Here is a 144,179-nt window from a genome sequence, read left to right on the forward strand (position 1 = left end):
ACGACGTCTTACTCTTGCCTTTTCTGTTGTTTAGATGTAAGTCACAGGTCCCTCTTTTTCTGAGAGGGACATCACAAAAGGAGTGGATACCTTGAAGCTAGCCAGACATTCTTCTCACTGCCTTCCTTTGTGTGTGTCTTAAGCTTTCTACAACTTGTCTCTAAATTTACCTCTCTCCTTCTGTTTGTTTTTGAAATAGTGTCTCATATTTAGCTTAGACTCAGTATGTAGCCAAGGCTTGTCTTGAACTCCTCATTTCCCTCATCCACCTCCAGAGTCCTAGAATCAGATGTGTGCCACCATACCCAACTGTTTTCCCTTAGTAATAGTAACCATCTATTTCTCATTTCTACCTTATAATTTTTCTCTGGTCTTCGGTTAAAAAAAAAAATACAAGCTGGACAAGTGTGAGGACCAGAATTTGGATTCCCTAGAACCCATGTAAATGCCTGGTAGGGTGGTGGCCCACAACCAGCCATTCCAGCTCCAGAGGGTAGAGACAGGATTCCCAGAGCAAGCTGACTAGCAAGACTGGTGACGTCAGTGAGCTCTAGGTTTGAGTGAAAGCCCTGTCTTGATGAATAAAGTGAAAAAGCCATTAAAGACAATTCCTGACATCAACACGGCCTCCGCATCTCTCTCTTACACACAAACACACACACACACACACACACACACCATGAAAAGTTGAAAAAGGAACATTTCTTCTGTTTGTAGGTTTTATGTGAAACAGCTTTAATTAATACATTGACTTAATTAGCAAAGACATCATGCTAAAAAAAAAAACTACAATAATTTTTCAATGAAATAAAAGGTTCCTGATGTTTGGGTTTCTTGATCCTGTCAAGAATCTACTAAAACCTATAGAGACCCAGTTCCTAGAAATGAAGGACACGGCCCCATATGTACTATGCCAGTGATTAGTGCTGCCCAGCACCCCACCCTTCACTCTGTGCTAAGAACACCCACCTTAACATGCCCATGGTTTGAGAATTTAATTAGTGCACAATGGAGACAGATTGTCTTTGCTTCATGATGTCCAGGCACTGGGTGGAAAGACTTACACATCTGTAGAGATTTACATTGCTGGAGACAGAATGATCTAGAGGCTTCTATCACCTGTATATGCTGTCTGGGCTGAGGTGCCAGAAGACTTGATTTAGTCTGAGCACGGGCTGCTTGGAGTGCCTCCTGGGTTCCAGGACAGAGGAATGCTTCCCAGGGACCCAGCTGTAGCTGTGTGGCCTTTTATGACAAAGCTTCCAAAGCTGCATGGTATTACTTTGCCTCACTCCAGTTGGCAGAGCAAACTCTCAAATTCAAGAGGGAGGAAACAGACTCCCACTCAGCACCATAAAAGAAAAAGTGCAGCCATTAAAATGACTGCCGTGTGCAAAACACAAATGTGATTGTTGGAACCCTGATTTCTGAAGACCGAGAGACCACAAAGGACTCTACTCCCATCTCTCCCTCCAGTCAACATTCTTTGCATTTTTCCTTCCTTCAGCCGAGACCTCTGCAGGTGTTTTCTAACTGAGCTACTGCTACCCACGCTTGCCAGTTTATTCCTCGAGCCACAGACAGAATGATTCTTCCCAAACATGAGTTTACTTCTGAACATTCCTTCCTCACCAACCTTCTCCATCCAGCTGAAACCCGTGAAGCTCTAGTGGTCCAGCCAACACACCCTTCTGAGGTTTTACCTCATGCTGTCCATCATCACTCTTCATGATCAGGCTATTGGCTACCTTCTTGTGTTCTTTTTTATTTTATATGTATAGGTGTTTTGCCTGGGTGTTTGTGCGTTACATATGCATAGTACCAGAGGAGGCTGTCAGGTCCCCCAGGACTGGGATTAGAGATGGCTCTGAGCCACCATGCGCATGCTGGGAATTGAAACTTGGTCTTCAGGCAGAACAGCCAGTGCTCTTAACCACTGAGCCATCTGTCCAGCCCCTATTCCTTTTATTTTTAATTATGTTTCTTGCCACGGGGTCTTCCCATATTCTTGTTCTCTACATTGACTATTTTACTTTCCCTAGTTCTTTGGGAACTCATTTTCTCAGTGGCATTCTTTCCCGTTTCCTTGATCAAACCATATACTCATTGCTTTCTCTTAAAGATTGTGCATCTACAGTCTATAGCTTCATAAACATTTGTGAGAATGGCAGTTTTACATCTTTGCCTCCTAAAGATCAGTAAATTCTGTGAAGCCAGAGATCATATATTTTTTCCTACCAGGCATTGTTTACTACAGAGTATAGCATATAGCAGAAATTTGCAGGGCGACATAAAGGAGAAGAAAGGAAGGAAGGGAGAAGTGGAGGACAGGGAGTAGTGATGAATTGATCTGAAAGATGCACCTTCATGTACCGTAGTAGTGATGAGCTTATTGACTTAAACCAGTGCATTATGCTTTCCATGGTTTTATTAATTACATAAATTTCTCTTTTATCGTAGTATCTAGCTCCTGGTTCTATTGTTAAATAACACATCTTTAAAAGTTTTCTCATGGCTGGTCAGATGGCTTATGGGTAAAGGCACTTACTGCGGAGGCTGATGACCTGAGTTTGATCCCCAGAATCCTCATGGCAGAAAGAAAGAACTGATTCTTACAAGTTGTCTTCTGACCCCTGTGTCTGTCTGTCTGTCTCTCTTTCTCTGTGTGTGTGTGTGTCTGTCAGTCTGTCTCTGTCTCTCTCTCTCTGTGTCTATCTGTCAGTCTCTCTCTCTCTCTGTCTCACACACACACACACACACTCTCTCTCTCTCTCTCTCTCTCTCTCTCTCTCTCACACACACACACACACACACACACACACACACACACACACAAGTGAATGTTTAAGAGAAGCGTTCTCCCCCTTGAAGGCTCCAGTCATGGTGAGTTTGGTATTTTACTCAGGATTGTATCTTCATTCTCAGAGACAAGTACAGTCTGCAGCTTTTTAAGCAACACTAATTCTTCCGGGTGCTATGCTTTGACACTCATAAAGCTTTCAGTGTTGTCTAGGATCTCAGTGTAGGCAGACGAGAAACCCTGTTTACAAAGTAAGATCTCAACCAGGAGATTGTGCTATAGAACACTCATGTGCTATAGAATGTATCTTCTATTTAAATGTGAATTTAGGGGACTGAAGAGGTAGCTCAGCTGTTAAAACACTTGCTGCTCTTGCAGAGGAACTGAGTTGGGTTCTGAGCACCCACATGGCAGCTCACAGAAACCTGTAATTCCAATTCCAGAGCTTCTATTGCCCTCTTCTGGCTTCTGAGGGCACTGCTTGCACATGGTACACATAGTTACATCCAGGCAAAACACCCATATACATGTAAGATAACATAATAAATCTTTTAAATTTAACTAATATATGAAAACATCAAGGTTGTGCATGTTAATTGGATGTCACATTATGTTTTGATGCATAGATACATTGCATAATTTTAAAAATAGGTTGAAGGCATCTCCTAAATATTTATCATTTCTTTATGGTGAAACACAAAGTTCATTCTTCTAGCTTTGTGAAATGTACAACATGCTAACATTATCTCTAGTCAGTGTGGTTCTTGGAACCACCATTCTAGCCCCGACTTCTATAGTCTGTATCTGTTACCTTTTGTTTAGTGTGTGTGTGTGTGTGTGTGTGTGTGTGTGTGCATGCGCACATGCACGCACATGTGTGTGTGTGGCAAGGGATTCATACATGGCATGGCATGTGTGTGGCAGGCAGAGTGTGGGGAGTTGGTGCTCTACTTCTACCACATGGGTTCCAGGAATCAAGTTATCAAGCTTAGTAGCAAGTGCCTTAACTCACTGAGCCATTGTGGTGGTTGGAATGAGAGTGGCCCCCAGAGGCACATACATTTGAGTACTTGGGCCCTAGTTGGTGTAACTCTTTGGGAAGGATTAAGAGATATGGCCTTCTTGGTGGAGGTATGCCACTGGGGGGCAGACTTGGAGGCTTACAGACCCACCTTTACCAATTAGCTTTTTCCATCCTGTGCTTGTGGAGTAAGACATAAGTTCTCAGCTCCAGCGACATGCCTGTCTGCCTGCTGCCACGGTCTCTGCCATGATGCTCACACACCCTGATTAGCCCTTCAAAACTGTTAAGCCCCAAACAATTTCTTCTTCTGTAAGTCACCTTGGTCATGGTGTCTCATCTCACAGCAATAGAATTGTACCCAAAACTGTGCCATCTCACTGCCCTCCCCATGTCAGTTTCCTAATGTGACACTCAGAGGTCATCTTGAGCAGTAGAGAGGACAGTGGATTTGATCCTAACTCGGTTTTAGAATTTTAATTTAGTATTATATTTTTAAATCACTATATGAAATAATAGGTTCCCCTTGGGCCCTTAAATGCATATGTGTGTCCTTTCTACCCCCATGTCACCTCCCTAGTTTTAAGCCCCTCCCCCACCACGGCCCCCTTCTAGTTCCATGACCTCTGTCTGCCCACCCCAGTCCCATATACATATAGACCTAAACAAATTAGAAGCTAGGATCTACGTATAGGAGAGGGCATGTGGTATTTGCGTTGCCTGGTTACCTGTTGCCTGGGTTACCTCTCTTACCATAAGATTTTCCAGTTCCATGTGTTTTCTGTACATTTCGTTTTTCTTTGCAGTTGAATAATCATTATCCAGTTGTCTGTTGGTGGACATCTGAGCTGATTTGATTTCCTTGCTGTGTGAATAGAGCAGCATTAGACATGGATGGGCACATATGGCAGCGGTGGGATATAGAGGTCCTTTGGTTGTATGCCCAGGAGTGGGGGACGTGGGGCCTATGGTAGTTCTATTTTCTGTTTTTTTTATAAATGTCAATACTGATTTATATGGTGGCCTCAGCAGTCTGTATTCCCAAGAGTGAATAAATATTTTTGTATCACACACATACAAGCGCACATGCACTCACACACACATATCTATGCGGGTGTCCACAGATGTAAATGGAGTTCTTAATTGGTCTAAATAATAAAAAGCTGGAGTCAGATATAGAGGGAAATGCTGAGAGGTCAGAGAGAAGGAGCAAGCCACAGCACACCTTACCTCCTTTGCATCTCAGCAGAAAAGAGAACGATTTCCTGTTTCTTCCTGCTTATATCGTGTTGCTGCCTGACAGCTGTCTGTACAGATCTCCAGACCACTCTGGTTAGCTACTGGCAAGCTCCATTCTCTGACACCGCCCCCCATGACAGGCTTTATTTGTACAAGCATGATATCACCACACACAGAAGGTCAGAAGAGAACATAGAATCTTTTGGAACTGGGGTTATTGGTTGCTGTGGGCCACCCAGTGCAGATGCTGGAAACTGAACTCAGATTCTCTGCAAGAGCACCAAGCACTCTTAATCAAGGAGCCATCACTCCAGCCTCCTCACTCATGATGCCGGTCATCACCAAGGAGGAGTATGGGTAGCAGCAAGAGAATGGTGAGAGGGCTCCAGAAGTGTGGGCTCTGTCCTTCTGCTGTGTAGCAGGCAATTGAATGTCTGTTTCATTACTTGTGACCTATAGTTTACAATGAGGCATGGATTTCAATGTATGATATATTTCCTGATTTAAGAACGGCAGGCTAAGATTTGTCTTAATAGCTTGAATTTCTTCAAGCTCATGGTGAATTTAGTTTCTCCTGCAGAGAAAGTAAGTATTTTTAGAGAGCTTCTGACTCTATTTCTGCATAAGGGAATTTTGAACACAGACGAGTCTGTATATTTCCTCCTAGTCTGTGTCTTTGCTTACCAGTAGTTTCAGTTAGTTGACATGTCTTTAAAACACTATTGTCTGCCGTTCTTTATACCAGTTATCTTCTGAATGTGTATCACTTGCTAATCAGTGAATATGACTTCTTCCTCAGCTTTATGTATGTCATTGGTAGTTGTTTAAGTTGCTGTATTCTCAAGTCAACTGTGCTTGAGAAATATCCCACATATATTCCAAGGGTTGAATATTAAAAAATAAAGTTGAACTAAAACACATAGCAAGGTGGCTCAGGGGATAGAAGGGATTGCCAACAACCCTGATGACTCAGGTTTGATCCCCAGGGCCCGTATAGTAGGACAGAAATGGCTCGCCAAAGTTGTCATTTGACCTCTAGATGCCTGTCATGTGAGAGCACACACTCAAACCGGTATGCATGCACATACATTGTTGGACTCAAGTTGTCGGGCTTGGTGTCACATGCCTGCATCTGCTGAGACATCTTACAGCCCAGAAAGTGATCTCTGGAATGTCTTCCTTAGCATTTAAATGTCTTACCCAGAAGCCACACTTGTCATTTTCATTTATAACTCATTAGCAGGAGCCAGTCACATGGTGCCAGCCAATCAGTGTGGTATTTTAAGAAGTTCATTCATGAAGCTTCTACTATGTCAGAAGATAGAGACATGGCATTAAGAGTGTATCACACCAGAGCACAGCAGATGGCACATTTCAAAACTGTTCATAGATAGTTCCTTCCCCATGCATTGGGAATTGTGTGGGAGAGTAAAGGGTCCCTTGGGAAACCCTGGGTTCTAGTAAGAAGAAATAAATCCACCATAGGCCATCATTCTCACTCTAGCCTGGGGTTTCCCATCAGCCTCCTTTGGTTGTGGCTGGTGACCCTTGCCGGCCTCCTAGCAACCCATTTCTGCCCCACCTCCATGTGCAACATGTTTGTGATAGAACATCTTTCTAGAATCAGAAGCTGCTTGGCTTAAGCATCCTTCTTAGTTCCAAGGCTGTGTCTTTGAAGCAAGATGAGTTTGTTTTGACTCTGGAACCAGACCAGTGGTTGAATCTGTTCCAATAAAAGTACACAGGGATCTTACATAGATTTCCCCTGACATCCTAATACTTATATTTAAAAAGAGGATTCTAAACTAAACTGCAAACTAGCAAACTGCAAAACCATCTAGACAGACATTGTATCCACTCACATGTGTCGCCAGACACAGTTGGATGCAAATATACCACTGACTGGGTAGGAGATAGCATGAATGAAGAGTGGGAAGCCATGCAAGCTGTAGTGTGTGCCTTCCTTGTGAGACTTCAGCTAGCTGGGAGAACACCTCCTCAGGTCACACGCGGTAACCCTGAAGCACAGTTCTCACTGTAAACCATGAAGGAGGCCCCAAGAAGCACAGGGACTTGAATACAGTGCTGTGTGGATGTTAGTGTCCGGAGCCATGTCCCTCCTGCCGCTGTTGTCTGTTGAAGGTGGGTTTACCTGGTTGAGCTTCAGGGAGCTTTGGGTCCTGCAGGTAGGACCCACAGAATCATGACATGGTTATGGCTTAGGATGGCTTCATCAGAAGACACTGGTCTCCTTACAGAATATAGCAGCGTCCCATTGAGGATGGTGGCAATATGGGCTTCTACCCTGACAAATCCTAATAGTGACCTGAGGCCAATTTCTTACATCTGAATCCCAACAATGGGAAATTTTTAAAAATAAGAATACAGGGCTGAGAAAATGGCTCAGAGGTTAAGAGCACTCTTTCAGTGGACCCAGGTTCAATTCCTAGTACCCACATGGTGGTTCACAACCATCTGTAACTCCTGTTCCAGGGGATTTGACACCTTCTTCTGTGGGTTCCAGATAGGCATATGGTATGCATGGATACAAGCAGGTAAAATACCCATATATATAAATAAAATAAAATAATTAAAGATTTTTATTTAAAAAGAAACCACAATAACACAGAGGATCAAAAGGAAAATGTCCATATGTTCTTAGAGTAGAAAAATTCCATCTACCCTTACTTTTCCAAGTCTCACAGAGGAAACTTTCAGAAGACAATTAATTACAACTTAGCTTTTGTCATGGAGAGGATGTTGCTTATTTGCAAAGCTTTCATGTTGTAGGACTTTCTCCAGTTGATCCCTTCTTTGGTTGGCAGAACGCAGTGCAGGAGAAAGGCAACCTGGAGATGAAGCCTAGCCCTGGGAGGGAGGAGTCTGTATACCCCTACCTGCTTCTGTGCTCCTCCAGCTGAGGATGTTCTCTCTGTGGGTCACGGCTCCTCTTGCATTAAATGGACAGGCCCAGGCTGTAAGCAGAGCTTATTTGTTTAGGGATTTTCTGCACAGAGAGCCTGCCCCTCCGCCTCCATGAGTTCATTTGCTCCTCATAGTAGCTGTGTGGGATAGTTCCACTGTGCCTCTTGTCCTTATATATGCAATGGAGGCTGAGGGTATCTATCAACCAGACTCTGAATTCCTAATAAGTGGTTTCTATCAAACGGTGCCAATGTTTTGGCTAAGAGTGCAAAAAGCTCTACAAGTACCATTCCTTTCGTTTAAAACTCTTAAAGCCTTAGGGCTTTAAGATGGCTCAGTTGGTAAAGTTCTTGCCCCTGAAGCATGAGGAACTGAGTTTGATCTCCAGAGGACAGTAAAAAGCTACGCCAGCTGGTGCATGATCATAATCCCAACAAGGAAGAGTGGAGGCAGGAGGATGGGTCTCTGGGGCTCTCTGGCTAGCCTAGTTGGCAAGTTCCAGGCCCCGGTGATAGATCTCATCTCAAAGGACTGTGGACAGCTCTTGAGAAACAAATGGCATGGAAGGGTGATGTCTGACCTCCACATTCACAGATACCCTCACACACATCAGTGTAGACACAAACAATGCAAACGTACTTGCAAATGCACACGTGCACTGCACACTCATGCACACACACTCACACTCACAAATGCACACACAAGGGGGTAGTGAGAAGAGAAAGGAGAGAAATATTAGCTACCTTTTGTATCATCAACCCAGAGGAGCCAGGAAGGGGGCATCATAGAGCAGGATATGTGCCACCCCACATTTCCATCTTCCCACCTTCCTTTCCTGCTGCGTGCCAATGTCTCCTCACCTTTCTACTGGGGTGTCACACACTGTGCTGACAGTTCTGGTCTCAGCAAGGGCTGCCAGTGGCACCAAGGCCTTTTGGGAAGTGTCTCCTGTCCTAAGTAGGATACAAATAATTTTTCCTTTTGAAATAATCTAATATGAAAGAAATTGCTTCTGGTCCTTGACACATCATGAACAAAGAACCAGGAATCCTTTTAAATCGAAGAGAAATACGTCTCATTGAAGCCATTTTTCCTGGAGATATTGCCTTGAATGTATTTTTTCTTGAGGTGCATTGGGGACTGAAGAACATGTTCAGGGAGACTGTGCAGTTTGAGTCCTTGGCTCAGATCTATCTCGGTGTCATTTGCTAGCTGCAGGTAGCCACACCTGTCTTATTTTTGTGTGCTTTAAGCCTGGTAAGGAATAGGGAAAAATGAAATACATGAGTGTCTTCTATAATGTTGTTCAAAAGCCCCTTCATCAGCCAGGCGTGGTTGGTACATGCCTTTAATCACAGCACCGGGAGACAGAAACAGACAAATCTCTTTGAGTTATATAGTGAGACCCTGTCTCAAAAAACAATGTCTTCATCCGAGACTAATTTTCAGAGCACTGCCCTGTGGGCTCTCTGCATCACACACTTGTATTTATTAATTTCCTTGTTTGAATTGTTTCACAAAGGTGCTATGATGAGTAGAAGGGCTCTGTGGCCAGACAGGGTCTGTTTTGGCTGCTCCTTGTCTCCAGCATCTGCCCTCTGTAGCAGTCTCTCGATCCCATGCCACATCCCTATCCCATGTCTCACGAGGATACGTTCTTTCACAGGAACAGATAATCTACAGACACACATCACTCCGACCCCAGAGTCCTTTCCTCTCGGGAAATTGTTACCAATTTCACCAACATGGCCTTTCTTGGAAGTCAAGTCTTCCTCAGCAGTAGACGGAACCAAGCATGTTCTGGGACAGCCTCCTGACAACACAAGCTCCTCGCAGCTATCCCAGACACCTCTGCGCAAGGCCCACCGCAGAACCAGGGCTCGTGTGGACTTCTCTTCGTCCCTTTACCAAGGAAGTGGAAACAGCGCCTCCCTAGATCTTGCCAAGGACTCTACTGAGACTGTGGTCCACACAAGGCCTGGAGGGGGAAGAGAAGCAGCGGCCATGTCAGGTTTGCCTCGTACCAGCATGTTTCCCTCATTGCCTACAGCTCCATCAGCCACCTTGAGTACCGCTTCCCCATCACAGCCTGTGGTGGGGATTCCCTCCCTTTCAAAGCATCTCTTGATGTCAGACAGCCCTCCACTTCCCCCTCCACCACCATCATCTTCATTGGCCCCTGATTCACCTCATTCCATCACCCCTCCTGCGCCTATAGAGCATCCTACCAAAGTGCCTTTGTTTCCCCAGATCACACCAGCTGACTCCTCTTCAGGCCAGAGCCCAGTTAATTTCCTAAACCCATTTTCTCTCAAAACAAACCACTCTCCATCCAGAAATGCCCGGACTTCCATAGGTACCCCTCCTTTAGACTTTCTTAGATCCTCAACAAGGCAGTACTCTGAGCCGTCCCTATTAGAGAGTCCCCGCTCAGCAGGTCCTCCCACTCCTGGGGCTCTGAGCTCCATGGCAGAACTGGACCACCTGCCTCCCCCTTCCCTAACCCCTGGAGGCCTTCCAGGTGGAACCTCCTCATGGTCCATGTTGGAAGAGACTTCGAGACCTGCATCCACCCAGCTGGTCCACACAGTGGGGGCTGTCAGAGGGAGCAGTGGGGTACCATTGCCAATTAGTCTGAGCACAGTGGCAGCAAGCTATGAGGCTTGGCCTCTACATTTCCAGACTGCAGAGTCAGTGATAAGCAGCAGAAAGCTAGCCCCTGTTTCTCCAGCAAATAGCCCCACCAACTGGTCACATTTGTCAGAAGCTCCGAAGCATTTCAGGAAGCCCACCCTCTCCCCAAAACACAGCCCTTCCTCTTTGCTGCCTTCTTTGCCTCCAACTACACCTAGTCAGGAGCAAATGGTCCCTTCTGAGGCAGCTCCTGGGTCACCACTGAAGGGGACAGGAGCCCCTCCCTCTCTGCTTATCACCCTCCAGCCCACTAGAGATCATGCCTCCCCAGCCTCTGTGCCAGAGGCATTCGCTCCCCGTGAAGATGGCCACGATGAATACCTTCCTGATGCAGCCATGCAGCTCCTCTCAAGCAACCGTCCTAATCTTCCTCCTACAATTTGGACATTTCCTCAGCAAAAAGAGGACAGGGTGACAGCCATTTTCAGGAAAAATGAAAAGGCAAAAGGGACAGTTCCTCTGTGGGCCCTTCCGACTAAAGAGGCTTCAAGTCTTCAGGCAGTGAGTGGATTCACCTCTGATTTTAACACAGGTCATATTTCACCTCTAAACAAGACAGCTCTAAGAACAGTCCTCTCTCCATCAGAGCCACCTCCATTATCCATGCTCGCCACACAAGCCCCTCAGGCAGGTCCTCCTGCCTCTTCCAGAGCCAGGCTGGAGACTCTCACAGCTGTCACAAGCCTGTCTGTGATGCCAGCTTCAGCTTCCAAACAGGTGACAGCGCTTCCCTCCTCCGCCACTGTCTATGATTTCCCCACAATGGGAGGCATGAGAAAGCCAGCAGCCACAGATGCTTTCTGGAGCTCTCTTTCAGCAGAAAATGCATCCTTCTCCACACAATCGACAATATCTGGCTTGCCATGGCAAACAGATCATGATTTAAACACGCATACAATTAACTCTATAAGTTGGGAACCTCATCCAGCTTCAGCGACTCCTCCCAGCGGTACAACTGCAGCTGTCAATGCGATGCAGTCTCAGAATTTCAAAGAGACTGCCGGGCAGTCGGTGACTATAGACAGCTTTAACTTTCAGGATCTAGTCTTCAGCCAAAGTGGCAGTCAGCCCCTCCAACCATCTGAAGGGGCCATAGCTGAAAGCCACACCGACCTGTGGCACACAAACAAGCATCCAAGAGACTTTGAGACCGCAATTGTTGATTATTACCCACCTACAAGTCAACATCCTGTGTCACAGCTGCCTCTCCGGCCAGCCCATCCTCTTTGGCCAACATGGCCAAGTTTAGCCTCTGCAGCTAGCTTGCAGCAAATGCTTTCAGATGGAACAGACACAGATTCACAGATTTCCAGTGACATCTATCTATCACCGGGGAAAAATGGCTTCCCACAATTCCAGAGTGTCCTGCAATATCATTCAACTACAGATTCAACCTCTATATCAACTGGTGCCTTTCTCAGGACCCCCTCAAAAGTGCTGCGAACTTCTCGGCGCCCCAAGAAATGGACAGGTGCAGCTACTAATGCAGGTAGTTTGTTTCCTGGTACCCAGAAAACAGGTATGACTGCTTTTTCGGCCAAAACATCTTCAAGCGCAACACAGATGGCCAGCTTTGCTTTGAAGCAGCCTGCCTCCCCTCGGTCAGTAGTGAGGTACAGCTGCAGACGGGCATGCCGCTGATCCTCCCTGCCTACTTGAATTTTTTTTTAAAGTATTCAAAATGTATGTCCCTGCTATCAACCACGGCTTTGCTGTAAGTGGCGTCCTCATTATGGCTGGTTGACTTAATGAACCTAAGGTTGTCTCCCCTGAGTTCTCTCCACTGCAAGCCTGGAGTGTAGAGACTTCTTACACTAGCTAGCTCACAAGTGGCATTCCTTCACCATCAGGACAGGGATGTGTGCAGACCAGGCTAATGACAAACTTTTCCTTTTCTCTCTTTGCAGTGGAAAGCTCAGTGTCACCCAAGGGAGAACTGACAGCAACAGCTGCAGCTGCTGACACCACCACGTTGTTTCTGAGGAAGTCAACCCCAGCAGCGTTGTCGGCAGCCCTCACTGCAAAGGGCGCTGGCGGCGGCGGCAGTTTCGCCAAGAGCAGTCTGACCACGGCGCTAGCTAAAAATGTCACCAACAAGGCAGCATCAAGCCCAAAGGTGACAGCAGGGACAGTCCACACTGCATTCCCATTCACACCAACCTACATGCTCGCCCGGACGGCATACGGCATGAGCACACATACAGCCACACAAGGGGCCACGGGCTCTGCTTCAGGCCTGCTGTCCACAACACACCTCCCCAAGAAACCACAAGCCATGCACACTGGCCTCCCCAATTCTGCCAGGCCAGACACAGCCAGAGCCTCCACGACCCGCCCTCTCACAATCACAGCTGCGTTGACATCCATTACAGCATCAGTGAAGGCCACGAGACTGCCATCTTTGCAGACAGATGCTGCTTTTCCGGCTGTATCTACCGCAGTGGTCACAACTGGCAGGATGGCATCCAACTTGGACTGTCAGATGTCCCACAGGCTCCTAGTAAAGACAGGTGAGAGGACATCGTCTCACTGGTCTGAGGGCAGAGGGCAATCTTGACCTCGGTGATTGGATCGAATGAATTCTCTTAGGTCAGTGCGTGTCAGTAAGGAATGCTCGCATTTGGCCATGTCTGGAGACATTCTGGTTGTTATACATTGGGAAGGGAGTGTTACTTAGAATATGTAGGCACCTGGTATTATGTTTAACATTTCATGATGCTTAGTCTGCACAATAAGGACTAACAGTTTGCTGGAGACAACACTCGGTTGGTACAGTGCTTCACATGAGGACCTGACCTCCTAGAACCCATGTTTTAAGAAAGCTGGGTGTGGTAGCTTATAACCCCAGAGCTGCAGAAAAGCAGAAACAGACAGATCCCTGGAGCTCACTCACCAGTCAGTCTAGCCTACTCGATGAGCTGCAGTGAGAAACCTGTCTCAAAAAACAAGATGGGTAGTAACTGAGGAATATCCTGGGGTTGTCTTCTGACCTCCACATACAAGGACACACATAGACACACACCCAAGTGCACACACAGAGAGGGGGGATAGAAGTGGGGAGAAAGAGACAAACTGATCAGTTTGCCAAGGTTAAGAACCCTTGACCCTCATCATGTGTCAGAAAAGAGGAACAGTAGATGGCACAGATTCTAGTCTTAGGATTGGTTCCAACATCAGAAGCACCCAGGGAAACCACACTTACTCCAGGTCAGGCAATTCCTGAACACAGCACGTTTTGTCTGTGAAGTACTCCAGTGATGCCTCACATGAAGAGACAATGTGATTCATTTAACACAAACTCTTGGGATTCACTGCACCACTGAGAAGTTTTCCTACTCAGCAGGCACCAACCGGACAGTTGAATCACACAGTGGGGGAATGGGGTTTCTTTTGATGTCAGTGGGGCTGATCTCTTCTCTGCCCTACTCCGTGGCTGCAGAAAGTGAGTCTAGAATGCTTAGAGTGTTTTGAATAGTAGAATAGTGTTCTCTATAAAAAGCATTAGACAAATTATTTGAAAGAGCATGCCAGTGTTGAATGCTCATTCCCGCCTTCCTCCTCAGCCCACAAAGAATGAAAGGAAATTATATCTTATTCTAAACTGGGAAATTGTGAAATTAGGCATAGCGGAAAATACAGTATCTCTTTCAGTTTCTCTATTATGCCATCTGGGTTTTAACCCCCTCCCCTCTCCAGATCCATGCCTTCTCCCAGCATTCCCACCTCCATGCAGACACCCTCTCAGCTGCTGTCTTCTTCACTCTCTGCCACTAGCCACAGCTGACCAGCCACCAGTGCTTTCTGTCGTCACTCCTGAATACCCCTTCTCTCCATCCTGCCCCCTACTGCCACTTCCCTCGCGCCTGCAACCCTCTCTCTACACATCTCTCTCCCTCTTCAGACCTCTGTCTTCTTCAATCTATTTACCAGCATGTAGTCAAAGGAATCTTCTATAATTCATTACTTCATTTTAAACCCCTATTTCCTCTCTTCCTTAGAACCAAGCTAAACATGTGTACCGACAAGATTCACCTTCCTCTCCCGATGCCTTTTCCCTTGGTGCCCCTGGCTCTGGGAGTCAGGGGGTGGGGTGGGGGTGGGGTGGGGGGTGTGACAACTCCTTCCTCCTGCCAGCTGATCACTGTTACCCTTCAGTACTCATCAGAAGCATCAATTCCCATGGAAACCTCCCCCTGATCCAGCCTCCTTCAGAAGCTTTGGCAGAACTCTTGAGTTCCTTCTAATGGTGACCGTTAAATCCAGCCACTGATGCCATTTGCATCCCCAGCTATGAGGTGGACTGGTCCCTTCTGGATTTAGGGTTGATTAGAGCTATAGAACCCAGCTCAGGGCCAGTCTCTAAGTATGTCAGTGGATGCTGTTACAGAAATATGGCTGCATGTTGACCCACTGGGGGCCAGGTGGTCCTCATAGTCAGAGACAGCAAGAGTTGGAAATAAAGTAGCATCAGCATACCAGCTCTTTGGCATTAAGACCCCATAAATGGCTTGGGCCTTCATCAGATTAACAGTCACCCCCCAGCCTGTCCCTAATTGGTGGGCCTTTGCTTATTCAACTGTTCTAGGTTTGATGGCCATAGAGGCTGGGGGTGGTACTTGTTCATCATGAGGTTCATTCTTGACGCTTGCTTTTGTTTCACCCCACAGTTCTCTTCCTGACCCAGAGGAGAGTGCAAAACAGCGAGTCCTTGAAGCTTGGTGTAACCAAAGGGCTTACACAGGCATTGCGGAAGGCCTTCCGCCACAATGATGTCTCCGCTCACGTAAGCGCCTAACTTTCTAAGATGGCCAATTCAGCCCACACCCTCTTGGGTCCAGAGTAGGAGTAGATGTTTTTCTTCTTCCTAGGTGCCACACCCACACTTTCTAGAAATGGAAGTTTTTGACATTTTGGCAGATAACTAGCATCTTGTGGCTGGAGAAAAGGATCATTTCATATTTTTAAAAATTGTCCCATCATTGGAAGAGTATTTGGTATCCTCTAGAAGCCATCCATTGTTTTGTCTTCTCTCTCTCTCTCTCTCTCTCTCTCTCTCTCTCTCTCTCTTTATCTTCTGGGCAATTATAAATAGTGATTTATTTAACCAGGTATAATAAAGCCAGGTAGATATTCCATGCTTATACTCCCAGAACATGAAAGGCTGGCTTGCCCAAGTTTGAGGCTACCCTGGGCTACAGAGTAAGTCTATCTCAAAAACCCAAACTGAAACCACTACTTCCACTAACAACAACAAAAGCCCCAATTACTCAGCTCTGTAGGAGGAGTTCCTCTCTGCTGGGTGTGCCAGCAGCAGACAGGGAAGTAAACATTTTCCCCTCCAAACACTTTAATGCCAAGCACTGCTTAATAACTGCTGGCTGCTTTCAATGGCACAGCCAAGTAGTGGAGGCATTGTTTTACAGTCTTTTGGGTTGATCCCAAGTGTTAGAGCAGTAAATGCAATTGGCAGTCAGTGGGCTCCCTTTTGTACTGCTTAAACATATCATTCTTCTTTTGATGGTCTGGGTAACAGCTGCATCCATCCTAGTACCCCTCACCCCCACCCCACGCTTCCATCATACAGAGGACCAGGGATGAGATTTGGGCACATCCTCCATTGGTCATTGTCAATCTCTCTTTTACAATTCTAAAAAAAGAAGGAAGAAGGAAAGGAGAGAAGAAGGGAAAAGCAATCTACACTAGGTGGTCCCTGCACTGGAAACCTTAATATTTTAAAACCAAAAGTTGAACATGTAACTTCTCTCCTTCCCTTGCTTGGTGTGGTTTTCACTGAACTGCAGTCATTTTCCAATGACCTCTGTAGCTTTTGCTTTTTCTGCACATCATTGCAGACCACCACAACAGATGCAATTCTTTCAAAATAATTGGTGCAGTTTGTAAACTTAACACATTTCTTCTGAAATTGTTGTATTAGCACAATGAATGTAAATCAGGATCATTTTCCATGAATAAAATGTAGTGGCAAAAATGAGAATAGTGGGCAGGAGTAGCCCATTCAGTCCAGGTAGCCAGTGTTGCCTGCGCAAGGCTGGGGCGGGGCAGAGCCTGGCATCCCTTTGCTCAGGTATTGGTTCATTTGTTTATTTGTTTTTAAAGACATACAGAAATTATAAATGTATGAAAAACAATTAGTCCCTGAATCAAGGCTTGCTCTTTAAAGTAATTAGAAGGGCTAGAAAGTTCACAGCTTGCACACTGGGTGAGTTGTTCTTTGGGGCTATGTTCATGGGCCATCTTCAAGCTCCTTGGTTAGTTACTTTTATAAAGAACCAATTGAAAACATACATTGGAAGAACAAAATTGCATCCATTGTGTTGAAAAAAATCAGTTTTCTTGAGTGTTTTTTTGGAAAATATTTGTGACCTAGGGCCTTGTGCTAATGGATTGTCCCTGCCCTATCTCCCCAGCCACATAGGACACTAATGCAGATGCAGGAATGGGGAAGGTATGCAGAGGTTAAAATAGCCTGACATAGAAGCCCATGAAGTGCATGGGAGATGGGTAGTGATGCCAGTTGTAGCCATTATCTGTGTATTAAAAGTATCAGTGAACAGTACATATAAAGCAGATTGTATTGGTAGATTGCATAAGATCTGAATTTTACCACAATGAAAAGAAGGAGGCTAGGGATCTATCTGATCAGTAGTAGAGCTTCTGTCTACTGTGCATGAAATCCTAGGTTCCATCTCCAGCAAGACACGCTAACACACACACAATACATACAAACACCCTCCCACACAAATATATACACATGTGTGCACATGTAGACAAACACACACATATGTATAGACACAAACATATACCCTCTCGGGCATATAGAGAAGTAAAGAGATTATGCATCAGTATCTACCATGTATACATATATGTATATGAATATATATATATTTCTTTACATGCACATATATACACATATACACAAAAATATGTATTCCTAGGTAAGTATGATTGAAAGGAGATATACCTAGTGGGTAGTAATTGTAATACCTGAAACAATAATTATTTTTCTCTTAATTTTCCAATTTTATGGAAAAACTCCAATTTTATGATAAACATCACATTTAATATATAAAAAACACAAACCCACATTTAAAAACATAAACATATATCAACAAAGCAAAATGAAGTAAGAATAAGTTCTGAAGCCACAAAATCATTCTCCTGGGACAGAGAGAACTCAGGTCATCAGTGTCCCTTAAGACTCTCCTGGAAGAGAAGACCTCTGACTCATCCCTACTTGGCCTTAAACCAGTGTCTAGGCCAAGAATGGAGCCAAGGCTGAAGGCTCCTTTTATGCATCAAAGCAGAAAATTCCACTTTAGATACCTTGTCACCCATCCCCAGAAGGTGCCCTACTTCATTCATCGTCTTTGCCTTTTGCCTCCCAGGAATGGTGGGATGTAACTTTTCTTCTAAGCAGCATTCTGTTCCTTAGACCTTTTTGGCCTGCTATCTCCACTCTGACTTCCTGATGATATAATTAATGCTCATTGGATCATGCTCAAAATACTTAAGGAATATGAAACCAGATTCAGCTTTTACTCACATAGTTTTTGTGTAGGTTTTATTTTGCTGTATTGGGATACTTTGTAATTCACACGTGTACTTTTCAGGGTTGTTAGGATATTTGTTCAACAAGAGCATCCTATTCTGCAGCCTTACTAAATAACAGCTGTGATTCTAAGAACACAAAGAGGAACTTAAAGTACTGTGGAAATAAACAATGCATTCTGGGGGTACTTTTATTTTGTAGGTGGACATCCTGGAATATTCTCATAATGTCACAGTCGGCTATTATGCTACCAAAGGGAGGCTGGTGTATTTGCCTGCTGTGGTGATGGACATGCTGGATGTGTATGGAGTCAGCAACGTCACTGCCGACCTGAAGCAACACACTCCCGCCTTACAGTCAGTGGCGGTGCTTGCCTCCCCATGGAAGCCCCAGCCTGCAGGTGCCTTCCAGCTGAAGACAGGCAAGTTACCAGAAGGAAAAGGTCCCATCATTCCAGGACCAGACAAGCCCCACTACTGGCTGCTTGCCGGCTTCCATAGTCCTTATACCTTCAAACTTCCCTACTCACCAGATGTCCAAGTCTTCTTCCTAAACGTCTCTAATTCTGACTTTTTAGACATGTTCCACCATAAAGGCTTTTCTTCCCAATCCATATGCTTATTGCATTGCAGCATAGGTTTTTCCCCTTTCTTACCAGTGGCTACTACTCTGAGTTGAGCATCCATAAAGCCTATAGTCTGGAACTAACAGGTTCAGGCTGTTATTTAAGTAGTCTCCCAGCAAATTCTTTGACAGCTTTCTCTCGATTTCCCTTGTGATTTCTTATTTGCAAAGTCTGTGAACCACCAGAGTGAAGGTACCATTGTGGTGGGAACCATCAGCTTAGTGTGGAGGACAATTGAGCATCCCCATCCTCAGAGATAGAGGGCACTGTTTGTCATCTTTGAGCAGATGTCTGCAGTCTCATGGGATAAAGTCAGGACTTTGTGTTGGAGAAAACCTTGGGCTCAATCGTGCTTTTAATTATTCTCTGCTATAAATTATTTTGAGATCCACTTTCAAAACTATAATTAAAGCTTGTCTGGTCTTATTGTTTATTTGCCTAAGTTCTGTAACCTATAAATCATGATGTTTTGTATCATAGCTGCTATTAAATCTGAGGAACTAATACTGAGCATTGGTGAGTGGTGACTTGTGGCTCTCCTTCTAGTGTTGCAGTTTGTAAGCCAGTCAGACAACATTCAGTCCTGCAAGTTTGCCCAGACGATGGAGCAGAGGCTGCAGAAGGCATTCCAGGATGCAGAGAGGAAGGTCCTTAACAGCAGGAGCAACCTGACACTTCAGGTAAGGAGGAAGGGCTTCAGGCTACATAGTAGACAGACAGCCACAATGCATATATTGGTCCCTCCCCCACCCCCGTTTAAAAGCTGTCATATGCAAATGTAAGTTTGTACTTTTGACAGGTGATATAGACAGTCATGGTATTGATGAGTGTGGCTGAGGTCTGGCTATGGCAGGTAGGATTCTATGTCAGTATAAACCATCACAATCCAGGAATTAATATTTGGTTTTTGTATGTAATGCTTCCTCTGGTCTTCTTTTGTTTTCTTCCCTTCCTTACTCCTTCCTCCTCCCTCCCTCCCTCTCTTCCTCTTCCTTCCCTCCCTCCCCCCCTTTTCCTTTTTTCCTTGCCTTCCTTCCTTTCTTTAAAGATCTGTTTATTTATTTATTTATTTATTTGTTTGTTTGTTTGTTATACACAATGTTTTGCCTCCATGTATGCCTGCATGACAGATGGGGGCACCAGATCTCTTATAGATGGTTGTGAGCCACCATGTGGTTGCTGGGAATTGAACTCAGGACCTCTGGAAGAACAGCCAGTTCGCTTAACCTCTGAGTCATCTCTCCAGCCTCCTCTGGCCTTTTAGTGAATTTATCATTAAAGAATTGAACCTGAATACACTTTGTATATCAATTTAACTTTTTGCATTAGTTGCGTGTGTATGCGTGTGTGTGTATACACACATGAGTGTGTGTGCATGTGTGTGTTTTTAGGGCACATACTACAGAGCAATGTGGAGTTCAGAGGGTAGCTTGTGAGAATGAGTTCTTTCCTTCCAACATGTGGGGTCCCAGGGATCAAACACAGGTCACAGTGCTTGGTGGCAGGCCCCTTTATCTCCTGAGCCACCTAGGGGCCAGTGAATTGATTTTTAAATCGCTAACTCTGTTGTGATTTTCTGTGGTTAATTGTTGTGTTGGGCTGTTTCTAAGCTTCAACACAAATGATCGTCACATGCAAACAAAAACACCCATAGAAACATACCCCCATCTTTTACAGTGTGGGCTTACTTTCTGCCAGCAACTGCGCTTAGTGTTTTACAAATATTTTTTTCTGTTGTAATGATCAAGATATCATCTGAAATATCATCTCCATTTTGTTCAAGTGAGAACTGAGAGGATTATGAGACTCCCAGAAGGTCACATGACTGGAAAAGAATGGAGTAAAGATGTGAGCTCAAGCTCTGTCTTCTTACCCACCAAGCTACACCAGCATCAATACAGTGTAGAAAGGGTATCCCCAAGCCCTTGGCAAGTATATCTTTCCCAGGGAAATCCAGTTCCTGGTCACCATGTATTTGGCTTCCTGGCTAACAGTGTAGACACCACCAAAAGCCTTTTTCAGACCCGTGTGTGTGTGCGTGTGTGTGTGTGTGTGTGTGTGTGTGTGTGTGTGTGTGTGTGTGTGTATGTGCGTGCACGCATGCGCGCACATGCATGCACGCATGCACACAATTATGTAGATAACATCTCAAAAAAGATAGATGCTTCTTAATGATATTCATCCTAGCCCCAAAGTCTCTAATTAATGCCTCTGTTCTGTGTCTGTTTTGACTACTGAACTAAAGCCTTTGCAATTAGACCAGGGACATTCAAAATTGACATTTAGCATAAGCATAAGCGAGTTATGAGCAAAGCCAGTATGATGTAGAAAGCACTGGATCTAATTTGAAGGAGCAGCTTTCCTTTTGTAGACTCAGGCAAAGTGGATCAGGGAGGATCTCATTACAACTTGGCTCTTATTACTCTAAGATCTAAAATGTGTCACAGATTTAAGATTTATTTAAACAGTGTGACTCAGCTCCGTTGGGAAATCTTTTTCTTCTGGATTGTCTCCATGGTCTTAACAGGTGTATGAACCTAAGAGGTTCTGGCAGCAAAATAGGCGGTAAGAGATTTCTTGAGTGTCTGCTGCTTATTAGATGCTTCAAGGTGAGACACCAAGATAAACAGTTGCCCTTGTTCTTCAGCCTGTCCTTGATCATGCATCATCAAGTGAAACATAAGCAACAAAGCTTAAAAGACTACAGCATTGCATTTAACTAGACCATTGCATCTAACTAGATTTGAGATGTTCTCTGACATGTTGGAAGCCTTTGATATTAACTGAATGAATCATTTTATTAACCCCATTTCCAATGGCCAATATGAAGCATCAGAATCAGGTTTGTCACTAGATTTAACACGACTTTCCTGGTCCTTTTATCATCCATAGATAAATTCGTCTGGGATCATAATAATACAGACTTCCAAACTGATGTTTTATAACATTTTTCTATACCATTCCATTAAATATAATTTTGTATGGTACTTTGAATTCTTTGTGGAATAAAAAAGATGTAAATATCAGTTATTGGGAAAGTGACTTAAAAAAAAGTACATAGCGTTAGGAGCTAGGTTACAGTTGACTCAATGGGAGTTGTAACAAAATCCAAGCTTATGAGTCATAAGCAGAAAGAGGCAAGACAGACTCAATCCACTGAGATGTTCACAGCTTATTGGCTGGAGGTACAGCTGGATCCAGGTGCATCAACATTTTCTTCAGGAGGTTCTCTGCTCATCCCTTGGCTTGCTTTTCTTCTAGACTCCTCCTCCTCTTCCCCCTTGTTCTTTTTAGATTTGTTTTTATTTTACTATATATGCTTTGCCTACTGTATGTATGTCTGTGTATCACATGAATAGAGTACTCATGGAGGCCAGACTAGGATGTCTGGTCTTCTAGAACTTGAGTTACAGATGACTATGAGATGCCTTTTGGGTGCTTGGGAAATAAATGCAGGCCATCTTGAAGAACGGTGAGTGCTCTTAACTGCTGTGCTGTCGCTTTAGCCCCAGGACACTTCTTACTTTTACTGGGTGGTCTTTGGTGCTTCCAGATTTGCCTCATTTGTGATTAGGTTCATCAAAGACGATACAAAGGCATAGAGCTTGGGAGAACTTAAGCTATAAAGATCTCAGTATCCATCACTGGGGATTGTAGATTGAATGTGATCCTCACAGGAATCCCATTCTGGAGAAGCAAGCAGGAAAATTGCTATAGATGCAAGGCAGTCTAGCTTGCATAGCAAGTTCAAGACCAATCGGGGAAGACATACTACTGTCTCAAAAAACGGGGGGGGGCAAGTGGGGAAGGGGAGGGAAGGGAGCATGGGCTAAAGAGATGACTCAGCAGTTGAGAATGTTTTTCTGCTCTTGCAGAAGACTGAGTTCAGTTCCTAGTATCCACATCAGGCAGCTCACAGTCACCTGTAACTCCAGCTCCAGGGAGTCTAATACACTCTTCTGGCACCTTCATGGGCACACACACACACACACACACACACACACACACACACACACCAATCCCAGTGGTGTTTTTAAAACCAGAAATCTATCCTGAAGTTCAAGTAGAGCCTCAAAATACCTTGAAGAGCAAAAACAATCTCGACAAAGGACAAATTTTGTAAGTTTCACACATTTTGTTTCAAAAGTTAATTTTAAAAAAACTATGATAACCAAACCAGTGTGGTCTTAACTTTATGATCATTCAGTGGTCTAGATAGAGAGGCCAGAAACAATCTACTATTTTTTATCAAGGTTGGTCTGTGAGGGAAAAGGTGATCTTTTAAATAATGGGTTTCCACATTGCAAAAGAAGGAAACTAGAGCTATACCTAACATTATCAACCAAAATCTCTTGAAGTGCTCCAAAGACCTACATGTACGAACTAAAGCCAAAGGGCACAGGGCATAGAGGAAAGATTTCGTGGACCTGGTTGTCTTAGATACTGTTGGAAAACCACAGAGCCAAGAGTAATAAGCCAAGTGGACATCCTTGAAGAAAAGAACTTTGCTCATCAAAGCCACTAATGACAGAGTGAAAGATAACCCACAGAATAATGAATCATCTATCTGATAAGTGATTAATATCCAGAACTTAAAGAATTAGAAAGAATCCCTGCTATGCATCAATTAGAAGAAAATTAATGGCAAAAGCTTGCTGGGAAGTGTGTTGTTGTACTCATCTAGCATGCATTATGTCCTGGGTTTGAACTACGTCACCACAAGGAGAAAGGCAGACAGAGATAGATAGAGACGGTGTATGTGTGTGTGTGTGTGTGTGTGTGTGTGTGTGTGTGTGTGTGTGTGTGTGTCTTTGACCTAACAATAATGAGACGCCATTTCACATCTATCAGGAAAACCATTCTCAAAAAACAAAACAGAACCCTAGAAAATAGTAAGTGTTGGTGAGGATATGGAGAAGTTAGAGTCCTTGGATACTTCTAGAGAGATGTACAATGGACAGCCGCTGTGGAAAACAGTACCACAAGAACTTAAACAAGCAGTCAGTGTGATCTAATAACTCCATGTCCCTCTACATAGCAAAAAGAATTAAAATCAGGAACTAGAAATAGGTATTTGAAAGCTGAAAGTGAGCCAAGTGTCTTTTCAAATGGACACATGAAAAACAAATGTAGTCTATACATACTGGAGTGTTACTGAGCCCTTAAATAAGAAGGCTACTCTGGTGCCTACTGCAGCATGGGTGGCACTGAGGTCATTGTGCTAAGTACACCAGTCATGAAACGAAAACTATAGCATGATTTCTCTTCTACCAGGTACCTAGAGGTGTGGAATCATCAGCAATTTCACTTTAAGTTGTTCAATGGGTATAGAGCTATATTTGGGGGGCAGTGAGGAAGTTCTAAAGATGGTTGGCAAAAAATGAGAATTTGTGCTTAAAGATGGTTAAAATGTTAAATTCTGTGATTTACATATTTACCACAACAAAAAGGTATAACTTACCTGGTTGACTATAGAATCTATGTATGTATGTACATACATAATTTTTTACTTTAAAAATTTATATTGCCCTATTATATTCTTGAAGTTACCCCAAATGCTATTCGTAATTAGGCTTTCTTGTCTATACTATGTTCTTCATCTTTTCAATTTTTTTTTTTACATTCTAATCCCAATTCTCCCTCCCTCCTCTCCTCCCACTCCCCCCTCTCCCCACCTCCTCCTATCTGCTCCTCAGAGAGAGGATAAGGCCTCCCTTACGAAGTCTACTAAGTCTGTCCCATCATCTCATTGAGGCAGGACCAAGGCATCTCTCCACCCCCACAGCCCTGTATCTAGGCTGGGCAAGGTATCTTCTCCATATAGAATGGGCTCCACTAAGTCAGTTTGTGCATTAGTGTTAGGTCTTGAACCCACTGCCAGGGGCCTCATATATTGTCCCAGTCACACCATTGTCACCTATATTAAGGGAGAATAGTTCTGTCTTATACAGATTCTCCATTTGTCAGACCTGAGTCAGTGATCTCTCACTAGCTTTGGTCAGCTGATTCTGTGGGTTTCCCCATCAGAACATACATAATTTTATCAGTGTTCATACATGCCTACACACACACACACACACACACACACACACACACACACACACACACACACACCTTTATGGGCTTCTTGGAGGTTTAGGGAAACCTACTGCTATTTATTGAAAGGTATTTAGTAAATATTCACAATAGAGATAAAGATAAAATAGTTCTATTATTAATAATATTTTTATTAATTATTTGTGTGACATGGTGTGTATGTGTGCGTGTGTGTGTGTTTGTGGATGTGTGTGTGTGTGTGTGTGTGTGTGTGTGTACTTGTATACTGATTCCCTGGAGCTGGAGGTGCAGGTGGTTGTGAGCCACCTGATCTAGGTTCTGAGAATGAAACTCAGGTCCTCTGCAAGAGACCTCGTAGCCACTGAGCCATCTCTCCAGTTCCCAGGAACTCTTTTAAATCATCGGAAAGTGCTTTTTTTCTGCACACCTGGGACAGAGGTCTGAATACATCTGGGAAGAAAACAAGAGCCGAGCAAAAATGTTGGCTGGGTCATTCTTAACAAGGGGTTGTGGCTCTCTGTTGGAGAACTGAAAGGCAGCTGCCACATGTCGGGGAAACAGTCAGCAAAGTGGAGAAGCTGTGCTGGGCATCTTTCTTCAGGGTCAGACAGAGAGCAAGGCTGCAGAGATGATGCCTGAGCGCAAAGGTCCCAGCAAGCCAGGTGGCCCCCAGGCGGGTAAGACAGTCCTCAAAGGGAACTTGAGAGTTCCGTGAAAGGACCTCAACTGAATGTGTGGGCAGGGACAGCCCCGTACCCAGGCTATACCTATACCTGGGCCCTGATGCCCACAGGGAGGGTGATGGCATCAGTGCCCTGCCCTTCCTTCCTCTCTCCCATGCTCACTCATCCCCCTTTAGCTCACGCCAGTCGGCAAAGAAACCATTGTATAGTCCTTGAGGGTAGCCTGCAGGATGCCCTCTGTGATGCGCGAGGAGATCTGGAGAGAAAGAGCAAACACATCACATCAGCCACAAAAGCATCCCAGCCAGCCAGTGATTTTTCTTCTGCTCATGTTTTTCAAATGTTTGAGATATTTTTATCCGTACATTGACCCAGAAAATCTCATTTTTCCCCAGCAACTAAAAATGAAATAAGACTGAGCATGAGAAGAAACTGGTGTTATCCTAGAGAAGTTTTTTTTCTCATAACCCATACCAAATTAATGGTTCACAAAAGGAAGTAATTGCTCCATAAAGGGTCTATTTTGTATTTATGCTCATGTTTAGTCACCCTGCTCATAACAATGGGTGCACATTCCTCTCAACCTGAAAGTTCCCTGAACGGTTGACAGTCGGGCTGTGCTTCATATTTATATTTCCAGAATTATAAAGGCCACTTGAGTCAATTTAGCCCCCAGAAAAGACACACGAGTGGTTAAGAGCCATAAATCAAGACTGCTTGGGTTCAAATCCTGACTCGTCACAAATGAGCTGTATGACTTTGGACAAATCCCTGTCGCTCTAGGCCGTGGTTTCCTCATTTGTGAACGGCAGTCCTAAATAGACTTCCAGGGTTAGATGGAGATGGAGATGATGTGCCCACCACAGTGCAGGCATGCTCCTGCAGTCTGTAAACAATGACTCGCTATTCTTTTCCCTCCTTGCTATCTTCCCACAACCCTTCCATCACAACCCACCCTTCTATTGAAAGGTACCTTCCTCGGTCTTCCCGACACGACCCTTGCCTTACTTGGCATGTCTCCTTCCCCTTTGCTCCTGTGTCATTTAGATTGTGAGCACGTCCAACGCCTCCCAGGCCGTCACACTGGTGTATGCTGTGGGCAACCAGAGCTCGTTCCTCAACGGCACCGTGGCCAGCAGCCTCCTCAGCCAGCTCTCAGCAGAGCTGGTGGGATTCTACCTCACTTACCCTCCACTCACCATCGCTGAACGTGAGTACATGCACCTCAGCCTCACGGAGAAGGGCTCTGTGCTTTCCCCTGGGGACTTTTCTCCACACAGCAGAGAAATCTGTTGTGCTAAGCTACACACTGTGCGTGTTATCGTGAGCACTGAAAAGTGCAACACATGGGGCTTAGATTGGCGAGAAGTTCATTGCACACTGCAAGAAAGCCCTTGCTCGACACTTACAATAAACCAGTGAGATGGGTGCAAAACTAGAAAAAAAAATTGAAGTCCTCCCCCCGCCAAATTTTCACATGATATCCACTCTCCCACAGCTAACAGGGCTGCATGAGGACCTGTGCTCTGAGCACTGCCTTCCAGGGCATCTGTCCTAAGGGGCACTCCAGGATGCCATGGTCTTCTCTCCCCTGCACAAATGTTCCTAGGCCTTCAGGTCCAGCTGGCGACAGACAGCGTAATGCAAACTTTGTGATCTGTGTCGTGACTTCGCTTGGAGTCCCTATAGTCTGAGGCCTTGACTCTCTGTAATGCTTGTTACATAATCCTCATTATTGTGCAGTCAGGTGGACTTTGAAGACTGAGCAGCCCACATTTTGTCACTAGGTACAGTCTGTACCCTAAATTTAATTATTATATTCCATGAGGTCACTGGCAAAGGTTTCCTTTTAAAATATACCTGTTAGCAAAACTGTTTTGTAATTTCTTTATGTAGTTGGTTTTGATACTATAAATAAATGAGATCCCATATGTGAGTGCATGCATGCATGACAATGCTCTCTCCCTCTCTCTCTCTCCCTCCCTCCCTCTCTCTCTCTCTCTCTCTCTCTGTGTCTGTGTGTGTGTGTGTGTGTGTGTGTGTGTGTGTGTGTGTGTGTGTAAGCTGTACTTGTCACTTAACAACCACTGGGAAGTTTTTTGAATGTGTTTACTGGAAAGATCTTATAAATTTTCAGGCAATAAGGATGACTCTGAACGTCATAAAAAGATTATGTCATGAAAGATGGCAGCAGGGTGTCATAGGGCGCCTGGTACAGGAGTTACGTTCTTTAACCAGCTTGGTTTTCTGATAATAATCACAGTTGAGTTGAACTGATCAGAAGGGACTTGGGAAAGAGCTCAGTTGGTAAAGTGCTTGATGTGCAATATGAGTTTGATCTCAGTATCCACATTTTTTAAAAATTCCGGTGAGGTGCTCACAACTGTAATGCTAGTGCTGGCAGGTTGGCCCAGGAGGAGACCTGGAAGCTCACTGGACAGCCAGGATAGTCAATCGACAAGGTTCAATGAGAGATCTCATCTCAGAAAATCAGGTGACAAGCAATTTAAAAAGACACTTGCCATCATCTTCTGGCTTAAACATACAAGTGTACACTTATACACACATGTACACACACACGTAGGATGTACTGAGCGCTGACTATATGTCAGGCACTATTCTGAGTCCTTTACATGTGTGAATTCTCATAGTCACCATGCTGCTAAAGCAAAATGATAACTTTCTCCCAGCACTGGGGTACCACATGTAAGCCCTTAATGCTGGACAGATCCCTTTAAGAGATAACGGTTCCTTAGAACTCCATGGTGCTAGATAATCCTTAGAGAGGAAGCCTTGGCTAAGACAGGCTGCAATTGTGGGTATTGATAGTGATGTTCTGTTTAAGAAGGCATGGAGGGACAACTTCAAAGAGAGACACTCCTGAATCAAAGAGAGGAACTCCTGAATCTGAGCCCCTTGTAGAAACTGTCCCTTTACTCAGTGACCTTTCTATCCAATGAGATAGTTTGACCTATGTGCACTGGATTTCCCAGAAATGGCAGTGTGGGACCTAGCTGCTTGCCAGCCTGTCACGTCTGTGTTTCTTTTGATAATGTTTACTCATAAAACCTATCAAAGGAATTTGATATTTTTTTTATTTGTCTTAGCACTGGAATATCCCAACCTTGATATATCAGAAACAACCAGAGACTACTGGGTCATCACAGGTAACATCTTATTTCTGTACATCCCTCTTCATCCAGTCAGGTTGGTTTGTCTAAAGTGGTGCCATTTTGTGTTCCTTCTAGGGGGCTAGAAGGGATTGGGGAAACTAAGAGAAGAACATCCTGAAGATAATTACTGATAAATAATTCAAAACTGTTGCATCAGTGGTCCCATCCTCAGTGGGTGATGTCTGGGGCACGTCGTCTGTATGAGTGACTTGTGGAAAGCTTTTCTTGGACCAATAGCCCACATATAATGACCAGGAGACTTATTATTAATTATGAAAGCTTGGGCATAGCTTAGGCTTTTTCCCAACTAGCGCTTATAACTTAATTAACCCATATTTTTCAATCTAGGTTCTGCTGTGTGGCTTGGTTACTTCCTCTTATTGCAGCATATCTAACTTGCTTGAGTCTGCTATGAAATAGGTGCCTAGATTCCTCCCAGTTTCTCTGTCTCTGCCCAAAAGCCCCACCTATATCTCCTGTCTAGCTATTGGCCATTCAGCTTTTTATTACACCAATCACAGCAGTACATCTTCACACAGTATACAAATACCCCACCACTTTGGCCATCTGGGGCACGTCTGTGTGGGTGTCTGTCTGAACGGATGGCAGGCCTTTGCTGCCCTGCAAAAACCAAATGGAAGCCAGAGGAGGGCCATATATGTGCTGCTCCTTCTCGGGGCACACGACCCACCCCACACCGGTCCTGGTGTGCTCTGCAGATGAGGTCCAGTGGGAGTCAAAGAGCAAGAGTGTTCTCGTGGCATTTTCTTTTTTTTTCCCCTGACATTTCACAGCTGAACATTAGGAAACAGTAAAAGCATTCTGTTTGTGCTTTCAAACGCCTCACAGTGGCTCTAAAATGAGAGAAACAACATTATTGAGGCAAATGGAGAGGACATCTGTTTGTAGGAGGAAAAGTGACCCGCCCCGCCATCAGAGTGTAGACAACTGAAAGCTATGTTCTCGATGTTCTGTGAGTCTGAGACCAAGGCATCCATAAGTTTGCGCCTTCCCTTTGTCCCCTGGGCTTGAAGTTGGTCACCTTCCCCATTTGTCTACCCTTGTTCTTCCCTCTGAGCTTGTCTGTCCTGTTTTCCTCCTCTTATGAAGACGTCAGACACATTGGATTATGGCCCACGCTCGTAACCTAGCTTTAATTTCAACTACCCCTACAAAGACCCTCTCTCCAAATACTGGCGCCCTCTGATATACTGGGGGCTAGGACTTGCACATGTGAACTTTGGGAACATAGTCCAGCCGGTCAATGAGAAGGTAGGAAGATCCTTCAAAACATGGGCATGTGTATAGGGGAGCAGCTGCCCGGAGCTCCCTTCCCTCATCCATCCATCCCTCACTGCTGTCCCAAGCAAGTGGCAGGTGGGTTGTTGCCTAAGATTCCATCCAAGTAGCTCCCACTGTGCTGCATGGTGCCTGCCTGTACTGTCTTCTAAAAGACAAGATCAGCCACGTGCCCCACTACAGAGACTTTGGTGTGCAGAGGTCATTTTAACCGCTAAGAAGGCAAACTAAAGAAGCATATTTTTTTTATTTATTTATTTATTTAATATAACCAAGTCCATTTAAATGAAAACAAACATTTATAGACAATATTTGGGAATTTGGGCATTGTTCTTTCCAAACTACTTCCTGCTGGTAAGGGGCGCTGTCATGGGGGATTCTAAGAAGATGCAGAAATCCTGGCTGTAGTCTATAAGGCTGCTTTGTCCAGCTGTTTTGAATGTAGGATCACCTGGTACTCTGTTTCAGGTGGTCTAGCTTGATCAAACCACATTAGTCTGGAAGGAATCCACAGCTTTTCATTTTCTGTGGAAACAAAAATAGAAATCCTTTTCCCCAGTAACTTGTCCTTGAACTTAAATTTTGGAGTCAAAGCATTTTTTTTATTTAATTTATTATTTTACATGTCGATCCCAGTTCCCTCTCCCTCCCCCCTCCCTCCCTCCTCCTTCTACCCTCCCTTCCTTTCTCTCTGCCCTCTCACATGCACTCTAACCACCCTCCCCTCCCATCCCCCCACCCCAATTCCATATGTAGGGGAATGCTATCCAGTTTGGGTCATGTAGATCTGACAGGTCATGTGAAGTAGGGACTAAGGCTTCTCTCCTGTCTCTAGGTTAAGGCAGTAATCCCTCCATGGGGGATGTGTTCGCAAGGTCCTTTTGTGCACCAGGGATACATCCTGGCTCCACTGTCTGAGATCCCTTAGACTGCTCAGTCCTTCTGGCTGAGACCCATATTTTAACAGATAAGAGACTACTCTACCAGGACGCAAACCCTAGAGAGGCCATGCTAACCCAGCAACACATCTTTGAGCTAGCAGGTTACATAACGATACAAAACTGCATATCTTCCTCCAGCAACGGTGTCTTTTCCTTCACAGATATCCCCCTTCTCTGAACTTTAAAGTTTACCTTCAGTGATCATAATCCATTCTTAAACATAGGGCTGCCCTTGCAGCCACTGGTGAGACCCCCCTCCCCATCTACCTATGACTTGCTGTGCCTTCATCTTGAGGTCATACCTTACAGAAAGCCATGCACACAGACTTGTTTCTGACCTCACCTGGGACTTAGCCCTTCATACCCACTTATGTGACTTCCTTGCTCATTGCTGTTGTTGGCGTTGCAGTTAATGATCAAAACAGAACTGCCACCATCCCTCTGCTGGTGGCTTCAGTCAGTTAGTGCCAGTGTGGAATGGACCATGTTTTGGCATGACCCACTTACCTTCCATACAAACTGTGACCCACTTTACAAACTTCTGGGAAGCCTCAACTGGATTTAGATGGAGTATATTGTACACTTCCCCCTCTTGTGGAGGGTGGGTCCTTCTTCAGTGGAAATCAGCAGCAGTGGGTAGCCTCTGCAGTTTCTCTGTACAGAAAACATTTGGGCTGCCCTGCCATCTGAGGATGTTGCAAGTGGTTTTATAGAAATGAAACAAGGTAGAGATGCCCAGATATTGGTGAGTAGGGCTTGCCATGCAGGCATGAGGGCCTGGATTAGACTGCCTGGAACCCACATCAAAGAGGAGGCAGAGGCAGGCAGATCCCTGGAGCTCATTGGCCAGCTAGCCTGAGACTAATCAGCAAGCCCATTGGTCACTAACAGAGGGAAGAGCCCATCTCCAATTTATACACCTGCCTTTGTTTCGCTCTCCAGAAACAAAGTGGCTGAGGTCCAGTAATAAGTGGTCTTCCTCTCTTCTCTTCTTGCCTCTGCTTCTTACTAGTGTGTCCTAGAGCCAGTCCCCTGGGCTTTGTGAGTATCACAAACTCACTTTGTAGAATGAGGGGGGAGTATCAGCTGAGCACAGAGACTCCTGGAGTTTGAATGTGTGGATTTAACCACAAATGAAACAATTTAGCTCAAGTGCAGGAGGCTGACCCATGCCTGGTGGTGGATCTTAGAGCCCAGCGTGATAATAAATAGAAAGGCAAGGGGATGCCACAGGCTTGGACTTTTCCTACCCAGCTCCTCTGAACACAGCAGGGGATTTGGAATGCCCCCTCTACTCTACTCTGAATCTGTAGTGACTGAGAGTGGGTGGCCAAGAGGGCCCTGGATGATGTGCTAAAGAATCTGAGCTACTGTGTCACTGTAGAGATGAGAGATGCAAGTACTCACCCTCCATTGCCTTCTGGGTAGGCAGACAAGGTCAAGGAGAGTGTGCTGTGGATCCTGGAGGGAGGGGAGAAGGGAGGGAGGAGAACCACGTGCAGGAGCACAAGTCCTTTCCTTCCATGATACTTCTTCCTCTGGCAAGAATGGACCTAGCAAAGGGGCGGGAGGGGAGGGGCTGTGTTAGCAACCGCATGGATGTCTACAGCGCCACCGATAAATGTATTATTTACTGAATTATTTCTTCTTCACAATCAGTAGTTAGCTCAGTAGAGAACCGAGGCCCTGAGAAACTATGTGGCTTGTCTGGGGAAGGGGAGCACTGACACCAACTGACACCCCAGCTTCTGACTCCCGACTCCCCCCAGCTGACAGGAGCTGTGGGGGAGGACTCAAGCCTGTCTAGGCATTAATCACTAGACTGCTGTGAGTGCCTCCCACACTCTCCTGTACTTTCCTAGGGGCGTTTTGTTATTTTAAAGAGAATTGCACTAAAAATACACATAAAATAAAATGTCCCGTTTTAAGCATCTTAAACTCACAATTCAGTGGCACAGAGAATGTCCATAATCCAAGCAACCTTTAACTGCTGGAACATTTTTCATGACCTAGAAGTCTGAAGACTGCCATCACTTGGTGTCTGCCTTCAAATCATGACAGAGATTCCTGTAAACTGTCTGTGATGCCCTCTCTCTTCCAATTGTCCACTGGTCAGGGGAAGCCAACTTAGAAATCATTTCGGTGGTCTGGCCTGTATATTTACTACATGGGGTCTTTTTGAACCAGACTCTCCTGTCTGTGGGACCCTAGGAGTCTGCAGCACACTGACAGCAATATAGCAGTGTCCATCTCTATTTGCAGGGACTTGGCTGGCAAACAACCTCGAGTCCCTCACCAAGGCCCTAGAGCTATGCTTTATACCCTCCAGGGGAATCATTTGGCATTTATGGCTTCAAAGAAGTAATTTTAGAGACCTGGCTGTGGGTTTTATTTCTTTCTTAATCCGTGTATCAATGTCATTTTTGATGGCTTGCCCTGGCCCTGTGTGAGATTCCATCATTGGTGCTGGCTACGTGCAACACCCTGCTTGATCAGTGGCTACAGAGTCAGCATGCTATTTAGGAGGGACTGTTTCTGTACCTTGGTGGATGGATGGTATTCATGACACTGGGCTTGGCTGGGCTAGAACCAACTCTATTCAATGAAGACACTTCTATTCCCTTCCCATCCCTTGTGAATTTTGACAGCTTAAAAACCCCATTAATCAGTTTAAACACTTAAAATTTTGAGTGTGACTGTCTGAAGGAACTGTTGGCATGCTTGGGGTAAAGCTGCTTTCCAAAGGATGTAGAACAAGAGTTGGACTCTGGATATAAATGAAAATGGGCAATTTCCCTGTAGAAAGCCCCAGGGAGTCTCTAGTGCTCATTGCAACTCTCACCCTAGCACTAGCAATGGCTTGCAACTTCACTGTCAGTGTCTTTCCTGCTGTCCCCAGAAAGGGCTACTGAGATCTAACCAAGGACCGGTAATGGCCAGGGAAGGATCCCATGTACCTTTCATGGACAGGGACAAACCACCTTGTGCATCCCCTTTGACCTTAGAGTTCATTAGTCATGTGCTTGCTGTGAGGTACCCTTCCTTTTTGCAGAGGGCTGGACCAGTGACTTGCCGAAGGACACATAATTGATGAGAGCCAGAAATGAGAGAGAGCACACTCCTTCCATTGAGTTGTCTTATTCTTGAATGGGAAATGACATGCTAGGCCCTGGGCAGCTTTAGGATAAGCTTTAGGGGTAAAAAGGATCCTATCTAGTAGAGATACTGAATAGCATAGTTTGCCCAAATGTATGCATTCAAGTTCCAGTATGGCTCTGTGAATCCTCCACCAAGCTGTTGAGAAAGAAAACTAAACCCATGATTGGATTTGCAAGTGAGAGTGAGTCCAGACCCCAATTAGCTGCACCTGCAGCTCGGCTGCGTTCCCTGTGGACTCTTGCCTGATCTGTCATCTTTAAAAGTTTGGGTTTGGGCCATTTCTCTGAGGAGGCAGACAGCTCTCTCTCTCTCTCTCTCTCTCTCTCTCTCTCTCTCTCTCTCTCTCTCTCTCTCTCTCTCTCTCTTCTCTTACCTCTCTCTCCTTCCTTCCCCCAATAAAACTTCCTCCCATAGGGTTTGATGCTACAGTGTTTGAGATGCCGCAGCTTACAGAAGAAAGACATGAGCTTTGGGAGTTATACAAGCTTGGATTCATACCCTGACTCTGCTACTTATTCACTTAAGCAGGCCACTAACCTTTCCAACCTGAATAACACATAGGCAAACATTGTCAACTCATGAGCTGCCCTGAAGGATAAGTGAGGTCAGGTTGTGAAGTAGGTAAGGTTGGCCAAGCAACATTGTAAGTAGGGCATGTGGCCCTTCTTGGTTATGCAGGGCAGGTGGCGGTGTAGCTACTGGGTCAGCAGGGAGTCTGGGCTCTTAGCATCCCCTCTGCCTTCTGCATCCTCAGTGCTCCAGGGTGTAGACAACTCGCTGGTGGGCCTACACAATCAGAGCTTTGCCCGGGTCATGGAGCAGCGTCTAGCCCAACTGTTCATGATGTCCCAGCAACAGAGCCGGCGGTTTAAAAGGGCCACCACCTTGGGAAGCTATACCGTGCAGGTAGGTGTGTGCAATGAGCTGTCCTAATGATTATGGGAGGGGGGGTTCTGGGATTAAACAACTACATGTGCCCAGAGGCGATTCCACACTGCCAACTGACTTAAATCACTTGATCAGTATTCCTCTGAAGCTTTTGAGGCTGAGGATCGGTCTCCTCCTTCATCACCAGTAACTAGATTACCAGGAAAGGAGTCTATACATGTAGGTATTTATGAAGAAACGTTCCCAAGTCACCTCTCACCCTCCTGTCAATTCCTTGAACCTCTCAAAGAAACTGCCAGCACAAAGTTCTCTGGATTAGTTTTAAGGGACTTGAGTGGTCAGGACATCAGCTGTCCCTCTGAAGGCTATCTGCATCTCCCTCCACACCTTATCCAGTTCCTCCTAGAGTGGGAATGTGCTTAGCATATTTGACCCAATCCAGACAGCTTAAATATGATTCATCCTTTACCACTGAGAACCCATCTCTAACATGCTATGCTAATTGACAAAGCCCACATTAGTTGCCTTCCTAGTAGTGTGGCCTTATGCTGACCTATGAACTCCTGATTGATAACGGACCAAGTTTGCATAGATGCACAGTGTCATGCTGTGTGGAAGTTGCAGACATTAGCACGATGTGTTTGCAGATCACATCTCTGTGACTTCTTGAAAGTCATCCACCTTCTCCCTCTCTCTGCATGGTTTGCATCACAGCCCTGGCAGACACTCCGTGTCTCTTTACGTGCAGTAGTAAATTGTGTTCATTGTCCTATCAGATGTCAGTTTGGTTCTGAAAAGTTTCCTCCATGCCAGCCCATCCGTAGATAAAAAGATGGTTCATTTCACAAGAAGACAGGATTGTGATTTCCCCTCTGCAGATCTGTTGCCTGTGAGCCCTACAATTCACGCTTTTCCTAATGACAGAAAGCAAGTCACTGGTGACCACATGACTGTGAAGTCATCACATCAGTCCATGGGAGAGAGAGGACCATCTTACAAGCCCAGTGCTACTTATGGCCCTAACAGTTCCATACATCTCCAAGACTGCAGAGAGATGGCATGTCGGAGTGAGGCAAACTGGCATTTCTTTTTTTCTGCAAGTCTCTACATCTAGATGCTATAGATTGCTCCTGACATCATACTTGGTCAGATCTTGGTAAGAAGTGCTACCAAGTTGGAAAAGAGTGAAGTTATAGATGTTTGAATTATCACTCACCTCTGCCAGGTTATTCAAATACTGCCCACTTCCTCACCCACTAGGGAAAGGAGTGACATGTCTAAGACTCCCCCAAACCCACATGATGGAACTTCCATTACCTTTGACCCAGAGGCCTTTCTTCTGGTTTGAGTCATTTATGAAACGACTTCCTGTCATAAATATGGAGATGTAGATGGCTAGAATTTGGAGTTATTTCTGTAGTGGATGTATCTGGGAAGATGGCTAAGCCAGTGAAATGCTTCCTGCACAGGCGTAAAGTGCTGAGTTTGGTTCCCCAGAATACATACCTAAAGCAGGTCTTGGCAGCACACACTTGTAACACCAGGACTGGAAAGGGTAGAGACAGGCAGATCCTGGGGGTTCACTAACCAGCTAGCCATGCCAAATTAGTGAGCTCTAGATTCAGTGAAAGACACTTTCTCAAAAACCAAGCTAGAAAGTGATGGAGGAAGATACCTAAAGTTGACCTCTGAACTACATACAGGCCAGAGCAATAGACACGTGTGCTCACACACACACACACACACATACACACACACACACACACATACACACAGCATTAACTTTTAAAATTATATACCTTTTCTTCCTATCCAAGTTGAATGTGGTTCTGAATTTTGTATTTACTCAGTCCTGTATTTTCTATATAGATATAGATATTCTATATCTATATAGATATTCCCCATGTAGATCCTTTAAAATATGCCATGTTGTTTTTCCTGTTTTAAATTTGAAATTCTGCAATTTGTAATTTACATTCATATGAACTGGAGTAATTCACTCATTATATTCTATTGTGTAAATTTCCATAACTCATTTATTCAATTTACTACAATTGGTTTTTGGATTTTCAGGATTTTTTGGTGTTGGTATAAACATTTTGTATCTTTTTATATTCTATGAAACTAATAACTGTAATGTCTACTTTGAAAATATTATAATACCATATTTATCAACTAATTGCTAATTTTAAAAGCCAAAAGTTAAAATCCTAAATGCTCAATATTTATGTATGTGGACCTTCTGTGTTGCACCATTCATCCCTGCCCCACCAGCCAGCTCCCCAAATATCCACACTGAGACTTATTATTAATTATAAATGCTCAGCTGCTAGCCTAGGCTTATTACTAACTCTTACAACTTATATTAACCCATATTTCTTATCTACACTCTGCTACATGGTCGTACCTTTTTTCAGCATGGCATGTTCATCTTGGTTCTCTCTGCATCTCTGGTGACTCCGCCCTCCTTCCCCACAATCTTTTTGTCCTCAGTTCTACCTAACTTCTGCCTGCCCAGATATTGGCCATCCAGCCATTTATTAGACCAATGAAAGCAACAAATGTTCACAGTATATAGAAAGATTGTTTCACAGCATTTCCCCCATTTTATCTAATTAAAAACTTTTACATAGTAACTTTAACATAGTAAAATTATATACAAGATAGTTATCAAGTAAGAATTACAGTTACAATATCCAGTCCATTTATATTTGGCAAATTTAGAGAAAATATTCTATTATATATCTTATCTTTGTGAGTCTAAAATTTTATAACTAGTTTATTCCATTAAAGACTCCCAGCAGAGTGTAATGTTACCTAACTACAGAAGCATCTGGCTGCCTTGATGGTCACCCAGAGTTTCCCTGTAATGTTGGGGCATCCATCTTTGGCTTACAGGCATATCTGACAGACTTTTCTGTGAAGCAGGAATTTTGAGGGACTGTCCTGCCTTGTCTTGGCAAAGTTTGGCAGTTATTTTCTTTTGCATCCTGCTGGTCCAATTTGGACAGTATATATCAGCAATTGAGGCAAAGCTAGCTTTTGCCATAAAGAAAGCAAACTCCATATGGAATTTCTTTTATGTCCATCATCTTCTCTGAAGTAAATTGGTTCTACTAGAGACAGACATGTCTTCCTGTCAAGAAAAGCCTTGTTAATAAAATTTTTTTAATTCATATTCTGTAAGTCTTTGAAGTGTTTGAAGATCACCTATTGAAATATATCTGTTTAACCTTGAAAACATAGCTAATATGACTACAAGTTTGATTAGATGACTACTAACCTTTTTATTAAATTGTACATTGCATACATACATAAGACATATATGAAGTAAAACAAAAATAACTTTAAATTTGTATCAATAAATCAAAATCCATAGCAATATAAAATATTTTGAGATCAATAGTTGCTTTTGGGATTAAAGTAGATTCAATAATCTACCCTTTTCTCCTGTCATTCCTGTTTACCATGCCTACAACCATACAACAGAACACTGTGTCCATATATTATGATTATCATGATCATATCATATGATTATCAATTTGTAATTCTAAAACTTAAAAGTTACACTCTACATGTCTAACAATAAAGGGCTTGTTAGGGAATCTTGTGAGGCAGATATTTAAATGCTATGTGGAGACAAATGCTTCTGCATTTAAAACATCAATCAGGTCATTTAAAAATGTGAGTAAAATGGTGAGCTGCAGGCCTCTGAGGTGGCTCAGCAGGTAAAGGCACCTGCTACCAAGCCTGAGGACCTGAGTTCAATTCCTGGGACCCACATGATAGCAGGAAAGAACCCATTCCTACAAGTTATTCTCTGACCACACATGCATCATGTATTATGTCACATGTGTGCATGCACACATAAATATAATATGTGAGGTATGATGTCACATAGAGAATATGATGTTTTGATGAGATAATAAAGAGAAGGTTTGTGTGAAAAATACAAACACTAGGAACAAAAGCTCCAAAATGGTTAACAGTTCTTTGTTGTCAGAGGAAGGACTATACATTATTTTAATTTTTTCATTGCTTGATGCTCTTCCATCTAAATGTATACTTTGTAGTTTGAAAAAAAAAGCAACCCTGTATGAATCTTATTTAGAGAAAGAAGTTTGAGTTTCTGAGTACTGCTTTTATCAGAGGTCTCCTCAATTATAGATAGGTCTTTTTCCCCTTTCAGGCAATTCAAGCTTTTAGAAATTAGCACCTTGTTTGGGATAGCCTAGTGTGCCCTGAATTAATGTGGAGGCCTATTCAAATGAGGCCAGAGGCTGGGAAACATTGTTCTTTCCTGTTTGCACTCCCAGCTTCAAAATGCTTTCCAGACATTGGTGTGTTTGTTTCACACCAGTCTTTCTCCCCCCAGTCCCTCGTCTCAGGGATAATAAGCTTCCTGGGACCCTGGCTGTAAGGAGGCTCACTGGGGGGAGGGTGGTGTCCATCCTGGTCCTGTGGGTCCACTAGGCAACAGCAGGCCTCAATGACTGGATGAGGTGAGCCTTCTGGTGGCTCAGAGGCCTGCAGGGCCTGTCCAAGATGCTCTGGCTACCCTCTGCTTCTCTTTTCTTGGAAGATGGTAAAGATGCAGCGAGTGCCAGGACCAAAGGACCCAGCAGAGCTGACATATTACACACTGTACAATGGGAAGCCACTGCTGGGGACTGCAGCAGCCAAGATCCTGAGCACCATCGACTCCCAGAGGATGGCCTTGACCCTGCATCACGTTGTCCTTCTACAAGCTGACCGTAAGAAGTCTGTTCATTCAGTGTTTTAATGGCATTATTTTCTGTGCTTTCCGGTGGTCCTCCAAACCCTTACCAGTGGTCTTACGGCTGAACAAAGTTTGGTTCTTGGAGGTTTGAAAATTAGTCAGCTATGTTTTCTCTTAAAGCAACAGGCCGTAGGTAAGGGATATGGTTTAGAATATCCAAATGATGATAGTGATAATGTCACTTTGTCCCCAGGTGCTACCTTCTCTTCCTCCTCAAATCTGGCATAATCTAGCTATAGAAAATAATTGCAGCTGAGATCACATTTATGTGCTGGGGGAATTAAAGATAATTTTATTCAGTGAACATTCAGCTCTTTTTGAGATATGCTTAGTACTGGAGGACGTCAGACGTTGGTGACACCTGATTTCTGGCTCTGAGGGAGAGAGTTGTTGATACATGTGCCTGGCAGTGGGACACTGGTACCTGTGAGAGAGGGTTTGCTTTGAAGGGTCCTCTGGGACCAGGGGACAGAAGAAGGGTATTTAAACCAACACATTCTCTGTGGTAGCTATTGTGCTACTTACTATGCTACATTTACTTATCTTCTATTCTGGTAGGGCTCTGTTAATTCAGCTCCAAACTACAGGAGGGGAAACAGGCTCAAAAAACATAGAATAACCTGCTTACCCATCACAACTGAGCACTTAGCCAAGACACCAACCCGGATATTTGCAATTTCAGACCTGTATTCTTAGCTGTGTCATACTTTAAGAACTCATTAAAGGGAAGGGAAGGGTGTGTGTTCCAGAAAAACACCGTGAGTAAAAATGCAGGAGAGATGTACCAAGTGTGCCTAGAACACATCACGTAATTTAAGTGGCCCAAAACAAAAGAGGTGGAGGCTTTAATGGAAGGATGTGGAAGGTCAGTTGCCACGGTTTTCTTGATGGTGTCCGCTCTCCACAAAGATCATCAGGTTGGTCCACACCTGGCTCATACTCTCCTCCTTCTCCTCTTCTCTTGCCTTCCCTGGGGATGACTGTGTGCCAGACATATCATGCCTGGCTGGCACATCCTCACAGACACACCTATGCTGAGGAATGATGACAGCCATTCCCGGCAGTCTTGATTTTGAAATGACACTTTCAACTGTGAGTCTCTTTTCTCTTTTCCCTTTCCCTCTTCATTGCTTCTGTATTTGTCAGTTTCTGGTCACCACTTCCTGTGTTTTGTTGTCTTTTCTATGTGGATTTTTCCCCAAAGTTCTGTCCTCAGTGTTTATGTCTCCCCCCCCCTTCCTGAAGAACAGATCATAGGTAAAGGAGAGAGGTGTCGATGCTAGGAATGGAAAACCGGATGGATTCAGAATATTTTGAGCAACAGAGCTGATGGGTTCAAACAACAGATTTTTTTCTGGCAGGAAGAGAAGAGGGGGATCAGAGGAATCGTTGGATACTTGTGGGTGTTGGCTTGAGCTCTGCATTTGTTGAGATGCAGAAGGTGTGGATTTCATGTCTGGGATGGGAATCAGGGAGATGGAAGTTATACATTAAGTTTGAAATGTCTGCTGGAGGATCCGGGAAGTCCTCAGAGGGAGGAGCTTGAGAACATCAATGTGCAGAGCAAAGGGAGCAGGTGAAGAGGAAAGGGAGAGCAACTGAGCAAGGGTGAAGACCCTGGGAAGTCCAGGCATGGAAAACAAAGAGCCAACAGAGGATCCTGGGGATGGCAAGGGGCTGGCAGGAGATGCAGGGGACAGCAGGGCTTAGAAAGCCAGTGGAGAGACTGGAGAGATGGCTCAAAGCTTAAGAGCACTTAATGCTCTTGCAGAGGGCACAAGTTCAGTTCCCAGCACCCACACTAGGAAACTCACAACTGCCTGGAGCTTCGGCTCCAAAAAGGAAGCCCACCCACAGCTCTCGTGTAAAGGGGTGGATTCCGTGATTATTTAGATCCTCAGGAGGCAGTGCCATCAGATACAAGTTGACAGACTTGGGTCAGATGGAGATTTTTGGTGATCCGGCTAATGGTGGCTCTGTAAGGGAAGGTAAGAAGATGATCATGATGGGGCCATAGTGACAAAAAGGGGAGATGAATAGAACAGTTGTGTGGGGCACACTGAGGCAGTGAGTGGGTTTGGTCATCTGTGGGGCTAGAGGGAGTAGGTGGCAACGGGGAAGACTTGTAAGTCAGACCCCTCAAGTGAGCCAAGAGATTGGACCTTGTGAACATGTGGAGAGATCCTACACAGACCTCCCTATTATAAGAAAACAGTACTATGGTGCGTTTGGTAACTGAAGCCCAAGGATGCATTCTGATTGGTTCTGTTCTCTTGGGGCATCATGAAGTGAAGTTGGCAGCTAAGCTTAAGGCAGGAGATGGATTTAAGCAGAGCCAACTGGTTAGGACAGCATAGCAGGTTGCCAAGGCATCCTCATCCTTGTTTCCCCTACTGTGTCCAGATAATTCCTTCTCCTCTTTTGTAAGTTCAGATCCAGTGCAGAGGAGATGGCTTGGTGGGTAAGAAAATGGGGTTCTGAGTTCAAATCCCCAATATTCACATAAAAATCTATGTGTGGCTGTGTCGGGGCAGAAACGAAAGCATTGCTGGGGCTTGTTCACCCTAAGAATAGCTCTAGGTTTAGTAAGAGACCCTGTTTCGAGGCAATAAAGCAAAGGGTAGCCATGGACACCTGATGTCCACCTCTAATCTTCATGCTTACATGGGCATGGACACGCATCCAAGTCTACACCATAACATATATCCTAGATCATCTTGCAGCCCTCTATAGATGCCCCGGAACACCATTCATGGGGCATTCTTAGCATTCTGGCTCACTGGCCCTACCTCTCCATCATTTCCGTGGTCCAAGCCTCGTGTTCCTTTTAGTCTCTTTGTTCTTGGACTTCCTTTCTGCTCCAGACCTGTGGTACATGGGAAAGGATGAAAAGAGCTGCCCTCAGTGAATGCAAGATGAGAACACACACCAAGGGAGGGGTGAGGCAAGGGGACTTTGCTGGGGATGGTTGGCAGGGACTGAGGGAAGGGGAAAGAAGAGGAGTTCGCACCAGATTAGATGTGTGGAGCCTTCTGGAAACCAGCCTAGGTGCTGAGAAGGAAAGGAGACTGGACTAAGGATGCAACTGTCCTGCCCGCTCCCTCACCTTCACTTCATTGTCTCCAATTCACCAGCTCTTTGAAACTCTTCAATAACCCACACATCAAAGCCGTTCTCCATCCCTCCACCCCCCCTCCCCGTCCCCAGCGGCAGCAGTAGCTTCCGCGTACTCACCGTGATGTGTGCGTCTGTGTGTCTTCCACACTGACACTGGAAACATTGGAATCAAATCTGGGTTCTGCTATTACATCAGCTCCATAAAACATAATTACTATTTCTCCATCATCTACAGAATGAAGTGCGCACATCCCTGGAAATGGCCTCTCAGCACCCACTCAGGTCTCCGGGTATCCTGGTTTGCTTTCTGTTGTTGTGATAAAACATTATAACCAAAAATAACTCTGGGAGGAAAAGGTCCACTTCAATTTACACTTCCATGCCACAGTCCTTCAGCGAGGGAAGTCGGGGCAGGAGCCGAAGCAGGGGCCATGGAGGGACACTGCTTACTGGCTTGCTCCCATGGCTTGCTTAGTTTTCTTTCTTATACCACCCAGGGCCACCTGCACAGAGGTAGCCACATTTGACTAGGCCCTCCCACATCAATCATTATTCAAGAAAATGCCACACAGACATTCCTCCAGGCCAATCGGATGAGGACATTTTTCCCCCCTCAATTGAGGTTCCTCATTCCCAGGTGACCATGGTTTGTATTAAGTTTGTCAAAATACTACCCTGCACACCAGGCTATGCTTCCTGCCACCCAGCCTTCTTTCCCCTTGCTGTCTAATGCTTCAGCCCGAGAGTGGGCTCACTACTCACCATCCTTGTTCTGAGTGGACAGGTTAAGTAACCAAATAAATACTACTCTAGGTGGTGGTAAGTGCCTCAGTGGCACTGTGGATATGGAGGAGATAAGGTTGTGATTTATAAGGTTGTGTTGCTTGCAGGGGGGGGGGATGAAGAGGATCAGGGAATAGCCAGCTAAATGGGAGAAGGGAACAGAAAGATTCCTGAAGCCATCTAGGACCTGGGTCCAGACAGAGGAGGGTGTGCGGCTGAGTGAGAAGGTCCACAAGAAGGAAGAGTGGAGGTGGTGAGGTCTGAGGCACAGGAGAGGGGCCCCACTACATTTCACAGGCTGGTCCTGAGTGGAGGAGAAGCTGTGAGAGGGTTTTGATCACAAAAAGAGCATAGACTGAACACAGACTCCTGGGTGGAGCCCTGGGCAGGGTCACCCCTGCATCTACTCACTCAGCTCTAGACACCAACATTTGAGAAAACCAAGAAGCTCAAAACATAGCCGGATGCTTGTCCCTTTAGTGCTGTCCAGTGAGACTCACTTAGTTTGTGTTTACACTGTTGGATCCTCCTGGCAAATGCTTAGGCAAGTGTGAACTCCAGCACACGTCTAGATGTCAGCTCACACTTCCATTCCCGTGTGGTAACTCAGCAGGCCCATTTTAGAGTGGTTTTAAGGAGATGAACGTCCACATTACCTTGGCTCTGTTTCCTCATCTGTGAACCAGGATGAGGACAGTCTGCAGGCAAAGGCCAGGCCATTGTGTCCGATGCTGAAGAGGCACTCGGAGCTTATCATTTTTCTCCTCTCTGTCCTCTACTTGCAATTTAAATGACCACTCAGACCTCTTCACCCTGTACTTGGCCTCGTACTTTAATATCACATGCCAATGAATACATTGGATGTGGATGACTCCAATTGACCTAGCTTTAATATCATTTCAGCCACTAGAGGAATTTATTAATGTGCATAAGGTAAATCTGTTCTCTCCCCCATTTAAATAGAGGTGAAAGAGTTTTACATACTGTACCAGAAAGTTATCCACCCACACAATAAAACCAAATCAGAGTACATAACTAGTCCTGCTTACTAATTGTATACATATGCATGCATTTCCTATGTACCTATGTATTGATAAATATGTATGCATTTGGAACACATTCTCATACACCACACGTGCATCTCCATCATGTGATGAGTTGGATATCCTATTCTGCATCAGGACAAAATAGTGTAACCTGAAAGAGGCATTAGCACTACTTTCCACAGAAGCTCTGAGCTTTAGCAAATGTTAATGGCAGAGAACTCACATATAAATACAAGCTACTAAGAGCAGTAGCAATTAAATGCAATGTCAACAGAAACGCATTATCTAATGAGCTGTTTTCAGAAGTTAATAATGTGATTAATCACTGATTGATACAAACCGTGAAAAGAAACTCTTCTATACTAATAGGATTCAGAGCCCAAGGGCAGCCAGATAACAGGCAGGATTTGGCTAACAAGGGACCAGCTGAAGTGGAGGTGGCTGAAGTCAGAAGAAGGCCCCCATGTGTCACTCACCAGTGGGGCTTTGGTATTGCAGGGCCTAAGTCCTCAGTTTTGAGCCACGCAGCCTCCAGAATTCAGCAGAGTTAGGAAGACTCATGCCAACCAAACATGTAAAAGACCAAAATATAAAGTAGACTAGAATTACCATAGAGATGAAATTTTCCTTCTAGCTTGGTCTCATTGCGACAGGTGTAAAAGCAGTTTATGTGCTCAAGCCTTGAGCTTCTGGTTAAGCACTCATTATGGGGAAAGCCCTGTCATAGTAGGTCCTGAGGATGCCCCTATGTTTAACGCGCGCGCGCACACACACACACACACACACACAGAGAGAGAGAGAGAGAGAGAGAGAGAGAGAGAGAGAGAGAGAGAAGGGGTGACAAGATGAACAAATGCCCGTGCTGACATGTGTTTTAGAGCCTTGCTGCTGTGACCAGAGGAGGCTTGGAACAGAGATGTCATCCAGGACCTTTGGGGAAGGGAGTCTGGAAGAGCCTGGTGATAGTGACAGGATTCTTCTCAGGATGCTGGATATGCAGGAGTCAGTACTGACAGCATGGTGATGGCCTGCCTTGCAGTAGAGCAGGAATGCAGATGAAAATGTCTCAGGAAGAACAGATCATGGAGGGAGACAATCAAGAGTTGTGTCATGGGGGCCAGGGAGATGACTTAGTGCATAACAGATCTTGCTGCCAAGCCTAATCTGTGTTTAATTCTCAGAATGTACCTGATTGGGGGGGGTACAGAAGTTGTCCTCTCTAGCCTCTGGCCTTAGCGACAATAGTTAGCTAAGGCCTAATAGCCCAACACCCAGCCCCAACATTCAGTGTGCACTCAGGGCACACTCCCTACCATGGGCAAGTCCCCCTGGACCTTCGGTTCCTCTCTAAGACAGCTGCAGACATCCCTCCCTCCCATCCTGTGACTCCTCCCACAGGCATCTGTTTGGATTCCTGTTTTCCATATTCCACTTTGGAAGTCACATCAAGGGCACAGGGCATGGCCAGCTCTGCATCATCTCTTCATGGGTTATGTTCCTGCCCCACCCCCTGCAGACACCTGCTGTTATTGTAACCTATCCCCCTACTGAGAACAGCCTGGTCCTTGTGGTTAGTCCAAGGCATTTTCTAAGCTTCCCAGGCCATTCTGAGGGGATCCATCTGCTCAGGTTACATTTTATTCACTCCTCACTCACAGGGTGATTTCACGACTATAGTTGGAATCATCTTTTGGTGGCTCTTGCCTCCTGGCTCCAACACACACGCCTTTGTTTGTGTTTGTGTGTTATTGGAAACTTGCCATTTCAGCTAGTCCATCTAGTCTGTGGGCTCTTGAGATTTGCTTGTTTCTGACCCCCTCTGCTCGGTACAAGCACATGTAGTCTTTTCTAAATTTCTGCGTGGGTGTTGGAGACTTGGACTGAGGTCCTCGAGCTTTCAGGGAAAAGCTCTTACCCACTGAGCCGTCTCACCAGCCCCTCTGACATGCATTTCTAATCCTCATGTGTTTTTCTCCTTCTCTCTTTTGACTGTCACCAACAAGGAGAATGGTGTTCCTCTTTCTGCTCTTGGGAACAGTGGGGGCAAAAGTCAACTGAGCATCTGCTAGGAGTCACACAAATGCACCACAAAGTGGTGCTCCCTTTTTACAGATTCAGAGAGCTTGAGCAACTTTCCCAAGGTCACACAGCTTCATAGGCTATTGAGTTCCATCTCTCCCTGTCTTCTGACTTGGGATTGGGAGTTGTGTCTGGGTGGCTTTTCCCTACTGAGGGCCCCTTGTCATGTGCCTTTTGCTGGCTTTTTCCCACAGCCGTGGTGAAGAATCCACCCAACAACCTGTGGATCATCGCTGCAGTGCTGGCACCCATCGCTGTGGTCACTGTCATCATCATCATCATCACTGCTGTGCTCTGTAGGAAGAACAAGAATGACTTCAAGCCGGACACCATGATAAACCTGCCTCAGAGAGCAAAGGTACGCATGGGCATGGGGAGGGCCAGGGGCTCTGCCTGGAGGCTGCACCTGCCTTTCTCCCAGGGCTTCTGAGGCTGTCAAGTAACTTAAGAAATATGTCATCTCGTTATGATGAGCATGCGACACATGCTTCTCCACTGCCCGCTCTCTCACACAAACGTTTTTGAGTAGCTGACTCGTGGAGCATCTCTCGCCATCACCATATCCTCTTGAGGTGACAGGTTTCTCTGACAGAGAAACCTGAGGTACTGACAACTGGTATCAAGAAAGACATGAAAAGACCTTAGATATCTTTAATAATTGGACCCCACTGCCTTGCACAAGCAAAAGTAACTCCTTCGACTCCTTCCTGGTTCCATGGATAGTTAGCAGCAGAACTGATGGTAAGACTAAGCCGCAGCTGTCTGAACATCATAGCCACCGATATGAAGGTGTTCCGAGGTTGGTTTGGGAAGATAACTGGGCTGAGGAGGTGGGACTCCCAGGAGTGAGATTAGTACCCTTTTGAAATTAGCCCCGGGAACTCTAGCCTCGTCTACCACATGAACACACAAGAAGTGGGCAGTGTCCAGCACAGCAGTGAGCCCTCACCAAAGTCCAGCTGTTCTGGGACCATAACCTCAGCCTTCTAGCCTCAGAACTACATCTGCCTTTTATAATCCTCTTGATGAATGGTATTTTGTTGTAGTGGCCCAGGCTGACCAAGACAAGGTCTCTTGGCTCCTCACAAAACCTCCTTGGGCACATAGACTCCTAGAAGTCCCTTCATCCCGCTAATGACCCTGCTCCTGCCGTTGCCATGATGGACAAGCAAAGGTTAGGCCGGCAACTACCCGATACCAATTCAGTAGCCCAAAGAAAGCCTGGCTGAAAGCCCTGTCCTCCCTCCATCACCGGCATGTCTCTTCCCCACCCACCTCTGGTGACTGGGAGGGTGGTGGATTGAAGACTGAAGTCATTCTGAAGCTAATTTTCCAGTCACATAGCTGCCTTTGTGATAGTCCCTGTGGTAAATGTCCAATCTGTAATACCCGGTGTTTAAATAACACCTTAAAATCTGCTGGCTCTTCTAGGCCCGTCACCTCATTTGTTCATCACAGCTGTCCTGGGAGGTAGGTCACAGTCAGGGCAGGTTTCATTATTCTCACTTAACTGCCAAGAAATCTGGAGGGAGAGACATGGGGACTTCTCCAGTCACCACAAACAGCAGAGATGTGACTACATCTGTGTGTGTGTGTGTGTGTGTGTGCGTGCACATGTGTGTGTGCATGCATGCGTGCGTGTGTGCATGTGTGTATATGTTGTATGTATTTGTTGGTGTGGGTGCACATACAGTATGTGCATACAGATGGAAACCAGAAGTTTCTATCAGGTGAAGTGTCTTCCTCTCTCACTTGCCATCTTTATTTTCTCAGACAGTCTCTGAATTGGCAGCTCACTGAATGAGCCCAGCCTGGCTGGCCAGTGAGCCTCAGGACTTGCCTGTCTCTGCTCTCGCCTGCCAGCTTCTGGGGTTACAAGCCTGTGCCACCACACTCAGCTTTGCTGAGGGCTCTGGAGATTCAAACTCACTCTTGCACAGTGGGCACTGTAACAACTAAGCCTTCTCTGAAGCCCTCTCAGAGCTCATTCTACATCCTACACCCACCCACACTCCCAGCTCTGAACCCCTAAACTCCATCTGGCCCTGTAGACATGGAACAGCAAGCTGCCACTCCCTCAGACTTCCTACACATTGCAATTTGTGTCAGCCATGGAGCTTGTCCTTGGAGGGTCACGCTGGGCTTTGGTGTGTTTGCATGAGCACAGCTCACTTGAGTACAAGAAATCAAAGGTACTTTTATTTCATTGCAAGCAGATACATCTGTGAGGAAGCTGAAGCCTGATTAGACAATCTGTCTCCTGGGGCACCATCCCCCAAAAAATGTTGACATAAGGCACCTGCTTCTCAGAATCAGTGGGATGCTGGGGTGAAGGGTACACTGGGAATTGTTGAGCTGTGAAAAACGAGACTGTTCCAAGACAGAATATTTCATTTCCATCTGAGCTTGCCTACGATGTGAGTCTTTTTAGACATAACAAGTAATTATCAGAATCACAGCCTAGCCCAGTAATGCAAAACATGCCATACTGGTGTTGGAAAGGGAAGCTCTGAGTTAACGCACAATCATCATTCATCTGCTGAGGTGAGCAGCATCCCCCTGGTTTGGCAGCTCTGGAGCTGGGACAGATGAAATGCTGGTGGCTCGGCACAGCTCCTTCCATGTGCCCACCCTAGGCACTGCACTTCTTAGATGCCTTACCTGGTGCTGAAAATCAAGCCAACCTATGTCCCATGAGCTGTTGCATGCTCCTGTGTGTGGCTCAGCTGGTTGTCACTCCCACAGTGGGGGTGGGGGGTGACATATCAATTCCCAAAGCTCCTTTGTTGCAGGAAGCCCGCAGAATGGGCCTGCCTAGTGCTGCAGTCCTGCTGGGGAGAGTCAGGGACACTGCAGTGTTTGAGAGACTGCTGTGTGGAGAGTGTGAGCAGAATTCAATGAATGCCAAGGGGCAAGGCACAGTAAGAAAGCGAGCTGTGGGCACCAATCGGTAGCCAAGGCAGACGGCCCCAGGGACATTCCTGCATCCTTAGAATGCAGGAGGCAGAGGCAGAGGAGAGCCTGGGGACCTGTCCTGAGACTCAGTAATATTCTTGGCATGCTAAGCAGAGAAGGTGGGTGAGCTTTTCTGGGAGCCAAGGCCAGAAAGGACCGTACACCCTCTTCAGAGACAAGGTACATGGTCACACCCTGTTGCTATCGCTGTCAGCTAGCTTTCTGCAGGGAGAGTGCTGAGAACACAGTATCGTGGCTTTCCCTACCCCGTGACTTCTTTGATCACCTCTCTTTATTTTTGGTCAATGAATCTTCAGCCTTGCCTCCCAGCTCTCCCTTCATATAAAAAGAACATAGTAAGAATAGGCATCTTTAGGAGAAGGTCATTAGAGCCTACCCAGATGCAGGGAAGGCCTTGCCGGGCCTGCAGGGGCTGGCACAAACTGCTTGGGTCGAGTCATTCATCCTCTGAGAACAGCCCCAGTTTTACTCTTCCTCACATGCTACCTATATAACCTCAGCACAGTTATAGTACCTCTTTGCGCCTTGAGTTCCCCATCTGTTAAATGGGGATAGTAGCACCATTCATGGGTAGGCAGGTATAAAGATTAAGTGAATTAAGGTATGTAAATTGCTTTGAGCTCTGCCTGGTGTATAATAGATGTCACATACAAATTGACTTTTATTGTTTCATATACTTTATCTTAAAAGTAATGTAACTGTCTGCCTTTAAAAATTATTGGAGATTACTACTAGTAGTAGTGGTAATGGTGGTGGTACTAGGGATTGAACCTGGTGCCTTGTGCATGGTAGGCAAGTGCTCTACCACTGAACTGTGTATCCCCAGTGTAGGAATTATTATTTTGATTTGGTAAATGCATGAAGCTCACTAGAGTGGTATTGTATTATTGAGGTTGGAAGTTACCAATGTGTGTCAGATGAGCAATTGATTGATGTTAGGCAATTTTCAAAGAGTTAAGCCCATTGCCCTGAGAGTCAGAAAATCAAGGACCTGTGCTTTGATTTTTATCACTTAGCTGTGTTCTCTTGGGCATTCACTGACCCTCTCTGAGATTCTGTATTTTTTCCCTATAATGTCAAGACTAATGTTTACCTTTCTTTGATCTTTCAAAAAGATAAATCAGTGTTTCATGTGTTGTACCAAACACTTGTGTAAAAGTTTTTTTTAACTTACTAACAATAGCTACCTTGGAAGCTGTCATGTCTTAATGTCTCTGTTCTCACACACTCATAAGTGACCCAGTCTTCAGAAGTATCTAATGGATAAGAAGTCTGAAGGAGGAAGGCTCAAATAGAGAGCTATAAACAGAGAGTGAAGATGGGAACTGAGCCAGCTCATCCTATCACTGTGTTCTTGGGAAGAAGTCTTAGCTCCTGGAGATTTCCCATCCCTCACAGATGAGCCCATGTTGTCAGGGCAGAAACCAGGCTAAGCACAGTAAACAATGCCCAGATAAGATGGTGGGACCCATCACATGCATTTTGCTGCTTGTCTCTTCTCAAAGCTCTAGAAGTATGACTTCAAACTTTCTTCTTCCTCACAGCCCGTGCAAGGCTTTGACTATGCCAAGCAGCATCTGGGCCAGCAAGGGGCAGATGAGGAGGTCATCCCTGTGACTCAGGAAACAGTGGTCCTTCCCATACCTGTCAGAGATACTCCTCAGGAAAGAGAAACGGCTCAGGATGGGAGCACCATCAAGACGGCTAAGTCCACCGAAACCAGAAAGAGGTAGGCATGGGCGAGCTTCACCTTCCTGTCAGCAAGAAAAATAACTGACAATGAGAGCTGAGGCCCTCAAGTGAGTTGCACTGTTCTCTTTAACCCTACACACACACACACACACACACACACACACACACACACACACACACTTTGAATATTGAAAAGGAGAGCAAGAGAGGAGGTAAGGATCACAATGCCTGCTTCAGACAAGGCACCCTTGTGAGAACTCTAGGTTGATCAGCCATGACACTGAGCCCTGTATCATAAATAGAGGAAGTCCTTCTATTTACTATAACAAATTTGGCTCTGATTTCACATTGTTAACACCTCTAAAATCTGTATCTCTGACTCATGACAGTTGTGTTTTACCAGCAATGTCCCATAAAGTTACTGCTTTCAGTCAGAATCACCAGCCAAGTGTTTACTATGAGTAAAGCTCTCTGGAACAATTGGGGATGGTGTGCGGCACTAACATCAGACCTCCACACCCACATCCACACCCATACCTGTGCCTACACACTTGTGAATGCTCATACACATGGAAATGGAAAAAGAAAAATGAGAAAGGAAAAATAACCTGAGCTCTTTGGCATTGAAGGACTGTAAAAATGTGTCCAGTTGATTTCTGCCCCCAAGACTCCTGTGATGGGAGAGACATGGAGGTTAATGATAGAAGAGCAAGCAGGACAGTTAGAGGTACCCACAGTGGGATCTGAGGAAAGCACAGTGGCAAAGAGCAGAGACAACAAAGACCCATGATGCCATCCAGGCATTTGTCACACAGCAGGCCCTTCCACTGAACCTCAAGGGTGGAGGGGTCCCAGTAGGTAGGATGGGTAAAGGGGCCATCTGAAAGTGGGGGAGAATTGAGGCATGCATGGGCTTCTGCACACAGCATTTCTCTGGAGTTAGTTCAGCCTTCACAGTGGTTAGGACATAGTAAAATATGAGAACAGATGATAAGTTAAAATTTTGGATGGCCTTGCCTGCCAGGCACGAGAGACTGAGCTGATTCTACAGGCCATGAGAAGCTACTGAAAACTTATCCAAGGGACAGTGACATCTAGCCTGTACTTTAGGACCATTCTCAAGGTGATGTAGATGATAGATTATTGTGGCTTAATAAGGATCAGGATAAACAAATAGGCCGAATAGATGTTTACTCAGGGAGAAATAACTTACAACCTAGACAGATGAACACCAGCAAGTTCCACTGGATGCTCTCCTCTCCGCATCCTGCCAGCAAAAGAGCATTCCCTGGCTCCTCCTCAGACCTCCTTCCACAGGTCACTTCCACCCCTGGCCCCACCCCCCAATGGGCATGGTCAGTGCCATAGAAGGAGACAAGGTGAATATCCCACTAAAATAGATAGGGAAGATTAGGCTAGAGGCAGGGAGACTTTGGAATGGCCATGTAAAGAGACAGGGAAGCCAGGTGGCAAGCCCCATTGTAACAGGATTTCCTACCTGGTTCCACAGCCATCTTGCCCCCAAATGAACACTCGGAGACATATTAATTATAAATCTGTTGGCCAGAAACTAGGGCTTCTTATTGGCTAGCTCTGTCTTAATTATTAACCCATTTCTATTAATCTAAGTACTTCCACATGGTCTTATCTTACCCAAAAAAGGCCCAGACCTCTTACTCCTTCCTCAGCTATATGGCGAGGGACTTGCCTACCTTTCCCACCTTTCCTGGAATTCTCATCATCTCCTAGTCCTGCCTTCCTTCCTGTCTCATTGGCCAAACTGTTTTATTCATCAACCAATAAGAGAAACATAATACAGAAGGGCATCCCCCATCACCCCATTGGTTAGCTAAAGCAACACTCCTTGACAACCCGTTCTCCCTTGTTTCAAAGCACTGTGGAAGCAGAAACACTTCCTCCCTGCCTCCCTCTCTTCTCATTCTATTTAGCAGATATGTACTGGTTATTTGCTGTTCACCAGGCTCTGGAGCTATCCCAAGGAACAAGAAAGCCTTTCTATTCCTGTTGAAGTTACAATCTAGAGTTGGAGGGGGCTGTTTTAGATAGACTATCAGGGAAGACCTTACTGATTAATGGCAATAAAAAAAAGATACCATTGAAATGATATGTTAGTCATGAGGAGGCTTGCTAGAGGAGGAATCTTCCAAGCAGATGGAGCAGTGTGTGCAAAGTCTTGGGGTCTTAAGGGGATTCTTGACATGCCTGGAGAAAAGTGATATGGTTGAGAAGGCCGGTGTGTAATATCAGGGAAATAACAACAGATGAATCAGGGAAGCTGCCTGACTCTGCTCATGTCTGCTATGAGAGATCAAAGTCAGACTGGATTTGTATTATAGATGAAGATCGGAAGTCATGGGAGGCCTTGAAAAGAGAACTGACATTCATTAGTGGATAAGGTTAGCTCTGTGCAGAAAACAGACTCTAGGGATTCACAGTAGGAAAAAACCCCAGGAGTCCCAGCTAAGAGGCAGCAGCATGGCTGGCGAGCATGGTGGTGTGAGAGCCACTGGACTGTTAAGAAATGCTGTGAAGGAATTCTTAAGGCAGGTGATAGACTGCCATGGGGTTTGAAAATGAGTGAAGTGCATTTGGTGTGCATTTGTGTTAGAGAAGGCTGGAAGGAGGCCAGCTTACCTGTCACCAGTAGGTACATAGATGAAAGTGCTGAGAATCATTAAACCTATGAGACTGGAGCTCGCAGGAGAGGCTCAGAGTAGAGATACAGTTATGGGGGTAGGTGGAATTCTGCTTTCCTGCGAGACTGGAAAGATCCACCTAGGAGGGAAAAGATAGAGAAAGGAAGAGCTCCAAGAACTAAGCCTTGGAAGCATTGCAGAGATTAGAGATGCAGACGATGAGCCAGAGTCAGCAAAGCAAAGTGAAGATGCAAAAGAGGATAAGATGAAGACAAGGAGTGGAGAAGCCAAGAATCAAAGTAATTTGAGGAAGCAGGGACCCCACTGTGGATCGTTAATCTCCTTGTCTCCCATCACAAGGGTTTTGTGGGCAGAATTCCACCTGGCACATTTTTACAGTCTTCTTAATGCCAGGCAAAGAACCCTGGTTTGTTTTCTTTTCTCTTTTTTCTTTTTCCATTTTCATGTGTATGTAGTATGTAAGTGTGAGTGCTCACACATGTAGGCACAGATGTGGGTGTGCATGTGTGTGTGGAGGTCTGACATTAATGTCAGCCATCATCATCAATTGATTCACAGAGCTTTGCTCATAGAAAAAAAAACACTGAGCTGGGAGTTGTTGGTGCACACCTTTAATCCCAGCACTCAGGAGGCAGAGGCAGGCTGATCTCTGTGAGTTCAAAGCCAGCCTGGTCTACAGAGCTAGTTCCAAGACAGCCTCCACATCAATACAGAGAAACCCTGTCTCAAAAAAAAATCAAAAAAGAAAAGAAAAAACACTGCATGAATTCAAGTAACAGAATTGTGTTTTATTCAAGAAGCTCTTGATACCTTAAAATGGAGTAAAGAACAGAGCAGTGGATTTTACCTTACGTGGAAGATAAAGTTGAAGGAATGAACTAGTCATCTATAGCCCTGTAACAAAGCACTACAAAACTTTGATGCTTAAAACAAGCTGTCATTTGTTCAGCTCATGATTTGGGTGGGTCAGTAGCTTGAGCTCTGCTGGATGGGTCTTCGGGTCGAAGCTGGCTGATACTATCTGGAATTACCAGAACACCAATCAGGTGATAGAAATTGAGTTGACAAGGCCACCTTGTTGCCGACAGCATTGTCTGGGGTGGCCGAGGATACAAATCCTCGCTCCACATGAGCTCATGTTCCAGCAGGCTTTTCACAAGGAGGTTCCAAGGGTCCAAGGTAGCTAGAAAAATAGCCCCAAACACAGATATTTCTCAGGTCTCTGCTTCTGACATGTTGCCTTCCTTCCTGTTGGCCAACCAAGTCATGTGACCAAGTTCAGAGTCACTATAGAAGATGTTACAAAGTCTGATTGCATGGAGGTGTGGACAGAGTTAGCACCATTTACTGCAGTGACCCACCCAGCTTAGGAGCACGGGTAGAACAGAGTCACAACACATGCAGACAGATGGCTTCTCTAGAGAACTCATCCTTTGTGTGACTTACAGCATTATTCTCGTGCTGATCCTTGCCAAGCACAATAAAGTCATGCTGACAACTTATCACCCATTTACAAGAAACTGAAAAGGAAGAATTACTAAATTACGATATTGATGTAGCACTTCTGGGAAGAATAAAAATTCTTTCTTACTTATTCAAATTGAGTACTTTAAATCCTTAGGGATTGATTTTTGAAATTTGTTTGAAAACAAGCACTTCTCCAGGTAGCAAGGAGTCACCTCTTGCTAATTAAGTTCAATTATGTATTCCCATTTTTATTAAGAAATATTAGCTTATGAAATGGAGAAAAGGGGAGCAATTTCTACACTGTGGCATGGTTGCTACACCTGCTTCATTATTGCATCATAAAAATGTAATTTTACTACGGGCTGGCTACAGCATTGCCTAGGCTGTCCCATGAACCTCATCTCTGTTTATACATGTCTGATAGTGAAAGTCTAAGATCATTTGTGAAGATTGTGTGTCCATGTATAGTGTATGTGTGTTTGAGTGTGTGCATGTGTCCACATTCATGTGGAGGCTAAAGTTCAAGGTCAGATGTCTTTCTGTGTTCCTCTATGGCTCTTTTCCTTTTTATTTTTGCCACTGAACCCAAAGCACACCAGTGGAGTAGATCAGTTGGCCACCAAACCCTAGGGATGCTCAAGTCTCTGCCCCTGCACTAGGGTTACAAATATGTACCGGCAAACTCGTGTTCTCGTTGTTTTTTGGCAACTGAACCTTCTCCCGAGCCCCATTGTAAGTACCAAACCTAAGAGCAAACCCATTATGGATTTCCCCATCTTGCCACATCAGTTTCCTCGTTCTGGCTTCCTATGGACTGACTGTGGGTCCTCTCAGAAGGGGTTTGCTGGAGAGCCCCCAATTTTTGCAAGTAAAAATCAATGATTTAATACTTATTGATATTTTCAAATTTTTAAAGAGTCTTTAAAAACAGAAGTCTGAGCATTCAGTCACTGCTGGACTTCCTCCCCTTCCTCCTGGCTAGGGACTTGGTGATGCTGTTTTGTTTGTCTATGACCAGGATGAATGTGCCAGGTCAAGGATGAAGAATAGTCAACCTCATAGGAACAGCCATAGGAAAAGGAGGACTCTTGCATTAACACAAGTCATACTGTTTAGGAATTGGCTAGGCACCACACAAGTTGCACATCTACCCGAAGTTCCAGAAAAGGGACCGTTGAGTTCTGTAACCTTAAATCTCAGTCTCAGAGCTGACATGTATTTGCTTTCAAATGTACTTTTGTTAGTGTTATATGCACACATACACTATATACACACCAGGAGTTTGGAGTTGGATGTTCACTGTAAAGAGAGGTATAGACAGAAACAAAGACTAAAGCAGATTGGATTTTTTCTTCACAGAAATGTACTCGCTGACACCTTTCCTCAGAGTGAGGGGAAACATCAGAAGGTTCTTTCAGGATCAAATGGGGAAAGGGAACTGAAATGTTACAAAAATCACTAAGCAGCTTACAAATGTAAAATAGATTACAAATCACCCCCCACCCCTTCCCTAGAGGTAAATGAAAATCTTTTTATCCAGTATAGCCATCTGGAGAGTAGGTACTGTGAGTGCTCAGATTCTGAAAACAATTCAAGGGTGTATGTCTTCTCTCTGTCTCGTCTCTGTCTCTCTGTCTCATCTCTGTCTCTCTGTCTTGTCTCTGTCTCTGTCTCTCTCTCTCTCTCTCTGTGTGTGTGTGTGTGTGTGTGTGTGTGTGTGTGTGTGTGTGTCCTCAGAGGTTGATTAGCTGTTGGAAAAATATTATGTATGTTACAATATATAAGTATACATTCAATCACTTAATGCCTGATCCATATTTCCCACCTATAGTCTTTGTAGTACTAATGTAGCAAAATGTCAAAAACAAATTTTCAGCCACATAAATTAGAAGATGCTGTATTAAGTGAAACAAAATGAACCCTGAAGAATTGATCAGAGCCTCTGGTGTGCTACCACAGTTGGAGGCATCCAAAGAAGGAATGCCGTGAACATTTCCCAAGCCCCATGTGCAGAAGATTAGTTCTTGTGTGCTACAGAACACAGTTGGCAGGTACTGCCTCATCCCAGAATCCTAATCTTTATTCCTGGTAACTTGTAGAGTTCTGTCATAGTGAGGCTTTGACAAAACAGTATGACCAAAAAGCAAGTTGGGGGGAAAGGGTTTATTTAGCTTATACTTCTACACTGCTGTTCATCACTGAAGGAAGTCAGTAAGGGAGCACAAACAGGGCAGGAGCCTAGAGGCAGGAGTTGATAAAGAGGCCATGGAAAGGGTCTACTTGCTGGCTTGCTTTCTTATAGAACCCAGGACCACCAGTCCAGGCATGGCACCACCCACAATGGGCTGGACCATCCCCCATCAATCACTAATTAAGAAAATGCCCTACGGCTGGATCTTATGGAAGCTTTTTTTCTCAGTTGAGGTTCCCTTCTTTCAGATAACTAGTTTGTGTATCGAGTTGACGTAAGAGTAGCCAGCACAGGTGCCTGGGTGCACAGATCTGAGCATTCTAATCACGGGTGGTAGAAGAGGAAGAGGAGAAGGAAGAAGATTGCTGGAATATACAGCTTCCCCCCCCCCCCCCCAGTGAGCAAGGGCATTGATTCCAGCCAGTTTTCCCACTGCAGGCATTAACTGACTGTATTTTCTAAATGTAGACAACTGATGGTAGAAGAGCAAAAGATCCCTAGGTATTTGTTCCCTGATCATCTTCCACACTGGGAGGTCAGCATTTTTGATTGTTTATCCCTAGGTGGGCTATGAGGCTTGAGGGAGAGCACACACCTCCAAAGGCAGCAAAGTCTCGAGAGGCCATTCCCCATAGAGTTCTGGAGGTGGGAATTCAGTCCTGAAGAAGGATGGAGGCCCTGTGACTTGCTCCCATCTGAGGTTGCTGTCTGAGACATTGAAATGAGGATGCTCTGGGGTGAGGGTGACTTATCACTGCCTTACTTAGCCCTAGGAGCCACTCTTGGCCTCCATGACTTTCACTTTGCTCGCTTTCTGATCAAGGTGGACCATCTCCAAATCAGGGATCATTGTAACGACCAGCAACCAGATTTGGAGGCACGCAACATAGTCCCTGGCATATGTGCCAGGCACCCCCCAGTTTGTCCTCAGATGTCAATAGACATTTATCTGGCATGATGCTCTGCATAGAAAAAGGCAACAAAAGCCTTTTATGGAGGCATGTGCATCTCAAATAAGTGCCTCAAAATACAAGTAGTAACTAGTCAAGAGTGTGCAAATGTGGGTAGCTGACAGTGAAAATCCCATAATGGGAAGACTTCATCGGTAGTCATGTAGGCCTTCTCTGTAGCAAGTGTTCTACGAGTGACCCAAGATGCTCATGTGACTCAAACACTGAGCACACAAAGAGCTGTGTGAAGGGAGGGCATATTACACATGTCACTACTACCTCTGCAGTCACCAACATAGGTGAGGGATTAATGAAACGGAGACAGGACCCAGGACCAGCCTCATTGAACTGTCTCGAGAGCCTAGAACAGTGAATGCACTTCAGAACAAGCAGCCACCTCACCTGTGAGCAGGTGTGGATGAGTGTGGGTGGCTTTTGTTTCTTTTGTCTCTTGTATCGTTTCTTCTTTGCCACAGAAACTGGAATGAAAGGCTGCAGACACAAACTGTGCAAATAAAATAACCTTGAGAGGAGGCTGTTCTTGTCGAAACTTACTGTCTACCCTGTTGCTATGGTTACCTCCAGCAGGTCGCCCAGTGAGAATGGCTCTGCCATCAGCAACGAATCAGGAAAGCCCAGCTCAGGGAGGCACTCACCCCAGAATGGAATGACACAGCAGAAAGTGACAAAGGAGGAGACCAGGAAGAGAAATGGTGAGGAGCCTCCCAACCACGTACCCTCCAACCCCTCCCACATAAGCAAGCATGTACACACTGTGCTCGCCCGGGCCTCTCTATTCTGCCTCATGAGGCCTGGAGACCGCTGTGAACTGTTGAGTGATTTCTGTGTCCTCCTCCCTGACTCAGCCTCATTCCCTCAACCCCATATTCCTAAAGAGGGGTGCAGATGGGGGGGGGCTCTTTTTAGAACAAAGTGATGCTTGCCTGAAGCTTTTTCTCATTCTTGGGTGAAATTACATGATTTCCAAGGCCAAGTCCAACAAACCAAGAGATCTCCAAAATGCTGCTCATCTTGGAGGTTCCCCATAACTTCCTTCCCTTAACCCCTTAACAAGTTCTAGGGGTTTATTTTGTACTTGTGAGTCCAGATACTGAAAATTTAACTAACAGGTCTGTTGTTAAAAAATAAAAAAAATAAATAAAAGTATTATAATAAAAAACAAGTCAGCCTTGCTAGGCGTGTTGTTGTATCCAGCTGTAATTCAGCTTGAGGCAGAAGGATCAAAAGTTTGAGGCTGACCTGTACAACTAAGTGAGACCCTGCTTCCAAATTAAACACCACAGTGGCAGAATGCTTGCATTACCCTAGGTTCAACCTTCAGTACCCCCTACTTAATTAATTTAGCCGTATGACTCATTCTCCTGGGATGCTTTAATGTTTCATTTCACTCCTAAAGAGTTAAACAAGAAAACTCTTACAATATAATATAATATAATATAATATAATATAATATATATTTGATTGGATCTGGAGATGGAACAATGGAAGGAAGAAACCAGCACTGAGTGAAACTGGAGAAAACAGAAGTGCATCGTTCTTCACCTGGCCAGGCTACAAAAAGAACTAAGCACTTTGTATGCCAATATGGCCCTTGTGGAATATTCAGATACTGCTGCCTAGTGGCTGAGTTCCAACCAGAGCCAGGGTAACATTTATTGATTAATAAATGTTAATGTACAGACTAGACGTGCCAGGCTTATTGCATCCATGGCTTCTACTCTTGTCCTCTGGTGAAGATACAAACTTGAAAAGGAAACACACCGTTCTGCCAGCAAAATAGCTACATACGTCTATTTGCTCCCATGGCCTCATTAATTAGCCTAGCTGCAAGATAATTTTAGAGCCAGTTTCATGAAGATGTTTAAATATAAGTGAGAAGGTTGGGTGTAACAGGTAGGAGTTTGAAAGAATCAAAACAAACTAAAACAACTTTCATGGCAGGTGTGGTGACTCATGTCTGCAACCCCAGACTCAAGAAGCTGAGGCAGGAAGATTGCCATGAGTTCACGGATCCCTGTCTCAATAAATAAATAAATAAATAAAAACAAGGGCAGGTACTTGACCTTCTAAGCCAAATGCAATATAATATCTAGGAGGAGGTTACTTAAAGGAATGTGGGTGAGGGGTTACTTCCAGAAGCAGAAGTGACTCTCAGAGAGCTGCAGCACCAAAGCCCACTACAGCACCCTGCACACTGTAGGCAGCTCAAACAGATTGGAGACAACCTGACCCTTCCAAGTGACTCAAACTTTCAGTCGGTTTCCGCTTCTTCCAGGCAGCTGGTCCGGTCTTCCAGTCTCCTTCGAAGCTTGGCTTGTATGAGAGAGACACTCCAGTCTTTTATTATTTATTCTCGGGAGAGAGAAGCCTAGTGAATCTGGTCAGTTTCAGGGATTTCTTGAAGCTATTTTGAGTAATCCATAACCTATAGACCTAAAATGACAGACTACATTATCATTTTTCATAATGTCTGTGAGTCAGAAACTTACTAGCAGATTGGCAAAGTTGTTCCGACCTGGGGTCTGGGGCTATAGTGACAAAAAGATGGCTCACTCATGTGTCTGCCAGTGGGAGGCCACCATATAGGGCTACTTGAATACCCTCAGAACATGGTCAATGTTTTTTTTCTGGAATAAGTGACCCAAGAGAAGACTAGGTGAAAGCCATCATGCTGTTTTCTAACAAATGCTTGGACACAATGCACTGTTGTTAATGTAACCATCGTTTCTCTTTTGGTTACAAAAGTTGATGCTCTCACTGTAGATATTACTATCAGATAGTAAGAATGGGAACATCTTGGAAACCTGCTGTTATGGAAGTCCTTTGCAGAAATTGACCAGGAAGGGAATGATGAAGGTGACCAAGCATATATTACATAGTAAAACTACCCTCTAAAAATACATACACATCTAGTGACACTTCTGATAGAAATTTCCTTCTGTCATTGGCTGCTTGGTGGCCTGGTATTTGCAAACCAATCCATGATTTTTTTTAAATGTCCAATTATGACCCATTGTTAGTCTATGAGTCGTTTTAGCTACGTTATAAAAATAACTACTTCCTTGGTTTAATTTGACAGATCTTCTGTGATTATAATTGACATGCTGTATCTCTCAATAATTTAAATACCATCTCAAGTCTCTTGAGCAGGTATGAGGAAAGATGAACACAGATAGAGTCATGTTTTATGTAATACCTATTTTGCTTCCATACTGCCTACTAGTCCAGTTGCTTAAACAGGCCTAATTTATCTTGCTGTCATTCTTATACCTACTTCATGAGAATGTGTTTCAAAAACAAGTAAATCAGCTAGATATGGCTGGGCTTGAAACAACTTCTGTCAGCTTAGTTATGGAAGCACGAGGCCAACTTGTGTCTTGCAGCCGTCACAGCAGAATGGTTTGTCAGATGGGAGAATTAATTTACCAGTGCGTAGGAGGCAATGAGTCCATGTAATTAGAGGAGTTGTCTGTGGCTATGAGCTATGGTAGTTATTTCATAGCTTTCTTTTGTTATAGACAAGTACAAGAATGAAGAAGCTAAGTTGTTTTGAGAAACAGCCTTCAGAAAAAAATAAGAGTAACTGAGCAATGTGTGCGGCTAATTGATTTGGGAAACGTGTAGCTTAACGTTGTGCAAAATGTGATAGCTTTGTCAGCAGAGACCAGACTGAAGGTTGTTATTGTAGCAGTGGCCAGATTGAAGGATAGATGCAGAGTTTGGCCAAATTCACTTTTCTCATTTCTATGAACACAAGAAACAAATTTACTTTTTATTGATGTGTTCTGTCTCCATTTTGAAAGAATTTTTTTTTCTTCTGTTTAAGTGCAACCTTTAAAATTCTTTCCTAACTGGATAAATAGTACAGACCTTAAATTTAAGGGTAAGCAATGGGCTGAGCCACCCACTGTTGTCTCTTCATTTTGAGATGCCTGCATTTCAATCCTGCAATTCCCAAACCCATGTGTTTCACCTGGCTTTAGGGACAGCAAGTGATGAAGAGGAGGGAGTGGGTCTCTTTGACAGTGCTGGCAAGGCAGCAGCAGATCCCTTTGACACATCCTCAGGATCCGTGCAGCTCATCGCTATCAAACCATCCGCCCTGCCCGTAGTGCACCCTGCCTCAGACAGGGGCCAGGAGTCCTCAGTGGCACTCAATGGTGAGGTAAGCACCCATGACCTGCGTAGAGAGTCCAGCTGGACCATGGGGACTGCTCAGCACGTGTAGTGCAGCTTGTGTCCAGTGGCCTCAGGCCCTGGAAGCCATTTCTGTCTCTGCATGCACCAGGCCTCGGTGATGTGAAATACAAAGCTTTAAAACCCGTGATTAGACAAACAGATGCCAGAAGGCCTCCTTCCCCCAACCCCTCCTAAGTATAGTCTGCAGCCTTTCTACGCTGCACTCTGGTACGTTCAGCTCCCATTAGGATCCAAGTTGTTTGAGTGATGGGAGAGAGGGAAACTGAGAGGGGAGAGGAGAACACACTGTCATTTGGGCAGGGAGCTGGCCACTAGAGACTCTGAAACGACATTGATTTCTGTTAGCGAGCTTGAAATAGCCCTGTGGTTGCTTTCTAGGTGGTGTCAATGTCAATCAACTTTCCTGGGGAGCTGGCTGAATTGGTAAAGTGGTAAAGTGCTTGCCATGAAAAACTGGGATCAGCATCCATGGAAAAGTGGGGCACAGCAGTGTGCATCTGTGATTGTAGTACTGGGGCGCAGACACAGGTGGATCCCAGGACTCAACATCAGTCAACCAGTCTAGTTGAGTCTGTGATACGATTTTTAAAGCAGCTGTCACTGTATGAGGGATTTTATCAAAGAAAATTAGATAAGGATGATAGATGATCCATAACAGATGATTGATCAGTAGGTAAGAGAGAAGAGAGTTATCTCAGACAAAGAACAGGAAATTGGGTTGAAAATGCCATCCCTCTATCTTCCTTTGGCAGTGGGATTATCCATGAGCTAAAAAAGTGTTTATGAGTCTTCACAAACATGCACATGTTTGTGCATATTTACATTGTACATGTATGCACACATGTGTGCACGCACAGTTTTCTCTGGTGTTCAAGTGCTGGGTTGATCGTTCCTTTCATGCCTACCCTGCTGTTGTCACTTGAAGCAGGTGGGCGATTTGCAAAGTCTGAAGCCTCTTTCTCATCATGCCCCAAGGGACCTGCTGAGTGTTGCTAGTGCTCACTAGGGCTTCTTCCCCTCCCCACAGCCAGGACACTTGTGACAGTGTTGTGTGCACCTGTATGTGTGGTGCAGGAAGGAATCTTTTCTGAGCAGGAAGACTGAGCTGGCCCTACACTGAGACGGGCCGAGCTTCCGATGTACACATCAGCAGGACTTCTATTTTTAGTCAAAGAAACTAGAGCTGGAAGGGTGAGGTGCTGGCTCAAGGTCAGTCGATGGCTGGAGTTCAGTTGCCCTGACTCCTGTCTCTGCCTCCTTCCTCTCCTAACTTACACTCAAGCCCATTATGAGAAATAGTGTTGTACTTAGAACGTATGGCCTCGAAATCTGTCTTGCCAGAGTTGGAGTGCCAGCTTGTCCACCCACTGTCTCTGTGACTTAGGTAAGTGAGTAAAATACTTCGTGCCTCAGCACCTCTGTCCACAGAATGGGCTGCTAAACATAAAGCACTTAGCACAATGACAAACACATAAGCAAACACTTTATCATCATTTCTAATATTTTGTTTTTATTATTGTTCACTCATCAATGAAGAAGAATTAATTGGTCACAATGTGTCCTTTCTATCCCTCAGCTCTGTAATCTTTCCTGAGGCACAGTTCTGTGATCCCTTCCCATACACACACACACATCTCTGGAGTTGGCTCTAATACACCGTTAACTGCCTTTGATTAGGGCTGTTTGCCTAGCTAAGGCTCTCATTATTGCCACCATACCTGGGTCTCTTCGTCCCAGCATAATGATACGAACATCATATAAACAGACTCCAAAATTAGGACAGATCCCTTTCCTCCAGGCCCAGCTCCCTGTCACGTGAAGAGAGCACATGAGTACCCTCATTCAGAAATGGAGCCATACTCCTTTGGGCAGTTGAAGGAATGGGACTTGCTGGCACCGCTCTCTAATTTGCTGTTTCCCAGAGCTTGTCACAGGATGCAATGCCACTCTTCTCCCTTCCCTTAGGGATGGCTGATTTTCATGGAAAGGGAGGAAAGCATAACTCAAAACCATAAGTTTCTCCTTTATGAATTGCAGGGAATTCTTTTAAAAGTTATTTTAAAGAAAGCATAGGACATTCATCCACTGAAACTTTTATAGCATGCACGCTCTCTCTCTCTCTCTCAAGAAAAAAACAGTCATGGGTTTACAGAAATACCTCTCCTGGGCAAACAGATTGTATGGAAAACCCCCTGGAGTGGAACATTTGTTCTACTTTCCCAGACCATCCATCCCAATCCACACTGAGACTCATCCATTGAGCTCCAGCTAAGTGGACAGAGGAAGCCATAAGGTTACTCGGGACTAGAGCTGGACTCAGGACACCAAGGACTTGTCAGGCACACTGAGGAACCACACAGCATAGGCAACATAGGGACCAAAACAGTAAAGGCTCTTGGCTAAGGGTATTCAGTCAGACATCAGACTTCAACAGGACAGATGTGGGAAGCAAGGATGTATGTGAGTGCCAGATCCATTTAAAATATGAGGGTGATAGACGAGAGGCTCTTACTATCACATCACAATTCCCAGACAAGCGTCACCACTGGTCTTTTTGGTCAGCTGACCTTGTAGAAAATTCTGTTGTCTGTTGCCATGCTGAGTCAGGTGTGGACCTGAGACTCCCTTGTTTCTCTCTCTCTCCTCCAAGGTGAACAAGGCTCTGAAACAGAAATCAGACATTGAGCACTACCGGAACAAACTGCGCCTGAAAGCTAAGAGGAAGGGGTATTATGACTTCCCCCCAGTGGAAACAAGCAAGGGCCTGACGGAAAGGAAGAAGATGTATGAGAAAGCCCCAAAGGAAATGGAGCATGTTCTAGACCCAGACCCAGAAGCGTGTGCCCCCTTTGCAGAGTCTAAAAACAGGTAGATGGTGTGCTTTATGTCCCCATGTCACAGGCGGGGCGAGGGCAGAGGACATCTTGGACATTATACCCATGCTCCCTTGATATTGCCTGGGGACTTTGATCTTTGCAGGCTTTTGATCTGGGCCCCACAAGCATGTACTCAATAATGAGTCTAGAAGAGAGTCAAATGGAAGCTATTAAAAAAATTCTGGGGCAAACAACCCCAATTGTCCTTTAGCTTAATGATATTTTCAAGCCAGTAGCTCTTTCAGAGCTGCGTGAGAAATAATTATCACCTACCTAGTTACTCAACTTCCAGATCAAGGGGCATTGCATTGTTCATTTACGCTAGTGGTTCTTTGCACAGGAAGGCAAATTTCATGCCTCGCTCTTTCATTCAGCTTTAGTGGGTGCCTGTCACACTGTGGCTCAGGGCTCCATGCTAGTGTGTCTCATTCATTCATAGATATATTTAGTTAGTCGACCCGTTGTCACCTGTAGAGGATCAGACAGCAGCCAAGATGATGTATGATCGCGTGGTCATGTGGGCTTCTTCTCGCTCATTCCTTCTGTGCTTTATTTTGGACGAGACAGCCCAGTCCAATGAAAGAAAAGGAGAAACGCCTGAAAAGTGTGACCACAAGCCTGAGGGGCGCTTGAAGTGTGGGGCTGCTGAAGCTCTACTGGGGCCTGGCCCACTAGGTAGAGCTAGGCAAGTGGTTTGAATTGCTTTCTCTCCATCTGTTCTGTAACAAAATACTGAGATCAGGCAATTTATAATTGGTAGAAGTTCATTTTCTAACCATTCTGCTGGCTGGGAGGTCCAAGACTAAGGCACCAGAATCTGGCAAAGGTGGTCTTGCTGTATTAGCACATGGTGGAGGGTTTAATAAGGATCAATAAGGATCAGGATAAACAATTAGGCCGAACAGATGTTTACTTAAGGAGAAATAACTCACAACATAGACAGGTGAACACCAACAGGTTCCTGCTTCCAAGAATTCCTTTGGATGTCCTCCTGTCCCTGTGCGGCTGGCAAGAGAGTGCTCTCTCTTGCCTCCTCCGACCTAGTTCCCCAGGTCACTTCCACCCCTGGCTCCACCCCCAATGGGTGTGGTCAGTGACACAGAAGGAGACAAAGTGAATATCCCCCTATGATAGAGCAAAGAGCAAGAGGGCTAAACTCACCCTTTTATAGGGCCATTTGCTTTTGCCGCTATTCTGTTGCTGGGAAGAGACACCGTGACCAGGGAAGCACTTACAAACGAAAGCTTTTAGTTGGGGACTTGCTTACAGTTTTAGTCCATGATCTTTGTAGCAGGAGGCCAACTGGCATGGTGCTAGAGCAGTAGCCTGGATCTGTAGGCAGCAGGCAGAAAGAGAGAGTCTGGGCTCAGCATGGGCCTTCGAAACCTCAAATTCTGCTCCTAGTGACTCACCTCCTCCAATAAGGCCACACCCACTCCAACAAGGCCACACCCCCTCATCCTTCCCTCGCCAACAGTTCCACCAACTGGGGACCTACCAAACAGTCAAATATATGAGCTCATAAGGGCCATTCTCATTCAAACCACCACATCATTGATGTGCCCTGTGACTGTATCACTAGTCAAAGGTTCTACCTTCTAACACTGATAAAACAGCAGTAAGTTCAAATTATTCTATTTCTTATTCATCCATGAATATATAGTATAATTGGATCCAAACCACTACCTATTCCTTTTCCTCCAATTCATCCCCATCCCCCCCATTGTTCCCTCTGAACTTCCTGTGCTCTCTTTTTCTTTTCATCTTTTTCAAATATAGTGTCTTCTGAGTCCATTTAGTGCAACCTGTATATGTATGGGTATGGAACCATCTATGAGAATGTGAATAGCCTGCATCCCTGAAGAGCAGTGACTCTCCCTCTCCCATTAGCTACGGGTGAAACTTCATGAGCCTCTCTCCCATCCATTCTGGGATTTTGGCTGGCTTCATCTAGGACAAGCATGCAGTCACCGTATCTATGAGTTCATAGTGTTACTGCACTGTCATGTCTAGCAAGCACTGTTTTGCTACAGATATCTGCTACCTCAGGCTCTTATAATCCTTCCACTTCCTCTTACTCAATGAGGGAGCTTGGTGTGGAGTAGATGTGTTTAGAGATGAGCACTCCACAGTCTCTTGTTCTCTGCATGTTGACTGGTTGCTAGTCGTTTTAAAAGAGAAGCTTCCCTGATGAGGGTTGAGTGATGTACTAATCTGTGAGTATAAAAAATCAGAACTCGTAGATCCGGGATGGACAGGTGGCTTAGTAGTTGAGAGCATTTGCTGCTCTTTCAGGGGACCTGGATCTGGCTCATAGCACTCACACAGCCGTTCACTTTCATCTGTAACTCCAGATTCAGGGGTTCTAATGCCCTCTGGCCTCTGTGGGCACCAGGCATGTATGTGGCACATATACACACAGATAGAACACTCATACACATTAAATAAAAATAAATGAGACTATTTGTTAATTACGATTAATTAATAAATCTGTCCATCTCCCCCTAGAAGCTAGGACTAGGCAGTCATAGGCTTTTGGGAGGGGCCCATCTTATGTAGTGGGTTTTAAATCCAATAAAAATATGCTCGATTCCTCTCCTAATATTCTTGCCACGGGCGCACATGTCTTGACAGGTCAGTTATTATTGTAGCTCCCAGTGTTCACAGCAGAGTATGACTGATGATCACCCTAGCCTCCAATGTCTATAGAACCTTCCAGCACTGTGGAAGTTAGCCAGTAGGAATGAAGCTTCCAGGAGCAACCAAACTTTGACATGAATTTTAGAGAAGGAAAACCTTCCAAGCGTGACAGCAGCTGCCTCCAAGCTCTGTGGCTGACCAGGCGGCGACCTCCCACAGTGGGCCAAGACGCCAAGGAGAGCAAAGCTTACCATGTCCACCTCTCTTCCTTTCCTGCCTGCCTGCAGCACTTCCATAATTCGAGACCACCTCTTCCCGGAGTGCATTCTCCTTGACGCCCCCCTGGCTTTGAGCACGCTGAAACTGCAGCCACCATGAAGCCACTGCAGGGACATGCTCCACACACCACAAAGAGCAGGGTAGACCCTGGCCTGAGTGGATATTTGCTTTAAAAATGAAAACCAAATGTTAAAAACAATACCATTCATCAGAATTAGGTAAAAGCAACAAAACAAGGTTGGGAACTGGGAATAAACTGAGCCAACATAATGTATTTTACTAAAGAAAAAAGGGGGGGGGGGATTCTAAGCCAGGGCTTCATTTGCCAGGCTTGGTTGGCTGGTATGACAAACTGAGGACATAAAAATCACAGCGTGGCGGGGTTCACAATGCACTTGTCACCATGGTAATGGCTGTAGGAGGAGGGAAAGAAAAGATACGGGTTTGACAGCACATTGCTCTTGGGGACTGCTTTGGGGTTCTCTGGTAGACTAGGGTGGAAGCTGTTCTTAGATTTCTTGGCTTGAAAGTCACTGGACAGACAACACTTTCAGTGATTTTGTTTTTTTAAGCAGAGCTTTTCCGTAGGAGCTGTGTCTAGACTCTTCAACATAAGTTCAGGTCAGCTGCGTTTAAGGTTCCCTGATGAACTGTTACTGCTGTGTGCTGGAACTTATCACTCAGCGGGTGTCCATTGAGGAAATGATTCATTGTCTCTATAGCACTAAGAATGGTTTGAAAACCCATTTGAGTGTTCACTACTCAAGGAAAAAGGAGAGCCATGAGCTAGATAAGCTGGGGAGAGGCATGAGAGGTAGGATGGAAAGAGATGGGATGGCAGAGAAACCTAACAGAAAAGGAAGGGACTTAGAGCTGTGGCTCAGGGGTTTAGCTCCAGATGACTGTGGGTTGTTTATCTGTTGTCACAGGCTGGGGTCACCTGTTAATTGTCCAAACCAGCTCTTCCCACACCTGCTTCCCCTGCCTTGTCCATTGCATCTCCCAGAAGCCATAACTTGAAGGCTTTTGTTTACACTTCCTCCTCTCTCCTCTGCCTTCTGATCTACCTGGTCACTGTGTACCCCACCCTTCTGTCCCTCATGGCCTAGATCTTTAAGTTATGTGGGTGTAGTAAACTATCTTCCCAATGGTAGGTATCTCTTGCCATCGAACAATAATATGAGAACACATCCCCCATATTATTTCCAGTGAGTGAGCCCCAGACATCCTAAATATGAATCAATCTTATTGTACCTCTGTTGACTTCCATGCATCCTTTCTTCATCATGCATCCACCTCCCCCTGGCTGGTAGTTTCCAGAGCCACCTTGAAAAGAAACCATTTGCATTCAAATCCTCATAGATCGTCATCTATGGGGCTAGCACAAGTCAGTAACCTCGTCAGTAATCTATTCAGAGTTGCTCTGACAGCACTACAGCCCACTCCCTTCAGCGGCTTAGACTCTCTCTACAGAACCCCAGGGTTCCATGGAATATGGTTTGAAACTGCTTTCTTAAATTCTATTGAAAGTTAAAATATCTCAAGTAAAACACATTATAACCCACCCAGCAATATTGTCAGAGGAGGGAAAAAAAACCTCAAATTGACATGTTATAAATTATAGCAAAGTAAAAACAAGTGTGCCTAGTAGAATCAATTGATTAAAATAAGCATCTCTTTACAGGACAGCCTAAGTTATCACCAAGTAGACAGTCGTACACCAGGCATATGCCCACCCTAGAAGTCTGGTCATTGAAACATTGTGCATAGCAATCTAAGGAAGTAGCTCAACCATAGGGTAGCACTTGCCTAGTATATGCAAGGCCCTGGGTTCAATCCCCAGCACTGTTAAAAAAAAAAAAAAAAAAAAAAAAAAAAAAAAAAGAATGTTAGCCATCATAATGCAGTGTTTTCTCTGAAAGCAGAACAAGCTGGTGGGTGTTCCAGTGTCTAAGCTTTTAATATATTCATGTTCCTCACTAGTATGTCTAATACTTATGAAATAACCTACTGTTGATTGCCAATCTGCCTGCTTATTCTGCCACTGCTCTTATTAGTAAATCTTTTCTTAATGGGCTAATTGACAGTGGCTGGGTAGCTAAAAAGTGTGCTTTTTTTCTGAAAGCATAGTTGTAATTAAGTCAAGGATGCAAATTCTTTGGGATCTGCTTTAAGATATGGATCACTCTAAACATATTCAGCCTTGCCAGCCTGCTGTGCCCAGGCCCCTTTCCTAAAGGAAGCCTCTAGTTGCAGACAACTGGAGGGTATGGTTTATAATGTGAGGTTATAAGCTGCCATATTAGCCAGGATCTTTTGATTGCTAACAATTGAAGTCCAGCACAAACTGTATTAGTTCAAGGCCAACAATTTAGTCTGGCTAGATCAAGGGAACCATACTGATTTTGTTTTTTCTTTCCCAGCCTCTCTTGAAGGCAGGCTAAAACCTCATGATGGAAAAAACAAACCCTAGGTTGTCAGAAACCCCAGGTTTGTGTTCCTCAAATCTACAACAGTCCCTTTTTCCTAGTTGTCATGGCTTTACCCCAATATTTAGTCTCACTGGGTCCAGCTTAAGTCATGTGCCCACCACCCTCCTGACCAATCACATGGATGTAGTGATGTGACTCTGTACTGGTCCAATATGAGTCAGTACCCACTTCTGCAGGAAAGGTAGCCCCAAGAAGCACCATGCTGTACTTACCAAGGGGTAAGTGTATCACAAATTCTAGTTGGTATTAATAATAAAAATCCAGAGACAGATATTGGGGTTAAAGCTGAAGATCAGAGAAACAAAGCAGCCAGCCACTAGAGAGTTGTCACCTCTACCAATTCTCAGACCCAAGGGATGATCCACTGAACCTCAGACTGCTCCCAACTGCCCTGAGCTCCTGTCTCCTCCTGCCTTATGTCCCTCTCTAGTGCTAGGATTAAAGGCATGGGGTCCCAAGTTTTGGGATCACCTTTGTGTGAGCTCTGTTTCTCTTTTAAACTGGATTAATTTCATGTAGCTCAGACTGGACTTGAACTAACAGATCTGTCTGCTTCTGTCTCCTGAAAGCTGGGGTTAAAGGTGTGTACCACCACTTCCAGGATTCTATGGATAGCCAGTGTTGCTAGCTTTACACTCTGATCTTCAGGCAAGTTTATGTTAGAACATAAACAAAATATCACCACATGTTATCAAGGGACTAGACAAAAAGAACAGCTTCTCCTAAAATCAGTGTGGTTTCTGGTGGTAATGGAGATCTAAGAGCTTCTGTTGTATTCATGGCTAAGTAATAGGGTGGAGCCTTGCCTTGAAGTTCTTGCTGGATTGTGTGTGACTAAATGCCGTAAGCAACTTATTGTGCTCATGAAATTGTGTGTGTGTGTGTGTGTGTGTGTGTGTGTGTGGTTGTTACCCCCAGACATGAATATCTAGAATCCTTGAACTGAAACATATAATAGGAAGTGCTTAGGAGCTCTCTGGAGATGGTCTGGAGGCATGCATTATTTTGCTGTTGGGTGAAAGGGACTTCTAAGCCCTTTGTCATTCCACAGAATCCCCAGACTTAATGATCCTCACTCCTGCTGACAAAAGTTGCTGCTTGTGGGAGGAAAAAAGCATGATGGCCCTCTCTTCATGTGGCTGCTTTCTGTGGGTTCTATGGATAGATTCCCCCAAAGACAAGCTGAAACAAGATGGTAGCAAATGTATGAATCTTTGAGAAGTAGCTGAGCTGACACCTTGGAACAAGCTACTGCTACCTGAGCCTGAAGAGCTTTGTGCTCACTTCAGGGACTATTTAGAACTCAGCTAAAGAGTCACTTCCTTGAAGAAGAAGGCCTCCTTTGAGCTTCTTATTTGTGTGTGTGTGTGTGTGTGTGTGTGTGTATGTGCACTCCCTTGGATATCATCCTTCAGTATCCACCCACCATTTGTTGAGACAAAGTGTCTCAACCTGGAACTTGTCAAGTAGGCTAATCTGGCCAGCCAGTGAACCCCAGGGGTCCTCCTGTCTCTGCCTCACCAGTGATAGGATTACAAGTGTACGTCACCACATTTATTATCATCATCATCATCATGATTATTATTATTAATGTGTATCCTGGTACAAATATGAGGACTTGTGTTCAAGTACCAGGATATACATTAATAATAAGCCACCTCCCCAGTCCTCCTTATTTTTAGTAATAGCACTAATCATTCTGAAGTTAGTTTGCCAATTTTTTTTCCACCATTGGGATACAAACAGTAGAAGTACCAGGGGATGCTCAGTTTCCAGGTGCTTAGTACATACTAGGCACTTGGTAAAAATATAAATAAATAATTTTTTAAAATTAAAAAAAAGTGGTGACTGGTTGGCTGCCTAGCTGAATTGCCCCTAAGCCTCATTGTCTTTGCCAAGGAGAGAGTCTACATGGTAATTGTAGAAAAGAAATCCATCAATGATCGTAGCATTAAAAGTGGCCCATTCTCTACAGGCTTCATTTACTAACACATTGTAGGAGTCCATGCCTGAAATCTAAAAGATGGAAAAGGGACAGGAGGCTGCTGAGTCAGCAAAGTCAGCAGAGGCAAGTTTGTTCTGCAATGTTAGCTGTCCTCGAGGGTCAGCAGAGAACCCCTGGCGTTGCCATCAGCAGAATTTTAGATGAAGTTGCACTGCTACAATTGATTGTAGTTGCCTAATTTGATATGAAAGAACACATAATTCAGCCAAATAGTTATAACATCTTGGGCAGCTCAGGAGGTGGGGTCCCTTGTTCCCCTACTTCCTCTGACAGCCAGGGGCTGAGTACCATCAGTTCTGAGATTCTGAGGCCAATCCAAAGCCTCTACTGGTTGACTGTAGGTTTGGATGGGTGGAGAATTCCATCTGTCGGGGCATTTGCTGCATCATAACAGTTGTTGGATTTCCTTCAGGCAACAGATGAAGAACTCTGTCTACAGAAGCCGGCAGTCTCTGAACAGCCCAAGTCCGGGAGAAACCGAGATGGACCTTCTGGTCACACGCGAGCGACCTCGGCGTGGAATTCGGAACAGTGGATACGATGTAAGTGTCTGGTGCACTGGGATGGATGCAAGCTTTCACCAGAAAGCCAGGGATACAGCATCCTAGAGTGTTCTAGTTTACCACATGGTTGGGGAGTTTCAAGATGCTCCGCAATGTTTGTGTTTATTTGTTTGTTTGTTTGTTTTATGTTATGGGGAGGGTGTTAGTGGCAAGGGAGATGGTTGTTGTTTGTTTTCCTCTTTTGCAAAGTAAGCTACTTGGAATGTGTAAGAGTGACTGTGATTTCTAATTGTTCTATTCGTAAACAGTGTATTATTGACCTGAAATTCACGGGGGATTGTAAACGGTCTTAATTCCTCCCCCTTACTATTAGGAACATGGTAAGAGTTGTAGCAATATATTTGAGTTCATGGAACACTGGCTGCTTTTCATCTATAATAGTTGTGAAAATTTGGATTTGTTCCTGATTTCATAACTCCTTAGTGAGCCATAGAAACAATGAGATGTCCAACAGTGAGAGCTGGCTCCATGTGACAGGACTGGGCTCAGTGATGTGTCCAGACTGCAAACGCTCCTTCGTCCCATCAGGTCTCTCCAGATAAGGAGGCTCCATCCAGTACCTGCCCTCAAGACAGAGCCGTCCTGAATTTGGAGTTGCACCCATGAGTTCATGTGAACCGATTACACACTAAAGGTGGAGATGCACACTGCTTCTCTCCCTGCCCCACAATTTCAGAGAATCTTCATCTTATCTATAACAAGACTAATAATTCAAATACTGGAGCAACTTACAATTTGAGAAGTGAGGATTTGAATAGGACATTTCATTTTTTAAATATATCGAGCTGATTTGAAGGCAAGAAGATTTTTTTTTCTTTCCTGTTTGAGATTAATCATTGCTTGGCATAAGACTTAAAATGGGCTTTTTAAAGGGTCCAGTTTAAAACAGGTCATTTGAATCTCTGATAATCTTTCTTGGTTGAAATCTAACATTGCATTGATGGTGGTGTTCATCTCTTTTCTCAAGTGCTGAGCACTGTGCCCAGGGTCTCATACTCACTCAGCAAACACTTGGTCGCTGAGCTATGTCCCCCGGTCCACTCATCCTTTTTCTTCAGTGATTCTAATCATTTTTTTTTCCATGCTACAAAATCCTAGACACTCTGACCACATATTTTGATGTTAACATCTTTGCTTGTCTGCTAAGTTCTCCTAACAGAGACTATTTCTGGCTAGGGAGATGGCTTGGTGGGTGATAGTGTCTGCTGTGCAGACAAGAGGACCTAAGTTTGGATCCTCGAGCACCTGTGTTAATGTCAAGCATGGCTGCAAAGGCCTGTGACTTCAGTCTTTGAGGTCATTAGCCGGCCAGCCTAACCGAAAAAAATGTGCTTCAAGTTCAATGAGAGACCCTGTCTCAAAAAATAAGGTGAAGTAACTTGAGAAATGGCTTGGCAGTTAAAGTACATGCCACACAACTGGGAAGATAGGAGTTCAAAGCCCCATACGTGCCAGATAGACTTGGCAGCTTATGATTCCGAAGGCATAGACAAAGGAGCCCCAAAGCAAGCTCGCTAGCAAGACTTGCCATGGCAATGATGCCTGGGTTTGACTGAAAACCCCTGCCAGAATGAATAAAGAGGAAGAATAATAGAGAAAACTCCCCACATCAACCCCAGGCCTCCACAGCCATGCACACACATGTGTACCCCCATACATACTCAAACACATACCTACACACACACACACACACACACACACACACACACACACACATATTACCTCCCACATATACACACAAATAAACAAATGAGAACCCTGGCTTTAGGAAAATCAGCCTAAGTTTTAAGTTTTAGAACTCCCACCCCTGTCAAGAGGCCAAGGACATCATTTCCAGAAGCTTGCTTAGTTTAGGGGACATTTTCTTCCACTCAGACCCCTGAGACATGCTAGGCTCTTTATTCAAGACAACTGTTAATAGGGTTCTTGTAAGAGTCTGGGCAGAGACACTTTTATAGTTATGAGGAAATAAGCCAGAGGTTTCTCTACTAATTTTGAAAGAATATAGCACATTTTTGGCCATGTAGCATAACTTTCAGCACCTACCTATTACCTTTAGAAGTTTAGGTCAGTAAACTACCTAAAATAATAGATTGTTCATCATTCACAGATGTGTGTGAATATATTGTATGTGTGCACGTGTGTGTGCATGTGTGTGTGTGTGTGTGTGTGTGTGTGTGTGTACTTTTCTTTGAGAATTATGTGTTATCTTTAAAACATCATAAGTTTCTTTAGGGAAAAAATGCTCACATAGGAGATAATTCTAAGACTTTAGACTGTTTACTCAGGGTTCTTCTTGAGCCTTTTCACTATTCACAAAATGTAGTTCAACTTTCTTGGCTGCACAGTGCAGACTAAGTCCTATTCTGCTTGCTTTGTGTGCTCTATGGTTGAATTTGCATGTTTTCCAGTTGTTGTGCCCCTTGTCCAGAAGAGGAAAGTGGGGCTCAGACTAGATCCATAGTTTATCTGCCTTCCAGAGCACATGCTCTTAACCAGCAGGCAACGTGACTTCTCAGTACCCACTTCCTGCTATATAGCTGATCTCATGTGAGACGTGCCCTGTATTTCTAAACCTCTGTGGGTGATCAGGTGCCATGTCTCACAGGGATCCTTATGCAGAAAAGATTACATATAAATAAAAAGATCAGCCAATAAAGAAGAGAAAGAAGTGAGTGATAGTTTTAAACAATGCATTCATTTTCCAAAAGTACCAAGGCAGTCCTGGCAAAAGAATCCATTAGCCCAGCAGTGAACCTATCACTTGATTGGAAATGTGCCATTCTGCCTCCTGGGTCTGGAGATCTCAAACTAGGGCAAAATGTTTACTCCTTTCTGCCAGGATAAAGAAACTCAATGCTGTGGGAAAAGAAAATCAGTGAGATTGATTTAATTTTGAATTTACCAAACCTTGACTAGTTTAGAATCCCAAAGGAAACACCTGCATATAAAAATAAATGAATAAATACACAAATAAGCAGGTTAGGTATGCTGCACAAGCAAATCTTAGCCACAGGGTAGAAGGCAGCCTGGGTTGTTCCAAAACTCTCATCACCTCCTTCCAGCCTACCTCCATCCCCCTGGGGCTCGGCCGCTTCATTTGGACCCAGACACACACACACACACACACACACACACACACACACACCAGTTTTTCTACACTGTCCCTTTCAGCCTTTCCTTCATGGACATCTCCATTCATTTGTGACTCTTGATGACCCACAGAACCATTCTGTCCTAGGGGCCAACAGCTGCCACATTAGGCTAGGATGCAGATTACAGCATCGCTTTACCCACATCAGAGAAATGTCTTCTTGCAGTACATTACAATTAACACAGAGGCCTACAACTGGACAGTGCGTGGAGAGTGAGAGTCTCTGGAGCACTCTGCACTAAGTAGGATGTCTTCATCGACTCTCTCCCCTCAAGGCTCAGGGATTGATCCAGAAGAAAGGTGGGAAGATTGCAAGAGCCAGAGGTGCTGAGTAATGCCAAGGAAATAGTGTCTTCCAGACACAAAAGGACTGACCCACATGTGAACTCACAGAGACAATGACACATGCTTAAGACCCACACAGGTTCAGATGAAATCTCAGCACTGGGGAGAGGAAGACACAGTCCCACCTCTAACCAAGAAGCTATGAGCAATTGACACCTTCCAGGAAAGAGAAAACCAGCTTTCTCCAATGGAGTAACACTGGGTAAATCAATGACACTCCAGGTAGACCCCATGCCCAGGAGCAGTTGACCAACACAAAACAGACTCCACATATTTCTGTGTGTGCTTTTTGCTTTATTTTGGTAATTTTTGTTATATTGGTTTTGTGGGGGTTTTGTTTGTCTTGAGAGAGAGGGAATGATGTTGATTGGATAGGAAGGTAGAGAGGATCTTCGAGGAGCTGCAGGGGGGAAGAACATGAACAAAATATGGTGTGCAAAAACAATCTAATAATAGACAAAGAGTGAAGGAAAAGATTTCCCATGCAGCAGGAGCTGTTGGATCTGCAGAGGGAAGTGCACTGCCAGAATGTGGGTCTGCCATGATTCACAGCAGCAGTTCTAACTTCCTCTTCACTCCATCAGCCAGGGCACTGAGTGATAGTGACCTAATTAGTAGTCATTTTCTAAGAGCTCACATTCACGGGAAAAGGATGAATCATGTTTAAAAAGATGTCCTAAACTGATCACTCTTAGCAGGCAGACTAGATAATTAAACCATTTTTGGCTTTGAACTTAATTTGTCCTAATGCATATAGCAGGTACAAAACAGAATAACAGACTAATGTAGAAAGGGGAAAATAACCTCTCAAATTATAAAAAAAAAAAAAAGTATTTCTCTGTGTGTGCGCACATGTTTGCTATGCATGTGCATGTGTGTGCACATGTGTGTGTGCACCTGTATGTGTAGGTGCTTGCACCCATGTGTACTTGTGTGAAAGTCAGAGTAGGACTTGAGGTATCTTCCGATATCACTCTCCACCTGTACCCACCCTTCCCTCAAGACAGAGTCTTTTACTGAACTTGGAACTCACTGTTTTCCATCTAGGCTGGCCAGCAAGCCTCAGTCATCCCTGAGTCTCCACACCACCTATCCCTTGCCCTGGGGTTACAGGTGCGTATGGTCATCCCTAGCTCCTTTAAAAAGGATTTATTTTCTATTATTTATTCATTTGAATGTGTGTATGTATATTTGTGTGTGAGCACGCTTGAATTGGAGTCAGCAGATCTGGACTCAGTCCATTGTGAGCCACCCCAAGTGGGTATTAGGAACTGAACTCTGGTTCTTTGCAGGAGCAGCAAGCACGCTTGCCTGCTGACCATCTCTCTAGACTGATAAGTACTTAAAACGTTGGTCTTTGAGCTGGAGAGATGGCCCAGCAGTTGGGAGTATGTACTGCTTTTGCAGAGGATGGGAACTGGCTCCCAACACCTACTCTCGTGACTCACACCACCTGTGGCTCCGGCTCCGCAGAATCTGGCACCCTTGGCTGGCCTCCTGAGCAGCCTCACATGATATACCACACTGACATGTGATTTTTAAAAATCTTTTAAAAGGCTATCTTAAAATGAAATGTTATGCTCTGAATGAAAATTATGTAGAAAATAGTTAATTCATGAATAAAAGAAACGTCCCACCACGATTCTTCCCACACCAGCCCAATTGCTTACCCTAGTGTGTGTAGATGGAGCAGGCTTGGCTTCTAGAAGACTAGAAACATTCAAACCATTCCCAGAATTAAAAATGCACCCCTCAACTGGTTATTTTGTCCCTTTGGGGAACATTTGTTTCTTTGCTTTGCAATGCTGGGTAAGTAACCCAAGCTTAGTTCATGCTAGTTAGGTGATCATTCTAAACCTGATGTCTGTGTCTTTCATTCCTGGCAGCTTTACTTGTGACATTTTTCTTCATGATGGTGACAAAACAGGATGTATGCAGAAGAACTTGTGTTTCAGATTCTGAGTGTTGATCTTTCCCTGGGTTCATGCTTCATGGTCCAGTGTGCCCAATGATGCTGGCTGTCACAATGAAACACAGCTCCTAGACAGCACGTGATCTCAGTAGTGAACAAGCTGTACTCTATAAGGTTCCCTGTGGCTAGCCTTTTGGGTATATTACCTTTCGTGGTTTTGTGCTCAGTGTATTTACAAAATGCCCATCAATAAATATCCATGAGACATCCTGTTGCATGGTTTTGCCCATCTGTAGGTTAGTACAGTGTTGTGTTCTGAGCATTTTTAAGGTATGCTATAATGTTTGAAAGGCCAGATTTATTAAATGTTTTTTAAACTGGTATGCTACCAGCTTAAAATGGGGCTGGCTGAAACATAACCACATCATTAACCAGGAGGTATCTGTATATGGTAGGCATTCCTGGCAGATCAACAAGTTCACAGCTTAAAAGATGGGCGGTCAATTTGAAAATATTTATAAATGTGACTGAGCTCCTAGCATGTCCTAGAAGAGGCAGTGTCACAATTACCAGACCTCATTCCAGAGGCATGCTTCAGGAAGATACATAGTATCAAGGGGCAGGGGGAGGGGTTAGAAGCTGCAGTGACAAGCAACTTAAGGGAGGAAGGGTTTATTTTGACTCACAGTTTGAAGGGATACAGTCCATCATGGAGGAGAAGACGTAGTGAGAGGAGAGAAGCCACTACTCATGTTGCAGCTCCAGCCCAGAAGCAGAAAAAGGAATGCTGGTGCTTAGCTCACTGGTTCTTGTTTATTCCCTGAGAGCCTTAGCCCAAAAGACAGTGCTACCTGTATCCTGGATAGGTCTTCTATGATCAGTTAAACCTTCCAGGAAACCCTCACAGACATACCAAGGGCTGAGTTTTCATAGTTATCCTAAATCAGACAAGTTGACAACCCCAGCTTTTGTTTATTTGACACTCACCCTTTAGTCCCTACAAGCTCATGTTTATCCCATAACATAAAATGCATTTAGGCCAACCTAAATAGTCCTGTGGTATTTAACTGTCTAAACAGTGTTCAAAAGCCCAAAGTCTCTTCGAGATTCAAGGCAACCTTGTAACTCTGAGCACCTATAAAAAATAAGTAGTTGGGGCTGGAGAGATGGCTTAGTGGTTAAAAGCACAGGCTGCTCTTCCAGAGGACCCAGGTTCAATTCCCAACACCCACATGACAGCTCACAACTGTCTATGAACTCTAGTTACAGGGAATCTGACACTCTCACACATATATACAGGCAATACACCACTGTACATAAAATAAAAATAAATGATTTAAAAAGTAAGTAGCATAGTTCTGATATACAAAGTAAACATTTTCATCCCAAAGGGGAGGAATGGGGGCATAGCAAAGACAGATTAGACCAAGGCAAAACTGAAGGCTGGCAGAGAGCACCAAATCCTGCAGCTCTGTGTCTGATCTCCAGGGAACTTTAGTAGTCCTGCCCTTATGCTCCTCCACTTGCAGAACACACTTCACCTCTTGGACTGACTCAGCTCTGCCTACAGCTTTCCTTGCCTGATATCCCATGGTGCTGTCAACTCCAACACCTGGAATGTGCTTCTACACTTCACACTTCATTGCAGTAGCCTCAGAACCTTCTTGAAGGATGCTCACACACACACACACACACACACACACACACACACACACACAGACGCATGCATGCAGGCATTCATGGTGGCTCTCTGGAAGGAATCTTGGTGTAAGCCTCTGTGACCCCCTTACTCTTACATATCTCTCATGCCTGCAAAACCAGTACCATGTGGATACTGCTGATGGACATCTCAAGATGTAGTCTGGCCCTTTGGATCACAGCTATAGTGGTCACTATTAGCCTTGGTGACTGAAACTGAGAAAACACTTTCCTAGGCAAATGTATTCAGCCGGGAACTTCTGCAGCAGTCATAGCAGAGCCTCTCTCCTTTCAAATAAATTAACACCTTGAGTAGTTGGCACCTTCTATGAATGGGAACCCTGCCCCCAGGACACCTTTCCCACTGCCTTAGTTCAGAGCACTAAGTTCTTATTCAACAAGGCTGACCCCTTTAACAAACTATTTTCACAGCCACTTATCTGCACCTTCAAATTCACATTTTTTGTATCTTGTTGCCCCATCTGTTTGCTCTCACTGCAGAACTGCATCAAATCAGTGTGCAGTAGCCATGACACACCCTGTCTTAAGATGCCTCCACCCATCAGTTCCGTCCATCACTTCTGAAGCCAGCCTCACTCATGTTTTCCAAATGTGGGAAGAATTCAGCCAGATTCTTTACCAGAATGGCCATGAGTGGTCCTTAGCCCAGTTCCCAGGGGATTCCTTGTTCCTCTTTGAACCTTTATGAGCCACGACCTCCATTTCATGTTTTTCTGGGTGTTTGATTCCCCCACTTTCCCACCAGACTGGCCCATTGAGTTCTGCTTACAGCATTCAAAGGCTTTTCTAGTCAGACTTCTAAACTCTTCAGCATTCCTCATGCAAAACAGCTCTAGGCCCCTGAAGACCACATGGCTAGGTTTATCACAACAATGTGTCCACTTTAGTTAGCAGTTTTCCATATTGGTTACTTTTCTCATTGCCCTGACAAAAGCAACATAAGGAAGAAAAAAGTCCATTTAGTGGTAGCGGGAGGGGTGGGAGGGTGTGGCAGCTGGGCACATACCCAGGGGACAGTGCCACCTATGTTCAGGGTAGGTCTTCCCTGCCCAGTTAAACTTCTCTGGAAACTCCCTCATAAACACACTCAGGGTTATATTTTCATGATTATGTTAAATCCACTCAAGTTGACAATGAAAATTAAATATGATATAGATGTGGGGGATGATCCCTAGCCCAGAGTGCGGTCCCCAGCTGCTGATGAAACCTGGATATATTCTTTTGTGTGTAATGGGTATTTATACGAGTGGCCACGTGCTGACAGGGCTACCGGCCCCCTTGATTACAGATGAGAAGTGGTTCCTAGAAGGAGGCCAAGGAATTGGAACAGTTGATGAATTCCACATAGAAGGGAATAAAATATGATCTGGAAAGTTGCCCTGACTGTATGCCACAGGCCACAGCAACTCTGGGGTCTTCTAGGTAATACTGTTGCGAATGCAAACCATCTAGCCCCAACTTTCTCTTTCTCTCCCAGCATCTTTTGGCTTTAATAAAGATCAAGGCAGGTCACAGGCTTGCCCTGCAGTGTTGGAAACATTTCTGTTGAGGGTCCGGTCAGCTTTTGACTTCACTGGGAAGCAAAGAGCTAGATTTGGGACTTTGCCCTTTCCTGTGAGTGATTTTGTCCTTTATTCTAGAAGCAACCTGCATATGCTCCTTTAACTAGCTTCTCTTGTGTTGACCCCTATTCCTTCTGGAACTTTCCTACATAGTCCCCTATCCCAGCATTTAGCTTCTTTCTCCCACTTCTGCCAACTGATTTTCACTGTAGTGATCTTAATGTGATATATTACCTTTAGGTCATTTGCTGGACATTTTATTTTTACAAGGGCTTCCAGTCCAAAGGAAATATCTGGTAATAGGAACTCAGACTCTCTGGGAGAACACAAGGCAGAGGTTGAGGTACTTGTGGTAAAGGAGCTATAGGTGAAGTCCTGATCTCATTAAGCTAGTGGCTGTCTGGGAAGATCCTGACCTTACCAAAATGGAAGGTGCAGGGGGAGGGGGTGGAAGATTGACAGGATTGTGAGGGAGCAGGAGGGATATTGGAGCAGCCTGGAAACTTTACTCAGAACCATGACTGTGCAAGCTCACGGCTTCTCTTCTATGAAGACCACTTCCCCTGACAAATGACAAACCTGCCCTCTGCTAGGACCACTCAGGTGTTATCTACCTGCTCATTTCATCAGATCCCCTGTGCTCCAGATCTGCCTGTTCTTATCCTGGGTTCCAACCTAGGCAGTGTAGCTTCTCTCAGGCTCTCAGACCTGTGGCCTTAGGGTCTCTGAATACAGCATTCTCTTTGTATAAATACCTGTTGTCAAAGGGAAGAAAGCAAGACAGATGGGGAGAGTCAGAAGGCAGACCATGGCGTAAATACTGTTTAGTCTCAGATGGCTTTTCCTGGAGCATAAATGGCCCTGCGGGGCTCTTTGAGTTTGAGAGACGCAGCTTGGCTTTATAGACCAGTCATTAGGTATCTTTGGGTAAGGCTCCTGTCTAGCCTCTGAGGATGGCAGCTGGAGTTGTGCCCAGCACCTCAGCCCTCTTGTCCTGAGAATTGGTCTTAGTCCTCTAGTTTATTCTATGTCTATGTGCACTTTGGCCTATCTGTGGGTCCTTAAGCCTTTGAACACTCCTGGAGATTCACTGTCCCTTCCATTGACCATCACACTTTCGTGGAGGAGATAGGAGTAAGGACTAATGATGTAGCCCTGGCTACCCTGAAACTCACTATGATGGCCAAGCTATGCTCCTGCTCACAGAGATCTACATGCTTCTATAACCCAAGTGCTGAGATTGAAGGCTTGTGCTGCCATAACCTGCATCCATCATACCTTCTGAGTATAGTAAAAACCATTACAGTCTGTGTGCATTTAACTGATTCAAATTCAACAACATTGCCCTCAAAGAAAAATAAAAAGTTAAGCTATTGCAAAAAAAAAATACTTTTATGCATATTCTGTTCATCTTGTATATGTAAATTCTTTTTTTCCCTACTTCTATGAGACTGTGCACAAGGCCGTGTATGCAGACCTGCATGGGTTGTTTAAGAGATTTTTCAAAAGCTTAACTCTGCATGATTTTACCTTCTCTACTGGCATGAGCATCTAAGACCCATATGTGAGATTCCACTGACCTTCTTTGGTCATGCCCCACGAAGGGGTGCGGCATGGTGGTTTGAAAGAAAGTGGCCCCCAAAGGGAGTGACACTATTAGAAGGTGTGGCCTTCTCGGTAAAAGTGTGTTACTGTGGGGGCGGGCTTTGAGGTTTGCTTTGCTCAAGCTTTCCTCAGTGTGTCAGTCAACTTCCTGTTGCCCGCAACATGTAGCACTCTCTCCAGCACCACATCTGCCTGCAGGGCACCATGCTCCCCTCCACATCATGATGATAATGGGTTAAACCTCTGAAACTATAAGTGAGCCATCCAAGAGTTGTGTGGTCATGGAGTCTCTTCATAGGAATGAAAACCCTAAGACAGAGGGCTTGCTGAATCAATTCTGGGGCCTGTCACAGGCTGAGATCAGTGGTGCAGAAAGGTATAGGTTTTCTGTGACAATGAACTTGGGTAAAGGAAGAGAAAGTCCTCCAGGAGGTCTGATATTCCCTGGATGTACACAGCCACTGCCCAGTCTAGTCACCATTGCCCATAACCACGGACTGAGCGGCCTCTGCAAGACCACGCACTCTAGCTGCAGATCTTCTTGTAACTCCTAGAGCTTTGAGTCTGGATCCCAAACCTAAGCTCCCAGCAGCTCAAGACTTACTGTGACTGAACCAGACATGTTCTGCTAGTTCATGTTTTCACTCCATCATCCAACCCATCAGCTGCAACCCAAATGCCCTTCCCTAAGCGTGTTGTGTCATGTGATTTCCTTGCTCCCTGTATTATGTGCTTATCACTCTGTGGAGAGCTTGTCTTCCTGCCTGCTTCATCTGAAGTTAAGACTTGGGGCTGGATAGTTCTCATGTGCATTATGATGGACAGCATCCCTGGCTCTACCTGGGAGCTGCCAGTAGCCCCTCACAGTCATGACAACCAAAAATACCTCAAGACATTGCCCTACATACCCCTCCAGGTAAAGACACTGGCGTGGGCAATGCTTTCAAAACTTACTTTAAATATCATCTTGCCCACAATCTTTCCCAACCTCCCCCCCCACCAATGCCTGTCTATGTGTCTGGCTTAGATCCCCATCCTTTTTTGTTGTTGTTGTTGTTCAGTAATACCTAGTTCTCAGCCCACAGATCTTCCGCTTGTTGGTTTATTTGCATTATTTCACCAGTTGACTCTTCAAGGGCAGAAATCATGTTTTATTCATGCCTGAAACCTCAGCGTTCAGGGTAGGAGCTGGCGTCCAGTAGATGCAGTGTCTCTATTTATTGAGCAAATGAGCAATCAAGGGTGTCAACCAGAAGAGGAAACTCCTGAGCTGAGACGGGTGAAGTGGGCACATTTATACCTTTGAATCACACGAGCACTATCGAGGCTGTAAACACATGTTCGTGTGTGCTGCTGTTTATAGTAAGTGGTGATTGATTATCCGTTCAGATACTCTGGCTAAAAGCAGCAGAAACCCCAATGCAACTCAAATTGTTTTAAAGCAATAGGGAATGCATTGGTTATGGTAAGCCCAGGAATAGTTTGATTGATTCGCCGGTTCATCCCTCCGCATTATAAAGGCATGGGCTTGCTTCTCTCCAACAGGTGGCTGCAGCAGTCCCAGCCCTCACAACCTTGCATTAATCAGCACAGCAAAAAACAAAATTTCTTTTCCCAGTTATGAAAAATGTTTATAATTTTACTCCAACCATGCCATCATGAAGTGAATGCCCAGTTCTGTGTCAATCGTGCTGACAAGAGCCAACACTAATTGATTTACCCAAGCCAGGTCTAACCAATAGACCTGACACAGGCTTTGTCCCACCCAGAGCCCCTGAATGGGACACAGAGCATGCTGGTTTGATTTTGTCAACTTGTCACAAACCAGCATCACCTAGGAAGAGGGAACCTCAATTGAGGAATTGCCTCCATCAGATTGGCCTGTAAGCAAGTCTGTAGGGGGTTTTCTTGATTAATGGTAGATGTGGGAAGGCCCAGCCCACCATGAGAGGTGCCGCCCCTGGGCAGGTAGGTGACCCTGAACTATATGAGAAAGCAGGCTGAGCAAGCCAATAAACAGCACTCTTCCAGAGTCTCTGCTTTGGTTCCCGCCTCCAGGTTCCTGCCTTGAATGCTGCTCTGACTTCCCTCAGTGATGGATTATTATCCAGGAATGTAAGATTAGCTAAACCCTTCCCTCCCCGATGTGCTTTAGGTCAGTGTTTTATCACAGCAACAAACCAAACTAGAGCATGGGACGAGAGAGGACAGATGCCAAGGCTGTCACAGTGCCAGCTGCTTGAGGAGGGCTCCTCTCTAAGGAAGCCCAACACACTCCATTGTTCCCTTCCATGTCAGCCTCTCCTCTTTCAGTGGCCACTCAGGACACAACCAGCCTAGAGTGGTACCAGGGCACCAGGGTGGTACCTCCAGTGTTCACTGTGGGAAAGGGAAGTTCAAGCTCAGTTAGAAGTATGTGCATCAGGGGTAGATTTCAAAGAGGTGGTGCCAAAGAGGTTTTGTACAGCTGCCTGGCTTTTGTAAAGCTGAAAAGGAGGAAGAGCATATCAGGGTGGATGTGGGAACAGTCCATCAGCTATGAGACAGTGCTGACTCATGGGAGAAGACCTTCTGGGGCTGTAGCACCTGCTCAGCCAGGGTTATTCATCTCAAAGTACAAAATAAAACAGCTTCCCACAAGGCTTTCAGACTTTCCCGCGAGGCTTTCAGACTGACCTCTTTTGAAACAGTAGTTTTAACCAAGTGACTGCAGCTTATCAGTTACTCTCAAAGTTCACACATGTGCAGAAGCTGTGCTCACAGATTCTGTAGCTGAACAACAGCCTAGCTGTGTAAATTATGGATAGTTGCTTCACTTGTCACCTGTGTATAAAATGAGAATACATGCGGTCCTACCGCATAGGATTAGTGTGAGGACAAATGGATTAATGCTGGCAGAGCTGTATGTAGAAAGGAGGCAGGTAACTGTGGTAACCCATGGCTTTTAGACTTCACCAGGGGTGAATGATGCTCTGCCTTCTGCCTCCTTTCCATCCCAACCCTGTAGACATCTCCCATCTTCTGTGAAATGTGTCCTGCTCCAAAGAAAGGACTAATACTAGGGAGCCTCTCCAAGTGTGATGGGACTGGAGATGGGTTTGGTGACTTTTTCCTGTCACTCCAGCACATGGCCACACCTCTAAAGGTGACCCCTAAGGTCACAGTTTCCCAGTGTAGAGGTGTGGGATATTTTAACCTGCTCAGTACTGAACTCCTACTGTACATGAAGGACAGCATGCTAGGGGACAGAAATACTGGAGCATGCCCCCTCAGGCTCCCACTGCATACTCAGGTTTGCTTAGGAGCAGGGGTCACAATGGAGACTTGGGATGCCTTCTGTCTTTTGCCGTCCTGTCTATGTGGTGCCAGCTCTCACTCCTTGGAAGATTAAAAGTCAATGAAGAGACCTCACCCTATGTCTTCAGCTCACCCGGAACACAGAAACCACGCTGTCTTCTTCTCACCCGGAGCCTGTATGATTGTGGTGGGTCACTGGAATGAAATGTGAAATTTTGCAGGCAAGAAGTCCCCAAATCTTTGAACCCCAGCCTGGGCTGATGAGAGCCAGTCTTGCTTTATTTGTAGAGACCTGTTCAAGACATGGGCTGAGAAGGAAGTGGTTGCAAAGGCCCGTCTACTCCTGCGCCAGCATTCTGCAAAGGCAGAGCCCCTGGAGTTGGTTTTCCAGAGGTAGTTTTCTAAATATATCAGTGTTGTCAATGAGTCCGGCAGCTCTGGACCTATGGGATCCAGAACACACATCAAATGGGGGGAGGTGAGCTGCACTGTTCTGTGTGGGCCCCAGGACCATGGTTAGTGGAGAGAAAAACAGACAAGGAGCCAGATCCATTTATCATGCTTGTGTCCTTGCTAGGCAGATGTAGAACTTGTGGAGACTGTTCTCCTGGCACAGTGGAACTGTGATTAGCGCCATGTAGAAAAGCAGAGTCTTGTGGCAAATTTTGGAGGGGACTTTTCAAACTGTTGTACTCTAAAATTCAGTGTTGGGTGAGGGCAAGTAGAGGCCTGTAAGACATTCCTCTGCTCTAGAATCCCCTGTAACTGGGATTCTAGAATGCATGCTCTTAAAAACCCTTCAGTCCATTTAAAATATGACTGTTTCAGAACCATGAAAATACCTTTCCTGCTGAAGACCCTTAAACATATGTCCTTTGGGATTTTAAAACTATTTTGTGTTCTTTCATTCGATGAGTATTTATTTAAAATCTCACTATGTACCATTTGGGGACTCAACAGAAAGCATGGCGAGTCCCTGCCCTCCAGGACCTTGCAGTCCAGTAGGAGAATAGAATTAAAAGCACAAGATGGGCAGGGAGATGCCAAAGGGACACTAGAAAGCCAAGAAGCAGAGTGAGGAGGTAGCTAATGACAGGGAACAACAGGGACTAATCCTAATATCTTAGCTAAGGGTAAGGTCTCTGGGAAAGTCATTTCTGAGAAAACCTCAAATCAGAGAGCCACACACATCAGCTCTGTGGAAGGAAGTTCCCAGCAGTGGAACAGGAAATGGAAAGACCCAGGGGAAGACACGGACTTGGGAAGCTCAGGGAACATCAAATGTACAAATAGCATGATTCCTCTTAGGAATGGGCTCGGCCAAATTCCCTCCTTTCCTTTCCTCCCACTCCTAATCCTTCAAGTCCTGTTGGTCCTTTCCCAAAATAAGTCTTGAGGTTACACACATGACCACCCTCCTCAAACTCCTGTCATCTCTTCTTGCCTAAAATACTGCAAGAACCTCCTCAGTAACTTCCCATAAATTCCAGCCACACATCGCTCCTGATTAGAAGTCTCTAGATGTTTATGATTGTCCTTTGAAAGCAGTCCAACCTTCTTACCGTGATCTTTGGGACCTTGTGGGATAAACCAATCCTGGCAGTTAGAACTTCAGCCACAAGGTCATGTCTTAGTTTGCTAGAGCACAAGGTGGTGTCAGCAATAGAAGCTCATGTCCTCAGGGTCCTGGGGGCCAGAAGTCTTAGGTCAAGGTATGGGCAGGGTTAGTGTGCACATGGAAGTCCTGCTAAGTGGCATGCTGCCTACATCCCTCTGTAGATGTCTATGTTCAAATGTCCCCCTTAGAAAGACATCTGCAGTGTTGGTTTAGGGTCCGTGCAAATGGCTTTATTTTAACTTAATCACCACTCTAAAGGACTCCCCAAACAGTATCACATCCCAAGGTCCTGGGGAATACCACTGCAGGGTATGAGTTTGGGGGTCACAATTCATTCTGCAATGGTTTTTTCTCTGTTAAGCATACTCTATGTTCTTTACTACTCTGGGATTTTTTAATTAAGCCTCCCAGTGATAAGTTCATAGCCAGCCCCTTTGCCTTCGGGTCTTCAGAAATATTACCTCCTTAGGCAGGCCTTCCTTGACCAGCTCCTTGAGACCAACCATCCTGTCCCTGTTTGTCATGGTGAAATGGATATATAGTAAAGAATTCAGATCTGTGGTTCTGCAACCACCAGCCCAGTCAAAATACAGAATCTTTTTCTGTCATACACACCCACCCCAAATAGTGCCCTCACTCTCCTTTCAATCAAGCATCACCCTTCCAGGGGCAACCACCTTTCTGATACCTACCACCATAGCCCTGCTTCTTTCTGGTTCAAATAAATGAGTTGGTCAGTACACACTATGTGTCTGACTTCTCCTGTTTCATTCTGTGTGTCTTGTTCTTTTCTATTACTGTTCTGTCATATAAATCCAATGTTGTTTTCTTATTCATCCTTCTATTGTGGGATATTTGGGTTGTTTGCACTTCAGAGCTAGTATGAAAATTATGCTAAGAATTTAACTACAATGTGAACATATGTTCTCATATATCTCAGAGTAGAATTTCTGGTTGGTAGGGTGGGTATGTATGTCTGACGCGTTCATAAACTACAGTCAGACTTATAAGGCATGGAAACCTTTTTCCTCTCATCAGCAATGATTATTCAATCGTACTTCTCTACCTCATTGGCATTTGCTATTATTAGATTTTTTTTCAGTTCATTCTACTGAATTTGAAGTGACATAATTTTCCCAGCTACTAATGACATATGTGTTTATTGGACATTTTGATAATGTCCTTTGTTGAGATACCTTTTCAAGCATATTGTATCATTTTTGAATTAGAAGTCTCATTCAGTTGTAGAAGTTATTTACATACCGGAATATAGACCCTATTATTGTCTGCTGGTCAATAACTTCCCTTATCATTAGTGTGTTTTTTTTCAAAACTAGTTATTAATTTATTTTTGAAGACTTCAGATTACAAATGTTCCCCAAGGCCGAATAGTAGGACTAAGTTTGTGGAATAGTTTTCGGAAACTCTGTGGGGTTTCAAACAGAGCTACAATGTCCCTCAAGTTTGTTCCCATGGGGTTTCAAAAGAAACTGAGGTCAAATGGATTCTTAGCCACTATGCAGCAACCTTGATGTATATGACTGGCTTTCTCTTTGGAAAGCAACCTGGAAGGCTGGAGAGTTGGCTCAGTGGTAAGGAGTAGGTTTTGTTCTTCCAGGGGACCCAAGTTCAATTCCCAGAGCTATCCACATGGTAGCTCACAATTGTCTGTAACTCCAGTCCCAGGGGGTCCAACTCCTGATCTCTGTAGGTGCCAGGCATAAACACAGCACACACTCATACATGTAAGCAAAATATTCATGCACACAAGATAATAAAGTAAATAAATATATTTTTAAAATTTAGAGAAAGAAAACAATATAAGAATTGTGGGTGCTTGTCCTATGTGGGTGTAACGTAAGTACGAGACCAGGGTCCCCGGTGTCCAAAGGAAAAAGAATGATTTCAATTTCTTCAGTGGGCTGTGTATACCATATGAAATTCCATAACTACCCCAAACCTTAAATATATGCATATTCTCTATGTTAGTAATTCCACTTAATAATAATTTGTAAATATCTCTAATCCTATGTTCATATTTTTCATCTATGTGATATCATACTCAGTGGTTATGTTGGTTAGTTTATGTCAAGTTGACACAAATTGTCATCTGGGAAAAGAGATCTCGACTGAGAGAATCTATGAAATTGGCCTATAGGAAAGCCTATCATCATTTTCTTAATTAGTGATAGGTGTAGGGGGGACCAGTTCATCATGGAGGGTGCCAGCCCTGGGCAGGTGGTCCTGAGTTATCTAAGAAAGCAGACTGAGCAGTCCATGGAGAACAAGCCAGTAAGCATCATTTCTCCTCTGCTTCTGTTCCTGCCTCCAGGTTCCTGCCTTGAGGACCCAACCTGAGTTGGTTTGAGGGCAGATTGTAATTGTAAAGTGTAAACCTTTCTGCCATAGTTTGATTTTGGTCATGATGTTTGTTTTGTTTTGTGGTTTTTTTTTTTTTTTTGGTGGTTGGTTTTGGGCTTTTTTGTTTTGTTTTGTTTTCCGAGACAAGGTTTCTCTATAGCTTTGGAGGCTGTCCTGGAACTAGCTCTTGTAGACCAGGCTGGCCTCAAACTCACAGACAAATGCCTGCCTCTGCCTCCCAAGTGCTGGGATTAAAGGTGTGTACCACCACCTCCTGACTGGTCATGATGTTTTATCATAGCAATAAAACCCTGACGAAGACTGTGGTCCTTTTTAAATCCCTCCCCTAATTTCTCTCCTTCATATACCATGGCCACTTTTGTTCTTCTTTAGAAAAAAAAATCCTACTTTAAAATCCTACAATCCAGCCAGGCAGTGGTGGCACACACCTTTAATCCCAGCACTTGGGAAACAGAGGCAGGCAGATCTCAGTGAGTTCGAGGCCAGCCTGGTCTACAGAGTGAGTTCCAGGACAGTTAGGGCTATTACACAGAAAAACTCTGTCTTAAAATAAACAAACAGAAACCCTACAATTCCACACCCCTTCTCTCTCTGGTTGCTGCCGCCACTTCCTATTCTCTGTCAGAAAAGTCAGAGAATTTGATGTCAAAGTTTGGGCCCTCTCTAGAAGGGATGCAGCTGTCATGACCAATACGGCATATGTATTGGGGCTGGGGCTGGGGATAGAGGTTGAAAGTACTCCAGTATTCATGTTCTGTGCTCTTTCATATGCATAGGAACAGCTGGGAGAACATGCATGAAGGTCTCAATGTTAGCTGCAGTTATTCTAGCAGTCTGATTACAGTGGGTTTTAATTTTCTTTGTTCAGCTCACCTCTGTGTCCTATTTATTATTATCATTATTATTATTGTCATCATCATCATCATCATCAGTCATTCCTTGCTTTTTTTTTCTTTTTAGGATTTCTGTTGAAGTATATCTTGATTAACTTATAAAAATAGCTTCCCAGGATTTTTTCAATATGAAGTTGAGGAACAAAGATGCAAACTTTCAAGTTAAATGTGCTTAAAAAAAATACATTCTCTTTATAGACACTGTACTCAAGCCAGCCATCACCCAAAAGTAAAGGGAGGCATGTTCATACGTGAATATAAGTAAAGGGAAGGGGTAAGGACCGGGTGTCTTAGGATTTCTGTTGGTATGAAAGACACTATGACCATGCCAACTCTTATAAGGAAAACATTTCATTGAGGGGGGCTGGCTTACAGTTTCAGAGGTTCAACCCGTTATCATCATGGCGGGGAACATGGCAGCATGCAGGCAGACGTGGTATTGGAGGAGTAGCTGAGAGTCCTACATCGTGCAGGCAACAGGAAGCTGACTGAGACACTGGGCAGTATCCTGAGCATAGGAAACCTCAAAGCCCACCCCCACAGTGACACACTTCCTTCAACAATTCCATACCCTCTCCAACAAAGCCACACCTCCTAATAGTATCATTTTCTATGAGCCAACGAGAGCCAATTACTTTCAAACTACCACACCAGGTAAGCCAGTGCTCATGGTCTCCCTCATCTGAAAATGGTCACATCTGTTATATGTGCCTGTGAGGCTAAGCAAGGTAACACATGTGTTAGACTCCTCACAGGACCAGCATATATGAATACGCATTCCAAGGATTTCTTTCTTTCACTTAACAGCAAGTCAATGACTTTAGATGTGCAGTCCTGAAGTGAGGGCTATGGTTGTCATAACTTGTTAGGTATAGATGGAACCCCAGAAGACTGGCCCATCAACTAAGGAGTTGGTATTCATTGACAGCTTATTGCCAGGTTTACTTCTAAGCACTTTTATTTATATACTGATGCTTTTGTCCTATGGTCTCAGAAATAATCTTAGTAATTACTTTATCTCTGTTCTTGTCTCAGAAGTCTCTTCTGGCTTTGGTCAGAGCACACATCTACGGGTGATTAAGAGATCCGTTTGTATATGTACAATGGATAAGAGCTTTCTGTTTGGCTTTTCAATGCCTCAATTTGCTCATCTGTATAATAAATAATAATATTCATTAATATTACAAATAGGTTATTGTAAGAGTAAGGAGAGTCAATATATACAAAGTTCGGAGAACAGTGCCTGGCATATAAGCTACTCATCACTGAGTTGATATTATTACTGTTGTTTTTTTATCTCTCCTGTAGGATACTCCATCAGGGCCAGGTTGCAGTTTTATTAATTGCTGTATTCTTAATGAAGCCTAAAAAAACAACTAAGGGCTGAAAGCAGTAATTGTCCCATCAGGACCTATGACCCATGGTACAAGAAAAGGGCATGGAAGGTGTTTAACTTCCTGCATGGACATCAGATGATTCCAGGGACTTGTCTTAGAAGGGATGTGGCACTTCCTAGGGTTGTTGGAGTTGAAGAGATGGTGTCTTAGTTAAGGTTTCTTTGCTATGATGAAACATCATGATCAAAGAAACTTGGGAAGGAAAGAGTTCATTTGACTTACACTTCTGAGGCACTATTCATCATTGAAGAAAGTCAGGACAGGGACTCAAACAAGGCAGGATCCAGAAGGCAGGAGATGATGCAGAGGTCGTGGACTGGTGCTGCTTGCTGGCTTGCTCAGAGCTTGCTCAGTCTGTTTTCTCATAGAACCCATGATTACCAGCCCAGGGATGGTACCACCCACAGTGGGCTGTGCGCTTCCACATCAAGCACCAACTAAGAAAATGCCTGACAGTGGGATCTTATGGAAGCATTTTCTCAATTGAGGTTCCCTCCTTTCAGACGACTCTAGCACGTGTCAAGTGGACTTGAGACCAGCCAGGACAGATGGTAAAAGACAGACAGTGGTTCAGTTGAGCTACAGAGAACATCCTGAGTCCCAGGGAGTCCATGCAGCTTGCCCATGTGTTTATTAGCATTGGAGGGAATGCAATAAAGTAGACCTTCCATCTTAACTTCAGACACACCCCATGGGGAATTGGATGAAATTTCTAAAGTCAGGTCAAGTCTGAAGTGTTATTGAATGTCAAGTGCCTTATGGTGGCCTCTAGAGAAACAGAAGTCCAGTGGGTTCAGAGCCTCCAGTGTCGGGGTGGGGGTGGGGGGGCAGCAAAACATTCATTAAACAAATAAAGTGTATCCAGAATAAGCCGGAGTGGGTATGAGCAAGCCTTGTTTCCATCTGTGGATAAGGAAAGACTGAGAGTTGGGGCAGAACAGGAGTCTTTGAAGGTCATGGACCATGACACTAGACACTTAGATTAAAGGAAGTCCCTGTGCAAGGCGAAAAGCCTGTTGTCAGAATCGAGCATTTGTTTCTGCTGGGGCAACAGGGTGGCAGGCAGAAGCAGGAACCTGGAGTAAATGTTCCCCCAGCAAAGGTAATGAATGCTGACCCCTCACTAACCCAACTCACAGAGGTGCCCTGCCCCCTCCTGCATTTCACAGCCCCACCTCAGGGATCTTAAGGAGGTCAGGCAAATAAGGTATGTCACTAAGAAGTGCACTCTTGCCCTGCCTTATCCTCAACTATAAGTTCACACAAGAATATATTCAGTCTCTGACTTCAGATGCATACCATTGAAAGGTGGCAAAATCTAGCTCAGCTCACCTCGGCCCCATTAGTCTCTCACCTGGGAGTAATCTGGCATTAAACATCCATTATGTATTAGGGAGATGGAAGATGTAGGAGGGAAGGCCATGTGTGGCCTCATCATTGATGAGGCAATACGGCACAGAGGGATATGCCCAAGGCAACATGCCCACTCCAGGGGACTTGGAGCAAATCATTTAACTTCTTCTCCTTTACAATGGAGCTTGAAGTAAATTTTAAATGTTCTCTGCATTATAGAGAAACTTCCTTCTAGAAGTTGTACTCATTATCTAGAAGAAATCCCAGGCAGAATCTTAACTGTCAGATTTGCTGGCCTTCAGAAAACCCACTTCCCAGACAGTGATCACAAGCCTTTCTCTACAAGAGTCTCAGTGACATGACGTGTCCTTGTACTAAGGGATGATTTTAAGTACTATCCTATGATACTTCAAATTGATTGCTATAGTTGTTTTCTAATAAACCAAGTCTTGAAGATACATGGAGAGCCTTAATTTTTATCTTGAACTATATACAAGTCTTAACTTTCTAGTCCCTTTTAGAGAGCGGAAAAAAGGTCTAATGTCTTTTTTGTGCTGTCTGTATTTTCAGTTTCTTCACTAATGTGTATGTACTAATTCCATACTAAAGAAAAGTGAATGTGCTTTTAAAACACCTCCATAGTTAGGGTTAATATTGCTGTAATGAAACACCATGACCAAAAGCAAGTTGGGGAGGAAAGGGTTTATGTGGCTTACACTTCCATATCATAGGCCATGATTGAAGGAAGTCAGGACAGGAACTCATACAGGCAGGAACCTGGAGGTAGGAGCTGATACAGAGGCCATGGAGGGGTGGTGCTTACTGGCTCTCTTTCCATGGCTCGCTCAGCCTGCTTTCTTAAAGAAATCAGGACCACCAGCCAAGGGATGACACCACCCACCATCAATCACTAATTAAGAAAATGCCCTATGGACTTGCCTACAGCCTGATCTACAGCCATTTCCTTTACTGAGGTTCCCTCCTCTCAGATGACTTTAGCTTATGTAGAGTTGACATACAACTATTCAGCACAACATGAATATATCACAGCTCTGACTTCTGTGATCTTTGAGAGCAGAGCAGGGCTTGCCTGTGTGAATGAATTCCTACTGATCCCTTCCTGTGGTGTCCATTTTAGCAGCCAGGTGCCTCATACATAGTAATACAAATTCATGATGATTGTATGAATAACAGCAATAATGGAGCTGAGAGTGCTGCTGAGGATAACTAGCGTATCCATATCCTGTGCCCCGTCCTAAATCCTCACCAAGACATTCACTGAATGCTTGAACAGCCCTCTGAGGTAATACAGCACCCTGTTACAAATGAAGACGTGGAAATAAACCAACTTTCCCGGCTGAGACATCTTTAACACCCCAGTTGCTAGCTTCTTGGTGCACCATAGATCTGGCTCTTACCATAGCTACTGTGAGCAGTGAACTATGTCACCTGAGCCATCCTTTGTCCCCTGTTTATTGCATTCGGAAATTTGCACGTGGCCGATGTGGCCGGTGTATAGGGTGAGTACTTGTTGGCCAGTTACTATTTTCTTATTGGTTAGCTCTGTCTTAAGTATTAACCCATTTCTATGTATTTCCACATGGTATTACCAGCGAGAGGGGCTGGCGGTTCTGTTCTCTCCAGACTCTCCATTTTTCCTCTCCTTCCTCCTTCCTCTTTCCTTTTTCCTCCTAGCCCTGCCTATCTAGCTTTCCTATTGGCCAACAGTGCTTTATTTATTAACCAGTCCAAATTCCCAAATATTGTTTTAAAATGTTTGTTTTCATTTAAATGGGGTTGGTTATAAATGGTTAATGACCACAACCAATCTCTTTTTAAAGATAACAGGGGGATTATGGTATAGAAATGAATACTTTGCTTTGGAATGGATTTTCATCTATTGATACAATTTAAGGTCAATTTTATGATATGTATATTTCTCTTCTTATTTAGGTATTGTATTTTTATAGCTCATTTAGAAATGTAATGTATAATTTAGTACAGATTATAGATAGTTACCTATAATAGTCAAAACTTACAGTTAAGTTAGTTAGGTTTTCTAGATATACAGAGATGTATTTGAGATGAATAGGCATTCTTCAAACCTTTCAAAGACCTACAGAATGTGGCGTTTAAAATGGTTTAGGGTTTTTGTGACAGTGAGACATAATTGCTCTTGGCAATACCACCTGCACCAGAAAGGAAGATGGACATTGAAGAAACTCCTTATGGAGTTTGCTTCCAATATGGCAAGACTAGCCATTTGGACAAGATACTGCTCTTGTCTGGACTGTTTGACTTTGTGATGTATAAACTGGACATGCAGGACCCACAGAAAAGTGACTGCTGATTCAAGATGGACATTGCTATAGAGTTCCTGCTTCATGGAAGAGTCTGCCAGACAGTCTACAGGACACAGAGAAAAGTGACTGACAAACTGCCAATACAAGAAGACAGTTTAAAGTTTCCTGCTTTGCTGAAGAGTCTGCCAGACACACTATGGCCTATGGGCTGAAGATGGAAGATTACAAAAGAACTTTGGGTGACCAGGAAATGAGTTGTCTCTGTCATTTCTAGGGTTTATAGACTATCATTCTATGGTCTGTCTTTGAAGGAGTTGAAGACAGATAATTATAGTTATAGTTTTCCTTAGTATTAAAGATAAATTACAAAGACTTTTTAGACACACAAAGATAGGATAGATGATGGAATATTTTCTTCAAATCTTGCTAAATGTTAATGGACTAAATAGTGTTAACTGTGATTCTTATTTGATAACTGTTATGTGCTATATTTTGCTATGTTAAGGTTGAAACCCTTCTTTTTATTTTAGACAGAAAAGAGGAGATGATGGGAGATGTCATTCTGTATATGTTTCTCATACTGGTTAATAAATAAAGCACTGTTGGCCAATAGGAAAGCTAGATAGGCAGTACTAGGAGGAAAGAGGAAAGAGGAAGGAGAGGAAAGATGGAGAGTCTGGAGAGAATAGAACCGCCAGCTGCCTCTCGCTGGTAAGACCACGTGGAAATACATAGAAATGGGTTAATACTTAAGACAGAGCTAGCCTATAAGAAACAAGTAACTGGCCAACAGCATAATATCAAATACAGAGTCTCTGTGTATTATTTGGGGCTGGCACAGCAGCGGGACAAAACTAGATGGCGGGAGGAAAAAACAGTACTCCTTACAAGTCCTTATATGCTTCCCATAGAACTGGTGAAGAATGAGCCCTCACAGGCATCCCACACAACAGAATATACAGTTTTCTACACATACCTTCAACAGGCAACCTAAACTGACAGTCCGTGTAGACTTCTCTGGAAGTGAACAAGGTTCAGTTGTCTATCCCTATCCCCCTCAGTTCTGCTCCTACTCCCTCAATGGTGGGTGCAGGGGAAAGAGAATGTTTTAGATCAATAGATCTCAAACTTAAGAAGTCATCAGATTCTCCTGGCATGCTCATGAAAGCAGGGTACTGGGTTCCATCCTGGGCTTTTCATTTATGCCAGATTACACTTGTAGATGATCTCTGTAGAGGGAAGATGCGCTCCATGATAAATGGAATCAGGAAACCAGGAATTCCCTAACCAACAGCTGGACTCAGGCTCATTTAAAGTGGTTTGCCATCCTTTGGGGTGTAGACTACAGAATGTTCCATATTCTTATACCCAAAGGCATCTAGATTTTTGAGAATGCCTTTAATTTAATCAGTGAAAGCCATTACTCATTATTATGCTAATTAACAAGTCTGCAGGGCTGGTATAGCTGTGCACACCTGAAGACTACAATGGCAGTTGGAGTGCAGTCTGTCCCGTAGTCGACTGTTCCTGCTGTGGGAATTCCTGGATATGACCTAAGTTAGCACAGGCTCATTATTTCATCAGTCACGGTGAACATTTTAGGATTCATTAAAGAGCTTCATTAACAAATTGCTGGACTTTGTTTGATCCCACAGACCGAACCCGAGATCATAGAGGAAACCAATGTGGACAGAGTCCATGAGCCCCGGGGCTACGGCAGGGCACGGCAGGTGAAAGGCCACTCAGAGACCTCCACACTGAGCTCGCAGCCCTCCATCGACGAAGTCCGGCAACAGATGCACATGCTTCTAGAGGAAGCTTTTAGCCTGGCATCCGCTGGCCACGCAGGCCAAAGCCGGCACCCGGAGGCCTATGGCTCTACTCAGCACCTGCCATATTCAGAGGTGGTGACCAGTGCTCCGGGGACCATGACACGGCCCAGGGCTGGAGTGCAGTGGGTGCCCACCTACCGCCCAGAAATGTACCAATACAGTCTGCCCCGACCGGTAAGTCACTCCTCATGCCCATTGACCAGCTTTGCGTTTGCTGTCCCTGCTACAGTCCAACAAGGGACCCAAAGCAAGGATGTGGGAATTTCGAGACCAGCTGTGCTGGAGTCTCTTCCCACACTTCACTCATGATCCACAGCCAAACCTTGTTCTTGTGGGACAGGTCCCCGAGGAGCCTCACGTGAAACCTTAGCCCATTTTAGAGGCACTTCCTTTCTTGCTATCACTCCTGAAAGTGTTGACCCCATTCTCTACTCACTGATGGTTTTCTCCACTCACTGATGGTTTTCTCCACTTGCAGACATGAAACCCAATTTAAATGTCAAAAGGCATCAAAGAACTCGGCATGAAGGGCCTGTGCATCCCAGTGGCTAAGAACACAGGCTGGTGAGCCAGGTGGCTTGACTATGAATCCCACCTTGACCACTTTCTGGCTTTGGAACTTGAGGGAGTTGTTTTAAATTTCTGCTAATAAAAATAAATACAAATGCATATGAACAATAATGTACTGCCTAGTAGGAAGTCCCTCTCTAAGTTCATAAGAGTTAATTATTATGTGCTCTGCTGATCTGGGCATTGCTTTATGTAATATATTTATACACCTGTGTGAGAATTTCACACAGTCTATACAATGAACCTCTGAGACAAATACAGTTTTATTACTGTTTTGCAGAAGAGGGTGTCCAGTCCTCTGGAAACTTAAGCTATAGACATTTGTGACTTTCCAAGTGAGTGCTGGGAATGGAACTACTGAGCCAGTTCTCGAGCCTCCGTGTTAACCAACTTAAAGTACATTGTTTGGTGGTAGTCACACACTCACATCTTGTACAACTCTCTAGGACTCTTCATCTTGCCAACATGATACTCTATACTCATTAAAAGAAGACCCTCTTGTATTCCCTCCCCTGCCTATAAAGTTGGCTGCTTTACGTACTTCATATACAATATTTGTCTTTATATGATTGGTATATTTCACGCAGCATAGTCCTCAAGTTTAATCCATATAGCATACATCAGAAGGCCCTTCCTAAATTTTAAAGCCAAATAATACTCAAATGTACATTCCACGTTGTATCTGTCTGCCATTGTGGACGGACTTGAGCTGTCTTCGCCTTTGGACCAGAGTATGTTATTCTGATACTCACACAGGTACACAAATATCTCTTGCTTTCATTCTTTTGAGTATCTATCCACCATGAGTAGGGGGCCTGGATTACATGGAATTCTATTTTCTACTGGCATTGTTCCCTACTATGGTTGTACTGTTTTTCATTCTCTCCAACAATGAATTTCTGATTTCTTCACATCTCACCAATGTTTGTTACTTTCTGTTCTCTTGATAATAGGCATCCTAATGTGTTTGAAGTAGGTCTCATTATGGTTTTGTTTGCCTCTCATATGTCTTCTTAACAAAATTTAAAAGATATAATATACTTTGGAGCAATGCCCAGGTCTCTAGAAGATAAATCTGTCATTGCCATCAGAAAATGTTGGTGGACATACTTTAGAAACCCTGAATTCAGGGCCACTTCAGTCACATTCCCAAGGGTCTAGATCTAAAAAGAGAGGGAAAGTCTTTGTCAGATTTACATATTTGCCATTATAAAGCGCTTTCCCAGCCAGGCACACAGTTTTAATCCCAGCACTCAGGAGGCAGAGGCAGAAGGATCTCTGTCTACAGAGGGAGTTCCAGGACAGCCAGGACTACACAGAGAAATCCTGTATAGAAAAACAAACAAACAATAAATAAATAAATAAATAAATAAATAAATAAGATGCTTTCCCACATCAACATTCAAATTATAGTTTCCAAGATCACAGTGTCCTGATCATGCACATTAAGTTGGAAGCTGCCCCATTCAGGAAGGGAATTTCCTCCTTGAGATCTATAAAATATCCCAACCTTAACATATTTACATACCCCTCCTAGGAAGCTGCCCTCTGGAAAAAGCCACTCCTATCTGTTCTGTGTTGGTTGCCTCCAACTTCAGTCTCATTGACACATTATTTCCAGTCTTTGTATAAGGATCATTAGCCCAAAGTGGAATGGTGCTCACCAACCAAATGATCTCAGGGACCAGTTCTGAGCCTCAGAGTCTGCGTGTGGTGGTAGTGATAAGAGGGCTATTAGTTCCTACTAAGTGATTAGCACAGTCCTGGCACCTAGCAAGCACCCTAGACCTGTTGGTTGATAATCAGTAGACTGTTTGGCATGGTGCCAGTGCATCAAATTATTTGACAGTGTTCATTATTATCAAATGAGTTCTCCTGTGTTGTTGGGCCTACTGTCTATGTCCCTTTCCACTTTCTGAGACCACATCTTGTTTTCCCACTCTGTTAAGCCTTTTTAAGACATGCACATCATGCATTACTTCAGGGTCCCAAGGAAGCATTGTTTTTCTTTGGTGACAAGTCTCAGGAGCTATTGGCTGGAGGCTGATTCTAGGAACCCTTAAGGGCTCTGAGTTTCAGAAAGAAAACTTTAGATGGCCGAGAAAGGTCTTTCCATCAGTGACAAGTTAGCTGTTGCCATAGCCCTTACACCTCTGTTCAATAAAGACATCTAAAACCATGGTGAGCCATGTGAACATTCAGGCATCTGTTTGTTGTAATTGTGAGTTGGCAATTGTGCTAAACAGGACAACCCCATCAGAAATGGGGTGCTTCATAGGAAAAAGTTCTGAGGCATAACCCAACCTCAAGGCAAACAGTCAAACCAGAACACAATAAGAGCACCCATTCGTCATCAGGGGTTCCTTCTCTGCCAAGTGCACAGGAGATTCCTATGTGAAAGGAGAAAAGAGCCAACAACACACAGTGGAGATGATGATGCTTAGCCTAAGGTCTTGTAGAGACCCCTATGCTATGATAAAGTAAAAATCAATTGGAAAAGCAACAAGATGCCTATGATTACTTTTTGTCTTTGAAAAAAAGGAAGGGAGGGAGAGGAGGAAGGGAGGGAGGGAGGGAGGGAGGAAGGAAGGAAGGAAGGAAGGAAGGAAGGAAGGAAGGAAGGAAGGTAGGAAGGAAGGAAGGAAAGAAGGAAGGAAGTGCTCCAAACTCTGCTGGGGGGATAATTGGGAGCTGGTGTTTTTAATGTGCCAGAGCCAGCCTCGTAGGATTTACATCAAGGGAAAGTTTGCTGCTGGCATCTTGGGATTTCTGCAATGCAGTTTGGGAGGATTTTCTCATATTTTACTTCTTGAATCTATAAAGAAATTGTATTTGACACCTAATGACCAATCCAATTTTGCTAGCAGCCATAATGGGTCTATGCCAAGTGGAATGAAAATATCCTACAACTTTCCTACTGATGAGAGTATAAGGATTCTTAAAAATGCATTAGGGTTGAAACATCTTTCCCCACTAGACTCTACACAAGAATTAACAGTACTACTAATAATAACACCTGCCACCTATTAGTTCGCATTGTTGACTGCATACTGATGTAAGTGATGTGTAGACATGATCTCTGCTAATCTATCAACCTTTCTATGATATTGCTATCACTAATTCCAAGTACTTGGTTTAAAAAAAAAAAAGGTTTGGAAAAGTGAAGAAACTTGTCCAAGTTTCCCTTGATGTTCACAGGGGACAGGTTTAAGACCCATCAAAGAGCAGCAAAACCCCTCAATACTCAAGTTCTTCATAGGCCTTATTTGCATATGTAACCTGTTCACGTGCTCTTATGTCATCTCTAGGTTATTTAGAATGCCAAGCATGACATAACCCAAACACTGTGTGAATATCTGCCAACTAGATTGTTTGGGGAGTAATTATACGAAAAGTCTGTATGTGCTCAGTGTAAACTCAGTTTTCTTTTTGTGTATACTCCATCTTCAGTTATTTGAATCTCTAGCTGTGAAATCCATGGATCCAGGCACCAACTGAACAACTTTGGATGGCAGAAGTGGGTTAAAACCTATTGCTGTCCAACACTGATGCTAACACAGTGTCCATCCCCTGACTAATGTCCTCCCGGGCTGGAGAGATGGCTCAGCCATTAAAGGCTAGGCATACAACCAAAAATATAAGAGATGTCCTCCCAGCTCTAATAGAAATGTAAATATCTACATTTGTACTGGTGTATGGTCTGCCCATAAGGAAGATGACTCAATTTCTGGGAGCCTTTTCTATTCCTGTTATTGGCCTAGTAAGGGAGACAACTCTATGGGGATAAAGTTGGGGTTTGATAAGTTTGTGTTCCTCCTTTCCACTTACAAACAAAAGAGTCTTCTCCCAACCCTTTAATAATAAATCATGTCATCATATCAGGCACATTTATAGCCACCACAGTATCTGGATTCACATTGCTTGTATTTCTCCAAATAAAATTTGAATCTGTCCTGAGCTTTCATCTGGCCAGGAAGGTAAGTAACTGCAGGGGACGGTCCAGAACAGTTATTGTCAGTCATACATTGTGCAGCTGTCAGAATCCTTGAAGGCAGACCACTATGCCTTACTGGCCTGCCTGGGTGAGCAGAAGGCTGTTTGCCTTTGTCCTTCCCTGAGCAGAGCCCCTGAAAACTAGCAGAGCTCTCCATATCTGACCTAAGCACACTCCACTAAACTTATGAAAGTCACTAGTCACTGGATCTATGTGAAGAGAAGAGAAAAATCTGGAGAATGCCTAGCCCTACCCACTGTATTAGTTACCGCCACATCACTATGACAAAAATGCCCAAAGAAGGAAAAATTAATCTTGTTCATAGCTTCAAAGACTTTGGCCCATTTTCTAAGGGGAAAGGCGGACTAGGGTTATATAAGGACTCTCTCCCAGCAGTCTACTTCCTTCAGCTAAGTCCTACCTCCCAAAGGTTCCATAACCTCTCCCCAAATACTGCCAGTTGGTGACCAATACATACCACATGAGCCTATGGGGACATGTCATGCTGAAACCATATTGCTCACTGAATGTTTTTCTGGGTGTTCCGGGGAAATCAGCTCTGTTTTTCCATCATCTTCTCAGTCAGCTCAGGCTCCTGCTGTCTTCTGGACTCCTGCATAATGTGAACCTGTTGGGGGAATTGGGGAGAAGGCTGTAGTTTCTGGTCTCAGTTTTCCTCATGCCCTGGATGGCATCCCTGAAAAGTGCATGCTCTCACATTTTCTCCTGGTGTTAGTCCAGAAGAGGACAGTGGCACCTTTGGGTACTGTGAAGTCCTTACCAGACCCCTTCCCTCTTCTCCTCCCTTACTTTGTTTGCATGCTAGCTCTGGCTTGCCTTCCCTTATCCCTTCTTCTCTTTCCCATCCTCCTGTTCTCACTCTCTCATGAAAACTTGCATACCCACGCATGTCCCTCTCCCAGCCTCTAGAGGCTTCCTCACCTACCTACAGGACTGACTGCCTTGTCACTTGACTCTTCCTTCCTGCGCAGGAGGTGGAAGGTTTCAGATTCCTAAGCTTTCCTAGAGGGGCACACAGTCCTGTCTTTCAAGTTACCCCACATCTTGACAGGATTTGGGGACTCATCCCAGAGGGTGAGACAGGCAGTAGCCCCTGTAACAAATCCATTGGCATCCTAGGCTCTCTTGCCTCCCTTCCAACTTCACTTTCTGTCAAAGGGTGTTTATCAAGTCCTGAGACAGCGTTCTAAATGTCCCCTACTTCTTCCAAGTCTTTTGTCTATCATAGCATCAAATTTAGACCCCAAGCACTTTAGGACTTAAATGGTTGATAGTCACAATCTAGGGCTTTGTGATTAGTAGCCGTTTTTTGAAGCACCAGCAAGAATCAACTCTTGTCAAGCTTCAATCTGCCTAGATCTTCCTTTCCTGAAGCAAGAAGTTGGGATGACACTGGGATCAATATGTAAAATAAGAAAAAATAATATATAAAAAATATTTAAAAAAAAGAAGTTGGGGTGTCCTGGATGCTGGAGTATGGAAAGGACCTTAGATTCAAACAACTGTGGGAGGGAAACAAGATTGATTATTTCAGTTACCATATCAGAGTATTATTTTGTCTCAGAAGAAAAGAATCAACATTTATCAAGTACCTAATTATCTCAGATTAAACTAGACAGCCAGCTTTGAGGAGCTGGAGAGAGAACTCAGTGGTTAGGAGTGATTGTTGCTCTTCCAGAGGACCCAGGTTCAATTCCCACATCAGGTAGTTCAAAACCACCTGTAACTCCAGCTCCAGAGGAACAGATGCCCTCATCTGACTTCAGTGGGTACCTGCATACCTGAGGCATACATTCACACAGATATACAGTCACACATACATAAGAGGGTTTTTTATGTAAAAACGGCTTAGAAATCATGGTGGGATCTTGTTTTCTTTGATATCTAATATGGAAGAAGACAGGAGTTGTTAACATGCATGAGGCCAAGCTTCTTTGAAGGGTCAGTGAAGAACCAGTCTCCAATTTAAAGCTCCCACCCTCAGGGCTGAATTAATGTGATTTTTGACACATCGGTTGACCTATCTGGGCTTCAGCATCCCCACATATTAAGATAAGGAGTATAGTCTCAATGTCCCTCACTCTTTCTAGCATGAACATTGTCTGATGTCTAAAGCACTGGAAACATCAGACAATACCTGCCCATAGACAGTGTTCTACCCATAGCTCTTGGTTGTTTGAAAGATCAAGATAAACAATGGGTTTTGTTTCTTCTTAGAGTTAGATTTTAGTTGTCAAGCCCCACATTCGAATAAATCAGAATGATCCTTCTAGAAGATTCAGTCAGTATAAAGTTACCTGTCACTGGATAATGAAGAGAGTGGATACTTTTCTGGATTGCTGGCCCCAGATAAGGCTTTCTGCTGTAGTTTGGATCTGAACTGTCCCCAAGCCCATGATACTATTGATAGGCAATAGAGTCTTTAAGAGGTGAGACCTAGTGGAGGATGGAGTTGTATTTACATCACTGGAGGTATGCCTTTAAAAGGAGTGATGGAAAGGAACCTGAGTCTCTTCGGCTCTTTCACTCCCAGGCCATGAGGGCACCTCCCATGATGCACTACCACAAGACCAATGCAATGGAGCCAACCAGCGGTAGACTGAAACATCTAAAGCTTCAAGTCAAAACATAAAAAGAAAACTTTTCTTGGATGATAAATAGGTTCTCTTGGGTGATTATAGTAATAGAGGACTAGCTAATGTAGCTTCTAATGAGGACAGTTTAGCATTGACCCATGAGTCTACCTTCCCCTGCTAATATAAAGCCCAAGATCCCCTAGCCTGCTCCTGTTAGGAAGCTCCCATCAGCCCTTTAACTATAGTGCTATCTTTGTGGTTTACATGTCCAGCTGTCACATTTTTAGTAGATATGTGCTCACAGGAGGTCCCTACATGTCTGTGTTCATTTCACAGAGATTATTAGGGAAGATTGCTCTGCCTTGATCCTTCTCCCCAAACCCAAGAGGGACTGGAACATCACCCTCATTCTTTTCACATCACAATCAAATTTCTGAGCCCAAAGATTGCCCTATTTAATCATACCCAGCCTCTTTCAGCCTTGGAGACGTCGGACATTTATAAAGGCTGTCTTCAGTTCTGAGTCTCCAGACTTCCCTGTCCAGAGAAAAGGGATCCCTCCACACCCCTAAACCCAAAAGATGTATTCTTGAGTGACAAGCTGAGTACAGCAAGCATAACTATGGAATTAGGAATTGCAAGCCATCAACAATCTTGAATAATAGCTTCTAGTAGTAAAGGAGAGAATGGATCCCCATCACACAAGAGCCAGTAAATGCCAGCTTAAATGGACACAGGAAAGGGACTTGGATGTGAGACAGGATAACTTAGAGCCTCTGGAACTCACAGAGTGGGAAAGGTAGAAAGATTTTCTCAGCTTATGCGCATATGGCAGTAGCCATCTCTGCTGTATATGTTGTGACTACCAAAGTTCCAAGGACATAGCCGGAGATTGAGGGGTGGGGGTCTGCTGTCCTTCATAGGTGTGCTTTATCCTGAAAAGGCCTACGAATGAAGGGGACTCCATTAACGCTCAACAGAAGCTCAGTAAAAGCTTTTATCAAATCTCTTAGTAATTTACTATTAGGCAAGCTTAGAAAGCTTTTTCTTTGCTAGCAAGCTGTGTTGAGTACAGAATAAGCCCTTTAAGATCCAGAGTTAAAAATAGATGTCTGCCTCCTTTGCTGAATAGTATCAGAGGCCAGAAGAAACAGAGGGGTTGTGAACCCCTTTATTTTGTGAAGGGAGCACATCATCTGTTGCTTTATTAAGAATTGTGAAGGTATGGCTGGGAACACACGCAGCACAATGGTTTTCAGCCTGTCTGCAAAACTCGGAGTTCAGGGAGCACCACAGGAAGCCCTCATGAAATAAGGGACGGGCCAAATTTAGCAAGCCATCCTCTCCCCAATTTCAGCCAGACACACTGCTTTCAAGGACATGTTTCATGTCTGATGAAACCGTTTCTGAGATATGGGAAGATGGCTCGGTGGATAAAGCACTTGCTACATGCTGTGGGAGACCCTGCCTAAGAAGATGAAGTGGAGAGCAACAGAAGAAGATATCATCAGTCCTCACTTCTGCTCTCTAGCATCTAGACACCGGTGTCAGACTTGTTCAGCCCCAACTCTGCATCTTCTCTTTCTATGTTTCCAATTTCCTTTTTTTTTTTTTTTCCAATTCATTTTTACTGAGTTCCTCAGTTCTTTTTCCAAGTTTCTCAATTCTCTCTTCCTCAATTCTGAATGCACACTTTAATTCCCCAACACTGAGTGCTCTATCTCAGGAACCCTGTTTCATGTCTAAAAGTTATTGTTTTTTGAGTATGCAATAGTATTCCTGATGGCATCTCTATTTGGTCTGTTAATGCTTTTTAAAAAATGTATATTTATTTTAAATTATGTGATATGTGTTACGTGAGAATGTGGGTTTTTGTACATGTGAGAGTCATGCCTACAGGACCAGAAAAGGGTGCTGGAGCTGAGGTTATAGGCAGTTGTGAGCTGTCTAATTCAGGTGCTGGGAACTGAACTTGGGTCCTATGGAAGAACAGTATGTGCTCTTAATCACTGAGCCATCGGCCGTGGTGTAAAAACATTTGTTATAATGTTAATTTTGTTGTTTTATGTCTGGACAGTTGAAATTTGGAAGTCTGTGTTTGTGTCCTTGGTACTGACTTTCATCCCTCCCTTCTGGTCTATTCCATAAGTCCCTGTTTGTAGTATACACTCCTATTTAACTTTTAATTGTACTAAGCCTACTTTAGAGACACTCCACTCCAAGGAGAATTTCTAGGTGTTTCCACGTAGGCCTTGGAACCTCACCAGTCACCATCCCAAGGAGAGGCCAGTCTTGCCAGGCACAAGTAGAGCTCAATCATGTGCCCCGTTTAGAACCCTGACCTCAAAAGCAGACATCAATCAGCCGCCCAGTCTGTCTTCTGGAAAGCCACATCTTTTGCATTTGCTTCCTGCTCACTATTTCCACCTCTGGTATTGGCTCACAGTTTTGTTTTGCTTTGCTGAGATGCAGGGGAGGGAGGATACCAGAGTTGTCCTTAGCAACACAATTTTTGTGGTACATTAAAAAAGAAAATGTGCTTTGTCCGAGGCCTCACTACTGTTATGTGGGTTAGCCCTGACAAGGTATGGTGTTTGTTGGAGTGCTAGAGGGGGCTGGGGGACCTCAAAGAATCCTGTTTATGGAGCCCCCTTTGCAGCAGCATTTTGTGCTGGTGCTTTGTGGTTTAAAGGCCTGCCATCCTGTGCTTTGAGAATCTGATAGGCAAGACCATTGCCCTAAAGAGACAAGTTGAGCCTTGTCTACCCCAAAAGCATCTCTAGATTTCCTCTCACTACTGTAGGCCTTGGCCTGACCCTCTCTGATCCTGTCTATCTTTCTTTTATCCCCTCACATGTTGACAAAGTCTGTGTACACGGGGCCTTGCCTACCTTTTCAGTAAAGAGGACATTGAGGTCCACAGAGGTCACCAGGCTTACCTATGAGTTTAAAGTCTGCTCACTGGATCCTCTTGCCCCCAAATCCATTCCTTTCCCACATTAAACCAGTGTTGCATGAGAAAGGAAACTGCCTGCAATAATTCATTCACTACTTCTTTCTCTCTGACATTTATTGATCTTCTGCTATGCACTACTCCAGGCATGATATTACTGACGACAAAACCTTGCCCTTAAAGCCTCAGATTACAGTCTAGCTGGTGGCAGATAATAAATAAGCAAGCAGCCATATAATTTAACCAAAAAGTACTCATTTCCTTAGACAGAGAAAGGGGGAGGATGGGACAGGATGAATGGCATGAAGAAAGGAGCTATGGGCAGGACCAGAAGGAAATCATGCCAAGAAGAAGGAGCATCATTTGCCAATGCTGGAGGAGGATGTGTCCTAAGGCCACTGAAAGGCGCTGAGACTGCAGTGGTCCAAGAGAGCTACAGAGAGATGAGAGTGCATGGGATGAGAGTTGGGAGAGCATTAAGGAAGATCTGGGGAAGGCATGTGAGGAAGGACTCAGAGTCTGGCCCTTGGAAGTATGCTCCCTCCTTAAATAAGGAGCTGTGTGCTGGGTGACTCTGGTTTTAATAGCTCTAACTTGCTTGTCTCTTCACAGGCTTACAGGTTTTCCCAGCTTCCTGAAATGGTCATGGGCTCTCCCCCGCCACCAGTACCTCCCAGGACAGGTCCTGTGGCTGTGGCTTCCCTCAGGCGGTAATGCATTCCTTACTTGGTTTTGTTTGAAATACTTGGAAAAGATGTGACCTCCGTGTTGTCTAGTCCTGTTACAACAGTACACTCACCCTACCCCAGTTCAAGGCTTGTCCCCTGTGGCTGGGACACAGGCCTATCATGAAGGAAGCGGAGACCACTGCACATTGAACTATTTGCATGTCTTTCTAAATAGAAAGTCCCTGAGACCCCCACACACACAACCAAAAGCACCCCAGGCTGATTGCCCTATGCCTTGATTGCCCATACCCTGACCTTGAAGATATGGAAATGGCAAGTGTGACTGCCTCATCCGTGTTTGCCTGCCTGGAAGTCCCTTTGTTACTTCTAGGGCAATGTCTCAGGGGCCAGGGAGTAGTGGGTCTGGACTACCCACTCCCAGTCTTGACTTTGCAGAGAGGCTGAACTCATGCATCTCAGGATGGAGCATTGCTAACCTGTCTCTTTGATCTTTACTGACACAGCCAGCACACTTTAATAAGTGGGACAAGAAATAGAAAAGCCAGGAGCTCTGGGGAAGGATGAACTAATTCTGATACCCAGGCTGGGGATAACCCAGTCACCCTCCCAGCCCTGTTCCACAACCTCCCCCTACTTACTGGTCAGCCAATCTGTGGGCCACAGGCATGAACTTTATGAAGATGGTTTTTGTTTTGTTTTGTAAAGTGAGATTCCCTAGGAGAGTGCTCTTTTCAGTTCTGATGGTTCAGTGTCTAGCCGGCTTGACACCACCCCTTGAGGCCAGTGGTGATCAAGGCTCTGTTGCCTAATCTGCCAAAGGTCTGATTCTAGGCAGACCACCTTGCCTCTTGGGCCCCTGATTGGAAACTCTCTAGGATTCCTCATGAAGGAGTCTCAGCAGAGTGCACAGGGAAAGATCCAGAAGTTTCCCTGGAAAGCGTCTTCTGAAGCAGAGCTGTGGGAGCAAATAGTCAGGAAGGAGGGATGAGAAGGGGGACCCCTATGGCACCTCCCACCCTGCTGTGTAGTCGGATCTTCCCAGCCTCCCTAAGGAAGCACAGGGCTTTCTGAGCTATTCCTGTGCAACTCTCAGATCAGTTACCCACCTCAGGCCTTCGCGCCAGGTCTGTTGATAGCCATCATCTGTCCATCTCTTCTGCCAACCCACACCCCCCCCCACCTTCTGCACCATCTGCTATCCTCACCCACATGAGGATGTCACTTCATTAGAACAGGAATGCACTTTACAGGTAAAGTTGGCTGCTGCTGATGTCATCACCTCCTAGGTCTCCCATCCCCAGGTAATACACGGAACTAATTAATTCCCTTGTCGCTTTTACAAGGAAATTAAAGATTCTACTACCCAGAGCCATCCTTAGAGAACTAACCTCAAACGGGGGGGGGGAATGACACCCCCCCCCAGTGCTGCAGGTCTGGGTGCCACCAGCAGTCCTATTGCTATTGGTGGCAAATCAATCCCAGGACCTCATGAGAACTGGGGAGGGAGGGGCTTGATGTGTAACTGCTTGATGACTGAGGCATGCTCACATCACAGAGTCCCTCTGCCCTGCCCAGGTCCACCTCAGATATTGGCAGCAAGACCCGGATGGCTGAGTCCACAGGACCTGAGCCCGCCCAGTTGCATGAGAGTGCCTCGTTTGCCCAGGTGTCCAGAGGTCCCGTGTCAGTGACGCAGTTGGATCAGTCGGCTTTAAATTACTCAGGTAAGACAGAGCTGAGCCCTCCCAAATCCACACAAACTGCCACTGTCAGGAACCAGCGCTACCATATGTCTGGGTCCACTGAGGAGCTAGTGGTTTTATTTCTTAAAAAGCTGAACCCATGCAAAATACCTAGTCATGCTAAAATTAAAGTTATGGTAATATTTTGTCAGGTATCAGATTTCTGTTTATTTTACTTCCACAGCATGACACATACAGCCATTGTTCCCCAAAATGACCATGGATTTTAGAACTATGTTATATACTTATTTAAAAGTATATGCTAATGCTATATGCATTTTAAATTTGCACAAACCATATACTACACATTTCTTTTTGCACTGTTTTCTTAACATTGTTTGCAGTACTCCTCCAGATAGCTATATGAGCACAGGTTAGACACTCACTTCCACCACCATGCTGGTGACCTGTGACCTGATCTGCAACAGTCCATCCCTTTGATGGACATGAGGGTCATTTCCAGTTTTTTTTGTCAAGCTGACAATGACAAAATGGAACCGGAGGTTTGCACAGGCCCTATTTGAATGTGACCCGGTTGAATTTTTATTGTATTCATGCCATACCTTTATGGCTAAACCTGCCAGCACCGGTTGCCAGCAATTACTAAACCATTTGTGGTTTCCAGGAATTCCTCTGGTGAAATCCACTCCTTTTGATTGCTTTTGTTAAATCGTTAAAACCACATGTCCTCCTGGGAAGAAAGCACCTGCACCCAAGGTGTCCTTTCCTCTGGGCAGATCAAGGCTACTAGGGCAGGATAAGGGAAAGGATGGGGGCTCTATAGAAGGAGTTGGACCTTCAAAGCCTAGAAAACTGGTCTGGGCCACAACAGATGATGTCTGCCATATTGACTAGGCAGGTGATGAAGGCGGGGGCTGCAGAATGAAGCCTCTAAGCACTCCCCAATGACCTTTTCCCTTGCATCCCCTAGCCTGGACCAGTGTCAGAGTCCTCCTCGGATTTCCAGCTTCCTGAGATCGAGTCCATGCAGGCACAGTGGGAAGGGTGCTAGCTGGACTCTCCAGTCTCTCTTTAGGAGGGTGGGAAGTGAGGCACTGCTAGCTCATGAGGCTTCTCAAAAAGTGGAGAAAAAAAAAAAAGGTGGACACAGCACCCACCCCTGCAAAGAGAATACAGCCAGCATCTTAGCCCCACTTGGCCTCTGTGCCAAATACCCTGCGTAGGGCCATCTGCTCCCCTTGGCAGTCACAGTGACCTTGGGAGAGCTGCACTAAGGAGGGCCAGATGCCCTCCACCTCAGCCACCCTCTTTGCTAATGCATTACCTAGAGTTCCAGTCACTATGGCAGGACTCTGCTCTCCGTTAGATGGAGTCTCTGTGCCCAGGGTCTCCTCTGCCTGGATGGAACTGCTTCTCACCTCAGGCCTCATTCACTGAGATTTCAGGCAGCCTGGTAGTCTGGGAATTGGGGTTTATCTGGCTCTTTCGGGTAGGGGGTCTGGATCCAGAGTCCACCTCTCTGACCTCCCACCCACTTTCTCTATGCAGGTAACACAGTGCCGGCGGTGTTTGCCATCCCAGCTGCCAACAGACCTGGCTTCACTGGCTACTTCATCCCAACACCTCCCTCGTCCTACAGGAGCCAGGCCTGGATGTCCTATGCAGGAGAGAATGAGCTCCCAAGTCAGTGGGCTGATTCGGTGAGACCTCTGCTGATGTTCTCAGAAAAACCTCCCTTGCTGGGCACACCTCTATGACAAAAGGGGATGAAAGGCAGAGACCAGGCTTTGGTTCTCTCAGGATCCCTCCCACCATGCCCGTGGATGAAATTAATCACTTTGAAGGAGGTGGTATGGTGAGGCATGTGACCTTTATGGGGAAATTTGAATCTTGTTTCCTAGCAGACATTCTACCTCTTCCTAGCAGAGTGACTATAAACAAATAACTTTTATAGTAATAACTAGCATCTGTTTAGTGTTTTCTATGCACCAGACCCCTTTCAGATGTCCCATGACACTGTCTTATTTGATCTTCATGACAGTTTGATCAAGTGAGTTTTATAACTCCCATGACTACTCCTGCCTTGCAGATAAGGAACTGAGGTTTAGTCATGTGACATAATGTTTAAGGCCACACATCTAGAAAAGAGCCACAGCCAGTTAGAATTCATACAAGTCTGACTCCAAAGTGCTTATTAAATTTATGTCTTTCAACTGTCACTTTCTACAAGATTTTAGATCAAATATCAGCAAATGAAGCCTCAAAAGCCCTGAAGCTATCATATGGCAGATCCTAAGACTCCCCAGTCAACCTCTACCCATGCATTTGTTTTTCTGGGTTCTTGATATTCCCCTTCATTCCTCATAGGTGTGTGACACAGATATACCTGTCTTTAGACTTTCCGGGTATGGCCATGAAAAATAGAGAGAGCCACCTATGGTGTCTGTAGTAGGCTGTCTGATCCTTGAGTGAGCTCACCTGGTACAAATGAGAAAGGCAAGTTAGTGTCCAAGCTGAACCTGACATTCCCCGCATACTGTAGTCACTTTCAGAGTTGGTCTCTGCCTTTCTAGCATTGGAAAGCACCTTGATACAGGAGTCTTTGTTCAAATCTCTGAGGTTACTATACCCTGCAGCCTGTAGTGACTTGAGTTTCAACAACACTGGAGTGGTATTGATCTTATGCATAAACTTTCCTGTTGTCCAAAGCTTACTTCTTGGGTTTCTAAAACATAAAAATGCATGCCACATTGCAGATAAAATATTTCTATTCCCTCTCAAATGGGTGCAGCTTAGCTGAATCATCTTCTGCGAGTGGTTCAGCATCCTTATGAAGTCCCACAGTTCTCAGGAGACATTCGGAGGTTGGGCTTTATCCTCTGAACGGTCTTTTTGTTAAGTATCTACAAATTAATATCTCTGGACTTGATACTTTGGCTTAATGTGTTTTTTTCTCTGCAAGAGCTTCTTCCCGGCTGGTACTTTATGCTGTCAATATCTCTACATCCTTACATGTGCTCTTCCTAATGTGCTATTCTCTGCAAATGAAACATGCCTGAGCTCATTTTAAATTGTTTGCAAAGTTGGAGTAAGTAATCGGTGGGGACTGGAACTAGAGAGATTCCCTACTGTTAGGTCAGTGGGTCTAACCTGGGATGTCAATTACCTGTTTGGGTGGGAAGGGCTCAGCTTTACCTTTCCTTTTTGGTTTTGTTGTTTTGTTTTGTTTTCATTCTTTTTGTTTGTTTTGTTTTTGAAGTTTGAGGATGCTTTTGTTGTTGTTTATTTAGTTGTTGTTTTTTATTTTTGAAACAAGGATTAATTCCTAAACCCAAACTGACTTGGAATTCACAATGTACTGTGAAGCCAAGGGCAAACTGTAAACTCCCGGCAATCCTTCTGCCTTAACGCCCCCTAGTGGTAGAATACATTCATGAGCTACAGTGACTGACTCTCCTTTCTCAGCCCTCCCAGAATGCTTCCCACTGCCTGCATTTCTAAACAATTAGTATCATTGGATAGGACTGATCAAGTCAGAGCATGTTTGACTCTGTAAGTCTTAAAATGCAGAAATAATGTATGTGCTTTTCAGAGTAGATGATATACATGTTACACTGGGAAGGCTATAAGCCTGCAGCTTGGACAGCTATGTGTTCGGCAGGATTCAGAGGAAGTATTTTCCAAATACTGGATCCTTGCCCTCAAGATGCCTAACACACATATCTTACTTGACTTTTAGAAGTTACATCCAGATGCCCCTAGGTTCACATCACCTTAAAGAAGAAGGCAAAAGACCTCAACAAGTGCAAACTCAACCTTACTGATAGGATGACAGAGTCATTCCAGAATCCTCCCCAACAGTGTGCTAGCCACTAGTACCAAGATTTGATGTCACAGAGAAAGGGTTGTATATTGACTCTCTCCACCCAGGTTCGTGCAGCTGGCTAAGGTTGAGTTTCCCTGGCTGCCTGGAAAGTCAGCGAGAGAAAGACACCCCATGTGCCTGACTATAGAGATTAGATGTCCTCTATATTGATGTGAGAAAAATAAGACCTCCACCTTCACTTGGGTGCCTGACCTTCTTGCCCCCACCCAAGCCACCAAGACCCAGGGTGTCACGTCGATTTCGACCTTGGTGCTAGATAGAGAAGCTTCCAGAGGAGGCCTCATGGTGTTTTCATTATTTTTCTTCATTATTGTGACAAAGTGATCTGACTAAAAGTAACTTAAGGAAAGAAGGGTTTGCTTTGGCTTACAGTTCAGATACAGCCCGTCATGTTGAGGAAGAAGGTGTGACAGCAAAGGCAGGGGGCTGCTGGTCATCTGTAGTTGGGAAGCAGGGTCAACAAGAAGTGAGGCTGGTCTTTAAAACCTGAAGGGTCTCACTTCATTCAGCAAGGCTTCACCTCCGAAAGATTCCAGAACCTTCCCAAACATCACCACCAGCTGAGGATCAAGTTCAAATACATGAGCCTGTGAGGGGTAACTCACATTCGGATTCGAAACAGACTGATCAGGAGCTTATGCTGAGATCGATTGGTGATGTCTGTCAAGAAGTAGTAGTGTTTTCAGCCCTGGATTCTGGCCAGCAAAGCATAAGGGTACTTGCCTACGAAGAGGCAAGTCTCGGGGTAATACTCAGAAGTAATAGTCTCTTTCCCTTGCTGGTTCTAACCACTAGCACCAAGATTTGATGTCACAGAGAAAGGGTTCACTCTGGTTCATGCAGTTAGCTAAGTATGAAATGTAGCAGCTACCTCCTCACAGATTTGGCACCTACTGGCCATCCTTCAGTGGTTTCCAAACTGTGCCTAGAACCCCAGGCTCTGGGAGTCTTCCTGTTCTATGCTAGGCATAATTGTGAGCATGGGGCAAAGCAGTGAGAGACTGAGGGTGGGGGGAATTCTGCCTTCACAAAAGTGGTGGCCCAGGAGGAATGCCTGCCACACTAGGAAACTGCATGGAAACACTTTGCAGGGACTGTTGGCTGGTATCAGGCTGGCAGAGGTCCTTGAAAGAATAGAAATTTGAGCTGAGATCTGAAAGGCTTCCTGCAGTCTGGCCTTGGTTCTTGGTCAACTCCAATTACCCATATATTCTTAGCTCTTGTGGTTGGATAAGTGGGACAGTCCAACTCTGGGTTTCCTCTAAGGTACAGGGGAAACCTTACAGCCCTTGTGTGGAGAGACATTAGCAGCATTTTGCCACTTTATTTTATTTGCAAAGTCTCATGGCAAAATTGAAACCTCAAACTCAAGCTTAAGGCATCAATCCAATTACTTCCATTGAGTGAGTCCTCGCAGCCTCACCTGGACCACTGAGGTAGCCTCGGAGCTCCCTTCTGCCAGGTCCACCACCCCTGAATGACCTTGCTGAAACTGATTTCTCTGCTGACACCATCAAGGGTTTTCAACCCACCATCTCAGAAACCTACTTTATCAAGAGGGACTAGCAGAGCATCCCAAATGTCTGAATGTTTGTGTCCCTCTGCCTGATTCACATGCTGGATTCCACAATGTCAAAGTGGTGGCTTCAGGGGGTAAGTCTTGGGGAAGGTGGTTGGTTTGTGAGGGCCAAACACTTGTGAATAGAATTAATGTTCTTATTTTAAAAAAATAAGTAAATAAAAGCCCCATAGAGCTCTGCTGTTTCTATCATGTGGGTGATGGTTAACGGCAGCTGTCAAGAATCAGGAAGCAACCTCTCACCAGACACTGGAGTCCCCAGCCTTCATGAGTATAAAAATCAATTTCCATTCCTTATCAGCTCCCTGGTCAGTGATATCTTGTTATAACAGTCTGAAGAGGTTAGGTCAAACTGTCCTGCTCCATCCTCCCATGTGGCCCCAGATGAACATATCTGTTGATGGGGAAGGAGGACAGATGTCACCACATCTGTATGTGTATAATCCCAGAAGTCAGGAGACAGACCTGGGGAGGACCACCATGGTCACAAGACTAGGATGGTGTAAAGGGAGTTCCAGGCCCACTAGAGACTCGGCCTTTATTTCTCATAGGTGTGTCCAGGGCAAGCAGTAGATGTGATAAAGAAGAGCATGCTCTGTGGACTAGCATCCAGTTGCTTTAGGATGGGACAGTCTGGGGACACCATCCCCACCCAGCACACCCCTCTCTACCTCTGTGCTCCTGGTTTTCTACCTGTCTAGTCTGCCTATGCTACCTCTTGAACCTGGAAGCAGACTCCTGCCTGACACATGTTCTCTGCCTGCCCCGCAGTACCATGCACCTGGATCCTCAGTACCCGTTTTCCCCGCATTCAGACATTTGGGTCTTTGTGGCCCCAAACAGCAGCCCACATATGGCACTGCTTCTGTGGCAACATAGTCACAGATTCCAGATCTTTTGCTTGTCTTTATTCCTAGAGACTTCTGTGTGTTTAAGTAGAGAATGGTATGTCTCCCACCTTTAAAGAAAAGAGATTGGTTTTTCAAGAATGGGATAGTGTGCCTATATCTAAAACGCTGTAGTGTAAAAATTAATTCCCAGTGTTTGGAGCCAGAGACACCTGTGCAGAGCATATCTTCATGGCTTGATGGCTGTGTTTCCTTAAATGGTGGTACCCTCACTTATAAAACAATGATAATGACACCTACCAGGAGATTGTTGCTTGCAGAGTTAAGTAAAATACTATGTGAAAACCGGTAGGGCTCAATGAACGTCTGCTTTTGTTATTAGTAAAAAGCCCCTGAGCTCCTCAGTTTAGTCAGCTGTGCTTAAATTAAGAAGAAAGGCGTGGTCGTTCAACTGTGAGCTCAGGTGTATTCTTAATGCTTTCAGCAAAGTTGAAAAACACCTATTTAATTCATCCAGCCAGCCTACTTGGTGAGTCCAAGATAGCTGTCTGCTAAAGAAACTGTCTCCAGATTGGAAGGGTAATAGCTGTGACAGAGTGTGGTTTTAATTCTCTACAAACCTCCTTCCTTGACCTCAGTCGCCTCCTGCTTTCAGTATTGAGTGTATCCTGTTTGCCTTGAGCTCCCTCATAACATGAGTTCCTTCTCCTCTCTCCCAACCTCTTGTGCAGGTCCCTCTTCCTGGATACATAGAGGCCTATCCCCGATCACGTTATCCACAGAGCTCACCCTCCAGGCTCCCTCGCCAGTATAGCCAGCCAACCAACCTTCACCCAAGCCTAGAGCAGGCCCCCATCCCCTCCACAGCTGCCTCACAGCAGAGCCTGACGGAAAACGAGCCTCCAGACACTCCATTGACCAACATTTCCACTGCAGCCCTCGTGAAAGCTATCCGGGAGGAAGTGGCCAAGCTGGCCAAGAAGCAGACAGACATGTTTGAGTTCCAGGTCTAATGCCTCAACCCTGAGGGAATCTGCACTTAAAGTCTGTGAGACAACAAACAGGCTTTGGGTTCCTCTCCCCTAATGTGTGGGGGCTCCAGACAATGTATGGGTCTTTCTCATCCTCAGATTCTAAAAATGTCAACCATGGGGCTGCTGGGAAACAGAGACCTTGTGAACAACTGCAGCCGATTGTGGGCCACCAGGTCCCAAGCCTGGACCCTACGTTCAATGTTGTGTAGAGCTGAATGTTTGAACTGTGGGTGGAATTTCCCTAAGGAGCCCTAGTCATGAGAAGCACTAGCTAGCCTGCAGATTCCTGTCCAATGTCCCATTTTAAATCTCCACAAGGGAGAGAATGCCTCTCTGTCTTCAGTGACCTCTGCATGTTCTCTTTCTGTGTTAAAGGCAACACAGGAATGTGATTAAGCACCAGACTGTACTCTATCATTGAGCCATGACCATGATCGCTTTAAAAATCACCTCCAGTCTGTAAGGGAGATACTGACTGTCCAGCCAAGAAACTTGAGTCTCTTTGCTATTAAAGGCTCATGTTCAAAGTCAAATGAATTGGATGGAAATCAGTTCCAATGGCTGTGCCTATAAATAGTCCTGACTCTTCCCCCCACACCTGTTAATTAAAGGCCAGGAAAGAGAGATGATGAGCCAGAATGGTGGACTTGTGTTGACAGACTGTTTCAAAGGTGTTGTCATTTTGAAAATAAAGTCTCCTGCAAATTGGGATCCAAATGAAAGAGAATTGGTGCTAAGAGGCTTGGGAGCCTATAAAAGAGAGGCAGTTATTTGTGGAGGCTTTCCTTTGTGCTGAAGATGATCAGAGAACCTGGCCATCAGGAGGAAATAAGATCTGTCTTCTCCATAGTAGAGTTCAGCACGATGCTGAATGGTTACAAAGGAAACCATTACTGATTATGTTAGAGATGGGGAAGATGGATCCAGTCACCCCACGCTGCAACCTCTGCTTCTAGAAACTTCTGAATGTATAAAATCTGATTTGAGATGAAATGCAAACCATCTTTTTAAAAGTCTGTGGCGTTCACCAGTTCTCTGTGGTGGATGGACACAGGAGGACATTTGCCGAGATGGCAGGATGCTACCCTGGGATGGTGCTATCCCATGCTACTTTCCCTGGCACAAAGCATCAGCCTACAGAGTCCTGGGTGGAAACACTCACTGCCTTGCAGTTCTGGGGTACCAGCCACTGAAGACCCCACTGTGCAAATAAAACTGATTTGGGGTACCAGAGGAAAGGGGACCCCTAAGTTTCCTCCCCAATTTTGGGAGCCATGTGTGATGTCAAGGGGCTTATTTGGTGTCTGTTGGAGAATATGGTCCTATCGTCCCCTCACCCATGACCCATCTAGCTTCAGCTGTACCCATGGCCCTCTGAACCCATCTATCCATTGTCTTCATGAGTTTCTTTGGTCTTTACTGAATTTAGAGGCTGAGAGAAGAGTAGGATTGGAAGGAACTGACTAGGATGGGGACTCACACTGTCAAAGCACAGACTTCCCCAAGAAGCTTTTTATTTCCCTCTGGCAAATTGTCCTTTCTGGAATGTTCAGAGATATGTCATGGACTCTCCAGACAAGTCTCTTGTGGGGATGACATTAGGTAGTGTCATTTTAGTATGCCGGTTGATCTTTCATAGTGTTAGTTTTTTGTTACTTAATAAGAAATCAGCTATAAATAAAATGTATTTTTGTAATTTCTGTGTGTATATATGGTATATTTCTACCAATGGCCAGTTGTAGTCCAAAACTGAAATCAGCTTGCAGAACACTGTGGACAGTGCAAGATTTTACTGACAGGTTAACACATGCCTAAATCTATCCAAGCAGGCATTCAATGCACTTGAATGAACAAAGAGCCAAAGAAACTCAGCCTTTCATGCAAATTATATAAGTCTAATAAAGCCAGCTACATTGTTTCACTTATCAATAATATCAATATTTCATCAGTGCCGTGGTATCAACACAGTACTGCATGGACACGGTAAATGTTTGGAATATGAGAGAAGTTTCTAGACTATAGACTATGAATGCTTCAAGAAGCAGTGTCTAAGCTTTGGATTCTAGTAACTTCTAGGTCATGAATGAATCTAGAGTTAGCAGTGGTATGGCTCCAGATTGGCAGGACAATGGAGCTACATACAGCTCACTGGGGTCCTTGCAGACCCCTGTGGAATATTTAAATCATTGAGACAATTAGAATATAGCATGATAAATCAGATACTATTAAACTAGATACCGTGGGTTTAAGAAGTCTATGTGAAGAAAACCTTAAATTAATAAAAAAAAATAATGTGTTCATGTTTTTCTATCATCATTAAAGCCTCTTGGGACTAAGATGTGGTCCTTTCTTTAAAGAGTCTCCTAAGTATACAGAGGTGATAGATCCCAGGACAGGAGACCCACACATATGTGAACATAGGGTTCCATGAGAGCCCAGAGGAGGCAGCAGAGAGCTCAGATTGTCCTGATCTTCAGACAGGCACAGAAGCCATAGAGGATCATAGTGACCTGGAAGGAGGGAGCCATTGTCCAGACACATAGAGGGTTGAGCCCAAGCCTGCTGATTCATGCTCCAGCCTGCTCTCCATTTCACCATGCTGCCTGGACGCTTGTTGGAGACACATTTTAACTGTGCCCAGAAATTTGAAAAATAGGCAAGGATCATGTGAGGAACTCCATAATACTCTTGCCCAAAAAAGGGGGTGGGGGGACTTGCCTTTTTCCAGAAAGTACCACTGAAGAAACGATGCCCTTAGTCAGAAGCCGGTGGGGGTAACTCACTCATTCAGCACCATGAGTCAAAAAGCCATGCGAGGATGCGCTGACACTCTGTCACGTCATCGGGTGACCCAGCAGGGCAAGAATATAATGGTCTATTTTGTGCCCTGGTACCTATGGCCTGGGGCTTATGCAGGAATGAAGTGGCAGCTGTGAACTACAGAGCAGGAAGTTGTCTGGAAGAGTTCAAGGCAACTCACTGTCCCAAGAGCAGTAATGCTGTGTACTTGTTATTTTAAGAGCTTGGGGGGGGGGACAAAAACCAAAACATGCAATTTCTGAATAATCTTGATTCAAGAAAGGAAATCATAATATCTGTGATTAAAATGAAAACCTGTGAGGGTAGGTAAAATGGAAGAGATGTGAAATTGTTACATCTAAGTAAAAGAAATGCTTCCCTGCCAGCCCCCCCCAAAAAAAAATTGAAATGGATCAAAAAATATTGATTTTATATAAATGAGCCTCATTTTTTCCACATAGCACACAAGTGCTCAAAGTTCAGTGTATAAAGAATGGCATAGAAGTTTTTAAGTTTGAGAAAAAGATTTGAATTTAAGCCTGGACTTAGAATTTGGACATCCCTTTCTAATTACAGTCTAAGACCCTTAAGGTTTAAGTATAATTTAACTTGTCACTGACTGGGTCCAAGTATTAGAAGTTACATTTTGCCATCTAGTCCAGCCTCAAAGGCGTTCCAGTCTGGGACTCCTCAAGGACCTGAAACCTACTCAGCCTTACTTCAGCACAGGGACTGGCAGGAAGACACAGGGGTAAATGATAGAAGCCAAATGCAGATGTGGAAAAGACAGGGGAGGCATCAATCAATCAATCCTTCTTCCTGATGGCGCTCTCTCTCTCTCTCTCTCTCTCTCTCTCTCTCTCTCTCTCTCTCTCTCTCTCTGGCACACTCTCCCCTCACCTGCTTTTATCTGTCTCTCTCGGCATACCCGCTTCACCCTCTTGCTTGCTTGGACCAACCGGCTTACTCACTAGTGCATATGGAGCCAAATATGGACCTCACCCTTTTTCTTCCCAATACAGACTACTCTCAGACTAGCATCTTTGAGCTCGCTTTTGGCAAACGCTTGAGAGTCTGATTGGTCCAGTTCATATCTGCCTGTGATAAGCTGCCCTCAGGTCAGGTGCCCATCCAGTCAGCTGTAAGCAACAAGGCAGGGTTATGTCTTACAAGCATGGTCCCTGGATTGACCCAGTTGGCAGGGGCTCTTGTTGAGGGTTGGTACCCAGAGGAAGGAACATGATGCAGGAGCAGGACTCCCTAAAGGGACTGCCACAGACTGGAACGAACCACAGCCCTAAGATAACCACCTGGCAGCCAGTACTCAGAGGGAAGTCCTCTAGATACTGCCTGTCACCTCGGGAAAGGCATCTCCCACTTGTATATCAGGTGAGAGTGTACACACTTGACTGGATAGATTGGCCCCAGACACTTCCCACCCCTTCCCACACTAGTTTCTGAATACCACTGCTGGGCCTCAGAAGAGACCTCTGACCAAGGCCCAGTTAACCTAGTGCCGTGCTCAGCTCAGCAGACAATACATACTTGTAAATTAAACTGCATGGTCTTAGCTCAGGTGCTATTACCGTGGCTCCCGCCACACATTTGCATGGATGAGAAAACTGGTGCGCCTCTCCAGAGTCTCTTTGAAAGGAAATCGGTTTTCAGTGAAGATGATGCCACAGTGGCGCTGACCTTCCCACTATAAGAAGTTAGTGCCCTGAGAGCAGAAGGGTCTCCGGATTGTTACAGAACCCTAGGTGGAGGTAGATATGGAAATGTAGGTGTTCCTGAAAGGGGGCATTTAGGAAATGAATTGTACCAGAAATGAATTCTCTTAGAAGATACTGAGTTGCTTTGATTCTGTAGGTTTCAAAACGAGGGAAATTTCAAGAAGGTGGAATTTGTCCTCAGAGGTCAAACCCATACTTGACGTCCTATTATAAGTCTGGAACATCCTATGATAAATCTAGAGACTAATTGTTTCGTCCTCTGGCCTTGCTCAGACTCTCGTAAATGATGGAAGGAGGCCATCCAATGTACTTTACATAAATTAACCGTGGCCTCACCTTCCTCCCTTTCATCTCTTCTTTGGGTCTAAACTCACCTCCATCCTCACATAAATGAAGGAGAGAAAAGAAAAGGGAAATGTACCAAATAAGATCAGAGGAGTGTTGCTGGACTGGAATTTTTGAGAAGGTGTAAATATTCTAGAACTTGAGTGACTCACTTTGAAGTAGTGTGTGACTCCTCATGGGTCAAATGGGACTAATAGCATCTGTACTTCCTACCTCCCATGGTGGTTGTGAGGCTTGTGTGCACAACGTGTCTGAACATGCTTGGAAAGTATATCGGAAGAATTTGCTATTAAAACCATTCGTTTCACAGTTCAGTTTGATCCAGCTCTTGCTCCCCACTGAGTTAATTTGTGTTGTCATGTGTTCAGTGACACAACTTCTTACCAAGGAAAAATAAAGGAATTCTGCAGATTGTAATTGCCCACAAAAGTCAGCCCACATGGAGTTGCTGTTATCGTTGTTTGTTGCCTGTGGTTTGGAGGGTGTGTAAGTGTTCCCACATGTGCTTTGACTCTGGGTGGAAAAAACCCAGACCGTGATTCTCTCAAACCACTCTGGATGCATTGGGCAAAGTACTGAACAGGAGCTTTGAATGTAGCTGTTGTTATTTCAATGCTTTGCTTTCTAATTAACTTTGTACGTCCTTTGCCTCTGCCGGGAACAGAGTGTTCATACGCTGTTAGAATTTTTTATTGTAAAATAAAATGACAAAGGCTTTCATACCCCAAAACCTGCCTGTTTCTCATTCCATCTCCTCCAGATGGTGTAATGTCATCTCTTTCACAACCCATCTACATAATAGTGCCTGCCGGAGGTTAACTACAGAGCCCCAGTGCGATCTCAGAAGTTCCACCTGCTTGGGCATGGGCTTGTGGGCAAGAAATAAATACTCACTTTTGTATGGTTCCTATATCCCCAAAAACAATTTTGGGCTCCAGGCAGAAGCCAGTGTCTGTTAGGGTATGCTTTCCAGAACATGAAGAAGTCTGATTGAGTCAAGGGTTCCTGATGAGTCCACAGACAGTAATGGAAGATAGGCTTCCAATAATTTCCATTATCCCACCCTGTGCTACATACAGTAGTCATGAAGCCTGCCTTCTGTGAGCCCTACCCAGAGACCAGGGGCTCCTGCCTGCTCTGCCCTCTGCCTTTTGATTGGAGGAAGACTCAGCCCAGGGGCTACAGACTCATAGTACCAGCCCTGAGAATGTGGCTTAGTCCATGGACAAGGTCAACCGCATTCTCCCACTAGAAAGTGCCAAGACACAGTCTGTTGGCAGCATGCATCCAAACTGGATGGTCAAGACCCAGATGAGCCATGGTGGGCTAATTCAAAGCAAAGATCTAAGAAAACAGAAAATGAGCAAGGAGTCGGCTTGAGACGAGGTGGTTAGAGGAGAGGTTAGGAAGCTTAGCTTTTGTAACACAACAGACAAGCAAATCAACCTTAAATGTTTCTGGGGTATCCATGTGCCTAATGGCAAGTCACAAACCTTTGCCATCAGACCAAGCAGCATTTCCGAGCAGCTTTTTTTCTGCCCCACCCATAACTTGCTGACATCCTCTTCAGGTCCTTACAAAATACTCAGAGACTCAAGGAGCAGTCTTTAACCCCTCCTTTGGCCACACTTCCATAACTGAGTCCAACGCCACTGTCATGTGTCATTGAGGAAAATTATATAAAGACCCTACAAAATGCTTTTAATGAGGTGTTCTGTGTGATAGAGATTACTGTAGAGACCAAATCCATCCTGGATGCTGGTGGCTCCCGACTCTTCGGGACAAATGAAGGGATTGAGCAAAAGAAAATGGTGGCACCTACCCCTGCCCAGGGAATGAGTTATAGACAGCCTCATAGCTGGAGAAGGCATGTGTGTGCCCAAATTCTCCAGGCAGAGCAAGGCAGCAAACTATTAAAATGCAGTGTATTCATTTCACTTCTGTTGCTGTGATAAAATAGCCCAACAAAAGCAACCTGCAGGGAGAAAGGGTTTACTTTGGCCTACACTTCCAGAGGAGTACAGTCCATCATGAGGGGGGAGAAATGGTGGCAGGCACAAGGGGCTAGACCATCACACTATGTCAGCAGACTTAGAAGAAGTAGATCCAGCCTAGAAAATCTCAAAGCCCACTCCAGTGACACATTTCCTCCCCACCAGGCGCCATCTCCTTAACACTTCACAGCCTTCCCAAACAGTGCCCCCAGCTGGGGACCAAGAGTTCAAACACGTGGGCTTATGGAGGTATATTCCTTTGAGCAAACAATTTGCCCCCAGCTGATGAGCCCTGACATGCCCTGTACACCTAGGAAATAGCCCAGGCCTGAGAGGAAAAGCACTGGCGGCGGAAACTCTCCGCGGATTGTTCAGAGATGCTTAGTAGATGTTAGAGACCAAATGTGTGCATGTCACAATGCCCACATTCATCTTGGAACCTGAGTCCTGATGTGAGAGGATTTGGTGGTTGAGCCATTGGAGATCAATATGTCCAGACGCCTCCTAGATGAAGGGAGAAAGAACCCTTGTCTCTTTCACCATCAGTCAGGAAGCAGGCCTTCAGCAGACACCAAACCTGCAGGTGCTTTGTTCTTGGACTTCTCAGATCACCTGTGACAAATAAATTCCTGCCATCCATAAGCCACCCAACTTACGGTTCGGGGTGACCGAAGCCCAAACAAACCAAGACAGTAGGAAGCAAGGCTCTGCATCTCTCCACGTCTATGTGGAGGACAGATTACAGTCGATATGGATTTGCACTGCTGGGCAATTTGTTTTGTCAACATCTTAAGGTTAATGTTTACATAAGCACAAAGCCAAACTTGGACAGAGACCACGTGACTCACTGGAACCGAAATAAAGCTTGGCTAGCGCGACAGTTTCATCGACACCCTGGCATCCAAGCCTCTGGACTCTGGAGGGCCTTTGCTGAACACATAGAAAAAGTTTGCTTACACCCCTTCCTCACTCCACAATCAGGCCTTCAGTCCTGAGACAGAGGCTTTTGAAGGATGCTAAGGTCTATAGAAGTCATGCTGTGGAATGCCCATGATGATAATGCCCAGATGCTTTCTGACATTTGGAAACAGCTGGATCTGGGGTCTTCCAACAACTGGATCTGAGTTGGATTTCTTATACTCTGTGGGAATTCTTGCTTATACACAGGAAGAAGCTGGTTATAAGCTGGTGGGAAAATTCACTGTATAGCTCAAGTTTATGACTTCTAGATAAGGGATTTGGGTAGTCTTAAGACTTTTCTTAACTCTGCCAGATCGCCCATGTCGCCATGGGAACTGAAGATTTCTTTCTCTTTAAGGTTTTATCTCTCACACTGGTAGGTTCCAAACAGATCTTCCTGATGACTGTTTTAGAATGTGTCTTGGTAAAAGCAGAACCAATGGCTAACAGCAGAAACCAACAAGTGAGCAAGCATTGGCCCAGGAGGTAGGCTCAGGGCTGACTTTCCACCAGGGCCATCCACATGTGGCAATGACACACACACACACACACACACACACACACACACACACACACACACACACACACAAGTTAGTCTTTTATTTAACTAAAACTCTAGGAGGTACCTTCCAGGGGCCAACCCTCTAGTTCCCCCTCCGCTGAGCAAACATTTCTTGAGTGGCCATGTCAGACATCGATGCCCAGGAGACAGGGCTTTCATGGTGAGGAGGTGGCAGTTTCCATCCCTCACAGAGTTCATAGTCTACGAAGATTGGCCCTGGAGTCACAAAGCCCAACATAAAAAGGGCTCAACATTTTTCTATCTCATGAGGCCCAGTCAAATGAAAATGAAAATTTACCTCTTTCTGCAGACATACAGGTTTGGAAGAGGACTTTTACTGCTGTGGCGTACCTGGTGGTGCCATACAGTTCTCCCTCCAAATTATCTTTAGCCAATTAGGAAGACACCAGGAGGGGACAAATCACCAACTGCCAAGAATATACAAACCTAAATTTCAGAGCTGTCACTACCCTGAGAAATCAGGGAAGGAATAAGAATCATAAAGGGCTATCTTATACAATCTGCATGAAGAACTCGGAAAGGATTTATGAATGAAGCCACAGCACACAGCTGCCATTTTGAAGTGCCCATATTAATGATATGTCAGTCAGAATTCATTGTCTTTTGTATGGTGCAGTGGTCTGAATGGCTCCCACAGGTTCATATACAACTTGCAAAACAAGCTCTTATCTGCTACTCTGTCATTTTTGCCTGTCACCATGCTCCCTTCCATGATGGTCATGGGCTCACCCTCTGAAACTGCAAACAAGCCCCCAGTTAAATGCTTCCTTTTATAGGATGCCTTGGCCATGGTGTCTCTTTACAGAGGAGAACCTATGACATATGTGTTTGGGTTCTTATTCAGCCTCTGAAATATACTCTGTGCAGCAAATCTAAGCAGGTAAGCCGCTCCATCTTTGTAGTGATAACCATTCTTTATTGCATTAGTGGGTTTAGCTTACTGGAAATTGTGTTTGTTTTTCTTTCTTGGCAAATTTACATTTGAAATAACGCACATGCTCTCCATGGTAATTTCTCTTCCAAAGTGTCAGCAGAGATTTGTGTTTACAGTTTTTCTTCTCTCACATTTCTCCAGTCTCCTTTAACAAGCATTTACAATATTCTCAGAGTATTCATCTTGGCCATTGGATGTTGCTTGCTATCTTAAAAAAACGAAAGACTCCAGGGCTGGAAAGATGGTTCAGTGGCTAAAAGCACTGGCTGTTCTTCCAGAGGACCTGGGTTCAATTCCCAGCACCCATGTGGTGGCTCCCAACCATCTGTAACTCCAGTTCTAGCAATCTTATTTCTTATTTCTGTGGAAGCCAGGCTCGCTCATGGTGTTCAGGCAAACATTCATAAAATTAAAAATAAACCTTAAAGAAGGAAGGAAAGGTAGAACCCCAGGCTCTGAGTTGGGAGGGGCTGGGTGGGATATTTATTATCCAGCTTTGTATTCCAAAGTCACCACAGGCTAAGACTTGACTTGTGTATAGGAAATTGCGTACCTCATCAGAGGATAAGCAGAAATGAGAGGGGCTAGACAGATGGCACATCAGTTAAGAGTGGCCAATGCCCTTGCAAGAGGATGCAAGTGCAGTTCCCAGCACCCATATAAAGCGGCTCACAACTGCCTATAACTCTGGCTCTAAGGGTTCAAAACCCTCCTCTGGCCTCAGGAGGTACCTGCATATATTATATGTGGCATGTACAAAGAGAGAGGCACATGTGTACACCTAAATATAAATTAATAATAAACAAAATGAGAGGAAGTGGAGTGAAGAGGTTGAGAAGGATAGAGAGCTTTTTAATATAATTCAGTATTTGGGTGGAAATCAACATCAGTACTCTGGGGTGGAAAGGGAAGGTTACAACTTTATTGAAATTCTTTCTACTTATCTTAGAGTTTGGCATTCTTTTGATTGAAAATTACACATGACGAGCCACTAAAACCTTTCCAGTTTGATTCCTTAAAAAAAAAGTTTTACTACAGCTCTGAATCTATTTCATGGCCAACGTGAGCACACTTGAAGTGGATCCTTGCTGTTTTCCATTACTGTAACAAAATATCTGTTGTAATTGATTTAAAAAGAGAGAAGTTTGTTTTGAATCCTGGCTTCAGAGGTTCCAGGCTATAATCGATTGATCCTATTGCTTGGGCCCATGGTGAGGCAGGGGCACCATGATAGAACCAAGCTGTTCACCTCATGAGTAGGTGTGAAATAAACAGGAGAGACAGTGCCCTTCTCTGAAGTGTCCCTAATGACCTAACCCATTAGACTTTGTCTAATGGTTTCCTCTGCCATTAACACACTGCCTATGGGGAGCATTCCAGACCTGAATGTTAGCACGCACACACACACACACACACACACACACACACACACACACACACACACACACGTCAGGATCTGTGACCTTTCAGATCGAGATTTGAACTTTGCCTTTACCACATTCCAACTGTGTGACTTTGTCAAGATTTGTCATAGAAACAAAACCAAACTTAAGATGTTGCCCCAGAGCAGGTAATGTGGAAAGGCCCGTTGAGTGCTATTCAGTTGTATCTTATTTTCCCGTGGTGTGCCCCATGATGCAGTGTGTGTCCTATCTCTGAGTCTTGTCTTCCTTGAGAAGCTTTTGCAGAAGAGGACACTGTAGAGGGGGTAACAGAATGCACAGCTTATAGCTAACTGCCTGTCACACTGTAAGCACAGTGCTTACTGCTATCCACACAACTCTTGCAAGATATTTCTAGAGCTGGCATGTCACCATGGGTCACCTAGCAGGGACTCTGGTACTCAGCTTCATTGACCCATCCTCCGTGACTGCTAAGTCACCAGGGCAGTGTGAGCTCAGGACCCTGGGGAGAGGTAGAGGAACTGTGAAAGGAAAACCCTTCACCGCTCACCAGAACGGGAAGCAAGGTATTGGATGCAGATCTCTCCCCAGCACCCCCCATATTCTCCTGCTTCCGGGGATGCTCCCACCACCCCTGACAGCTATTCTTCTGTGTTATCCCCAGGGCTGACTTTGGTGTGTCAACCGGTCTGGCATAGCACCAAACAGTCCTCTTCGTTCAAACAGCATGGGTCACAATCCCAAAGTCACAGGGCACACCACGGGAAAATAATTGAATAGCACTCAAGGGGCCTTTCCACATTACCTGCTCTTGGGCAATATCTTAGGTTTGGTTTTGTTTCTATGACAAATCTCGACTGCCACAGGGGAAAAGATTTCTTTTTAGCTCATAGTTCCCTGGGCTTCGGTCCATGGTTCTCTCACTGTGAGCCTCAGGAAAGGGTGAACACTTGCCTCTTTCAGACAAACAGAGGGAAATGGACAGAACAGGGTCAGGGCAAGATATCCCACAAAGGCACACACACACACACACACACATGCACAGTCTTCTCCAAACAGTCCTCCTCTTACACAGGTCTATCCTCCTTCTCAAATAGTATATTCAAAATTTAAGACCTTCAGTGGCAGAGACCTCCTCACCCAGTCACTTCCCCAAAACTAACCTTTCTTTTTTTTTTTTAATTCTAGTTTATTTATTTATGTACTATGTATACAGTGTTCTGCCTGCATGTACACATGCAGGCCAGAAGAGGGCACCAGATCTCATTACAGATGGCTGTGAACCATCAGGTAGTTGCTGGGAATTGAACTCTAGATCTCTGGAAGAGCAGCCAGTGCCCTTAACATCTGAACCATCTCTCCAGCGCACCCCACCACCACCACCACCCAAACTAACCTTTAAGCATTGCTCAAGACTTCAATGAGTAAGTGCTCTGATAGGATACTTCATATCCAAACCATAATACTTAGTGCAGTTTACAGTAGAGTTCACTTGTCATAGAATTGAGAGAATTCTTGCCCATACTCACTTTGGAGGTCAGACTTGGTGTTGTTTATTTATGAAAACATTCTCCATCTCCGTTGGTTGATACAGCCTGAGGGGAACAAGGAGAAGGTTAATAGTGAAACCAGTCATCAATAGATTTACTGAGAGTTTAAGGGCCAAGGCTTTAGGGTGGCTTGGCTCCATCACAGATGTGTGCTTCTCTGAGTGCATGTGCAAACATGCGTATATGTGTGTGTCCGTGCATGTGTAGAACCTAGGATTTGAACATATCTTACCTGTAGGCAGGGGTGGTAAATATGAGTGAGATGACTCTTTTCAATTGTTTGGGGTTTGGAGGGACAGAGTCTCACTATGTAGCTCTGACTGTGTGTATACCAGTTAAAACAATAGCAGACCCCATGTCTGCCTCTCTGGTTGTGCTAGAGTTACTGCTGTGTGACAACAAGCCTGGCTTCTCCTCCTCCTCCTCCTTCTTTTCAATAGGCTCTTATTAAGTGTCCAGGCTGACCTTGAACTAACTCCAAAGCCCAGACTGACCTGGAGTAGGTGATCCTCCTGTTTCTCAAGCAGCTGGGATGCTAGGTGTGCCGCCAGGGCTAGCAGCAGCCGAGCAGACCCATACAGGAAGACCAGCCAGTGAGGTTGGTCCAGTTTCATTACTTGAGAACTAAACATTCATCTTGAAACCAAATCTAAAAAGAGCACATTCCCAGCAGCATGCAGCTGTCTGCAGCAGGAGAAGCCAAGTGCTACACCCTGTGTTTATTTTTGCACTACATGCTTTCAACTGCTGCTGTGTCTCTGTGCCTCTCCTCCCTCCTCCCCTCCCCCCCCCCGCCAGAGGTTTCTTCAGGATCGTCTTCTAGATCTTCTAGAACACACAGGTAAATGTCAGCCCTGTGTCTGTGAGAGGACTTGTGTGGTGATGGTGGGTCAGGTGTGGGTATGTCATACTTCTGGATCTATGCTGCCATCTAGTGGCCACCATGAGAAATGTGAAGCATTTATATTAAAACCCAGAAACCTTGCCTCAAATTGTCAAGGAAGCTAGATGTAGGCAGCAGAGCCAAGCAGTTCGCAGACACTATCTCGGTTAACTGGCAGCAGTCTGTTATTGTGCATGTTTTCCATGTGAGAACAGGACAGAAAGAAGAACACATGAACAATCAAGTGGGGAAAGGAAAGACTGACTTTGCATGCTGCTCTCAGAGCTGCAGAAAATCTGCCCAGGATTGAAACTCTGAGATGAGAAGCACAGCCCTGGCTGAGTCTGTGTGGCACATAAGAGCTGTTTCCCCGAGCCAGGTGACATTCTGAACTCTTCCTGTGACGTTGGGAGGTACAAGACTGCCCTCAGATGAGGAACGCGGTAAAGTAACACAGCTGGCGTGTGGTGGGATTATGACTCAGTAGAGCCCAGAGCCTGCAGTCATCATCTCTCTGTTACAAATCACCTGTCAGAGAGGAGATGCCTAAGGCTCATCCCTAAGTCCCTGACAAGAACTCAAGTCACTGTAGTGTACTTACAATAAGCAACCACTTGCCCCAGATAATTCCTGATAATTACTACACCCAGTTGTGTCCAATCTTTTGACATGGCAACACAATGTTGTCTTTCACATTTGTAGACAAGAACCATGAAATCAAGTTACAAAAAAAAGCAACAATAAAAATTCCATAATGTTTTAAATATGCTTATGATTTTGTGTTAGGCAAACTGCATAAGCTATCCTTAGCCACACATGGCCACCCCTGATAAACCAACTTTTCTTGTGTTTTGTACAAGTTAATGTTTTAATAGGCTGAACAAGAAGTTAGACTATAAGATCAGGGGCGGCAGTTTTTCTCTCTCCCATCAGTAGCCATCAGTCAGTATGTTCAAAGCACATTTGAGGGATGTGTAGTGTGAGCAGAACCTCCAGCTCAGGATGTATTGATGACAACACAGCCCTTGGCCCTAGGATCACAACAGAGTTGGGAGAAGGATAGGCAGACAATCCTACTCCAAGCTGTAAAAGCCAGGAAAGGATGGTCAGGCAACTAAGGGAACTCAGTGCAGGGACATCTAAGCTAGACTTGGGAGAAGCATCAGTAAATACTTCCTGAAGGAAACAGTGCCCTGCTGTTGGGAGACAGGGCAGAAGCTGCATTGTTACTGATACTGTGGCTTCTCTCCTCTTTCCTTGCTTAGTGCCCTGGGATGCGAAGGGCTTGTGTGATTCATAATTTGAGGATTGATAAGTTGGGCATATATAGCTGCATGCCACCTTTCATCCTCTTTAAAGATCCCAGTACTCACAATCAATGCACTTGGACATTGTGTTACTCTTACAGCCTCCAGCAACTAAGTTGTGGGGAAGCTGGCTGCAAAAGGCTGGAGAGCCCAGCATTGAAATGAGAGGTGAGCTGCCTGAATCCTTGCTGGTTTCTGGACAGAGGCAAATCTGAGAGATACAGAAGGGAGCATGGTGTGTCTTGTCTCCCAGGACTCATTTTAGGAACAATGACTCCTCTGGGGGCTGCAACAATAGTCTCCTGAGCATTCTCTTCCCAATACAGACAGATCCAGGGAAGGAGAGGTTGACCCAGCCCAGGTAACCTCGTAAGAAATGGCTATGGATCACCATCTCTGACTTTTCAAGCTCTAATGTAGAGCTATAAAAATAAAAACAGTTTGGCATTGGCATAAAAACATACAGGTTGCTCAATGGAATCAGCTCAAAGACTCTGACATTAATCTACACACCTATAAATACCTGATGTTTGACAAAAAAGCCAAAATTATACAATGGAAAAAAGGAAAGCATCAACAAGTGGTACTGGCATAACTGAATGTTGGCATGTAGAAGAATGCAAATACATTCTTATCTATTGCACAAAACTCAAGTCCAATTGGGTCAAAGACCTCAACATAAATCCAGTTACACTGAACCTGACAGAATAGAAAGTGGGAATGTAGCCTTGAACTCACTGGCACAGGAGACAACTTCCTCAATACAGCACCAGTAGCAAAGACACTAAGATGGACAATCAATAAATGGAACCTCCTGCAACTGAAAACTTCTGTAAGGCAAAGGATACTATCAATAAGACAAAATAGCTCCCTATGGAATAGAAAAGGACCTTTATTCACCCCTCATTTGATAGAGGGCTGACCTCTAAAATATATAAAGAACTCAAGAAACTAGACATCAAAATACCAAGTAATCCAATTTAAAAATGGGATACAGATTTAAACAGAGAATTCTCAACAGAACAATTTCAAATGGTCAAGATACACTTAAAGAAATGTTCAACATTCTTAGGCATTAGGGGAACACAAATCAAAAACACTAATGACAGCCTGTGCTGGAAAGGATGTGGAGTAAGGGAAACACTCCTCCACTGCTGGTAGGAGTACAAACTTGTACAGCTCTTTGGAAATTGATATGGCAGTATCTCAAAAAACTGGGATTCAATCTATCTCAAAACTCAGCTATACCAATCTTGGGCAATACCCAAAGGATACTCAATCTTACCACAAGGACACTTGCTCAACTTTGTTCATAGCAGCAGTATTTGTAGTAGTAAGAACCTGGAAGCAATCTAGATGCCCCTCAGCTGAAGAATGGATAAAGAAGATGTGGTTCATTTACACAATGGAGTACTTACTCAGTGATTAAAAACAAACAAACGAACAAAAAAGAAAACAATGACATCATGAAATTTCCAGGCAAACTAGAAAAAAAAATCATCTGGAATGAGGTAACTCAGACCCAGAAAGACAAAACTCATAAGTGGATATTAGCTATAAAGGACAACCAGGGTACAATTCACAGCCCCAGAGAGGTTAGATAACAAGGAGAGTCCAAAGAGGGATGCATGGATTTCCTTGGAAAGGGGAAATATGAGATCTCTTGAGTAAACTGGGGGTGGGGTAGGGCTTAAGTGATTGGGTTGGGTGGGTTGGGGTTGGATCAAAGATGGAAAGTGATGAAAGAGATATCTTGATGGAAGAAGCCATTGTGGGGCTAGGGAGAAACCTGGTGCCAGGGAAACTCCCAGAAATCCACAAGGATGATCCCAGATAAAACTCCTAGCAGTAATGCAGAAGATGTCAGAACTGGCACGTTCCTGTAATCAGATTGGTGACTACCCTAATTGTCATCAGAGAACCTTCATCCACTAACTGATGAAAGCAGATGCAGAGATCCACAGCCAAGCCTAGGCAGAGCTCTGAGAGTGCAGTTGAAGACAGGGAAGAGGGATTGTATGAGCAAAGGAGAAGTCAAGGTCATGGTGGGGGAGAGACAATCCACAGAGACAGATAACCTGAGCTCCTGGGAGTGCATAAACCAACAACTAGGGAGCTTACATGGGATGGACCTAGGCCCTCTGCATGTGTGTGACAGTTGTGTAGCTTGGTCTGTTTGAGGGACTCTTAGCAATGGGATCAGGGCCTGTCCCTGGAGCTTAGGTGGCTTTTGGGGACCTGTTCCCTGTGCTACATTACCTCGCCCAGCCTTGACAGGGAGAGGACTTGGTCCTGTCTCAACTTGATATGCTCTGATTTGTTTGAGCCCATAGGAGGCCTGCCCCTTTCTGAATGGAGGAGGAGAGGATGGAGTTGGGGTTGAGGAGGTAGGTAGGAGGCAGGGGAAGGGAAGTGGGAGAAGAGTAGGGAGGGGAAACCGGTTGGTACATAAAGTAAAGTTTAAAAATTTAAAAAGGAACGGAAGAAATAGCTATGGAGCTGTGTTTTGCAGTGTCAATCCTTTGTTCCTTTTCCTGGGTGTCTATAGGACTCCCTTGTAATTTTTTTCAGGTAACTTTCTATAGCTTGTTACCAAAGACCTGTCCTATCACCCATTTCCTAACTATCACCTATTTCCTAACTGCACCCAGGACAGCTGACCATTGCAGTTTCGCGCCATGGATTTTCCACATTCCTATGTAATCGGGTTCCCTCCAGGTGATGTCCATATCACCTTAGCTATGCGGACACCTGGTATGGATGGATGGATGGAAGGTCTGGTCAACAATCGACAGTGTCCTCTTTGAGGTACCACCTACAGAGAGGCAGAGCCCTGGGCCCCTTCTCTTGGATGTGTCAGGAAAGAATTACTTCCCCCAGCTGCCTCTCAGCCACACCCACCTCCTTGCTCTCATTTGCGAAGCTGAGCCTTAGGCTTGGGTAAGGTCAATGTTTCTTCCTCTGTCTCAGCATCCCACTAGCTCAGAGCCCTTAGCTACAATCACTCCCTGCACCAGCAGCTCAACACTGAGGGCCAAGTCCTACCAGATGACTCCCAATGTGGGGCAGTTTCACAGCTGTCCTCTTATATGTTGCCCCAGCTCTGTCCAGCCAGCAATCATCCTGTGACAGAAAGGTAACGTTGCCAAAGTTACGTGTATTTGCTTTGTGATACCACTGAAGGGAAAAGGCCAAAGTGCCCTAAGACACCAATGACATGTTTGCCTGCAGTGGAATTGAAAACTTAAAGCAGTTTTAAAAGTCTCCCCCCCTCTCTCTCTCTCTCTCTCTCTCTCTCTCTCTCTCTCTCTCTCTCTATCTCTCTATCTCTCCCTCCCCCTCTCTCCACACACACACACATACACACACCATTCCCACAGGGTCCCACAGGTGCTAAATCCTGCCTGATCCCATTTCCACCAGGGCAGCACACAAATGGCTAGGATAATAAGGCAGTGGGAGATTCCCCCTGACACTGGAGGACTCCGTCCTCATGACCAAAGAGTCACTGCATAAATAGTTGCTTGGAAGTGCTAGTGGGTTTCATCTTTTGTCTTGCTCAGAACTGTCACCAGGGGAAGACCCACCTCTGCATACAGGTTCCTGTCTCTGCCTCACCCTTGACCTTGCTTTCCCTAAAGCAGAATGTGTTCACCTGTCCGGGTTCCAGGGCATTCCTTCACCTGTCTTATGAGGTTCCTCGCGTCAGAAGTCAGTAACCATGTGCTGTCCTTCTGCTCCTTGTGTCTGTCTATAGCTAGGTAGACCCGGGTCAGCTTGCCTTCCCTGCAGCTGCTCCTTTCATGCTTTTTCCTGCTCCATAACTGAGGGGACAAATCAAGCTGGAGGAAGCAGCTAGCCTCATCTACATCCTCAGCTTGACCTTGATTGCCCCACGCAGCTGTTCCTATAGCTCAGCTACTGATAAAGTTGTGCTTTTGTTCCCCATTTAGTTGGGTGTGTGCTAGAAAATGTTTAACAACCTTCTCTTCAGGAGAGAGGAAGATAGGCCAGCATTGGTACATGTGCCAGTTTCCAGCGTAAATATCCTCACTGTGCATCATTAGGAAGAGATGCAATTATGCAATATTTCCACCCTATATACACAATAGGGGTAAATTATCTCAAGAGCATAGATGATAGCAAAATAATTAGGACATGCGGAATTGTCAATATGTGTTGTTGGTTTTTAAGATTTATTTATCTTTATGTGTGTTGTGAGTGCCTGAGTCTATGTGTGTGCACCAACTACATGCCTTGCCCAAGGAGGACAGAAGAGGGCACCAGACCCCTGGAACTGGAGTTACAGATGGTTGTGAGCAGCCAGAAACTGGTGCTAGAAACTGAATCTGGGTCCTCTGCGAGGGCAGCCAGTGCTCCTAACCACTGAGCTGTCTCTCCAGCCCTATGTGTTACATTAGTTTTAAGTATAGATCAATTGTAAGTTGGGAATGTGTTATTGTTAGAAACAGAGCCTCACAGCACTTGGGCAGACCTGACATTCAAGACCTGACCTGACCCTCTTGTCTCTACCTTCCTGGGGCTGGGATTACAAAGTGGTGCCACCGCTTTGTTGTACATTGACATAATTTAACACTTTGTTTTGTTTCATTTTTGTTTTTAAAAGACAGGGTTTCTCTTCATAGCCCTGGCTGTCCCGAAACTCGCTCTGTAGAGCAGGCCGGTCTCAGGCTCACAGAGATCTGCCTGCCTCTGCCTCCTGGGTGCTGGGATTAAAGGGATGTGCCACCACTGCAAGGCTTTAACTTTATATTTTAGTCAGAGATTCTTGCTGTGAAGTTCAGGTTGGACTTGAATTTATTATGAAGTCCAGTTAGGCCTCAGACTCCTGACCCCCTGTCTCAACCTCCCACAAAGATTCTTAAAGTTGACTATATTTGACAGCTAGCTCACAGAACTTCTGAAAAATGGACAGTTGGCTCTCCTAACAAAGAGATTGTAGCCAGCTCCAGTATAGCAAGCATGGCTCTGGCAGGCCTCGCCCTTCTCCTTCATCCCCTCTGCCTTGCTTAAAAACCATCAGGTTCCATCCCAAGGTCCATTCCCTTGTTTGGCCAACCCCTCTCCTGACATTGACTACCAAGGTCCAGCTATCAAAGCATTGAAATCCAGCAATCAAAGGCCCCCTTTGGCTCATCTGATCAACATGCCAAATAAAAGTAAACACCTCATCCTAGCACAGGCTTTCCCCTTTTACCTTTATAAACTGTCTTTTCCTACGGGCCACATCTGTCTCCTCTCTATGCAGAGGCAGTCCTTTGTCCACCCATCTCCAACAAATACCCCTTCCCACTCTCCCTTGTCCCTTTTCTCTCCTCTCACTCTTTCCCTTCCCTTTTCCTTCTTCCTCTCTCTCTCCTGCCTTTGTCCCTTATCCCTACTCTGTGTCCCACTCAAGCAGATAAACCTCCTTTGTGCTGACAACTTGGTCTTGGGGTGTCTTGAGCTGACTTTGAGGTTCCCTACACCTAAACTTCAGCTGACCCTTTCCTATTCCTTCCCTAGCCTAGGCAGTTACTTCCGTCACAACCCTGTTCGTCTGCCAGACGTATTTTTCTCTGGAGAAATAGCTTCTTCCATTCTGTCTTGTCCCTGAGAAGCAAATACATGATCACACATTACCGCATGTGCAAGTAGGAAACACCAGAATACTGTCAGTCCTGTCCTCACTTGGGAACAAGGGAGAGTTGGGAGAAGGAAGCCAGCCAACTCTAGAGATGTCAGTATTGACACTGAAACATCCCAGCTGCATTCTTCTCCCACTCTGGTCTCCCTCCCTGCAGGGTTACTGTGACAGGACTGCCTGCAGCCCTAGATAAGGGCCACACCTTCTGCCATGGGCCCTGTGCACACAGTTCTCTCTGTTCCCATTTCTCCCCTTCATATTTGAGGCCTTCGGTTTACAGGAGCCAGTGAGGTTTCCCACTCACAGCCCATGCCTTCCTAAGCAGTGTGTTTTTGCTCACTTGGGTCATAGCAAAGCAACACTTGGAGCAGTTCCTAAACAACACTTGCTGACTTATTACACTTTTGGAGACAGGGAAGTCTCCACTACATGTCTGATGGGGTTTGCTGACTAGCTCTGCATGGGCAAGAGGTGGGGGTGATGGGGGATGTTCTTCTGTATGCTGTGAATATATGTTTCTCTTACTGGTTGATGAATAAAGCTGTTTGGGCCAATGGATGTACAGGCAGGATGTACCCAGGCAGGAAGTATAGGTGACACTACCAGACTAGGAGAATTCTGGAAAGAGGACACAGAAAGTAAGTCATCAGAGAGATGTCATGTAACTCAGAAAGTAAGTCATCAGAGAGATGTAACTGCCAAGAAACCCGGGCATTCTCTGGTAAGCCAAGACTATGTGGAGATACACAGATTAATAGAAATGGGTTAATAATTAAGGAAGAGCTATCCTATAAGAAGCCTGAGCCACCTGAGAAACAGTTTATAATTAATGTCAGCCTCTGTATGTTTATTTGGGACCAAATGGCTGCAGGGCAGTACAGAAAGTTCTGTCTCCATGAGGGTGCTCTTTGGAGGTTCTTTTCTGTTGTTTTTGTTATTTATTTATGAATCCGGGACATGAATGTGGGCATATATTGCCACAGTGAGTGCAAAGGTCAAAAGACAGCATTTGGAAATCAGTTCTCTTGCTTAACCATGGGTTCCAAGGATCAAACTTGGGTCATCCCACTGTGTGGCAAGAGCTGGGACCTAGAATCGTTTTTCCAGCCATGGGATCTCATATAAAAGCACTAACCCTATTCAAAGATCCCACTTTCATGGCCTAATCCTCTCCTCCAAGTCTCCACCTCTTAAGAAAGGGTTAGGTTTCAGCAAATGAATCTGGAAAGAAACAAAAATTCAGTTATAGCACAGTTAATTAAATTATCTTCATTTTTTTAAAAGGCACAGTTTGTAAAGTGTTTGCTGCACAAACATGGAGATCTGAGTCCAGGTCCCAGAAGCCTTGATTGAAAAAGCAGTTTCATCGACTCCTTTGCAATCCCCAGCCTGCAGCTGGCTGGCAGCCCTCCTACCCAACCCAGCCCCAGGCAGATCCTGTCTCAAAAGCAGTGCTGGCATACTCCTTTAATCCCAGCACTAGGAAAGCAGAGGCAGGTGGATCTCTGTGAGTTCAAGGCCAGCCTGATCTACAGAGCAAGTTCCAGGACAGGCTCCAAAGCTATACAGAGAAACCTTGTCTCAAAAAAATAAAAAATAAAAATAAGAAATGGAAGACGGTAAAGGGGTGGTAAAGAGCACTGGCTGCTCTTCCAGAGGACCTAGGTTCAATTCCCAGCACACATATGGTGGCTCACAACTGTTTGCATGCGTGTAACTTCAGTTTCAGGGGAGTAAATACATGTAGGCAAAATATCCATACATATAAAACATTTAAAATAAAATTAAATAAAAATACTTAAAGTACATGGCACCTGAGAATTGGCACCTGAGCTTGACCTCTGGCATGTGCATCTATACACACCTGTGCACACATAAAGGCATGCACATACATGTATTCATACACACAAACCAACTTAAGTGCAGCATTATCTCCTGCTGACGCCCATCTGAACTCACCACACACCTGTCCAGGATGTCCACAAGGGTCTTTGTGGTCAGAACAGAGCCAGCCCCAAGTCTAAGTTGTCTACTAGCAGCAGTATCATAGTGGTATTAATTTACCTTTGGGCGGGCAACCTATAAAACCAGTCTCTCTACCTTACAAAATCATTCTGCACATAAAGTTCAATACCCATTTAAAAAGCTTAAAACAATGTGCAATGCCGAGAAAGTGCCAGTAGACACAGTAGACACAGAAGGCTCTGGTCATATTGCATTAAAGTATGTAGTGTGCATGGTTTGGACTATAGTCATCATATATGCAGACGATCTTCAAATCAGGCTTGCTGTCTGGAACCATACACTTCCTGTGACCTCCCTGTGTTGTGGATTCCTCTTTGGGCTTTTGCACTAGAAGTACCTGTGTCTTGGGGATAGCACAATGGGCCCCACTCCCTTAATGGCTTTAGTTCCCCCTCATCCACTAAATGCTTTCGACTTTCCACAACAGCTTCAGGCTCAGAAAAAACAGTGCATGATTTGTGAGCCTATATGTCATTTCCAATCTATAGGAAATAGGGCTGTGCTGATGGGTGTGGATGAAGTCAACTGCATCTGCCGAATGCTATTATCTGGGAAGGACAGGTCCAGGCAGAAGAAATGTCAACTGTCCTTACATTGTGTCACACATAACTTCTATGGCTCCTATTTTGTTTGGGGAGTATTTTGTTGGGTTGGGGGGGGGTAGATATTTGTGTGTGTGTGTGTGTGTGTGTGTGTGTCTATAATGTATGCTTATGCTTATCTGTCTGTATGTTTATATGTATGTATGTGCATGTGGTATACACCTAGGTGTGCTGATATGCACAGAGTTTGGAGGAAGATATTGAGGATCCTGCACTATCTCTATGCCTTATTCCTTTGAGGCAGGATCTCTTGCTGAACTAGGAGCTACACTGGCTGGCCAACCAGCCCCAACAATTCTCCCTTATGGCCAGTGGACAGCCCTGGGGTTATAGGCACCTGTGTCTGTTCCCAGCTTTTTCTGTGGCTGCTTGGAATCCAAACTCAGACCCTCATGTGTCCACAGCAAGCACTCTCACCCACTAACCCATCATCTCCCCAGCCCCTGTTTTGGTTGGTGTTTCTTGTTGATTTTGAGAGAGTGTCTTGCTAGGTAGTCCCTGGGACCCTGATCCCATGAGACTTCTGCAGCCATGCTCATGGAGGAAGAAACATATAAGGCAGCCTTAGCAGCCCTGAGTCCCAACCCAGCTTTGCAGGCACTGTCCTATGCCTGCAGGGAAATGAGCTGGCCTCAGAGCACTGGCCTCTTGTTTAGACAACATACTGAGAGAGCTGTCTCACAATGTGGTTGGGGGGGGGGAGACTAAATGCCATAAATTAAATTAATGTCAACTGCAACACCTGAACACTTTGAACTTATCTGAGTATAGCCCATGTGAGGCTCTCTGGACTCTGGGGAAGTAATGGGTCACAGACGCCCTAGGATACCTCTTGTCTCCATCTGAACTCTGTACTGGGTTTTCCTGGCCGATTAGCATTTGTTTTCATTAAGGTTGGCTAAGCCCAAGCAGTCACTGCCCTGGAAACCTGATGGGGGATGTCTGTCAGTATATATGTTTCTCTAATTGGTTGATGAATAAAATACTGATTGGCCAGTAGCCAGGCAGGAAGTATTGGTGTGGCTTCAGATGAGGAGAATGTTGGGGAGAGGATGCAAAGAGAAGCTGCCAGGGAGAGGCCATGTAGTGGCCAAAAGGAGTAACATGCTGGAGCATTATAGATAAGCCACAGCCTTGTGGCAATATACAATTTAATAGAAATGGGTTAATAATTAAGAGAGAGCTAGCCAATAAGACACCTGAGCCATCAGCCAAACAGATTTTTGTTTGTTTGTTTTTGTTTTGTTTTGTTTTTAGCATCTGAACTTATATCCATACACATACATGGGTGGGCACACACATATTTATTGTTTAAAATAATATCAATCTTTTTTTTCTTATTTTACATATCGATCCCAGTTCCCTCTTTGCCCCTCCCTCTTTTCGCCCCTCCCTCTTTTCCCCCCTCCCATGAACCCCAACCACCCTCCCATCCCATTCCCCCACACACACTCCACAGGGAGGGTAGTGTCTTCCAGGAGGGGTCAACAATCTGTCAAATCATTTGGAGTAGGGACTAGGCCCTCCCTCCTGCCTCTAGGTTAAGGGAGTATCCCTCCATGGGGAACACGCTCCCAAAGTCCTTTTGTGTACCAGGGATACTCTGTGTATTTATTTGGGGCTAAACAATTGTGGGACAGGAACCTCTGTCTACAGAAACCCTAAGTTCTCAAGGAAAACAAGAACTTCTCTAGTAACACCCAGCCTACCTGGGCTCAGGTCTGTCATCTTCCAGGCATGGAAGAAAGGTTTCAGAGCACTGCCAAGGTAGGAGGGCCCTATGTAGAACAAGGTTCGTCAATGCACAGAACTTCATCTTTTATTCATTTGGTCTGCATGGTGTTTTGGAACCATCTGGATGAGTTGCTGAGACTGAGAAACCAAGGACTTCCACCTGACCCTGTGCTCACCCTCCAGCTCTGGCAACGAATGCCCGCACTATGGAGCTATTTCCCTTAACACTGGGTTCCAATACTGCAGCTTGCCAGTCCTACCTAGCCCTCAACTCCAGGGTTTCCAGCCAAGTTTCATAGCCATGCAGATTTGTATCCTCTAGCTGGTGGTTGCTGCACAAATCTGTGTACATGTATAGGCAACTTCCAGGGTCCCCAACCCCCATTTACTCACTTCCCAGCATCTATACCCCATACAGAGGTAAGCCCCTATTTAGATGAGTCTTCCATGCTTCCCTTCAAGTCAGACTGACTACTGAATGCTAGATTCTCTGTGTTATCATGTGGATACTTCTGTTCCCTCCAAAATTCATCTTGGAAGTTTAAC

The 144,179-nt window shown here is 44.7% G+C and overlaps 1 protein-coding gene across 1 annotated transcript; it reads left to right on the forward strand.

Moving 5' to 3' along the window:
• The first annotated feature begins 7,171 nt into the window (after positions 1-7,171).
• On the forward strand, positions 7,172-119,263 carry Kiaa1549l (KIAA1549 like). The gene is made up of 21 exons (XM_051183806.1): positions 7,172-7,202; positions 9,652-12,168; positions 12,614-13,189; positions 15,347-15,462; positions 18,451-18,670; positions 19,421-19,554; positions 26,662-26,824; positions 28,722-28,781; positions 34,941-35,092; positions 39,657-39,828; positions 47,074-47,237; positions 51,400-51,584; positions 59,419-59,546; positions 62,838-63,019; positions 65,705-65,922; positions 73,759-73,888; positions 99,105-99,455; positions 110,008-110,105; positions 111,660-111,808; positions 113,336-113,487; positions 118,832-119,263. Exons 1-21 carry the CDS (start codon positions 7,172-7,174, stop codon positions 119,111-119,113), a joined length of 6,180 nt encoding a protein of 2,059 aa, XP_051039763.1. The 3' UTR covers positions 119,114-119,263.
• The last annotated feature ends 24,916 nt before the right edge of the window (positions 119,264-144,179 follow it).

The sequence above is a fragment of the Phodopus roborovskii genome, unplaced genomic scaffold (assembly GCF_943737965.1).
Source record: "Phodopus roborovskii unplaced genomic scaffold, PHOROB, whole genome shotgun sequence".
Taxonomy (NCBI): domain Eukaryota; kingdom Metazoa; phylum Chordata; class Mammalia; order Rodentia; family Cricetidae; genus Phodopus; species Phodopus roborovskii.

Coding starts and splice junctions, on each gene's coding strand:
- Kiaa1549l (XM_051183806.1), top strand. CDS start 7,172: ATGTCCCTCCTGCCGCTGTTGTCTGTTGAAG. Junction 47,238..51,399: donor ACCTGCCTCAGAGAGCAAAG/GTACGCATGGGC, acceptor TCTTCCTCACAG/CCCGTGCAAGGCTTTGACTA. Junction 113,488..118,831: donor CAAGTCAGTGGGCTGATTCG/GTGAGACCTCTG, acceptor CCTCTTGTGCAG/GTCCCTCTTCCTGGATACAT.